The sequence below is a fragment of the Alosa pseudoharengus genome, unplaced genomic scaffold, assembly GCF_046254945.1.
Source record: "Alosa pseudoharengus isolate Yale_2024_CS ecotype anadromous, Long Island Sound unplaced genomic scaffold, YU_APseudo_1.1 YU_APseudo_1.1_scf_20, whole genome shotgun sequence".
Lineage (NCBI taxonomy): Eukaryota > Metazoa > Chordata > Actinopteri > Clupeiformes > Clupeidae > Alosa > Alosa pseudoharengus.
Window position 1 is genome coordinate 21,982,630 of NW_027468664.1, and position 144,179 is coordinate 22,126,808.

Here is a 144,179-nt window from a genome sequence, read left to right on the forward strand (position 1 = left end):
ATGGTGTGATTACAGAGAACTATACTTGAAATCTGTACCAGATAGACACCCAATACCCAGAATTAGACAGTTTGTGTGGGAGTGCATGGTTTTCCGTGCTGGATCAAGGGAAAGCGTATCACCAAGGATTCCTGAATTAGGACAGCAAGCCGTTCAAAGCCTTTATCACACCCTGGGGCCTCTATGAGTGGAATCGCATTCCATTTGGGCTTAGCTCCGCACCTGCTGAATTTCAGAGAAGCATGGAGGAATGTTTGATAGGTCTGAGTGATGAGATTTGTCAACCGTACCTCGACGTCAATTTAGTCCATAGCCGGACATTTGAAGACCACCTAGTCCACCTTCAGATGGTACTTCAAAGGCATGGGGTAAAATTAACAGCAAAAAAATGTAAAGGTATTAAAGAAGAGTGTGAGATTTCTAGGGAAGTGGGTGTCAGAGGGAGGCTACACCATGGACCCAGCAGATATAGAACTTGTACTGGCATTAAAAAAGAAAAGACCAAACACTATTGGGGAACTACGACAGTTGCTGGGTTTCCTTTCATATTATCGTCCATTTATTCAGAACTTCTCCAGACATGCCAAGCCACTGTATGATCTTCTGGTAGTGAACGTTCCTGACAACCAAGCAGAGACATCGCAGAAGGGTAGACCACAGGGAAGAAGAGGCAATACTGGAGTGAAACAGGTCGGCCAGTTGTCAAGTCGAACACCAATCGAATGGTCCTCCGTACACCAGCAGACTGTTGAAGAGCTAGTAGAGTGCCTCACTAACCCGCCCATCCTCGGTTACCCCGACCTCAACTTACCTTTTGTTCTACACTGTGACGCATTGCAGGAAGGCCTAGGGGCAGTCCTTTATCAGCGGCAGGAAGGGCGGATGGTGGTCATTGGGTATGGCTCCCGCACGCTGACACCTGCCGAAAAGAACTACCATTTACACTCAGGGAAGCTAGAGTTTCTAGCCCTCAAATGGGCTATCTGTGAGCGGTTTAGAGACTACCTGTTTCATGCAGAATCTTTTACTGTATATACAGACAATAATCCGCTTACTTATGTGCTCCACAAAGCCAAACTGAATGCAACTGGACATCGGTGGGTGGCAGAACTGGCAGATTACCGATTCACGATCAAGTACCGCCCAGGCCGGGTAAATGGGGATGCTGATGGCCTATCAAGAATGCCTCTGGACAATGAGCAGCTGGAAAAGAAGTATACAGAAGAGGCAAACATGGAGTGTTGATGCAAAGAGAGCCAATACCAGTGTGGATCAATACCATGACACCTTCGATGCAAGATACACCTCACCAGTTTACTGAGAATCAATCCATTGCAGCTATTCCCCCTCAAGAAATTAAACATGCACAGGAACATGTTGAGGTGATTGGACGTGTCCTAGAGTATTTAAAAAGAGCTAAACCACCATCGGAGAAGGAAAGACAAGAAGAGGGCAGGGAAGTGCTGGCATTATCCAGAGAGTGGGGACGGTTGAGGACTGATGCACATGGTGTCCTATACAGGAAGACCCCAACCAGACTGCAGTTAGTTCTGCCTCGGGAGTACAGGAAGCAGGTGCTTGAGGAGCTGCATGAGAAGATGGGGCATGTTGGGGTAGAACGAACATTGACATTGATTAGGGACCGGTTCTTCTGGCCAGGAATGCAGCAAGAAGTAGAACACTACGTAATGCATGCCTGTGTTTGTCTGAAAAGAAAAAAAACGACTCGGCCAACCAGAGCTTCAATGGGGTTAATCACATCAACATACCCTTTCTCCACCTTGAACACTGCAAAAACGGATATGAGTATATTCTGGTGATCATGGATCACTTTACTAGGTTTGCACATGCCTATGCAGCAAAAAATAAGTTAGGTAGAACAGTAGCGGAGAAGCTATTTAAAGACTTTGTGCTCCGATTTGGGTTCCCTACAAGACTGCACCACGACCAAGGACAAGAGTTCAACAACAAGTTGCGGCTGAAAGAGTTGAGCGGCATGAAGTGGTTCATGTGTATAACTGTGCGCGGCATGAGGCCACGGGATTCTCACCATTTTTCCTGTTATACGGGCGTTCACCTCGACTACCTGTTGATCTGATGTTTGGACTGAACCCCAACACTGAGGAGGAGACACTTGACCAATATGTGCGAAAATGGAAGGAACGGATGAAGGAAGCCTATCAAGTAGCTGCAAAGACAGCAGCTAAAGAAGCAGGAAGAGGGAAAGCACACTATGACAAGAAGATGTTTGGAGCAGCACTCAAACAAGGCGATCGAGTCCTAGTGAGGAACCTCCAGGACCGAGGGGGACCTGGGGAAATTAAGGTCATACTGGGAAGATAAAGTGTATGTCGTGGCTGAGAGGAAACATGAAGGTCCGGTATATGAGGTCTGGCCAGAGGATGGGAAGGGTCGAAGAAAAGTACTTCACCGAAACTTGCTTTTGCCGTGTGACTCGCTCCCCCTTGAAAGAGCGGAAGTAGGAGAAAGAAGGCAGCCTCGATACAGAAAAAGATTGAAATAAAAGAGACAACAGCTGTGAGTGAGTCAGAGGAGGTAGAGGGAGACATCGAAGTAACCTATGGATTCAGGCCTCATGAGCAAGAGCGGCCACTAACACACAAAGAGACTACTGCAGAGCTTCTAGACCCAGAGCCAGTAGAGGATGAAATGGCAAAAGGCCAGAACACTGAATCAACAAATGATGTAGTGACTGATGATGCATTGTCCACTGAAAGAGAATGTGAGAGTCTGGAGGACACCACAGGATCAGACCAGAGTATGGACGAGCAAGAGGAGCATGAGACTGGGAGGCCACGCAGAGAAAGGAGACCAACAAGAAGGTTTACATACGAGCGTCCCGGAGAGCCTTCACTAGTCAGCATCAATCAGGTGATGTTGGAAGGAGAGTTGGGAATGAGGTGGCTCTGTAGGCCTTTGGAGATCGGGCCCATAGTAACAACAACAGTTCTCAACCCGGAACTGTCCGCCAGAGACCGTTTGCTACTGGAAGCCGGGGTTCCTGGACAGCCAATGACCACATGGACGGTGGGGCAGCCATGGTCCATGACCACATGGACCATGTGGGGCTGTTGTGCAGTCGTGGCCCGCAGAACCACTATGGACTGTTACGCAGCAGTCATGGTCCCAGGGACCATTTACAGCTGCTGAGCAGTCATTGCCTAAAAGACTAATATGGACTGTTGAGCAGCCATGGCTACAAGGACCATATTGGTCTGTTTACCAGTCATGAACTTAAATGACTGTAATGGACTGTTGACCATGGATTACAGAACTGCATAATTGACTAATTGAATATGCTATCTACAGACAGCCAATGCCCTCAAGGACTGTTTATCTGCCATGGTCCCAGGGACCATGTTTGGCTGTTGGGCAGCTGCAGCCCAAAGGACAATGCTGGACTGTTAAGCAGCCACAGTCCTAGAGATTTTGAAAAAAAAAAATGTCTGGGCAGTAAAAGCCCAAAGGACTACGATAGACGGTTTTGGGCCATGGCCCTGACTTGGGACTATGACTGCTTGGGGCCTAAGTGGTTCCTGAGTTTCTGTGACAGCAGCAGGAAATGGACATTGTAACAAGTTTGTATGCACATTGTGAAAAAAAAAAAACAAGTCACAATTGTAAATCTCGAGGGCGCCATTTCTTTTAGTGGGGGCGAGTGTAGCAACCGCAAATATTGTTTTTGTTAAAAATGTTGATTGTTCATGACAGTAGAAATGGTAAAATTACAAATAGTAGAATGGATTAGGAAAAGAAAGATTACTAACCTGTATAAATAATAGAACAAGGTTAAACTATTTATTTTTGAAAAGTACTTTCTGACCTATGACCTCTATGGGAACGTCAACTGTGCTTCACTCCTGCGCTATTCAGATGCATAGCTGATGGAGATTGGAGTGAGCACGATTTATTCACCTGTTGCCATTTTCATATATGTTCACAGGTAAGGGGCTTGAAACCATGTTAGAAGTCAATAGTAAGTAGATAACTAGATGAGATACAGATAAATACTCATGGTTGTTTTGGTTGTTGCTATATTTTGAGTTTAATGCGGGTGGGAAATGCACTGTGTTGACGTGACTAAGTGAGATTAGACGGTAAGGAATATGTTGTTACCAGCGTGTCCGCTAGCATGTAATATCTTCTAGAAGCAGGTATAGGCTCTGTGTACTACTATTGTGAGGTTTCACTCTTTCTCTTATGTTATTACCATTTCTGTTACAATTTGTATAAATGATTAATGAGTGTCCTGTATAGAAAATGTGAATAAGCTCGCCTGAGTTCGCTGCTAAGCTTGCTATTCCAGTAGACTAGCCCACTATTAACGTTACTTGAAGCTACAACAGTAGCAACGTGGTGTGTGTTATAAGTGCCATGTAGCTTACACTCGCACTACACGTGCAGGCCCACGCACACACAGACACGGTGCACAATGATGTTATGATGTTTGACTGTTTTCTTTATGTCTCGGATAAGGGCATTAATAACTAGGCTACTGTAAGATGTTAGTGTAAATGATACAATGCATAGCGTTACGATGCAAGGGGATGATTTGGATGACTGTACTGAACTTATCAGGTCTAGTACCTTTGTTCTACACACACACGCAGTCACCTGTGTGCACTCATACATGTGCACGTGTGTGCACATACACACACACGCAGGCACACACACACACACACACTCACACCCACACAGTCTAATGACAGATATGCAGTTTAGTTATGTGTTTGTAGGATTGCATATGTTATGATTCAGATGCATAGCTGATGGAGATTGGAGTGAGCACGATTTATTCACCTGTTGCCATTTTTATATATGTTCACAGAATAAAAGAAGTAAATGTGTTGCCGCCTCCTGTGAGTCATCCTTGGGGTAAAAGTGTAACACATCTACAATTGCAAATATCTACAGCCTATGACGCAAATTGAATAGCCATGTCCGGTATACGGATGTCTGCTTTAGTTGACTAGATTTTAAGCTCAAGCTGAAGGGATGGTGTCCGTTGATGTTTGTGCTAAAAAGCTGATTCATGTCCCTTGCATTTTTCAACTGCGAGGTCCATGGCAGGCGCCCCACAGAAATGTTTCATTTTGTGAGTGAGATGTCCACGCTGTCCCCTCTGTGACGCGTTCGCCCCCCAGTTTCAGAGCTATTCTAATTGCAAAATTGCACATAGGGCCGTGACTGTAGTCAACAAACTAGATCCTAATAGAAAACTGTTAGCTTTCCTGGCTAAATGGTATAAGTTAGGTCTATTACACAACATAAATTGTGCTAGCGACCCACATAAAATCTCCTGCGACCCACCCGTGGGTCGCGACCCAGTCTTTGGGAACCAATGCTCTACAATATCTAGAATGGGCTGATAGACATTAAAGGTGCTCTAAGCGATGCTGGGTAACGTCACTTTTGTTGACTTTCAAACAAAACAGAGAGCTAGCTCGATACTTCCTCCCCCTCCCTTCCGTGCTGCTGCATGGAATTGAAACTCTCCTAAACGCGCATCTCGTCTGTGATTTGCTGGGACAGTTTGTTATGTTTTAATGGGCTAGGTTTGCCCAGGTTGTTTTTGTTGCCGTTTGCCAGTGTATTCAGGACACAGACAGCTATCGGTTGGTTAGGTGATGTTTGTAGTAAGTGACATAAAATGTTTCAGCCTAAAAAACGCATGGCATCGCTTAGAGCACCTTTAATACTGAAAATGTATGTAAATATACCATAGGTAAGCCCAACACTGTAATGCTGTTTAGATATCAGACTTAAAACCTTAAGGCATTACTGTAATAAGAGACTACAATGACTACATAAATTAAGAAATCTGATCATATTTTGCTGAAAATATTCATTTGATTTTGTGGAATAAATCATATCCTACCTTGTTGGTTAGTCAGAGCCACAGAGGCCAATAGAAAGATCCACAGGCAGCCCTCCATCTTCATCTTCCCCAGCAGAAGCTCTGAGTTTGGGGCTCAGCAGACAGCACAACCCTCACCTCTGCTCTCCCAGACTCACTGATACAGCCAAGACCCTATGCATATCCCTGAGCCGCCAAACACACTTGATGTGACCATATTAGCAAAGAGATAGGGAATCACATTTCAGTGACAAATCAGAAAGCACTGTTAAGACTGCGCTCCATATATGTCAAACTGGTAGTGAGCAGAGAGAGAGAGAGAGCAGAGAGAGTGTCTCTACAGTCAGCCCACCCCCTGTGAATCCTCATCATTGAAGTCACACAGACGCATCCTTGTGGTCAGGAAGTCACTGCACCTACCAAAGATTTGTGCTTGTTGGAGGGGGGGTGCAGGTGGCATTCGGTGTGTAAACAGGAGCTGATGCTCCTGCCAAAGCCAAACCGTCTCAGTCAATAACCTCAAACATGATCAACACAAGCTTCAGAATAGTTTTGAAAAGAATATAGATATTTTAATAAAATGCCTTTTAATATAGATAGATTATGTCTAATATGTCATATAGATAATATGTCTATTAATATAGATATTTTAATAAAATGCGTCAGCCAAATGTAATGTAATTTTAGCATGAGAAAGCATGTAAAAGAATGAGTGCATCCTTATTTACAGTCTAATCTTTTTTCCAAAGTGTGTTTAGTGATAATGACAGCAATAAGGTCTAAGGAACATTGCACGGCCTCGCCCAGCGCTCGCCTAGCAGAGTGCAAAAGTCCTTGTAAATGCGTATGTGACATCCCGCCTTGGCTACTGTAATTTCATCTTGTCTGGAATCCCTAATAAGCTACTCCATCGGCTCCAACTGATTCAGAATTCTGCAACAAGGATTATAATAGGATCCAAATCCACTAGCCATTATGCAACTGCACTGGCTTCCAGTTGCCTACAGAATACGTTTCAAAGTCCTGCTCCTGGCATACAAGGCCCTACTCAATTATACCCCCACCTACCTCACTGATCTCCTGGAATTTTACACCCCTGCCTGCTCACTGAGATCCTCCTCAGCAGGCCTACTGCATGTCCCTAGTGTGAACCTTAGCAGAGAGAGAGAGGGCTTTCAGCTACACTGCCCCCAAGCTGTGGAATTCACTGCCAGACTACATCAGACACTCAATTAAAAACAGACTTAAAACCTATCTCTTCAAGATGGCTTATGGACAGACTGACGGACAAACTCCACTCTTGCAATTGGCCTAATCCATGGGTCGGCAACAGGCGGCCCACAGGCCAAAGTTGGCCCCACCAGCAATATTATTTGTCCGATTTTTTAAAATCCTATAGCCTATTTACCAATCAGACCACGTGTGCTTAAACAAATATGAGAAAGAACACCAGACGCACTATGATCCGGTCCTTTGATCCCTGATCCTCTGCTAGCACAGATTGTGCTTTCATGCCTCTGTCTGGAGCTGATATATCCTACAGGCCACCTTGAAGCGACAGCATTGTTGCAGATCAGACACACAGGCTTTGCATCTGTGAAACCGGCTAAGATGAACGCACACTAGTCTTTCCAATACTTTTTATAGGCTCTACTTTAAATAAATTGTCATGTCAGGAGGTGGGTCAACCAAGTATTTAAGAATAAAAGTAAGATAGACTATCCAAAGTAGTAGCCTAATTAAAATGCAGTGTTTCCCACATCATTGAATTCTATTTGGTAGGTTTGCAGAATTAACTTCAATGCAATAGTTTTTAACAAATTAGCGAGGCGTGGTTATGATGCTGACCAGATTTCAGTACAATTTAGTAGAACCTGGAAAATCATTGTGTGGTGGTCAATGTTGATGTTGTGGTGGGCTGCCACAAATAAGTCAATGTATGGGAAACACTGAAATAAACAAGGCTCCGTGTTAAACAGTCTATCATTGCTAAAATTATTATAGCCTAGGCTACACATTTACTATTCATGATATTGAAAGGGGAGATAAAACAGAGTTAATCAAGAGCATTTTTTTCAAGAGTTATTTTTATCCATTCTCTGTGTAGATGCGTGTTGACTAGCAGCCCATCCACTGCAGCGGCATTTAAATATTAGCCCATCCTCTGGCCCGCCATCTATTGGTTAAGTAAAAAAAACTGGCCTGTGCCCAAATTTACTTGCCCACCCCTGGCCTAATCCATTTTATATTCAATGCCTCAGAATGTTAGCCTGGGTGTTCCCATGCTGCCTTGCGCGCGATTTGATTCACGCTGCTAAGGCAGCCTGGAGACCATGGAGCAAATTTTCGCCTGAGATAGGCGACCAATCACAGAACAAGGGGGAAAGCAAGACAATGATGAGCTATGCACAGACGCATTTGATAGACATCCGTGGCACCCAATAAACGGATCTGGGCATTTTTTTCAAATATGAGAAAATGAACGTTTGGTTCCCAGACCACGTCTCATTGAGAAGTGGAGGCGCTAGCCAGGCTATCAGAATGTGTGGACTTTTACACATTATGCAATACTGAATGAGGGACAGAGACCCTTGTAATGTCATGTATCATCCACTGAGGAGCGCAAATTAATCTAAAAATAGTCTAGAGATACCATCTATGCATGGAGCTATAACTATGTGAAATTGTATACATATAAATAATTCCTTACGCATACATAGATGTGATGTGATCACATATTTTGTATTACATTATTAACACTGATAACCTTGTTTGCAGAACACACGGTTAGTATTAGCAGTGATGATGTGCAGCACTTCAGCAGTATTTATAAATAAGCGACGGTCATATAGGTTTAGTCATGGTTTGTTTTTTCCAGATTTGTTCTTTTTTCTTCAGTAATTTTGTGTTAATGATTTCCAAGACTTGAAAGACCGGGTGCACAAAAACACAGAACCATTGATTTTTGTTTTGATACGTCACCCACCGGCCGCACCGGGCTCCCCGAAATGAGGGTAAAGGCCGGATACGGTTTTCTGTGAATATCTCGAGAACCGTAGGGCCTAGGATGACCAACTTTTTTTCATATGTTGGTCTCAAGGGGCCATGTAAACCCATCCCATATCCACTCATTTGAGGTATAGTGCCATCTGAAAAGCAAAAACGAGGTGTTGTGATCGAAGGTCTCTTTGGCCGACATGTTCGAAACTGCACGAAATTTGAAGAGTGGGATCATGATGAAACTCTGAATGCATGCTAAGTTTCGTGGAATTCCATTCATGGGGGCCATATCAGCTATATGCACACACACACCAGGGGCGGAGCCAGACATTGTAAACATTCGGGGCTTAGCCCATTTAATTATTTTTTTAAATAACCCCCTAAATAATGACTTCTAGTGAATTTTGTGTAAACTAATGGACACATTGAGACTTAAAAAATGTGAAACTAACATTCAACAGATTCAAGGTATCTGACTGGCACCGCACAACACTGTGTAAAATTATAGTTTTGGGTCTTTCAAGAGGCAATATCTGTTCATATCTGTTTAGCATGTACTTAGTTAATTAAGCGTTTCTTATGGTTTGTATATTATAGTATTTGTTTATTTTCATTAGGCTATTGTTTGATATGACATTATTGTTTATTATTGCTATTCTCCTTCTTCCTCTTCCCTGATCTCATCTGTGTGACAAATATATAGAATATCTTATACTATAATATACATAAAATTATGATATAATTACAGTATGGCCAGTCATCATGATACAAGGGTATTTTAGAAGGAATGCATTATCATCTTGACATAGGCGTTTCTAAATTATATTAATTTTGTAATTTAGCAAGATTATTCATAGGTTTCATCAGGCCCCTTTACACAGGTGCATAAAATCAAGCACCTAGATTATGAATGCAGACTGCATGGTGCTTGATTAACACACTTATGGAAAGGGCCCTTTCCTCTCAATCTATCATTGTAATGTTTTTTTTTTAGTTAATAATTAGTTAGGCAGCCAAAACAACATAACATGACTTTTATATTTATGTGGACTCTTGGATTATAAGATCTGTGGTGGTGGATAGGATATCAACAAGGTTTTAAGGTAGGCTAACAGTTAACATTATTTTGTGCAACATATGACACTGAAAAGTTGACATGGGCAGATAGCAGCTAACTGTTAATGGGTTTTTCTGACATTTCAAAACAGTGTAGCCTAATTTATTACAAGACGAGGATCACTTTGTTTTGGGAGCTGGAATTTCTTATTCTGCAGTAGGCTTAGCTAGCCTATGAGAGTATTGAATTTGCCTTTTCCGCCGACGAACGAGGACATTTAACGTTAACGTTAAAAGCAGTGTTAGGGAGCTAGCCAAGTAGCCTAACGTTAGCCTGCCTGACTGAAAGCTCTTAACGTGAAATCACCAACCTGAAACAACACCATCCGTCAGTTCACTGGGCGATGCTGTTGCTTGAACGGAGCTGGGTGGTCTTTTGAAAAACGTTCTAATATCCATAAAGTTTCAACAACATGTACACAAAGTGTTTTATCACAGACTGTTAAAGTGACAGACTTCTGACAGAGGCTTTTTGGAACACCGAGTAGCGTTGTCAAGGCAGCATTTTCACTGGATCTAAACAAATCAATCTAAACATTGAAATCACCATAGCGGATAGCCCAGAGACGTGGCATAGATCATGTAGCAAGTCAAATAATTTTTCAATATTGGGCTTTGAAAATAAGGGATATATTTCCTTAGTAATAGAGCATTTGGTGACATTTATAGAGAAACCGAGGGGGAGTTATATTGGAAATAAGAGTTGCCGGGAATTTAAAACACTAAAAAAAGATTCGGGGCTTTTGAAAAAAGATTCGGGGCTTAAGCCCCGTAAGCCATCCCCTAGCTCCGCCACTGACACACACAAATACACACATACATAAACAAACACACGCATGCACACACACACATTCACGCACAAACACACACACACACACACACTCACACACACACACATAAATACAAACACAGCCCACATGTACATGCACACTCACACGCGCACACATACACACAAGCACTCACAAACATGCACACACACAGGCATGTACAGTACACACTCACACGCATGCAGATACACAGGCACGCACACACGCAGGCACACACGCAAATATAAACACACACACACACACATGCAGGCAAGCAGGCACACGTGCACACACACACACACATACACACACACACACAGATAAACACACACACACACACAGATAAACACACACACACTCACACACACACACACACAGAAGCACACATATACACAAAAACAAATACACACTATGCACACACTCATTTACGTTCACCAAAGTAGGGGATGGAGTAGGAGATGGAGACAAATTGACAAGGTTGATTTATTTTTGCAGAGAGAATATGTAGGACTGGGCGGCGGTCATATTTTGTACCACTTTGTGGTCCATCTAGTTTGTATACATTCCTCAGACATACACAGTCCAAACCTGTATCTCTTAATAGTGAAATAAATAGCTTATACTGCTATAATTCAATTAAATGCAAATTACTATCTGTTCTGCAATTTAAGACTGAGCTAAAGCTTGGGGTACTTCATGACGTACAAGCTTACTGATTTGGTTTTTCAATATACCAGCACTTTGTTAGTATCTTTCACTGAATACAAAATTAATCCCAATGTGATTGGGATACCCAAATAACTACAATAAGTAGCACAACTAACTGGATGTGTGTGACAGATATCCTGGCCTAATACCTGTTTCAAATCAGGGCTCTTTTGCTTCAGCTATGACCCCAGACCCCACTTTTGCCGGCCTAGTTAGATGCGCCTGTCAAGTAGTAGCTGTATTTAAGGTAGAAAGGGACAGCGAGAGCGAGTGAGAGTGTGTCTGCGTCGAGTGCATCAGGACAAATATAGGTAAGAGACAATAGGAAATGTTCCAACATTGTATAGGCCACTAGGAGTGCAAAAGATCCGGGGCTTTAGCCCAGCAATTTTTCTTTTTTTTCGGGTGTCCGGGGGTTTCTCCCACGAGAAATTTGGAAAATTGTGCTGTTAAAGACGCAATTTCAACAATGTTTGAGAAGGAAAGGAAGGCCAATCGTTCGGGTCCTCATCATCATATTTTAATAACTAATAAAGCTAATTTTCCCTCACTAGACCTAGGCCTACTGAGTATATGGTATTTAGGGGGCATTAAGAGAAAAAAATTGGCATTTAACAGAGACCTCACACCCAAACAATTTTTTATGCCTGTGATGTGATGAACAAATGCATCATTTTCAGGTGCTACTCTAATCACTAACTGTAAATTGATTAATCCAACTTCTTGTTCAATTTTCAGTTTGCATGGAAATCATTGGTATGTTTGCATTGGACTACTTGTGGCTAGCCTGGCTCTTCCACTCGGTTTATACCCTATGGTAGCTTGCAGTGTTAAAAAAAAGCCTGTTGACTACTGTACTAGCAGACTTAATGGGACAAGTTCATGGAAAACAAATGCTTATGAAGAATGTGATTCGATCCCACAGAGCTGGTAGGATACGTAAGTAAGTTTATCTCTTAAGTTATCCAAATGAAGCTAGTTTGTAACTCAGACCATTAATTCAAAGCTAGAACTGGCTGCTTTTTTCAAAAACCTGAGCTGATGGAAGTATCAGGGGTTGGGGAGATGATGTCTCACTCTCAACCTCTTCTTGTGCTGGCTGTTTTTCCCCCCTAAAAAACGTTCTTGTATCCATATTAACTAACTATACGCTGCAATATTGGACTATTAAACTGTAGACGGGCTCTGGTAATATCAGTTCTACAGAGATTGGTAGAATAGAACACTGATTTGCCATAAATTATTCCGACTCCATAAGGAACGGCAGGTCAGTGTTAGTAACAATGCAAACAGCCTCTAAATCCACTTTAACTACTTTGTAAATAAACATCACCTAAATATCTCTGAAGTGTACTGAATCTATTTTTATTACAATTGAAACACAGACATAAACACGCCCACACACACGTAAACAACCTGAAGAAGCTACATTTATTTTTTGCAGATATGAACTAAGCGGAAGTCATATTTTGTACCGCTATGCGGTACATCTAGTTACATTTCATTGCATTTCATTCACACTGCATTTATAATACCAGTCATGTAGTACCATCTCAATATGGTAATAATGGAGTTTACTGTATGTTTGTAAATGTAATGATTTAATAATGAATTAGTTAATGACATTTCAAATTAGTGGTTGCTTTCCTGAACAGATTACTCCAGCATCTTCACCATGTACACAGTCACTGCTACCCCACCCCTGGTGGCCACAGTTCTTCAGTGTGGACTCTGATCCCTCACAGCTCACTTCATCCATCCACATGGTCCCTGATCCTTCTCCAAAGTGAGCACTACCCAGAACCTGTACAGCATCACCACAGTCCAGCTCTCTACACACCACTGCAGCATCAGTCATATCCCAACTATCATCACACACGGTGCCCCACTCTCCTGCATGATACACCTCCACTCTCCCAGAGCATCGACTGCCTCCATTCGCCAACCTCACTACATCTGTGGGATTGAGAAGACAGTGACACATTGTTGACTGGCTCAGAGAAATATCAAAAGAATACTGATAAACAATTGTCTGTAATGTTTACATTTTTATTATTAGATTACCATTACAGACCAATCCAACATCGTGCTTGTGAGAGCAGTTGTATGAGGGTGTAGGAGATGTTGAGCAGAGTTGAATCTGAGTCTCGTTGCCTCCACACTGGATCTCCTCTGACCACACCTGGCCCTCTCCCTCTCCAAATGCAGCTGCTCCCAGCACCTCTACAGGAGCCCCACAGCCCAGCTGTCGACACACAACCTCTGCATCCTGCTGGTCAAATGTGGTACTACATACAGTGTGTCTGGTCTCCTTATGAAGCAGCTCCACTCTCCCAGAGCAGTGAGAACGGCCCACCAGTTGGACTCCTGCTTGGTATGAGTACATTTACAATACTAATGTGTAGCTAAGAATAGCATGCATATTTACATTTGTTCTGTGTGTGTGTTTTTATTTAAATTACCCTATCACTTCGCACAACAGCATATTTTTAATATGTTGTAATATTATGATAATGTGATGTGTAATCAGGCATATGATTTACTAAACTATCATTGTTTTCAGTTAGCACACCTGAGCAGATGACTCCTGCATCCTGATGATGACTACAGTTTTCTGCACCCCATCTTTGTGGCATGCAGTCCTTCAATGTTGACTCAGACCCCATACACTCCACATCACTCATCCAAATTCCTCCTGAGCCCTGTTCAAACTGAGCACCTTTGAGAGCTTCTACAGCCTCTCCACAGCCCAGCTCTCTACACACCACTGCAGCATCATGCAGGTCCCATCCGTTATCACACACTGTGCCCCACTGTCCTCTGTGTGGAACTTCAACTCTTCCAGAACAGCGACTGCTGCCATTCACCAACCTCACAGCAGCTAGAGGGATTTTATACGTAGATGGTAATGTATTGAGGATTCTTAAATATGGAGTGTGTTATCAAGAATCAAATAATAATATATTTTATTTGTACCTCTGCAGATCAGTCCTATATCATTTTCATGTGAGCAGTTGAGTTTCAGAGAAGATGTTGGGCAGAGTTGAATCTGAGTCTCGTTGCCTTCACACTGGATCTCCTCTGACCACACCTGGCCCTCTCCCTCTCCAAATGCAGCTGCTCCCAGCACCACTACAGGAGCCCCACAGTCCAGCTGTCGACACACAACCTCTGCATCCTGCTGGTCAAATGTGGTACTGCATACAGTGTGTTTGGTGTCCTTATGAAGCAGCTCCACTCTCCCAGAGCAGTAAGAATGGCCCACCAGTTGGACTCCTGCAATTGCCCATTATTTATTTATGTATTCATTTGGCTCACACTTTTATCCAAAGCAACTTACACATGTCAATTGTTACAGGGGCTAGTCTTCTCAGAGCAACCCGGGGTTAAGTGCCTTGCTCAAGGGCACAGCGGTGACAGAGGGGAGTTGAACCCACAACTTTTCTGGCTACGGCTCTTTAGCCATTATGCTACTACCACCCCATTTATTGGTATGAGTACATTTATGATAGTAATGCGTAGCTATAAATAGAATGCATATTTAAATTTCATCTGAGTAGGTTTATTCAAATTTGCCTATCACTTTGCACAATGGCATAATTAAAAAAAATGTAGTTATATTATGTTAATGGACATGTGTAATAAGTACTGCAATGAATTCTATGATGATAAGTCCTGTTATAAAACGGATAGTTCCGGTCCTTGATTATGATTGGTTGAATCGTGTTCGATGCCGTTGTATATTTTCCTGATAGCACAGCTGAGACCGCATTTCGTTCTATATTAATGCGTTTAGAATGCACAACAGTTAATAACAGTGTATCAAAGTTGCTGAGCAACAATTCCGATAAGAATCTACTAGCTTTGGAACTATTTTATGGGGACTCCGCGAAAGAATGGACATTTGTAGATGAAATAGCTATTAAATTTCATGATTATTTGTTTATTTTGTATACATTTTTAATGTCCTATATGTGGTAGCCGTTTTCTAAAAGCAATAAGCCCGAGAGGCCGTTCTATATCGTGAATATAGCACAGCTAAGGGTTGTTTAACAGCACTCAGCTTCGCTTCGCTCGCTTCGTACCTAACAACACTCCTCAGCTGTGCTATATTCACGTTATAGAACGGCCTCTCGGGGCTTATTACTTAAATATTTATTCATTTGGCTCACACTTTTATCCAAAGCAACTTACACAACAGTTGTTACAGGGGCGAGTCTCCCCAAAGTCACCGAGAGTCAAGGGTACAACAGTGGCAGCAGGGAGTTTAGCCAACATTGTTTTTCTGGCTACAGCTCTTTAGCCATTACACTACCAACGCCCCATTTATTGGTATGAGTACATTTATGATACTTATGTGTAGCTATATGTAGCATGCATTACATTTCATCTGAATAGGTTTATTGAAATGACCCTATCACTTCACACACTGGCATATTTCTAAAAATGTAGTCATATTATGATAATGGACAGGTGTAATAAGGCCTGTGATTAACTAAATTATCAATGCTTTCAGTTAGCCCACCTGAGCAGATGACTCCTGCATCCTGATGATGACCACAGTTTTCTGCACCCCATCTTTGTGCGTTGCAGTTCTTCACTGTTGACTCAGACCCCACACACTCCACTTCACTCATCCAAATTCCTCCTGAGCCCTGTTCAAACTGAGCACCTTTGATAGCTTCTAAAGCCTCTCCACAGCCCAGCTCTCTACACACCACTGCAGCATCACGCAGGTCCCATCCGTTATCACACACTGTGCCCCACTGTCCTCTGTGTAGAACTTCAACTCTTCCAGAACAGCGACTGCTGCCATTCACCAACCTCACAGCAGCTAGGGTGGGAAAAAAGAGATGATGATATATTGGGACAGTTCTAAAATATGGCAGATTTGTTACCATGAAGCCAATATTTTATTTGTACCTCTGCAGATCAGCCCAATATTGTTCTCATGTGAGCAGTTGTTGTTCATAAGGGATGTGGGGCAGAGTTGAATTTGAGTCTCGTTGCCTCCACACTGGATCTCCTCTGACCACACCTGGCCCTCTCCCTCTCCAAATGCAGCTGCTCCCAGCACCTCTACAGGAGCCCCACAGTCCAGTTCTCGACACACAACCTTTGCATCCTGCCAGTCAAAGGCAGCATAGCACATTGAGGCCCATTTCTCTTTGTGAAACACCTCTACTCTCCCGGAGCAGGGGTTGGATCCATTAGATAGCCTGGGTACTCGGCCTGAAGTTCAAAGAAAGCCAATAATACAAACTTCATCACCATGTATTAAACACAAACAATACATCAGACATACAGTAGTACTGTAGCTGCCTGGTAGTAACTTGAGCTAGGTAGAACCGGTTGTTTTTTTTTAGTTTTTTTTCCCTACCGACACTACTCGGTGACCTTGAAAAACAAAGATCTATGTGAAAATTCTCCTTTAAGTTCAGGACTGTTTTGATATCTAGTCTTTAAAACATAGCCTACATGAGTATATTGAGACATTTTGTCTAACATTAGTGAGCTAACATTTGTCGCACTTCACACCCAAAAAGCCATCTGTGTGGACCAGTGTGCTCAGCTGGAGTAGTAGTGGTGAAGGTAGAGAAGGTACAGACCCATGTACAAACTAGATGTACCGCAAAGCGGTACAACATATGGCCCATGTACAAACACAATTATACAGGAGTCATACTTGTCACTTGCAAGATGAATCTATGGTAAAGAGATTAATTTGATATTGAAATGAAACACAGGTTATATGATTCCTTTCATGTGAAAGTGGACATAATTATGAATGTTATTGGGCCTGACAACCATATCATATTATACAAGCTTAATGAACTTATATGACTTCAGGCAGTCCAGGTGAAAACATAGTTGATGTACTACAATAGTTCAAACAGTTGTAGCGTGACTTTACAATGTGAAGATGTGATAATAATTAATAATCAAACTCATGATTTACTATTAAAAGATTTTTAGTCATATAACTGCTTAAATCCAGCTTGCTCTAAAACAAATAAAAATGTGTAAATGCTGCAAGATAATGATAGACAACCAGTGTGAAACAAGTTAGACTTATAATGTTTAAAAACTTAGAAGCTTAGAATTGAAGTGTGTTTTCATAATTAAAAGCATAAATTGTTTTTTGCTAGAATAATCTGTTATGTCAAAGAGAAGGAGAGACGCCGGTGCAGCTCAGATGTCTTCTTAATTTTAATTTATTTGATACAAGGTGCAGAACAAGACTAACGTTTCGATGTAGTCACATCTTCATCAGAGTCCCAGAGAAAGTCTTGTTCTGCACCTTGTATCAAATAAATTAAAATTAAGAAGACATCTGAGCTGCACCGGCGTCTCTCCTTCTCTTTGAAATATCTGTCCTGGCCTGGTTGCACCGGATTGTTTGACAGAAGCGCGGAGAACCCTCCTTTGTCTAATAATCTGTTATGATTTTGCTTAAACTTAAAGAGTGTTTTTCTTAAATATATAAGAAAGTTTGCTTATGAAACTTAAAATGTTTTGCTACATAAAATGTGTTTGCTTAGATATAAAAAGGTTGTGTTACTGTATGCTAAATGAGATGTGCTTTGAACAAAATGTAAAGACAGAATGTAAGAGCATAATGTACCAGCTGTAAGAAACTGTTTGTCAGCAAAACAAAAAGCTGACTGGCAACTAAACAAAAAAAAAAAAAGCAGAACCAATATTTCATGGCAAGACATAATACCAAACTTGGACATATTCTGCCTGACCGAGAGGTGTATAAAAAGAGAACGGCCCCTTGTTCAGGGTTCTTTGTTCTTCTTTTTCATTTTTCTTCGGGTCGAGCCGCAGAGACTTGAACGCATTTTTCTTTCATTGTATTTTTATTTGTATTTAATAAAAGTCAAAATCCTAACCTTTGGTTAGAGGTTTGTAAAAAGACCGTCTAGCGTTTTCTCGTATTTTTCCGCCTCTCCTGTGTTGCTGAGAACCCCGGATGCCTTGCAATAGGGCCTCCTGCTCCAAAGATTTGACATCGCTCCGGGTAAGTAAGGCGTCCGTTTGAGGGCTACTTTTTAAGACACTGTATATGGGCAAAAAACACACTGCACTGACATACACAGGAGTAGCGAACTCAGCCAGGCATTTGGGAAGGAAAGTCCTATGCTCCAGGGCAGACAAAAAAACAAAAAGGCTTTGTTAGCAAATTTATTTGGCGCGACAAATTGTTTGTGAAGCTAAAGTCTAGGACCCGTTGTGGTCTAAATGCACATCACACACCCAAGCGAGGATACGGAAATCTGCCTGATAAATACAAGTGTATTTATAGATAGAATCTAAATTGTTATAGATCCTTTGTAGTCAATTGAAGTTCTTATATGTTACCAGAACTGTCATTTAAAGGAGCTTTAATTTAATTTTGACAAGAATCCCCAAATAATAGGGTAGTTGATTTTCTCTCAAATCTGGACAGGCAGACGAACGTCCGTAGTGAGTTTCTGACCTCTCAGATTTTGATGACAAACAACTCTTGCAAATACAGCTCTGAATTTCTTCCTCTTTTAGTGAAGTTAACCACATTTTGAAGTAAAAGTCGAAGGGAACAGGGAATAGCGACTAAGAGATAGAGAGAGACTCTGAAGTGGTCTATTTTCCTTAGTCCCTAAACCCCAAATTAGGGATTTTGATTCAGATAGGGAGAGCCTCTCCATCAAGTCAATCCTCTTGTACAGCCTAAACCCGTTGAAAAGGGGCCCTCACACCAGACACACACACTGAAAGATACTTCCTCTTTTACCCTGTGATATTCTCACAGTCCGAAGACGAGCGCACCCACACCTACAGGAGTAGCGATCTCTACTGTGTTACGGGAGCCCCGTAGACACCAGAGTGGACACAAAACGCAGAAAATCAAAAGTAAAGAACGAAACGCTTGCAAACTTGATTTGAAAAGTAGGCAACGATTGCCAAATCTACAGGTACAAACAATAAAAAATAACTAACACAGGCTATGCAACAACCTGACTTGTCCTTTGATTCCCATTTCTTTTCTCCAAGACCCAGAATGTCCTACCTTTGCTCCTATAGAACTGGCTCACAATGTTCTATTTGCCCTTTTCTCTGACTCAAAATATTTATTTATTTGACCTTTATTTAACCAGGTGAAACCCATTAAGACCTTCGGCCTCTTTTGCAAGGGAACCCTGACATGACATGACATAGGATGAGAATTTAGAAAAATGAATAATTTATTGCACGATTATATAGTGGTAAATTCATACATGCTGCATTACATCTCAACATGCTTGGCGCCTGTTACGAGTATGTAGTTGAACACATGGGGATTACCTGGGGCTCTTATATATATTGTCCATATATTCAGAGAGCATAAGATGTGTTGGGACCATATACACTCAATGTAGGAAATTACTCTATGCTCTGCCTGAGAACATGAGATTCATGGTAAAGCATCATCTCCCAAATTGGTGACGGTGGACAATGTGTCCTGCATAAGATTCAACCCCAAGGTGCATCGCACACATGGTTGGTTGTCATGAACACAAACCTACAACCTAGCACAAGCAGGATACTGACATGTCCCTAGTGTCTGGCTGTGGTGGGCGTGCTCATCTAGCTGATGCTACACAATAGAGCCCTGATAATATGACGTATTTCTATCAGGGTGGCCCACGCATGGTTAACAGTCATGAACACAAGCTGATAGTCTAGCACAATCAGCGTGCTGATGTTTATCTAGAGCCCAGCTGTGGATGGCATGCCTAGTTAGATGCGCCTGTCAAGTAGTTGTAGCTGTATTTAAGGTAGAAAGGGACAGCGAGAGCGAGTGAGAGTGTGTCTGCGTCGAGTGCATCAGGACAAATATAGGTAAGAGACAATAGGAAATGTTTCAACATTGTATAGGCCACTAGGAGTGCAAAAGATCCGGGGCTTTAGCCCAGCAATTTTTCTTTTTTTACGGGTGTCCGGGGGTGTCCCCGAGAAATTTTGAAAATTGGGCTGTTAAAGATGCAATTTCAACATAGTTTGAGAATGAAAAGGAAGGACAATCGTTTGGGTCCTCATCATCATATTTTAATAACTAATAAAGCTAATTTTCCCTCACTAGACCTAGGCCTACTGAGTAAATGGTATTTAGGGGGCATTAAAGGAACACGCCACCCAATGTCAGTAGTAATATATGTTCTTACCTTAACTTTCACAAGTTGAGTCATACCTCTCCCGTGTCCGTACGTGCACTCAAACGCTCTGGTGCGCGGCTGGACTGTGTTAGCATGTTGCTATGCTAGCGGGCTTTGACGGCAACTAAGCGTAGAAGTAATCAAAAACATCCACGTTTTACCGACTTAAATACAGTTGCACGAGTAGTTGATAGAAATGCTACGGCCACGCAACGTGAAACGTGGCGATTTTCCAAGCGAATAAACCGGAGAACTACAATGTGTGGCGCAATAGCACTTGGGAGTACTTCGACCTAGCGTAGTAGTATTGTTAACACCTAATTGTAGATCCTATCCACCACAGAGTTTAGAATCCATGCTGGATCGACCCTCAGCCTCTCCCTCCCCTCTGAGCGAGAGAGAGGCACACACACTAGAGATGCGCTGATGGGCTATTATTTCAACTATAACTGCATAGCAAAACTTATCATCCATCAGCCATCCATCAACACCAAAGTTTTTTGACCAATTTTCGAAACGGCACCCGCCCACCATCCGCTGGTTGTTTTAATGTAGGCTATATGGGTGATGCAGCGCTGCTGACGTGAGGCTAGAAAGCCCTTGCCTGTTCTAGGAAGACTGATCCAATGTAGCAAATATATTAAAAGGCTAAAGTCGTACATTGGCTATGTTGTAGCCTATCCCCAGAATATCAGCAGCAAACTCAGTCTCTGTCTCGCAAAACAGTCTCTAAATAAAACGCACATCGGCCTGTTGCCTTTTCTGCCAGCTTGTGAAAATATATCGTCCAAAATGCTTGATTGCATTGCATTCTCCACATTTTTAGCTACATTTTCATGTACCACATCAGCATTTTTGTTTAGTGAATCTTTTGTAAATTGCTTTACAATTACCGTCGGGCCTATAGGCCTATTGCCTGGCTTGCCTCAGCTTCGGTCACGTCCTTTTACAATTTTATCATTGTAATAAAAAACGCAATTTGCCACATAATTTCAACATGCTCCTGGCCTACTAATTAATGCCTATTGTACTTTATTTTTTGCAAAAAGAAAGAAATCCTTGATAAAATAACAAGTCATTCACATTATAGGCTACTTTACACACTGTTATGTCAGGGTGACTGAAAGCCTGTTCTGAAGACTCCCATTCATTTTGACTACACGAGCGCGTCTTTTTCAGACAGACAGCGCAATTCATTTTAAAGCAATTTACAAAAGATTCACTGAACAAAAATGCTGATGTGGTACATGAAAATGTAGCTAAAAATGTGGAGAATGCAATGCAATCAAGCATTTTGGACGATATATTGTCACAAGCTGGCAGTATAGGCAACAGGCCGATGTGCGTTTTATTTGGAGACTGTTTTGCGAGACAGAGACTGAGTTTGCTGCTGATATTCTGGGGATAGGCTACAACATAGCCAATGTACGACTTTAGCCTTTTAATATATTTGCTGCATTGGATCAGTCTTCCTAGAACAGGCAAGGGCTTTCTAGCCTCACGTCAGCAGCGCTGCATCACCCCCTACATTAAAACAACCAGCGGATGGTGGGCGGGTGCCGTTTCAAAGATTGGTCAAAAAACTTTGGTGTTGATGGATGGCTGATGGATGATAAGTTTTGCTATGCAGTTATGGTTGAAATAATAGCCCATCAGCGCATCTCTAGTGTGTGTGCCTCTCTCTCGCTCAGAGGGGAGGGAGAGGCTGAGGGTCGATCCAGCATGGATTCTAAACTCTGTGGTGGATAGGATCGATCTACAATTAGGTGTTAACAATACTACTACGCTAGGTCGAAGTACTCCCAAGTGCTATTGAGCCACACATTGTAGTTCTCCGGTTTATTCGCTTGGAAAATCGCCACGTTTCATGTTGCGTGGCCGTAGCATTTCTATCAACTACTCGTGCAACTGTATTTAAGTCGGTAAAACGTGGATGTTTTTGATTACTTCTACGCTTAGTTGCCGTCAAAGCCCGCTAGCATAGCAACATGCTAACACAGTCCAGCCGCGCACCAGAGCGTTTGAGTGCACGTACGGACACGGGAGAGGTATGACTCAACTCGTGAAAGTTAAGGTAAGAACATATATTACTACTGACATTGGGTGGCGTGTTCCTTTAAGAGAAAAACATTGGCATTTAACAGAGACCTCACACCCAAACAATTTTTTATGTCCGTGATGTGATGAACGAATGTATCATTTTCAGGTGCTACTCTAATCACTAACTCACTCTCAACCCCTACTTGCGCTGGCTGTTTTTTCCCCCTAGGAAACGTTCTTGTATCCATATTAACTAACTATACGCTGCAATAGTGGACTATTAAACTGTAGACGGGCTCTGGTAATATCAGTTCTACAGAGATTGGTAGAATAGAACACTGATTTGCCATAAATTATTCCGACTCCATAAGGAACGTCAGGTCAGCGTTAGTAACAATGCAAACAGCCTCTAAATCCACTTTAACTACTTTGTAAATAAACATCACCTAAATATCACTGAAGTGTACTGAATCTATTTTTATTACAATTGAAACACAGACATAAACACGCCCACACATGTAAACAACCTGAAGAAGCTAAATTTATTTTTTGCAGATATGAACTAAGCGGAAGTCATATTTTGTACCGCTATGCGGTACATCTAGTTACATTTCATTGCATTTCATTCACACTGCATTTATAATACCAGTCATGTAGTACCATCTTAATATGGTAATAATGGAGTTTACTGTATGTTTGTAAATGTAATGATTTAATAATGAATTAGTTAATGACATTTCAAATTAGTGGTTGCTTACCTGAACAAATGACTCCAGCATCTTCATCATGTCCACAGTTGCTGCTACCCCACCCCTGGTGGCCACAGTTCTTCAGTGTGGACTCTGATCCCTCACAGCTCACTTCATCCATCCACATGGTCCCTGATCCCTCTCCAAAGTGAGCTCCTCCCAGAGCATCTACAGCATCACCACAGCCCAGCTCTCTACACACCACTGCAGCATCAGTCATATCCCAACTATCATCACACACGGTGCCCCACTCTCCTGCATGATACACCTCCACTCTCCCAGAGCATCGACTGCCTCCATTCGCCAACCTCACTACATCTGTGGGATTGAGAAGACAGTGACACATTGTTGACTGGCTCAGAGAAATATCAAAAGAATACTGATAAACAATAGTCTGTAATGTTTACATTTTTATTATTAGATTACCATTACAGACCAATCCAACATCGTGCTTGTGAGAGCAGTTGTATGAGGGTGTAGGAGATGTTGGGCAGAGTTGAATCTGAGTCTCGTTGCCTCCACACTGGATCTCCTCTGACCACATCTGGCCCTCTCCCTCTCCAAATGCAGCTGCTCCCAGCACCTCTACAGGAGCCCCACAGCCCAGCTGTCGACACACAACCTCTGCATCCTGCTGGTCAAATGTGATACTGCATACAGTGTGTCTGGTCTCCTTATGAAGCAGCTCCACTCTCCCAGAGCAGTGAGAACGGCTCACCAGTTGGACTCCTGCTTGGTATGAGTACATTTACAATACTAATGTGTAGCTAAGAATAGCATGCATATTTACATTTGTTCTGTATGTGTGTTTTTATTTAAATTACCCTATCACTTCGCACAACAGCATATTTTTAATATGTTGTAATATTATGATAATGTGATGAGTAATCAGGCATATCATTTACTAAACTATCATTGTTTTCAGTTAGCACACCTGAGCAGATGACTCCTGCATCATGATGATGACTACAGTTTTCTGCACCCCATCTTTGTGCGTTGCAGTCCTTCAATGTTGACTCAGACCCCATACACTCCACATCACTCATCCAAATTCCTCCTGAGCCCTGTTCAAACTGAGCACCTTTGAGAGCTTCTACAGCCTCTCCACAGCCCAGCTCTCTACACACCACTGCAGCATCACGCAGGTCCCATCCGTTATCACACACTGTGCCCCACTGTCCTCTGTGTAGAACTTCAACTCTTCCAGAACAGCGACTGCTGCCATTCACCAACCTCACAGCAGCTAGAGGGATTTTATACGTAGATGGCAATGTATTGAGGATTCTTAAATATGGAGTGTGTTATCAAGAATCAAATAATAATATATTTTATTTGTACCTCTGCAGATCAGTCCTATATCATTTTCATGTGAGCAGTTGAGTTTCAGAGAAGATGTTGGGCAGAGTTGAATCTGAGTCTCGTTGCCTCCACACTGGATCTCCTCTGACCACACCTGGCCCTCTCCCTCTCCAAATGCAGCTGCTCCCAGCACCTCTACAGGAGCCCCACAGTCCAGCTGTCGACACACAACCTCTGCATCCTGCTGGTCAAATGTGGTACTGCATACAGTGTGTTTGGTGTCCTTATGAAGCAGCTCCACTCTCCCAGAGCAGTAAGAATGGCCCACCAGTTGGACTCCTGCAATTGCCCATTATTTATTTATGTATTCATTTGGCTCACACTTTTATCCAAAGCAACTTACACATGGCAATTGTTACAGGGGCTAGTCTCCTCAGAGCAACCCGGGGTTAAGTGCCTTGCTCAAGGGCACAGCGGTGACAGAGGGGAGTTGAACCCACAACTTTTCTGGCTACGGCTCTTTAGCCATTATGCTACTACCGCCCCATTTATTGGTATGAGTACATTTATGATAGTAATGCTTAGCTATAAATAGAATGCATATTTAAATTTCATCTGAGTAGGTTTATTCAAATTTGCCTATCACTTCGCACAATGGCATGTTTTAAAAAATGTAGTTATATTATGATAATGGACATGTGTAATATGTACTGCAATGAATTCTATGATAATAAGTCCTGTTATAAAACGGATAGTTCCGGTCCTTGATTATGATTGGTTGAATCGTGTCCGATGCCGTTGTATATTTTCCCGATAGCACAGCTGAGACCGCATTTTCGTTCTATATTAATGCGTTTATAATGCACAACGGTTAATAACAGTGTATCAAAGTTGCTGAGCAACAATTCCGATAAGAATCTACTAGCGGTGGAACTATTCTATGGGGACTCCGCGGAAGAATGGACATTTGTAGATGAAATAGCTATTAAATTTCATGATTATTTGTTTATTTTGTATCAATTTTTAATGTCCTATATGTGGTAGCCGTTTTCTAAAAGCAATAAGCTCGTGTATCATGAATATAGCACAGCTAAGGGTTGTTTAACGGCACTCAGCTTCGCTTCGCTCGCTTCGTACCTAACAACACTCCTCAGCTGTGCTATATTCACGTTATAGAACGGCCTCTCGGGGCTTATTACTTAAATATTTATTCATTTGGCTCACACTTTTATCCAAAGCAACTTACACAACAGTTGTTACAGGGGCGAGTCTCCCCAAAGTCACCGAGAGTCAAGGGTACAACAGTGGCAGCAGGGAGTTTAGCCAACATTGTTTTTCTGGCTACAGCTCTTTAGCCATTACACTACCAACGCCCCATTTATTGGTATGAGTACATTTATGATACTTATGTGTAGCTATATGTAGCATGCATTACATTTCATCTGAATAGGTTTATTGAAATGACCCTATCACTTCACACACTGGCATATTTCTAAAAATGTAGTCATATTATGAAAATGGACAGGTGTAATAAGGCCTGTGATTAACTAAATTATCAATGCTTTCAGTTAGCCCACCTGAGCAGATGACTCCTGCATCCTGATGATGACTACAGTTTTCTGCACCCCATCTTTGTGCGTTGCAGTTCTTCACTGTTGACTCATACCCCACACACTCCACATCACTCATCCAAATTCCTCCTGAGCCCTGTTCAAACTGAGCACCTTTGAGAGCTTCTATAGCCTCTCCACAGCCCAGCTCTCTACACACCACTGCAGCATCACGCAGGTCCCATCCGTTATCACACACTGTGCCCCACTGTCCTCTGTGTAGAACTTCAACTCTTCCAGAACAGCGACTGCTGCCATTCACCAACCTCACAGCAGCTAGGGTGGGAAAAAAGAGATGATGATATATTGGGACAGTTCTAAAATATGGCAGATTTGTTACCATGAAGCCAATATTTTATTTGTACCTCTGCAGATCAGCCCAATATTGTTCTCATGTGAGCAGTTGTTGTTCATAGGGGATGTGGGGCAGAGTTGAATTTGAGTCTCGTTGCCTCCACACTTGATCTCCTCTGACCACACCTGGCCCTCTCCGTCTCCAAATGCAGCTGCTCCCAGCACCTCTACAGGAGCCCCACAGTCCAGTTCTCGACACACAACCTTTGCATCCTGCCAGTCAAAGGCAGCATCGCACATTGAGGCCCATTTCTCTTTGTGAAACACCTCTACTCTCCCGGAGCAGGGGTTGGATCCATTAGATAGCCTGGGTACTCGGGCTGAAGAAAGCCAATAATACAAACTTCATCACCATGTATTAAACACAAACAATACATCAGACATACAGTTAATATGAACATGGGGAGAGTGTAGTACTGTAGCTGCCTGGCAGTAACTTGAGCTAGGTAGAACCGATTGTTTTTTTTATTTTTTTTCCCTACCGACACTACTCGGTGACCTTGAAAAACAGATCTATGTGAAAATTCTCCTTTAAGTTCAGGACTGTTTTAATATCTAGTCTTTAAAACATAGCCTACATGAGCATATTGAGACATTTTGTCTAACATTAGTGAGCTAACATTTGACGCACTTCACACCCAAACATCCATCTGTGTGGACCAGTGTGCTCAGCTGGAGTAGTAGTGGTGAAGGTAGAGAAGGTACAGACCCATGTACAAACTAGATATACCACAAAGTGGTACAAGATATGGCCCATGTACAAACACAATTATACAGGAGTCATACTTAGTCACTTGCAAGATGAATCTATGGTAAAGAGATTAATTTGATATTGAAATGAAACACAGGTTATATTAAACAGATATTCCTTCCATGTGAAAGTGGACATAATTATGAATGTTATTGGGCCTGACAACCATATCATATCATACAAGCTTAATGAACTTATATGACTTCAGGCAGTCCAGGTGAAAACATAGTTGATGTACTACAATAGTTCAAACAGTAGAACAGAAAACCAAGAGTAAAGAAATAAACGCTTGCAAACTTGATTTAAAAAGTAGGCAACGATTGCCAAATCTACAGGCACAAACAATAAAAAATAACTAGATGTACCGCAGAGCGGTACAAAATATGACCGCCGCCCAGTCCAGCACATTTTTTCCACAAAAATAAATCACGCTGAAAGGCCTATATGACTCTAACTGTCTCACTAAATTGCATTATCCACACTCAATTCTCACTGATATCTGCTAGACAACAAGTACCAAAACATGATTAGTTCATAGATTTCACATGTAAAATTCATTTTATACAACCCCACCTCCATCTTGCCTGTTCATAATTCTGAGAAATTCTTGAATTGTGTGCATGCGTGCATGTACATGTTTATGTTATGTGTGTGTGTGTGTGTGTGTGTGTGTGTGTGTGTGTGTGTGTGTGTGTGTGTGTGTGTGTGCGTGCGTGCTTGTGTGTGTGCCTGCATATGTGCCTGTGCAAGCGTACATATGTCTACTGTGTGAGTATGTGTCATACGTATGATTACTGTGAATGTATGTGTGTGTGTGTGTATCTGTTTGTGCACATGTGTGTACATGAAATGGGTTAACATGACCCCTGGAGGCAAACATACGGAAAAAAATGGTCATCCTAGTCCCTACAGTTCTCAAGATATTCACAGAGAACTGTGTCTGCCCTACCCTCCTTTCGGGGGTCCAGTCCAGCGGGGGGGCTACAGATCAAAACGAAAAACGACGGTTCCATGCTATCCATGTGGGGTTACATGCCCACCAAGTTTCGTGTACCCCGGTCTTTCAGTGTCCCCTGTATCATTGACGGAAATTTGGGCATGCGGGAAAAAAAAATAAAAAAAATAATAATAAAAAAAAAAAATCGGACTAAACCTATATGACCGCCGCTTCGCTGCGCGGCGGTCATAATTAAAACAGGCTATGCAACAACCTGACTTGTCCTTTGATTCCCATTTCTTTTCTCCAAGACCCAGAATCTCCTGCATTTGCTCCTATAGAACTGGCTCACAATGTTCTATTTGCCCTTTTCTGACTCGAAACATTTATTTATTTGACCTTTATTTAACCAGGTGAAACCCATTGAGACCTTCAGCCTCTTTTGCAAGGGAGCCCTGACATGACATGACATGAGAATTTAGAAAAATGCATAATGATTATAAAGTGGTAAATTCATACATGCTGCATTACATCTCAACATGCTTGGCATGGTTGGTTGTCATCAACACAAACCTACAACCTAGCACAAGCAGGATACTGACATGTCCCTAGTGTCTGGCTGTGGTGGGCGTGCTCATCTAGCTGATGCTACACAATAGAGCCCTGATAATATGACGTATTTCTATCAGGGTGGCCCACGCATGGTCAACAGTCATGAACACAAGCTGATAATCTAGCACAATCAGCGTACTGATGTTTATCTAGAGCCCAGCTGTGGATGGCATGCCTGGTGGGAGCAGATGACAAGGAGTCCTGTCAGGCTCTTAGCATCCAGGCTACACTTCTTGGGCGCATTTTAGTTGAGCAGTGGCAACATGCTAGGCAGATACAGGTGTGGTTGTAAAGACGGGGAATGGTCAGTGTAATTGACAGTGTGACTTCTGTGGTCCGCCAAGCCGTGGGCTTTACCGACAGGCTCCATAGTCAGTTGAAGCTCTTGTGATACTGGTGAATCAGTCAGCACCTGCCACTTCAAAGAGTAGAGAGACCATGTAGACTCTGCTCTTGCACTCTGAATAGTTTCAATGACTGAGGGAGGTAGTCCAGTACTCAGCAGTCCCGCCTATTCAGGGACCAGGCCAGGTCCAGGTTTGGGTCGGCCAGTACGGGACAATAAGTATCATTGAGTGGCCCTCTGTCTGCACGCCGTCCAGCAGACTTGAAATGAGCACGAGTGAGGGAAGTGCATAGAGGTGCGTTTGCGGTCAGGTGTGCGCTAATGTATCCAAGCCCAGCGATGGTGTACAAAATCCCTGCTCCTCCCAAAAGGGACGCTGTTCCTTTAAGAGATTTTCCCTTTGCCACGAGGGTTGTGTGTGTGCGCATGTTCTTTCTTTTGGTACGCAATCTGAAGCTGTACAGACGTTACTGCTGGTCAAGCACATTGTTGGAAACTTTGCACTTTATTTTCTGTCCTGTTGTGCGTTGCTGACAATGTAAGTGATGTTTACTATACTTTGCTGACACTGTTAATCTCTTTGGTTATACCTTTATATGTCAGACTGCCATTTAGTAAGTGTAAATGTCTGGAAACATATTAGCATAATTGCCGCAAATGTGTGGAATGTTGCAAATTTAGTATGTCATTTAGTAGTACATAGTAGTACATAGTATTGATGCTATAATTACATAATTAGCATGTTACGGTTTTGTATATTCATGTAACATAACTGTTTGCACTTTGAATTTGTAATGGCCTTTGGTAATTACGAATGGCAGACTGTTACAATGTATAGACATGTTAGCCACATTGTTCCAGCCTTTTCCACGTGCTACTTTATACTGCCACACATGCTACTTTATACCGCCACGTGGTAGTGTAATTATTACTGATGGTGAACCTGTTCAGTATAAATGTCTATTTAGCAATGCTTGATTGCACAGTTAGAATATGATGCTGATTGTATTCTGTATTTATTATTTTCTAGAAACCACAACTTAACATAACTATAAATAAATGGAAATATTCCAGTCACATACTTTGGAGTGTGGAATAAATGATCAATAACATCTCCCTGGAAGATCTGCAATCTTTCTGACCGAAGAATTAGGCCAGCCGTTGTACAACCCGCAACATATCTCATAATTCCCTACAAAATTGGTCCTTCGAGCCGGATAGTACATCTGCTGCGTCATGGATCCTTCCAGAGATGTCCTGGATGAAGCACATCTGCCTGATCCTTGTCCCGTACGGAGTCGGCACCCCCCAGCCTACTTACAGAACTATGTGCTCAGCCATCCACATCAGTCCATTTTCATTCCCTCCACTGGTAATGTGACCTCATCTGAAAGAATAGTATCACATGCAAGTCATGAACCTAGCACCAGTTACGTCTCATCTGCACCTTCTGGAGCTACAAGCAGAGACCTTGGACTACTGGATCATCTAGAAGAATGGAGAAGCTTAAGCATTGAGCTGAGAGAGCTCCAGGTAGTTATGGAGGATGCTAGAAGAATGTCCTACCCACCAAGCTCTCTGAGTTTTTCCCAAGAGTATCCAAGGTCAACTTCTCTCAACCAGCAGTATAGCAGTAGCCTGTCACATATTCCCTTTGCTCGTTCATCAGTGGCTACTATCCATTCACCACAGAGAACTCCTCTTGACCCTTCATCAGCTTCACAGCCTTCATGGACTGAGCCACCTAGTCATACCTATATGCGGGAATTGACCAATCCATTTACGTCTTCTGCAGCCGATCAGTTAACGACACTGGTGCTGCAACCAATGCAGCCAGTGTCTGTTGGGGAACATCACCAACCCTCAGCTACTGCTGCAATGTGGACGGAGCCTCATCTGACGCCAGGACAGTTGATGCTTCAGACCACAGGAGAGCCAGGGAGTGTTCCCTCTTCACCGCACTCACATTCAACGCCAGTGCACTCTCCGCTTCTGCGGCTGTCACCACCTGCTCAGGTTCCGCCTGTGCAGCCACCACCTGCTCAGCCTCTGCCTGTGCAGCCACCACCTGCTCAGCCTCTGCCTGTGCAGCCACCACCTGCTCAGCCACCACCTGCTCAGCCTCCGCCTGTGCAGCCACCACCTGCTCAGCCTCCGCCTGTGCAGCCACCACCTGCTCAGCCTCCGCCTGTGCAGTCACTGTTGGGGCCTCAGTATCCACAGTACCCTGCACCTCACAGGCCAGGGTATCTGCCTTATGCAATGCCACCCTTTCACCAACCTTATGGGCCTCATCCTTGGTACCCATATCATTATCCAGTGCCTCCTCCCTTTGCCTACCCTACAGCTGATCCAGGAGCTCCTGGTCTGATGGAGATGGCAATAGCTTCATCATATGGGATTCCTAAACCTAAGCTAGCTGCATTCTCATCTGGCAAAGAGAGTGATTTCATCGTACTAAAGAAAGGCTTGGACACTATTTTAGGCCCTTACCGCCATCTGACAGAGGATTATAAGTTTCAGGTACTCCTGGACCTTTTGAAACTGCCTGCAGCTTATCAGTTAGCTAAGAGATACATTAACAGCCTTACAGCAGTGCGATGCATGCCTTGGACCAGAGATATGGCCAACCTCGATCACTCATCCAAAGTGAATTAAAGGCACTTCAGCAAACTCCTGCTATCAGAATCAGAGATGCTCAAGGATTTGAAGACTTCAGCACAGCAGTCAACTCACTAGTTGGTATGCTAAATTCCACAGACGGGCCTGCCAGATATGAGCTTCAATGTGGCTCACATGTTGACACCTTGCTTAGCAAACTCCCTGTGAACCCAAGTGAGGCTTCTCTCCAAAGATCAGCCTTTCTTGCGCTTCCTGTGGCCAGACATGGAACGAGACCGGAAGCCAGACATATATGACTGGCGTGTGTTACCATTCGGGACTACATGTAGTCCCTGCTGCGCAACTTATGCAGTCCAAAGGCACGTCAGAGACCATGCAGAGGGCAATAAAGATGTGATGGAATCAGTCTTAAGCGCCTTCTATGTGGACAACTGTCTCCAGTCTCTGCCATGTCCTCAGCAGGCCAAACCACTCATCGACAAAATGAGAGCTCTATTTGCCAAAGGTGGATTTGATGTCAGGCAGTGGGCCAGCAACATCCCTGATGTAGTTTCACATCTCCCCTCTGAGGCCAGGTCAGAGGCCTGTGAACTTTGGTTCTCAGCCAACAAAACAGAGCCCCAAGAGTCCACTCTCGGTCTTAGTTGGCACTGCCTTTCCGATGAGCTGGGTTACAAACATAGGCTCATCTCCAGTGCAGAGCCCACCATGAGGACAGTGTGTCGTGTACTTGCCAGCCAGTATGATCCCTTGGGTTTCATAATCCCACATACCACCAGGGCTGAAGTACTGTTCAAGATGACTTACTTCCAATATGGCAGGCATGGGAATCAAAGCTGATCGACCTGCAAAATGTCACCATTCCCAGGCGTTACACTCCATTCAACATCACAAATGAAGAAGTGGAGTTGCACTTATTCAGTGATGCGTCAGAGAAGGCATAGGGGGCTGTTGCTTACCTGCGCGTGGTGGTTACAGCTGGTCAAATTCATGTCTCCTTCATCATGGCTCGATCACGGGTTGCACCCAAGAGGCAGTTATCAATCGCGCGTCTGGAATTATGTGCCGCGCTGAGTGGTGCCCAACTTGCCAAAGTCCTGAATGTAGATGATGCTGTAGAGCTTCGACAGGGCATCTTCTGTGGCACGGTTTCCACCACTGATGCATCATTTCCTGACCTGAGTTCCTGTGAATCATGGGGTGACCTTTTACTTACCACTCATCAGGCCCTCCATGGGGCGGCCTCACAATCTATGACGGCGTCTGAACGGATTGAAGCTGAAGTGGCCCTTCTGAAGAGAGCACAACTTCAGAGCTTCCCTGAGGAGGTGATGGCACTCAAAGCTGGCAAGGTCATACGAGCTAGCAGCAGACTGAGTTCACTTTCACCTGCACTGGACGAAGCTCTTGGACTCATAAGAGTTGTTGGTAGGCTTTGTAAGGCTGAAGAGCTAGATGAAGACACTCTTCATCCTATTCTCCTCTCCCCTGATCACATTGTTACCCCTTACCCGTCTCTTGATCCAAGACTACGACAAGCGCCTCCTTCACCCCGGTCCTGAGAGGGTCTTTGCTAAAGTCAGGAGGTCATATTGGATACTGAGAGGATGTCAGGCAATCCGAAAGCATCAGCAACAGTGTGCTGAATGTTGTAAGTGGCGCAAAAGGCCTATGGTACCTCAGATGGCTGATTTACCAGCTGCTCGGCTCCGTCTGAATCAGCCCCCTTTCTGGTCCACAGGAGTTGACTGTTTTGGCCCTTACAATGTAAAAATAGGCAGAAGACAGGAAAAAAGGTGGGGAATCATATTCAAGTGCCTTACCACAAGGTGTATCCATCTGGACCTCCTTTGGCACATGGATACAGATTCTTTCCTCCTTGCCCTTCGAAGATTTGTGGCTAGGCGAGGGAAACCCTTTGAGCTCATCTGCGATCAGGGCACTAATTTCCGTGGAGGGGACATAGAACTCAAAAGAGGCCCTGGCTCAACTTGAACCTTCCCTCAAAGAACAGCTTGCTGGACAGAGTATCTCCTTCAGATATAATCCTACCCATGCACCACTCTTTGAAGGGGCATGGGAAAGGGATATAAAATCTGCCAAAGCTGCCCTTCAAGTGGTACTGAGAGACCAGCCGATGCCAGAGGAGGTTCTTGCTACAGTTTTAGTGGAGGTTGAAGGAATATTAAATTCAAAGCCACTTGGATATGTATCGTCGGATGTAGCAGACTAGGGGCGAATTGCGATTTTTCTCACCAATATTGCGATTGCGATGCGATATGCGATTATTTTTAAGCTCTTTATCTTCTGTCTTATTCAACAAAGACAAGCAATATATTATTCTATAGTATGACCAACACAAAATTAGATAAGTTAAACATAAACTGTTCTTTCCTGGAGCCCAGGCCTATGTTATGATGGCATTAGGTCATTGAATAGGATTTATGAATGAAATATTTTTTATTTAACTACTTTAATCACATTAGTAGACCTATTTGTTGAACTTCCAGCCTTGTAAACATTTAATGATTCTGATTCGTTTCTATTTCATGTAGATATGACCTTATTTCGTTAGTTAACAAATAGGTCTACATGTAGTGGCACTGACACGGCTTCTCCTTGTCCTGTGCTCTCCATACACACGCGCGCGCGCGCGCGCACGCACACACACACACAGACCCGCTCCTCTCCTCTGTAGGCTACTTGCACGTGAATCGGAACAAACTACTGTAGATTGTTGTAGCGCAAATAAATGCGGCCAAATGACGGTTCGGCTCGGTGTTAACTAAAGGTTAGCATCATCAACACCGCAGCGCAATACTCATGCATGCAAATTAACTAGTTTGTTCATATCACAACAAAGCCAATCGCGGAGACAAAACTCTTTAAACAGGCAAAGTTGTAGCCTAGAGCCTTAGCTGGTAAGCTAATGTTAGAACAGCTGGGTTTTTGGTGGTTAGCTGTGTCAACAACTTGCGGATAACATTATGCATCAATTCATTACCTGTGAGATGAAATGTTTGTGCCGCCAACCCCCTTGGATATCGCAAATGCCCCCACTGTCACTGTACTCCAGTAAACAAAGTCCCCAGTGCACAGGTGAATGGCTGCTGTGCAGCCTAAACAGTCGTGGAGTTTTAATCGTCAGCTGGACAAGTGAACGAAGTTACCAGCCAGAGTAGCAGCACAGGGGAATTATGAACTAGAACCAGGGACATGGTAGGTTCGAGCAAAAGGTAATTAAGAGGTTTATTTTTAACCAAAGTAGCTCTACTGATCAGACCTTTCTTGACACTGTTAGCTGGTCCTCTTGTTTACGTTTTTTGCTTCTTCAGTGGTCGGTGAGAAGAGTCATTGGCGCATCGGCAAGCGCAAGTATAATGCGTTTTGGTGACGTCACATATTACAAATCGCAGCCTTTGCGGTTTGAAAATCGTGTTTCATCATATTGCGATATTATCGCAAATGCAATAAATCGTTCAGCCCTATAGCAGACCCAGACCCAGTCACTCCTAATCTGCTCTTGATGGGGCGGCGTGATGCCTTCCTGCCACAGGCCTTGTATGGCCCTGATGCTCTGCTGGGACGAAGACGCTACCGCTACACAGCCAGGTCATTGCTGACCACTTCTGGAGCCAGTTCATCCGCAGATACCTACCCAACCTTCAACTAAGGCAGAAATGGAAGGGCTCTACAGGGGACCTCTCTGTCATACAGGTAGTCCTTGTGATAGACTATCAACTTCCTCGGGCCTTGTGGCCTGTTGGACGGGTGAGTAAGGTTATCACAAGTGATGACGGGAAGATCCGGACTGCTGAAGTGGACATCAATGGCAACACATATCTACATCCAGTTGCCAAACTGATTGAACTGCCTGAAGTGCCAAATGAGGTAACTGGTGTAACCTAAATACCAATGCGCAGGGACTTTATGCTGTTCACAAATTTAGCTAGTAAATTTGGGGGCGGCTGTACAAAATCCCTGCTCCTCCCAAAAGGGACGCTGTTCCTTTAAGAGATTTTCCCTTTGCCACGAGGGTTGTGTGTGTGCGCATGTTCTTTCTTTTGGTGCGCAATCTGAAGCTGTAGAGACGTTACTGCTGGTCAAGCACATTGTTGGAAACTTTGCAATTTATTTTCTGTCCTGTTGTGCGTTGTGCGACAATGTAAGTGATGTTTACTATACTTTGTTGACACTGTTAATCTCTTTGGTTATACCTTTATATGTCAGACTGCCGTTTAGTAAGTGTAAATGTCTGGAAACATATTAGCATAATTGCCGCGAATGTGTGGAATGTTGCAAATTTAGTATGTCATTTATATCGTGATTAGCACATAGTATTGATGCTATAATTGCATAATTAGCATGTTACGGTTTTGTATATTCATGTAACTTAACTGTTTGCACTTTGTATTTGTAATGGCCTTTGGTAATTACCAATGGCAGACTGTTACAATGTATAGCCATGTTAGCCACATTGTTCCAGCCTTTTCCACGTGCTACTTTATACTGCCACACATGCTACTTTATACCGCCATGTGGTAGTGTAATTATTACTGATGGTGAACCTGTTCAGTATAAATGTCTATTTACTGTAGCAATGCTTGATTGCACAGTTAGAATATGATGCTGATTGTATTCTGTATTTATTATTTTCTAGAAACCACAACTTCACATAACTATAAATAAATGGAAATATTCCAGTCACATACTTTGGAGTGTGGAATAAATGATCAATAACATCTCCCTGGAAGATCTGCATTCTTTCTGACCGAAGAATTAGGCCAGCCGTTGTACAATCCGCAACATATCTCATAATTCCCTACAGATGGTTTATCGCTGAGGATCAAGAACCACACCTCCCATTAGGCAGTCTCTCTCTACGTAAACTATTTGACCTGTCCAGCATCGAACCGTTACCTCTGTGTTCGGACACCACTATGACGGTTGCGTTTCAGCTTCTGGACCGCAAGTCCACGTCAGCGTTCTTTGCACCGTGCAAATGAGTTGCACATACCCTAGTGACAACAGCTTTGTGCCCACAACAACAGTCTCCTCTCCTGGTGACACACACACACACTAGGGTTGCCACACATACTGGAATTTCCGGGATTGTTCTCTTTTTTGAGTGAATGTGTCCCGGATAATTACTAATCTTTTTCGGGACACCAACTGTCCCGGTTTTGGGTGAAAATGAACTTCTGATTATAATTTCTAGTTTCAAATGGAACCTTATAGTTTTCTTTTGCTGCAATTCGATTTTCTTCTTGGTTGTGTTTATCGGACACAAATCCTGTGTACACGGACATAAAAGGCATGTTTTCTGTTGATTGGCAAAAGTACAGTTTACCTTATTACCCCGAACTGCCCCGCAATCACAGCTACGACCCCAGACCCCACTTTTGCCGGCCTAGTTAGATGCGCCTGTCAAGTAGTAGCTGTATTTAAGGTAGAAAGGGACAGCGAGAGTGAGTGAGAGTGTGTCTGCGTCGAGTGCATCAGGACAAATATAGGTAAGAGACAATAGGAAATGTTCCAACATTGTATAGGCCACTAGGAGTGCAATAGATCCGGGGCTTTAGCCCAGCAATTCTTCTTTTTTTACGGGTGTCCGGGGGTTTCTCCCCCGAGAAATTTTGAAAATTGGGCTATTAAAGATGCAATTTCAACATAGTTTGAGAAGGAAAGGAAGGCCAATCGTTCGGGTCCTCATCATCATATTTTAATAACTAATAAAGCTAATTTTCCCTCACTAGACCTAGGCCTACTGAGTATATGGTATTTAGGGGGCATTAAGAGAAAAAAATTGGCATTTAACAGAGACCTCACACCCAAACATTTTTTTTATGCCCGTGACGTGATGAACGAATGCATCATTTTCAGGTGCTACTCTAATCGCTAACTGTAAATTGATTAATCCAACACAACTTCTTGTTCAATTTTCAGTTTGCATGGAAATCATTGGTATGTTTGCCAAGTACTACCTGTGGCTAGCCTGGCTCTTGCACTCGGTTTATACCCTATGGTAGCTTGCAGTGTTAAAAAAAGCCTGTTGACTACTGTACTAGCAGACTGGGACAAGTTCATGGAAAACAAATGCTTATGAAGAATGTGATTCGATCCCACAGAGCCGGTACGATACGTAAGTAAGTTTATCTCTTTAGTTATCCAAATAAAGATAGTTAGTAACTCAGACTATTAATTCAAAGCTAGAGCTGGCTGCTTTTTTCAAAAACCTGAGCTGATGGAAGTATCAGGGGTTGGGGGAGATGATGTCTCACTCTCAACCCCTACTTGCGCTGGCTGTTTTTTCCCCCTAAAAAACGTTCTTGTATCCATATTAACTAACTAACGCTGCAATAGTGGACTATTAAACTCTAGACGGGCTCTGGTAATATCAGTTCTACAGAGGTTGGTAGAATAGAACACTGATTTGCCATAAATTATTCCGACTCCATAAGGAATGCCAGGTCAGCGTTAGTAACAATGCAAACAGCCTCTAAATCCACTTTAACTACTTTGTAAATAAACATCACCTAAATATCACTGAAGTGTACTGAATCTATTTTTATTACAATTGAAACACAGAAATAAACACGCCCACACACACGTAAACAACCTGAAGAAGCTACATTTATTTTTTGCAGATATGAACTAAGCGGAAGTCATATTTTGTACCGCTATGCGTTACATCTAGTTACATTTCATTGCATTTCATTCACACTGCATTTATAATTCCAGTCATGTAGTACCATCTCAATATGGTAATAATGGAGTTTATGTTTGTAAATGTAATGATTTAATAATGAATTAGTTAATGACATTTCAAATTAGTGGTTGCTTACCTGAACAAATGACTCCAGCATCTTCATCATGTCCACAGTTGCTGCTACCCCACACCTGGTGGCCACAGCTCTTCAGTGTGGACTCTGATCCCTCACAGCTCACATCATCCCTCTGGATTTTCCCTGATCCCTCTCCAAAGTGAGCACTACCCAGAGCCTGTACAGCATCACCACAGTCCAGCTCTCTACACACCACTGCAGCATCAGTCATATCCCAACTATCATCACACACGGTGCCCCACTCTCCTGCATGATACACCTCCACTCTCCCAGAGCATCGACTGCCTCCATTCGCCAACCTCACTACATCTGTGGGATTGAGAAGACAGTGACACATTGTTGACTGGCTCAGAGAAATATCAAAAGAATACTGATAAACAGTAGTCTGTAATGTTTACATTGTTATTATTGAATTACCATTACAAACCAATCCAACATCGTGCTTGTGAGAGCAGTTGTATGAGGGTGTAGGAGATGTTGAGCAGAGTTGAATCTGAGTCTCGTTGCCTCCACACTGGATCTCCTCTGACCACACCTGGCCCTCTCCCTCTCCAAATGCAGCTGCTCCCAGCACCTCTACAGGAGCCCCACAGCCCAGCTGTCGACACACAACCTCTGCATCCTGCTGGTCAAATGTGGTACTGCATACAGTGTGTCTGGTCTCCTTATGAAGCAGCTCCACTCTTCCAGAGCAGTGAGAATGGCCCACCAGTTGGACTCCTGCAATTTCCCATTATTTATATATTTATTCATTTGGCTCACACTTTTATCCAAAGCAACTTACATACAGTTGTTACAGGGGCGAGTCTCCCCAAAGTCACCAAGAGTTAACAGTGGCAGCACGGAGTTTAGCCAACATTGTTTTTCTGGCTACAGCTCTTTAGCCATTACACTACCACCGCCCCATTTATCTGAATTTTTTATCTGAATAGGTTTATTGAAATAGGGTGACCAGATTTGGGTTTGTGAAAAAGAGGACACTACACTACCTACACTTTTGTAAAGAAATAGGCCTACATCTATCCCTCATGTTATGCCAACATATTTAATTCACCTGAATATAGGCTACAGTAGATTATTGACATCTGCTGTTGTCAGTGTGCAGGCTATCCCTTAAAGGCAGTTTAAAGGGATAACCAAAGTGCAGCTTCCTACCCGTAACTAGAAAGTTGCTAGGTCGGCAATTGTCTAGAGAAGGCGCCGCTCAGACAATGGCAGAAGTGCCATTCGTCATGTTATATTTTTTACAGTCTATGGTTATGAGGTTATGTGCCATCAAAATGTTTTTGGAGACGTAATGTTAAGCTCGAAAAACTCTGTCACTTTAGCTGATGAGCTCTCACCCCTTGCTGCCGTTCGATGCTTTGCTGAACTTTGTGTAGCCTACCTGTAGGTCGTTGGCACCTTATATTGCGACCGACACGTAAGTGCCTGCTTTGCAGGTCAGACACTCAGCTTCATGTTGATATCGACCGAGACAAAAACATGGACATTTACGTTTTAATTCGTCAGTGAACTTACACTAAACAAGGAAATTTGCGCTATTGAGGTGACTGACTGACCAATTAAATGTTTGAGATTACTAATGACGACCAATGACGGTAGCTAAGGTCAGGCTCTACACTTTCCACTCAATGCAAAGCGAACTGCAGGGGAAGGCGTGACTAGTATGTGAATGAAAGATATATATATATATATATATATATATCCACGAATGAAAGATTCAAATTCGCTGTAAACACGTTTGAGGCTAGAATAACAAAATCCCGGACGACTTTGAAATTCCGCCCGGACACATTTTTAGGTTTCAAAAAGAGGACATGTCCGGGCAAAAGAGGACATCTGTCACCCTAATTGAAATGACCCCATCACTTCACACACTAGCATATTTCTAAAAATGTAGTCATATTATGATAATGGACAGGTGTAATAAGGCCTGTGATTAACTAAATGATCAATGTTTTCAGTTAGCCCACCTGAGCAGATGACTCCTGCATCCTGATGATGACCACGGTTTTCTGCACCCCATCTTTGTGCGTTGCAGTTCTTCACTGTTGACTCAGACCCCACACACTCCACATCACTCATCCAAATTTCTCCTGAGCCCTGTCCAAACTGAGCACCTTTGAGAGCTTCTACAGCCTCTCCACAGCCCAGCTCTCTACACACCACTGCAGCATCACGCAGGTCCCATCCGTTATCACACACTGTGCCCCACTTTCCTTTATGTAGAACTTCAACTCTTCCAGAACAGCGACTGCTGCCATTCACCAACCTCACAGCAGCTAGGGTGGGAAAAAAGAGATGATGATATATTGGGACAGTGCTAAAATATGGCAGATTTGTTACCATGAAGCCAATATTTTATTTGTACCTCTGCAGATCAGCCCAATATTTTTCTCATGTGAGCAGTTGTTGTTCATAGGGGATGTGGGGCAGAGTTGAATCTGAGTCTCGTTGCCTCCACACTGGATCTCCTCTGACCACACCTGGCCCTCTCCCTCTCCAAATGCAGCTGCTCCCAGCACTTCTACAGGAGCCCCACAGTCCAGTTCTCGACACACAACCTTTGCATCCTGCCAGTCAAAGGCAGCATAGCACATTGAGGCCCATTTCTCTTTGTGAAACACCTCTACTCTCCCGGAGCAGGGGTTGGATCCATTAGATAGCCTGGGTACTCGGCCTGAAGTTCAAAGAAAGCCAATAATACAAACTTCATCACCATGTATTAAACACAAACAATACATCAGACATACAGTAAATATGAACATGGGGAGAGTGTAGTACTGTAGCTGCCTGGTAGCTCTAGTACTGCAGTAACTTGAGCTAGGTAGAACCGATTGTTTTTAGTTTTTATTTTTCACTACCGACACTACTCGGTGACCTTTAAAGACAGAGATCTATGTGAAAATTCTCCTTTAAGTCCAGGACTGTTTTGATATCTGGTCTTTAAAACATAGCCTACATGAGTATATTGAGACATTTTGTCTAACATTAGTGAGCTAACATTTGACGCACTTCACACCCTAAAAGCCTTCTGTGTGGACCAGTGTGCTCAGCTGGAGTAGTAGTGGTGAAGGTAGAGAAGGTACAGACCCATGTACAAACTAGATGTACCGCAAAGCGGTACAAAACATGGTCAATGTACAAACACAATTATACAGGAGTCATATTTGTCGATCCTTGCAAGATGAATCAATGGTAAAGAGATTAATTTGATACTGAAATGAAACACAGGTTATATGAAACAGATATTCTTTCCATGTGAAAGTGGACATTATTATGAAAGTTATTGGGCCTGACAACCGTATCATATCCTACAAGCTTAATGAACTTATATGACTTCAGGCAGTCCAGGTGAAAACATAGTTGATGTACTACAATAGTTCAAACAGTAGAACAGAAAATCAAGAGTAAAGAAATAAACGCTTGCAAACTTGATTTGAAAAGTAGGCAACGATTGCCAAATCTACAGGTACAAACAATAAAAAATAATTAACACAGGCTATGCAACAACCTGACTTGTCCTTTGATTACGATTTATTTTCTCCAAGACCCAGAATGTCCTACCTTTGCCCCTATAGAACTGGCTCACAATGTTCTATTTGCCCTTTTCTCTGACTTGAAATATTTATTTATTTGACCTTTATTTAACCAGGTGAAACCCATTGAGACCTTCAGCCTCTTTTGCAAGGGAACCCTGACATGACATGACATGAGAATTTAGAAAAATGCATAATGATTATAAAGTGGTAAATTCATACATGCTGCATTACATCTCAACATGCTTGGCACCTGTTATGAGTATGTAGTTGAACACATGGGGATTAGCTGGGGGCAGGGGCGTAGCCAGGATTATTTTATAGGGGGGGCCAGCTGGGTCCAGACTTTTTATTGGGGTGGCACTTGGGAATCAAAACTACTATTTGAAAACTACTCAAAAAGTTTTGAAGATTAGGATAGCCTATTTTAATAATGGCAATAAATTGTGCAAAGCCAACACTGATACACAGGTCAGTTTGTTGGCCACTCCAACATATTTTCCATAAATAGGTCAATGCCAATAAAAAATATTATGATAATGCACCTTACGTAATCAGTTTTATTCAAATGATGTTAACTCAAAGAACAATAATAAATACTACAAATATTGTATGTATATATTTGATCTCATACTGATGGCCAAACTATATTTCTTTCTGATATCCACGCCAAGTACTTGGCTGTAAGTAACATGGCTCTGAATTAAGAAATTAACCCTTAGAACCCTAGACTGTTTTAAGGGCTTTTTCACTACCTTAGAAACATTTATCCTGTTCAATGTAAGTGCCATACACACATGCTATATATTGTTTTTTAACAGAGTCTAGGCTACCCAGATCTGCCACTATTTCATGTATTAATACTTGCATTAATTTCATTTTGATTTTTAAATAATAAAAATACAAATAGTGTATTATAAAAAATCTTATATTTTGACATGTATCTCACCACTGCAAGCTGGCACATGTGTGCATAGGGCAGATTGTTCTGAATCTGGCAATATCATTGTTTCTCTAGGGCTGAGCAAATGTGAAAAATATGTGGTGTGTGCCTTATGGAAATAAATGGCATTTTTTTTATTTAGCCCTATGGCTACTCTATTTTTGGCCATTCTCACTACCTTTAGTTATAAGCAGTTATCCTGGTCATTGTAAGTGCCATTGACACAGTAATGAAAAATGCCCTTTCTGCGCTCCATATCTGTGACACGAACTGATCTGACCTGACTGAACCCGAGTTTGCATGTTCTGTGTGTACACTCAGGATGATTCTAAAACAACTTTTTACTGCATTGTCATGAACAAAGTAAAGGCAAAAAGGTGTTTCTTTGTCGAATAAATTGGGATGCAATGTGAGTCTCGAATTGGATGCCATGCAGGAATTTGCTAGGATCTCAAAACCGGATTATGAACATGCTTTGCCATAGAGAAACACATGATAGCGTTGGATTATGAACATGCTTTGCCACCACAACACACAAAAACGTGGGGTAAGTCGAGCTATATGAAGTTATTATTTTGATGTCAGTTCGTCTGTTTTATAACCCAGACGAATGCACTTGGTATCAAATGATAGCTCTGTGTCTCCTCTTTCACCTGACATGCGTATGCGATCACGGGTTCGCGAGTAATTCAAACGAGAGTATAATGGGTGCGCAGGTGAACTGTAAATATGATTTTATTTGATTTTATTTTATTTATGATCAATTTTATTTAATTACATGATATTTATTGTTATTTTCATACTTGATCGCACAGACAAGTGTTTAGTCTCGTTGGAAAGCCCCACTTCTGCTCTGTCACGCAGTTAAGGTTTCATCTTGCTGCGATGAACAGTTCCGGAGCAATGTAACAAAGAATTCAGGCAAAGCAGCCTGCCTGTGCCTGACCAGCTATGGCAAGGACAGCACGCAGTCAGCAAATTATGTATTTATAAAGTAGCCTACGCTAGGCCCTATTAGCCTACCTGGAGCCATCTGGAGATATGTTCCTAATATGCTTGCATTTCACCCGAATTTTATCGAAATATTCTTGTAACAGCGTTCCCGCGGGCATCCGATTATTTTTGATCAGCCCCACACATCAATGTCAGAGCCTAGGCTACCTAACAAGGACAGCCCAAAGCAGCTCACTTGGCTATGATTCGTGACACATTCTAACATCTTATTAGCATTAATGTTCCAACTCATCAACTCACCTGTTACTGAGGTTAAGTAGTAGGCAAGCCTACTCTACTGTCAAGTTTTTTTAACAGATGACTTGAATTGTCCCGCTGCTGCTGCTGCTGCACTAGGCCTACTCACGATGTGATCAGAACCGTAGGCTACACTTCCTGACTGGGCCAATGGTCGTAGATAGAGTGCAGTAATTGGTTCAGTCCCTGCTTTGCAAAGTGTTGTCGAAAACGGCAGCAATTCTTTTTATTTTTTACTTTTCACTGAACGGAGCTGGGGGGGCCAGCAGGGTGGCCAAGCTTTGACCAGTGGTGGCCGTGGCCCCCCCTGGCCACCACGTAGCTCCGCCCCTGGCTGGGGGTCTTAGATTTGTCCATATATTCAGAGAACTTAAGATGTGTTGGGACCATATACACTCAATGTAGGATATTACTCTATGCTCTGCCTGAGAACATGAGATTCGTGGTAAAGCATCATCTCCCAAATTGGTGACGGTGGACAATGTGTCCTGCATAAGATTCAACCCCAAGGTGCATCGCACACATGGTTGGTTGTAATGAACACAAACCTACAACCTAGCACAAGCAGGATACTGACATGTCCCTAGTGTCTGGCTGTGGTGGGCTTGCTCATCTAGCTGATGCTACACAATAGAGCCCTGATAATATGACGTATTTCTATCAGGGTGGCCCACGCATGGTTAACAGTCATGAACACAAGCTGATAGTCTAGCACAATCAGCGTGCTGATGTTTATCTAGAGCCCAGCTGTGATTGGCATGCCTGGTGGGAGCAGATGACAAGGAGTCCTGACAGGCTCTTAGCATCCAGGCTACACTTCTTGGGCACATTTTAGTTGAGCAGTGGCAACATGCTAGGCAGATACAGGCGTGGTTGTAAAGACAGGGAATGGTCAGTGTAACTGACAGTGTGACTTCTGTGGTCCGCCAAGCCGTTGGCATTGCCGACATGCTCCATAGTCACTTGAAGCTCTTGTGATACTGGTGAATCAGTCAGCACCTGCCACTTCAATGAGTAGAGAGACCATGTAGACTGTGCTCTTGCACTCTGAATAGTTTCAATGTCTGAGGGGGGTAGTCCAGTACTCAGCAGTCCCGCCTATTCAGGGACCAGGCCAGGTCCAGGTTTGGGTCGGCCAGTGCGGGACAATAAGTATCATTGAGTGGCCCTCTGTCTGCACGCCGTCCAGCAGACTTGAAATGAGCACAAGTGAGGGAAGGGCATAGAGGTGCGTTTGCGGTCAGGTGTGCGCTAATGTATCCAAGCCCAACGATGGTGTACAAAATCCCTGCTCCTCCCAAAAGGGACGCTGTTCCTTTAAGAGATTTTCCCTTTGCCACAAGGGTTGTGTGTGTGCACATGTTCTTTGGTACGCAATCTGAAGCTGTAGAGACATTACATTTTGTTTATCTGGCAGTCACTGGTTAGCATTGCATATGGACAATACATTTAGATAACTGAACCTTTCACTGTTCAATGCTACATGGTCATAAATCTTGGTGCACTTAATGTGCTTTTGTACTTTTTAAGACGAGTAATGCTGAGTTTGTATCATGTGATTTGGGTGTTGCAGAGCGTGTAGAAGAGGATTTACCACCTGTAGAGCAAACGGTCCCTCACAGTCCAGTTCCAAATACACTTCAGAAGGAGCTTGCTGCAGCATTACTGAAATTGGAACATTTGGTGCATGTGCCAGGTAAGTTACAGCAATTGATGATTTTGTACACACTGTAACGGTGGCCTCTGACACAAGAAAAGGAAATGATTATGTTGGGCGCCAGGCAGCATTAAAACTGCCGTGTCAGTATTAAGACCCCGTCACCCTTCCCGTTTTAAAGTTGACAATAAAAGAAACACAACACAGCATATGGTTTTCAAGCAGGTGATGCAGTGTATTAAACAAAATGTCATTCAGTTCAGGACGTCGGCGACGTCGACAACAGTTCATTAGATCAACAAAACGCTACGTCTATGGCGACGCACACAAACAAAACAATAACCAAAAAACAAATGAAAACGAGCGGCCTAGGAGGAGGGGCTGGCAGCAAGTGTTCCTGTGAGTGTGTGTGTCTATATGAGCGTGTGTGTGTTCCGGGAGGAGAGCAGCAAGGAAGAGAATGAAAAACGATGTAGGCCTAGTTGAAACCGAAGTTTTTGGAGGAGGTTTAGGGAGGTATAGGCTCGATTAGCCAGGCAAAAAGTGTAGCCTAACACTTCGCACTAATCCAATAGCACAGTACCTTTATAATCCACACGTCCATTCCGAACATCCACGTTCACTTCCAGTAGTCCAATAGGTCCATAGATGTTTTTTTCTTTCCAGTAGTCCAATAGGTCCATAGGTTTTAGTTAAAGCGTTTCCGAACTTCCACCGAGCTACCGCAACCTCCGACACAACGCATTGACAAAATAGGAAGTGAGCTGTCAAACCGGCGGGGAGTTGAATGTTCAATTCAACTCCCCGCCGGTTTGACAGCTCACTTCCTATTTTGTTTAAAGCGAGACTCCAGCTCATGACCTCCACCACACCTGATTGGCTAGTCAATTAGAAGGTCACTAAGCCAGCGAACTACTTCAAGTGACAATAGTGAGGAAGTAATATGTAATAAAAGTGTGATGTAGTGAAAGTAAGTAAATAAATATATTTGGGTAGATTAAATATTTTATGTAAACATGACAGAAACGTGATTCTGTCACACTCTCCCCCTCTTAGAAAAACAGCCCATGGCTGTTAGGCCACTCTTAAGTCTCAAAACCAAGGAAGTCTTCCTCGTCAGACTCTTCCTCAAAGATGTCCAAAACCTTTTTATGTTCATAAACATCCATTTCCTCAGCTGTTGGGTAACAGGGTTTCAAATTTACAACATTGACATTGCTTTGATCTTCTCCATCATTTTCTCGCACCACAAGGTAATTTACTGGACCTAAAGGTTGGAGAACACGATAAGGGCCTTTCCATTTAGGAGCAAGTTTAGCGGAGAAGAACTTGGATGCTTTAGATTGAGGGTGATTACAGACCCAAACCCGATCTTGGCTCTTGAAGCACACATCCCTTCGATGCTTATTGTAGTTGCACAACTGGCCCACTTTAGCTTGTCTGCTGTTCTCCTGGGCTTTGGACTTCAAACTCTCAATGAAATGCACTACCTCATAAGGAGAAGTGTCCGGGTAAAGCTCATTCACCTGCAGGACTTGGTCTAAAGGGCTTTTAAGCTTTCGTCCCAACTGCAATTCCGCCGGGGAATAGCCAGTCGTTTCATGGACTGCAGAATTCAAGGCAAAGCGAAATTCAGGTAAGTACCGGTCCCAGTGACGGTGATTTTCTGTGACATATGAGGCGATCATGGTTTTCAGGTTTCTGTTAACCCTTTCCGTCATGTTTGTCTGTGGATGATAAGCAGTGGTTGTTTGGGGCTTGACTGCCCATTTCTCACAGAGTTCCCGAAACATGGAAGAGACAAACTGAGAACCTCTGTCGGACAGAATACAGTCAGGTACACCCCAACGGGTAATTATCTCTTTATGAAAGATCTTTCCAATCACAGGTGCAGTAGCAGACCGGAGAGGAAACAGCTCCACCCAGCGGGTGAAGTAGTCAACAAAGACCAGCAAGTGCTCATTCCTGTCGGAGCTACGTGGGAAAGGTCCCATTAAATCAACACCAATCATTTGATTGGGCCCTTTCACAATGGTTGGCTGCATCAAGCCAGCAGGCTTCTGTGTGGTATTTTTAAAACTTTGACAGGTTTTGCAGTTTCGTACAAACTCTTTCACCTCGCTCCACATCCGAGGCCAGAAAACCACGTCTTGAAGGCGCTTATAGGTCATAAAACAACCCTTGGTGGCCTGCCATTGGATGTTCATGATAAGCACGTAAGAGCTGCTCCTTCAGTGTAAAGGGAATATAGAGACGGTAATGGACCTGTCCATCAGTCGGGTGAGTTTTGCGATATACTTTGTCTTCCAAAATACCAAAGTTCTCCAATGTGGTTTTCTCTCCATCCATAATCATTTTATGGATATTTTGAATCTCTGTACTTTTTTTCTGTTCTTCCCAGATAGTGTCCATGGAAAGGGGGAATTCGTCGGAGTCCTTTACACCACAGGATAAGACACAAGGAGCACCCGTGGGTATCCTGGAAAGCGCATCAGGGGCAACGTTCAATTTCCCTTTTCGGAATTCAACAATGAAATTGAATTTCTGCAACCGCAGTGACCACCTGATTAAACGGGAGGTGGTTTTAGTGGAACTAAGGACCCACTGTAAGGCAGCATGGTCTGTTACCACAGTAAACAGCTTTGCTTCGAGGTAATGCTGCCACTTCTCCAGTGCCCATATCACCGCTAGGCATTCCTGCTCTGTGGTAGAGTAATTCCGCTCTGCCTTATTCAAGGTCCGGCTGGCATAGGCAATGACTTCTTCATGGCCACCATGTTTCTTTTGAGCTAGAACAGCCCCTAGACCAACTTCGCTGGCATCCGTGTAGACAGTGAAAGGAAGCTTCAAGTCTGGATGACCAAGAATGGGTGCAGAGATGAGATGTTCTTTGAGAGTGTCAAAAGCTGATTGACATTTTTCACTCCAAACAAACGGTTGTCCCTTTCGTTTCAAGGAATTGATCGGTTCAGCCACTTGGGAAAACCCAGGCACAAAACGGTGATACCAGCCAGCAAGACCCAGGAAGCGCTGGACTTCTTTAAGGTTGCTGGGCACGGGGTAGCCCTGTATTGATTCCACCTTATCAGGATCAGCTGTAATCCCTTGACTGGAAATTATGTGACCAAGATATTTGATCTGGTGAAGACAGAATTTGCATTTTTTTAAGTTTAAAGTCAGCCCTGCCATAGAGAGTTTGTGCAAGACTGCTTGGAGGTCACACAGATGCTTTTCTACTGAGGAGGAGTAGATTATTATGTCATCGAGATACACCATACATATATTCGCTCTGAGTTCTCCAAGAACACGTTCCATTAATCGCTGGAATGTTGCTGGCGCATTTTTTAATCCAAAAGGCATTACAGTGAACTGAAACAGACCAGCTGAGGTGATAAACGCAGTCTTCATTTTGCTGTCATCATCCATTGATACCTGCCAGTATCCACTGTTCAGATCCAGAGTGGAGAAGATGGAGGCTCCAGCAAGGGACTCTAGGAGCTCTGAGATGTTGGGCAGAGGATAGGCGTCGGTTTCAGTCACGGCATTAAGTCGTCTGTAGTCCACGCAGAAACGGTTTCCCCCATCTTTCTTCGGAACGAGGACCACAGGAGACACCCATCCAGAGAAAGAAGGTTCTACAATACCACAGTCCAGCATTTCACTCAGTTGCTGTTCCACAATTGAGCGCTTCAGGGGGGACATCCGGTAAGCTTTTTGCTTAATGGGAACTTCGCTGGTGGTATATATGTAATGCTTTAGGATATTTGTGTTCCCTTGTTTCCCAGTGCAAAGTTCTGGGTGTCCATCTAGTAACTGCTGTAAGAGGGCCTTATCTTCCTCCTGTAGGCCAGAGTTTTTTACGGCAAGCTGCACATACTCCTCAGATGTCAACTTTGGCAGTGAGGGCAGTCTAGGAGGAGGCACAGAGGAAAGAAGACTGAGAACTTGTGTCTGTGATGGTGCTGGCAGCTTGTCATCAGGAGATGTTGTCAGTGGCAAAGCACCATTGAACACTCCAGCATCAACTGGTTGAAAAGGGTAGACGGCTGAATCACATTTAAAACTGTACTGTAAGTCGGCTGCATTCACCTGAAGACCACTTAAAAACAGGAAGTCTAAACCCAACACCATAATGTAGGCTAAGGCCTTTGAAGTTAGCACCGCCACAGATAAAGTAAAGTCATGACCATGGAGGCTTAAGTGCAGCTCTACCACACCCAATGGTATTTCTGTCTCCCCATTAGCTAGGTACAGGGGTCCACTTAGCCATGGTTTTAACTCCTCATTGACCCTTTTAAGGTCGTGCCAGATGCTTTCCTGTATTAGAGTGAATGTTGCTCCAGTGTCAATGATGGCTTTCCCAAACCAAGAGCGAACAGAGATGGGAACTACTAGCTGCTTAGGGAAGCATGAGGTAGACACACCCGTATCTTGGCTTGTAGACTTGGGTACAATTTTCTTGTTTATTACAGTAGTCAAGGCAGTGTTGTTCCCACCCTGGTTAACAGGTTTTCGAGGTTGAGGAGACTGTTTGGAAGAAGAGGGCTGATTTTCAGCATGTTGGTCCGCAGAGGAGGTCGGATAGTGAGGGCAAGAACCAGGAGCGTGATGACCTTTACATCTCCAACATGTGACTGGAGCCTTTTCAGGTGGTGTGTTTGACCCTTTGGACATTGAAGCAAGATGTCGGGCAGCTGAATGTACCTTTTCATATTCCATCTGTTGTTCAAAGTCTTTTTCCAGTTGATGGCCTAGTCTCACAAGATCATCTACTGTAGTGACTCGTCCTCGCAGCTGGCTGGTGAGATGAGGTTTAGCATTTTTCCAAATCATTTTGACTATATCACAATCCATCTTCGGTTTCCATCTTTTACAGAGGGCTCTGTATGAAAAGGCAAAATCTCGGATGGGCTCATTGTCACTCTGGCGTCTCATGTGGACACGATCAGCAAGTTCATTTTCATAATCTTCAGATAAAAGGCAGATAAAAAAGATGTCTGAAACTCATCCCAAGAGGAAACAGTCATTCGAGCAATCTCCCACCAGTCACGGGCAGTACCATGAAGGACAGTCCTGAAGGTAGCCAGAATGTCAGCATCAGCTAATGGTTGGACAGCCAGAAAATCGTGACATTTGGACAGATAAAGGACAGGATCAGAGTCATCATGAGGTCTTCCAAATGTGGGAAATGAAAGTTTCAGATGGTCAGTCTTAATAGGAGGAGAAATCACAGGAGACCCAAAAGAAGTCCGGATTCCAGGCACTGTATGCGGATAGGTAATAGAGGTTTTCCTAGCAACAGCATCAATTCGATCATTGAGCTTCTTGAACTCGCTTTCATTGTCTTGTTTGTGAACTGACAATTTTGTGTCTACACGATTAACTGTGGTAGAGAGTTTCTCAAACAGTGCTACACACTGATCTAATTTACTGGAGAGCTGTTCTTGAGACACATATGAAGCTTCATGGCTGGCACGGATGCCCTGTTGAACTTCTAGCTGCAGCTGTTCTACCATAAACCTAAACTCAGTTAATTGATTAGCTTTGTCTGCTTCAGATTGTTCTGTCAATAAAGTTTTTATTGCCTTCAACAAGTTATCAGATTGTCCCTCCATTTTTTCATTATCTTTAATCACAATGGTTTTAAGTTCAGTCAGCTTTTGTTCAGTTTCATTCGCAATAGCTTCCATCTTTGATTCCAAATGTGAGCAGTTTCGGGTTATCTCTGCCAGCATTTCTGTGTACTGGGTACTTTGTCTCTCCACTGTTTCAGTTAATTTAAGATGAGCCAAATGTCCAAGTTCTCTTCCAGGTGTTGGTAATGCTTTTGGCAGTTCACGTTGCATGACTATTTCCGAAACAAAGGATGGTGTCAATGACATGTCAGAAGAAGAATGAGGTGGATATTCATCAGGAGCAGGTTCTGGTAAAGTTTCAGCCAACAGCCTTTGCCTAGGAACTATCGCTGGGTGGCTGGCTACAGGCCCACTAATTGAAGTGGTAGGATTCACAGAAGTATTGAGGGAGGGAAAAGTATGTCTATAGCCCTGTTGAAGGGTACTATGCAAGGTAGTAGTACGAACGGGAGTAGATATATTTGGTGGCCCTAACAGAAGGTCAACATTTGCATTGGCCGGGGAATTGTCAGACATTTTTAAGAGTGAGAGAGAGAAAAAAATATATATAGAGAGACTCTTATATAGGAGATAAAGTGATAGAGATCACTTTTTCAATTTGAGATACAATTTCACAGAGCAATAACCTTTAAAAATTAACCCTTTCAAATACCTTGCACCAGTCTCAATGAGACATTTTCACAATGAGATTTCAACACTTCAAAAAAAAACGTTTCATACAAAAAAATACAACCATACTTTAAGTGAACCTAAACGAGAAGACAATCAGAAATATGGGGAAACAGCGCCCCCTAGCCCCACGTTGGGCGCCATTGTAACGGTGGCCTCTGACACAAGAAAAGGAAATGATTATGTTGGGCGCCAGGCAGCATTAAAACTGCCGTGTCAGTATTAAGACCCCGTCACCCTTCCCGTTTTAAAGTTGACAATAAAAGAAACACAACACAGCATATGGTTTTCAAGCAGGTGATGCAGTGTATTAAAACAAAATGTCATTCAGTTCAGGACGTCGGCGACGTCGACAACAGTTCATTAGATCAACAAAACGCTACGTCTATGGCGACGCACACAAACAAAACAATAACCAAAAAACAAATGAAAACGAGCGGCCTAGGAGGAGGGGCTGGCAGCAAGTGTTCCTGTGTGTGTGTGTGTCTATATGAGCGTGTGTGTGTCCGGGGAGGAGAGCAGCAAGGAAGAGAATGAAAAACGATGTAGGCCTAGTTGAAACCGAAGTTTTTGGAGGAGGTTTAGGGAGGTATAGGCTCGATTAGCCAGGCAAAAAGTGTAGCCTAACACTTCGCACTAATCCAATAGCACAGTACCTTTATAATCCACACATCCATCCCGAACATCCACGTTCACTTCCAGTAGTCCAATAGGTCCATAGATGTTAGTTTACTTCCAGTAGTCCAATAGGTCCATAGGTTTTAGTTAAAGCGTTTCCGAACTTCCACCGAGCTACCGCAACCTCCGACACAACGCATTGACTGAACATTCAACTCCCCGCCGGTTTGACAGCTCACTTCCTATTTTGTTTAAAGCGAGACTCCAGCTCATGACCTCCACCACACCTGATTGGCTAGTCAATTAGAAGGTCACTAAGCCAGCGAACTACTTCAAGTGACAATAGTGAGGAAGTAATATGTAATAAAAGTGTGATGTAGTGAAAGTAAGTAAATAAATATATTTGGGTAGATTAAATATTTTATGTAAACATGACAGAAACGTGATTCTGTCACAACACACACACACAGCCCTGTTCTCTAGGTCACTCCCTTCTTTCTTTTGTCTCCCTCCCTCATACTTTCTATACATCCTTTCTCAGGTTAATCTTGTATTCCTACTTCCCTCTTCTTTTCTTCTCCATCGGTTTCTTACTTTTTTCCTAACTCTTCCACTTTCTCTCTCCCTCCTTCCTTTTGTTATTGTGTTGTACTTCCCTCTCTTTCTTCCCCATCAAACTGAACCTTTTATAACTGTTCAATGCTACATGGTCATAAATCTTGGTGCACTTAATGTGCTTTTATACTTTTTTAAGACAAGTAATGCTGAGTTTGTAAAGCTGTACACAGGACAATACATGGTAAATTTGATTCATGAAGTGTTATACATTTTTAAATGTGTGTTGTGATCATAATGTTGTGTGTCTGTATTCATATTCTGTATTGGTATATCAACCTCCCTTTCTGTGTTCTCTTTCACAGTAAATGTGGCAGTGCAAGGGATGTGAATCAGCGGTTCAAAGTAGGTCTGATCTACTTACTCATTACAAACTCCATCATCCCCACTTTGGCCGCACCACAAACTACACCTGCACATATACAGATTGTCCCTGTACTTTTAAAACATGGAACGCTCTTATTGTTCACATCGGCACGCAATTAGGTCAGACCTTAGATCAGTTAACCACCTTCTCGTGTCATATATGTAGCTGTTCCAATTTGCCAAACGAAAGGGAGTATTTCATTCATGTCAACACACATCTGAGGAGAAATGAAGTTGTGTCTTGCATGTTCACTGGCTGTACTTTTCAAAGTTATGACTTGCAATGTTGAAAGTTCAAGGGACTAGCAATTTTGAAATGCACCGAATATTGCCCAAGAACATTTTATTTTTGTAATTGGGAAATGCATCAAGTTTTTATTTCATTTGTCTGCAATGTCTGGAAATGTGAAATAAATGTTGTAAATGTGTACTCAAATTCTAGTTGTGATTGATTGCTTCAGGTTATTGAAGAGGCTTTTTAAAATAACATGTTAATTTGACATGCAATAGTTTTTCAAATATGACATGAAAAAATCTTGTACATCGGTTGCATCAAAAAAATTATGTCCATCAAACAAGAAAAAAATCATGTTGGACTTATGACAATCTTATATATCAGTGGCACAAAATTATGTTCATCAAAGCAAAATAAATCATGTTTGACTGATAAGAAACAATTTCTTCACATACACATGAAAAAATCATGTTAATTTAACAGAATACAATTTGCCACTTTTAACATGAATTAATTGGACTTCGTGGACATGATTTAATTGATGCAACCGATGTACAAGATTTTTTTATGTTAATTTAACAGCCCATTTTTTTCAGTGCATCTCCCTGGAAGATCTGCATTCTTTCTGACCGAAGAATTAGGCCAGCCGTTGTACAACCTGCAACATATCTCATAATTCCCTACAAAATTGGTCCTTCGAGCCGGATAGTACATCTGCTGCGTCATGGATCCTTCCAGAGATGTCCAGGATGAAGCACATCTGCCTGATCCTCGTCCGTACGGAGTCGGCACACCCCAGCCTACTTACAGAACTATGTGCTCAACCATCCACATCAGTCCATTTTCATTCACTCCACTGGTAATGTGACCTCATCTGAAAGAATAGTATCACATGCAAGTCATGAACCTAGCACCAGTTACGTCTCATCTGCACCATCTGGAGCTACAAGCAGAGATCTTGGACTACTGGACCATCTGGAAGAACGATGGAGAAACTTAAGCATTGAGCTTAGAGAGCTCCAGGTAGTTATGGAGGATGCTAGAAGAATGTCCTACCCACCAAGCTCTCTGAGTTTTTCCCAAGAGTATCCAAGGTCAACTTCTCTCAACCAGCAGTATAGCAGTAGCCTGTCACATATTCCCTTTGCTCGTTCATCAGCGGCTACTATCCATTCACCACAGAGAACTCCTCTCGACCCTTCATCAGCTTCACAGCCTTCATGGACTGAGCCACCTAGTCATACCTATATGCGGGAATTGACCAATCCATTTACGTCTTCTGCAGCCGATCAGTTAACGACACTGGTGCTGCAACCAATGCAGCCAGTGTCTGTTGGGGAACATCACCAACCCTCAGCTACTGCTGCAATGTGGACGGAGCCTCATCTGACGCCAGGACAGTTGATGCTTCAGACCACAGGAGAGCCAGGGAGTGTTCCCTCTTCACCGCACTCACATTCAACGCCAGTGCACTCTCCGCTTCTGCGGCTGTCACCACCTGCTCAGCCACCGCTTGTGCAGCCACCACCTGCTCAGCCACTGCCTGTGCAGCCACCACCTGCTCAGCCTCCACCTGCTCAGCCACCGCCTGTGCAGCCACCACCTGCTCAGCCTCCACCTGTGCAGCCACTGTTGGGGCCACAGTATCCACAGTACCCTGCACCTCACAGGCCAGGGTATCTGCCTTATGCAATGCCACCCTTTCACCAACCTTATGGGCCTCATCCTTGGTACCCATATCATTATCCAGTGCCTCCTCCCTTTGCCTACCCTACAGCTGATCCAGGAGCTCCTGGTCTGATGGAGATGGCAATAGCTTCATCATATGGGATTCCTAAACCTAAGCTAGCTGCATTCTCATCTGGCAAAGAGAGTGATTTCATCGTACTAAAGAAAGGCTTGGACACTATTTTAGGCCCTCACCGCCATCTGACAGAGGATTATAAGTTTCAGGTACTCCTGGACCTTTTGAAACTGCCTGCAGCTTATCAGTTAGCTAAGAGATACATTAACAGCCTTACAGCAGTGCGATGCATGCCTTGGACCAGAGATATGGCCAACCTCGATCACTCATCCAAAACAACCTGGTCTCATTAGGGAAACGTTCCCCTGGGAACGTTTTGGCAAACCCAGCCAAACGTTCCACCAGACACGTTTCTGAGGTGCAAACTAGCCAAGCAACCCAGCGGGGGTGCTAAAGAGAGACGTTTAGACGTTGTTTACTACAGTTAGGTCTGGTCAAACTAAATTGTAGCTTACACAAGCTCAGCAGTATTATTTGGTTAGCAAACCAAAGTTTTGGATTAATAGTGCCTATGTCTCGCTACGTTTCACAAAATATAAGGGCACAAACCCTGAACTGCCGTCTATGGTTAGTCTGTTCGCAGGTTCGAATCCGGCTGTGTGCAGGGCCGAGCCGTGCAATTCAACCCAACGTACGAAGACCAGAGGACCAGGCTGCGCAGACTGGGCTTGCGACGAAGACCAGACTCAGCACACGGCCGGATTCGAACCTGCGAACAGCTGGCCCTCGGAGTGGAAGTCGAGCGTGTTGACAACTGAGCTAAAATCCCCCGGGTTGCTCGCGAAAAAAAAAACCCACCAAGATGTGGCAGCTAACCATAGACGGCAGTTCAGGGTTTGTGCCCTTATATTTTGTGAAACGTAGCGAGATATAGGCACTATTAATCCAAAACTTTGGTTTGCTAACCAAATAATACTGCTGAGCTTGTGTAAGCTACAATTTAGTTTGACCATACCTAACTGTAGTAAACAACGTCTAAACGTCTCTCTTTAGCACCCCCGCTGGGTTGCTTGGCTAGTTTGCACCTCAGAAACGTGTCTGGTGGAACGTTTGGCTGGGTTTGCCAAAACGTTCCCAGGGGAACGTTTCCCTAATGAGACCAGGTTGGAATTAAAGGCACTTCAGCAAACTCCTGCTATCAGAATCAGAGATGCTCAAGGATTTGAAGACTTCAGCACAGCAGTCAACTCACTAGTTGGTATGCTAAATTCCACAGACGGGCCTGCCAGATATGAGCTTCAATGTGGCTCACATGTTGACACCTTGCTTAGCAAACTCCCTGTGAACTACAGAGACTCCTTTGTGGAACACTGTCTGAGACGAGGTATCATCACAAGTGGGTCGAGTAGAACATACTCTGGTGGATTTAGCTACATGGTTGGAAACTAAATCACAAGCTCTCCAGATATCTCGTCGCGCCTCAGAAGGGATACAAGGGGAAGCTTAATGCGGTGTATCCAAGCCTGCAAAACATCCAAAGGGAAAGCACACCACAGTGTTGTTGAATACTGAGCAGAATACTCCACATACATCAAAGCCCACTCAGCCTTCTGCAAATACCTCTTCTGCATCACCATCAAAGAAACGTGAACGATTCAAGCCTTTCTGTCCATATTGTAAGAATCAGGAGCATTATCTAAATGGCTGTTCGGACTTCGCTAAATTGAACTACTCCCAGAAGGCAGACTGGATTAAACAACAGAACAGGTGCTGGAGGTGTGGTAGAGGTCACAAGCCTGACAGTTGTACTTTAAAGAAACCCTGCTCCACATGTGGAGAACAACATCTGCTCACTCTGCATGAGGTAGCAACCACACCACGACCGAGTGTGCTGACTGTCAGTACTGCATCTACTGTCGTTTACATGGACCAGGCCAGTCACTCACGCCGAGGGATGCTCAAAGTAGTCCCTGTCCGTTTACGTCATGGAAGAAGGACTTTGGACACTCACGCCCTGCTTGACGATGGATCCGAAAGGACTATCATATTGCCTGCTGCTGTGAAACATCTTGGCCTTAAAGGTGATCATGAATGTCTTACTCAGACTCAACAGTCAGACAGGATATTGTCCAATTACAAGGTGCATCTGTTACACTGGAGATATCTGCCATAACAAACCTTGGTGTCAGACACAAACTCCAGAGAGCATTCACTTCTGCAGAGCTGGACCTCGCAGAGCAATCTTGCCCAGTTGACGTTCTCAAGAGAAAGTACCATTACCTGCGGGATGTTCCACTTAAAGCCTTCAGCAAAACAAAACCCATGATTCTAATCGGGTCAGACAACCCACATCTGATCACAGCCATATGTCCAATCCGCATGGGTTCACCTGGCAGTCCTATTGCTGTATGCACTCAGTTAGGATGGGCCATCCAAGGGCCTGCAACCTTCCTCCAACAGCCCTGCCGACAAAGTTCCTGCCTACATATCTCCTTTCTATCCCCAGCTCAAGAGCTACGGTATAATGTGGAGAAATTATGGCAGCTCGACACTCTCCCACATCACCGTGGGAAGGAGTTGACACGCTCTGAGCAGGATAATGCAGCACTTGCTTTGCTGGAGAAGGATTCAGTGCGGATCAATGTGGATGGTGTAGAGAGATACGCTACACCTCTTCTGCTGTAATGGGTCTCCTACGAGGTACTGAGCGACGGTTGTCAAGTAATCCAGAACAGGCCTCCATCTACCACAAAGATATACACAAACTGGAGGAAGCTGGATATGCTGAGAGAATAACCAGTGAGGATGCTGAGAATTCCCTCGGCTCATGGTATATCCCCCATCACATGGTGTACCATAATGGGAAGGCAAGAGTTGTGTTCAACTGCTTTCACTTATCAGGAGCTCAACCTCAACAACAACCTGCTACCTGGTCCCACCCTAGGTCCACCCTTAGTGGGAGTACTACTCAGGTTTAAAGAGCATGCTGTCGCCATCAGCGATGACATTCGTGCAATGTTTCACCAAGTGAGGCTTCTCTCCAAAGATCAGCTTTCTTGCGCTTCCTGTTGCGAGACATGGAACGAGACCGGAAGCCAGACATATATGACTGGCGTGTGTTACCATTCGGGACTACATGTAGTCCCTGCTGCGCAACTTATGCAGTCCAAAGGCACGTCAGAGACCATGCAGAGGGCAATGAAGATGTGATGGAATCAGTCTTAAGCGCCTTCTATGTGGACAACTGTCTCCAGTCTCTGCCATGTCCTCAGCAGGCCAAAGCACTCATCGACAAAATGAGAGCTCTATTTGCCAAAGGTGGATTTGATGTCAGGCAGTGGGCCAGCAACATCCCTGATGTAGTTTCACATCTCCCCTCTGAGGCCAGGTCAGAGGCCTTTGAACTTTGGTTCTGAAAGTAATTGTGGTGAATAATTACTTTATATTAATCTTAGACTGGCAAACTTCAGGAAAAACTCAAGAATCAAGTTTATTCTGTTACAAGCAGAGAGGGTACAAAAAAATGGTCTATGGTCTATGTAGGCCTAGCCCAGGCCTGGAAGGCCTAGGTTGGCCTGTAGCCAACTTCTCCTCTCTTCCGTTCTACATCTTAGTCTAAGTCCAAGTCTAAATCAAAATCTGACAAACATTGCAGTTTAGTTACTTTTAAATGCTTTAAACAGAGAAGAAAATGGTGCCAAAACAAGCCCACATGATTGGTTCTCCAGTTGGCATCATGGCAAGCCGATTGAGCATTTATTCTGATATCTTGATATCAGGCATAATTTTCATGTACATGTAAGCCATTTTTGTCAACTAGTTAACTAGTGAGCCATGTTTGTGTGAACTAGTTAACTAGTGAGGGCCAAAATATGCACACTAGTTAACTAGTGGGAGCCAAAAGGCTCACTAGTTAACTAGTGAACACATTTTAGCTTCACTAGTAAACTAGTGAGAGCCAAAAATGTCTACTAGTTAACTAGTAAAGGCCAAAATACATACCAGTCAGCTAGTTGAAGGCTTTGTGTACAGAAAAAATACACACAAAAAATGTGCACATGTTTACTAGTGAAGGCAAAACACCTCACTAGTTAACTAGTTGCAGTAGGTCAATGTCACTAGTTAACTAGTGAACCATAAATGGCTTACTAGCTAGCTAGGTGATGGCAGCAGGCTCACTAGTTAACTAGTTGATGCATCATTTGTCCAAACTAGTGAGGTCATAAATGTATACTAGTAAACTAGTTCAAGACACAATTCCCACTAGTCAACTAGTGGCGCAGAATTCAAATTAGGAGGCGGACAATTCTGGAAATTGAGGCTTTCTATTGGCTCCCTATGTCCAAATAGAACGTGACAACCAATCACAGTGCAGAATTTCACGAAATCCCACCCACAACATTTGCATGTGGCACACAAGTTAACATGCTGGCCAAAGGAACTCTAGCTAGTAAACTAATGGCTTCAGTGTGACACTTACATGTAAACTAGTGAAGGCAGAACTGCTCACTAGTTAACTAGTGAAGACACAAATGCCCACTAGTTAACTAGTGAGGTCTAAAAAGTGTCACTAGTTTACTAGTGTGCACCAAAACACCCACTAGCGAACTAATCATGGCAATTTCCATTCGACTAGTTAACTAGTGAGGTGCAAAAAGTGTCACTAGTTTACTAGTGTGCCCCAAAATGCCCACTAGTTAACTAGTGAAGGCCATTGCAGCCCCACTAGTTAACTAGTGAGATGCCAAAACGCTCACATGTTAACATGTAAAGGCCAAAATGCCCACTAGTTTACTAGTGAGGGTGTTGTGGGCCTTACTAGTTAACTAGTGGCATGCATATTTTGTTCACTAGTTAACTAGTTACACCTAAAAACACAAACAAGCTGACCGTTTTTGTCCACTAGTTAACTAGTGGAACAATTTAAGTCTCACTAGTTTGCATGTGTGGCAGTAAAGCAGCTCACTAGTTAACTAGTGCGCACAAGACACACACTAGTGGCTGTTTTTGGAGCTATCTAGTTTACTAGTAATGCAAAAGGTACTCTTACTAGTTAACTAGTGACACATTGGCCTTCACTAGTTAACTAGTTGACATGTTTGGCCTTACTAGTTTACTAGTAATGGAACAGGACATGCTCACTAGTTAACTAGTGAGCATATCTGCATTATTAATGCCTTTCACTAGCTTATAGAGGGCATTTTTATGGAAAGCCAATTGAGCATTTATTCTGATATCTTGATATCAGGCATAATTGTCATGTACATGTAAGCCATTTTTGTCAACTAGTTAACTAGTGAGCCATGTTTGTGTGAACTAGTTAACTAGTGAGGGCCAAAATATGCACACTAGTTAACTAGTGGGAGCCAAAAGGCTCACTAGTTAACTAGTGAACACATTTTAGCTTCACTAGTTAACTAGTGAGAGCCAGAAATGTCTACTAGTTAACTAGTAAAGGCCAAAATGCATACCAGTCAGCTAGTTAAAGGCTTTTGGGTCTCACTAGTTAACTAGTGACAGCCAAAAATTTTCACATGTTTACTAGTGAAGGCAAAACACCTCACTACTTAACTAGTTGCAGTAGGTCAATGTCACTAGTTAACTAGTGAACCATAAATGGCTTACTAGCTAGCTAGGTGATGGCAGCAGGCTCACTAGTTAACTAGTTGATGCATCATTTGTCCAAACTAGTTAACTAGTGAGGTCATAAATGTATACTAGTAAACTAGTTCAAGACAAAATTCACACTAGTCAACTAGTGGCGCAGAATTCAAATTAGGAGGCGGAGAATTCTGGAAATTGAGGCTTTCTATTGGCTCCCTATGTCCAAATAGAACATGACAACCAATCACAGTGCTGAATTTCACGAAATCCCACCCACAACATTTGCATGTGGCACACAAGTTAACATGCTGGCCAAAGGAACTCTAGCTAGTAAACTAATGGCTTCAGTGTGACACTTACATGTACACTAGTGAAGGCAGAACTGCTCACTAGTTAACTAGTGAAGACACAAATGCCCACTAGTTAACTAGTGAGGTCTAAAAAGTGTCACTAGTTTACAAGTGTGCACCAAAACACCCACTAGCGAACTAATCACGGCAATTTCCATTCGACTAGTTAACTAGTGAGGTGCAAAAAGTGTCACTAGTTTACTAGTGTGCCCCAAAATGCCCACTAGTTAACTAGTGAAGGCCATTGCAGCCCCACTAGTTAACTAGTGAGATGCCAAAACGCTCACATGTTAACATGTAAAGGCCAAAATGCCCACTAGTTTACTAGTGAGGGTGTTGTGGGCCTTACTAGTTAACTAGTGGCATGCATATTTTGTTCACTAGTTAACTAGTTACACCTAAAAACACAAACAAGCTGACCGTTTTTGTCCACTAGTTAACTAGTGGAACAATTTAAGTCTCACTAGTTTGCATGTGTGGCAGTAAAGCAGCTCACTAGTTAACTAGTGCGCACAAGACACACACTAGTGGCTGTTTTTGGAGCTATCTAGTTTACTAGTAATGCAAAAGGTACTCTTACTAGTTAACTAGTGACACATTGGCCTTCACTAGTTAACTAGTTGACATGTTTGGCCTTACTAGTTTACTAGTAATGGAACAGGACATGCTCACTAGTTAACTAGTGAGCATATCTGCATTATTAATGCCTTTCACTAGCTTATAGAGGGCATTTTTATGGAAAGCCAATTGAGCATTTATTCTGATATCTTGATATCAGGCATAATTGTCATGTACATGTAAGCCATTTTTGTCAACTAGTTAACTAGTGAGCCATGTTTGTGTGAACTAGTTAACTAGTGAGGGCCAAAATATGCACACTAGTTAACTAGTGGGAGCCAAAAGGCTCACTAGTTAACTAGTGAACACATTTTAGCTTCACTAGTTAACTAGTGAGAGCCAGAAATGTCTACTAGTTAACTAGTAAAGGCCAAAATGCATACCAGTCAGCTAGTTAAAGGCTTTTGGGTCTCACTAGTTAACTAGTGACAGCCAAAAATTTTCACATGTTTACTAGTGAAGGCAAAACACCTCACTACTTAACTAGTTGCAGTAGGTCAATGTCACTAGTTAACTAGTGAACCATAAATGGCTTACTAGCTAGCTAGGTGATGGCAGCAGGCTCACTAGTTAACTAGTTGATGCATCATTTGTCCAAACTAGTTAACTAGTGAGGTCATAAATGTATACTAGTAAACTAGTTCAAGACAAAATTCACACTAGTCAACTAGTGGCGCAGAATTCAAATTAGGAGGCGGAGAATTCTGGAAATTGAGGCTTTCTATTGGCTCCCTATGTCCAAATAGAACATGACAACCAATCACAGTGCTGAATTTCACGAAATCCCACCCACAACATTTGCATGTGGCACACAAGTTAACATGCTGGCCAAAGGAACTCTAGCTAGTAAACTAATGGCTTCAGTGTGACACTTACATGTAAACTAGTGAAGGCAGAACTGCTCACTAGTTAACTAGTGAAGACACAAATGCCCACTAGTTAACTAGTGAGGTCTAAAAAGTGTCACTAGTTTACTAGTGTGCACCAAAACACCCACTAGCGAACTAATCACGGCAATTTCCATTCGACTAGTTAACTAGTGAGGTGCAAAAAGTGTCACTAGTTTACTAGTGTGCCCCAAAATGCCCACTAGTTAACTAGTGAAGGCCATTGCAGCCCCACTAGTTAACTAGTGAGATGCCAAAACGCTCACATGTTAACATGTAAAGGCCAAAATGCCCACTAGTTTACTAGTGAGGGTGTTGTGGGCCTTACTAGTTAACTAGTGGCATGCATATTTTGTTCACTAGTTAACTAGTTACACCTAAAAACACAAACAAGCTGACCGTTTTTGTCCACTAGTTAACTAGTGGAACAATTTAAGTCTCACTAGTTTGCATGTGTGGCAGTAAAGCAGCTCACTAGTTAACTAGTGCGCACAAGACACACACTAGTGGCTGTTTTTGGAGCTATCTAGTTTACTAGTAATGCAAAAGGTACTCTTACTAGTTAACTAGTGACACATTGGCCTTCACTAGTTAACTAGTTGACATGTTTGGCCTTACTAGTTTACTAGTAATGGAACAGGACATGCTCACTAGTTAACTAGTGAGCATATCTGCATTATTAATGCCTTTCACTAGCTTATAGAGGGCATTTTTATGGAAAGCCAATTGAGCATTTATTCTGATATCTTGATATCAGGCATAATTGTCATGTACATGTAAGCCATTTTTGTCAACTAGTTAACTAGTGAGCCATGTTTGTGTGAACTAGTTAACTAGTGAGGGCCAAAATATGCACACTAGTTAACTAGTGGGAGCCAAAAGGCTCACTAGTTAACTAGTGAACACATTTTAGCTTCACTAGTTAACTAGTGAGAGCCAGAAATGTCTACTAGTTAACTAGTAAAGGCCAAAATGCATACCAGTCAGCTAGTTAAAGGCTTTTGGGTCTCACTAGTTAACTAGTGACAGCCAAAAATTTTCACATGTTTACTAGTGAAGGCAAAACACCTCACTACTTAACTAGTTGCAGTAGGTCAATGTCACTAGTTAACTAGTGAACCATAAATGGCTTACTAGCTAGCTAGGTGATGGCAGCAGGCTCACTAGTTAACTAGTTGATGCATCATTTGTCCAAACTAGTTAACTAGTGAGGTCATAAATGTATACTAGTAAACTAGTTCAAGACAAAATTCACACTAGTCAACTAGTGGCGCAGAATTCAAATTAGGAGGCGGAGAATTCTGGAAATTGAGGCTTTCTATTGGCTCCCTATGTCCAAATAGAACATGACAACCAATCACAGTGCTGAATTTCACGAAATCCCACCCACAACATTTGCATGTGGCACACAAGTTAACATGCTGGCCAAAGGAACTCTAGCTAGTAAACTAATGGCTTCAGTGTGACACTTACATGTAAACTAGTGAAGGCAGAACTGCTCACTAGTTAACTAGTGAAGACACAAATGCCCACTAGTTAACTAGTGAGGTCTAAAAAGTGTCACTAGTTTACTAGTGTGCACCAAAACACCCACTAGCGAACTAATCACGGCAATTTCCATTCGACTAGTTAACTAGTGAGGTGCAAAAAGTGTCACTAGTTTACTAGTGTGCCCCAAAATGCCCACTAGTTAACTAGTGAAGGCCATTGCAGCCCCACTAGTTAACTAGTGAGATGCCAAAACGCTCACATGTTAACATGTAAAGGCCAAAATGCCCACTAGTTTACTAGTGAGGGTGTTGTGGGCCTTACTAGTTAACTAGTGGCATGCATATTTTGTTCACTAGCTAACTAGTTACACCTAAAAACACAAACAAGCTGACCGTTTTTGTCCACTAGTTAACTAGTGGAACAATTTAAGTCTCTCTAGTTTGCATGTGTGGCAGTAAAGCAGCTCACTAGTTAACTAGTGCGCACAAGACACACACTAGTGGCTGTTTTTGGAGCTATCTAGTTTACTAGTAATGCAAAAGGTACTCTTACTAGTTAACTAGTGACACATTGGCCTTCACTAGTTAACTAGTTGACATGTTTGGCCTTACTAGTTTACTAGTAATGGAACAGGACATGCTCACTAGTTAACTAGTGAGCATATCTGCATTATTAATGCCTTTCACTAGCTTATAGAGGGCATTTTTATGGAAAGCCAATTGAGCATTTATTCTGATATCTTGATATCAGGCATAATTGTCATGTACATGTAAGCCATTTTTGTCAACTAGTTAACTAGTGAGCCATGTTTGTGTGAACTAGTTAACTAGTGAGGGCCAAAATATGCACACTAGTTAACTAGTGGGAGCCAAAAGGCTCACTAGTTAACTAGTGAACACATTTTAGCTTCACTAGTTAACTAGTGAGAGCCAGAAATGTCTACTAGTTAACTAGTAAAGGCCAAAATGCATACCAGTCAGCTAGTTAAAGGCTTTTGGGTCTCACTAGTTAACTAGTGACAGCCAAAAATTTTCACATGTTTACTAGTGAAGGCAAAACACCTCACTACTTAACTAGTTGCAGTAGGTCAATGTCACTAGTTAACTAGTGAACCATAAATGGCTTACTAGCTAGCTAGGTGATGGCAGCAGGCTCACTAGTTAACTAGTTGATGCATCATTTGTCCAAACTAGTTAACTAGTGAGGTCATAAATGTATACTAGTAAACTAGTTCAAGACAAAATTCACACTAGTCAACTAGTGGCGCAGAATTCAAATTAGGAGGTGGAGAATTCTGGAAATTGAGGCTTTCTATTGGCTCCCTATGTCCAAATAGAACATGACAACCAATCACAGTGCTGAATTTCACGAAATCCCACCCACAACATTTGCATGTGGCACACAAGTTAACATGCTGGCCAAAGGAACTCTAGCTAGTAAACTAGTGGCTTCAGTGTGACACTTACATGTAAACTAGTGAAGGCAGAACTGCTCACTAGTTAACTAGTGAAGACACAAATGCCCACTAGTTAACTAGTGAGGTCTAAAAAGTGTCACTAGTTTACTAGTGTGCACCAAAACACCCACTAGCGAACTAATCATGGCAATTTCCATTCGACTAGTTAACTAGTGAGGTGCAAAAAGTGTCACTAGTTTACTAGTGTGCCCCAAAATGCCCACTAGTTAACTAGTGAAGGCCATTGCAGCCCCACTAGTTAACTAGTGAGATGCCAAAACGCTCACATGTTAACATGTAAAGGCCAAAATGCCCACTAGTTTACTAGTGAGGGTGTTGTGGGCCTTACTAGTTAACTAGTGGCATGCATATTTTGTTCACTAGTTAACTAGTTACACCTAAAAACACAAACAAGCTGACCGTTTTTGTCCACTAGTTAACTAGTGGAACAATTTAAGTCTCACTAGTTTGCATGTGTGGCAGTAAAGCAGCTCACTAGTTAACTAGTGCGCACAAGACACACACTAGTGGCTGTTTTTGGAGCTATCTAGTTTACTAGTAATGCAAAAGGTACTCTTACTAGTTAACTAGTGACACATTGGCCTTCACTAGTTAACTAGTTGACATGTTTGGCCTTACTAGTTTACTAGTAATGGAACAGGACATGCTTACTAGTTAACTAGTGAGCATATCTGCATTATTAATGCCTTTCACTAGCTTATAGAGGGCATTTTGAGCCTTACATGTTAACTAGTGAGGACAAAACACTGTCCATAATGAACTAGCAGGAGAAAAATGCCTCTCACACTAGTAAACTAGTGGAATTTGAATAAATACACAAACGGCTGGCATTTTGTGCAACTAGTTAACTAGTGGGACGTAACATTGGCCACTAGTTTACTAGTGCGCAATGTCACACTTGCATGCAAATGAAGAAGGCGGAACAAGGATTTTGATTGGTCCATTTAGGACTCAGAAACCTAGAAAACATGGCTGACTTCGTCCAGGCTGTTCTAAGAGCAAACTTTTATAAACTAAGATCGTTTGAGCATAAAAATATGTTTTGATAACACGTCTAGTGACAAAGTTGTGGTGTATTGCTGTAATCTTCGTTCAGTTAATGTCTACAATCTTTAGTTTTTCAGTTATTAGTCTGAAAATCGTGATAAAACTGGAGGCATTTGTATATGGTTGCCTAGCAACAAAACGTTTCAGTAACATGAACATTGATGATAGAATTGCTGATGTGGCAATACTAGCTCAAGTGGTTAAGCCGCAGGATTTCATGTGGGAGACCAGGGTTCAATTCCTTACAAATGCATGGAGTTTTTTTCTTGAGCTTTTAATTACTTTTGAAACTATGTGCAGTTAATGTGTACAATCTTTTGTTTTTCAGTTATTAAGGCGAGACACGGCAGGTGAAAACATCGTTTTTTCATGCACTGGTCAATTTCGAGATTTTGAGCTAGTCTGTTACCTTAGCATGTATTCTATCACACTACTACAACAAAAAAGTCCGATTTACACATTTAGGTGTTTATTTCATTATATTGTGTCTACTCGCGCCTGTATATTTATCCTTAATTCAGCAAAAGTTAGCATTCTAACCTTGCATGCACTCCCGCGACTGTGACCCAAAACATATCGTGTGTAGTACCGTTGGAAAGCTCTGTTTTTCCTGTATCACGCTATGTGATCCATATATGGACACTTCCTTTGTATCAGCAACCAATCGTGAAAGTTCAAAGACGAGTCTAGGCTGAGAACGGAATCTCATTGGCTGTCTTTCAAGGCTGTTTTCTTAAAACGAGTTTCCTCTCCCACTCTGAGCAAGGAAACTCCACTTCAGAAGCACTTACATACACCAAACTTTCTAGACTTATGCCTAACTATATTTCGAAGATATTTACAGAGGGGTTTGTTGATATATTATTCCTAGCCTGACTTACATGACATTTTATGCCTAAAAACATGGCAAAAATCGATTTTTTAGGGCTATTGACATTATATTCTGATTTACAGGATAACTAAAGTAGATATTCATAAATCCCTCTGTAATTTTTTCAACATCTATTATCTGAACACAATGAAAACATAATTTTGAACCTGGCTGTATCCAATGCTCAGGTTTCTTGTTTTAAAATGTATGCAAATTAGCGCATATTTAATTAGATAATGCCTAATTTGCATATGTAAACATTAAATTACAGAAAACTTGTAATACATTTTTTTCTCATATTAATGTAAGTAATCAACTGGGTAAGTTTCATAGTGATATCTGCTTGTTAAAAAATTTACCCTATTCACCTGTAGTGTCTCGCCTTAATCAGAAAAGCGTGACTGAATGGATACATTTATGTCTGTGGTTGCCTAGCAACAATAAACAAAGAATAGGCCTAATATTAAAATCGATCCCTTGAATCTTTGGTGTAGATCACTAAGAGCTCACTTGTTAAAGCATGGGGTTTCCCTGTTATTATTAAAAAACATTTTGACAGAATATGAGATACTGCATACTGCAGTAAAACAAAACAAAAGACATAGGTAGCCTACTAGCCAAAATGGACAGGTGGCTACTTAAAAAAAATAACAAAAGCTCGGAAGTGCCATCTACCAGTGCGTCTACTCCTCCGTGATCGTCAGATGGGACAAGTCTACAGGCCGGTGGGAATAAAAAAGAACAAACGGCGCGTCGGCTTTATCAGAAAGAATTTCTGAAATATGCATTCACTTGCCAAGTTAAAGATAACCTCGACCACGCACAATGTGTGATTTGCGGCGATGTTCTGGCGAATGAGAGCTTAAAACCTGTCAAAATGAAACGACATCGCAAAATACAGATGTCGGCTCAGCACCGTGGAGGAAAATCTCCGTGACGCCGTATGTAGCATTCCTCCTATAATTAACTTGCTATTCACGGAAGCATGCCCACCCCATAGAAATTGTTAAAGATAGTAAACCAGAAAAGGGAAATAAAAAAATATTGTTATTGTTATCGCCATAAATATAATTAATGTAACGTTGTAGGCTTAATGCTGCATGTGTATGTGTGTGTGCGTGCTTGTGTGTGCGCGCGCTACGCACATAGCGCTCTGATCTGATATGGCGGCAGCCTACACTTGTTTAATCGTGATTGTTTGGTTTTCTCGGTTCTTGTTCAAATGGAGTAAATAAAACAAATTACTTTGCTTTCTAGTTTTTGCTTGATTTAGTTGTTAACGTTTGAGGGGGGTATTTGAGTAAGGACTTAGAATGGGTTTGGGGAAAGTAGGGTCGCCAGACCTCGCCATACTTTTTTGTGGGGTCGCCAGACAAAAAGTTTAAGAACCACTGATCTATACTGAAGTACCGTTGCAGAGCAGTGTGTCACTTTAGCCACTAGGGGCACCCATCAGGACCTGATCGCGAGGCTATGAACAGTAAATTTACATTTAGACTGGGTGGGATTCTTACATAATATCCAATAGGAGTCTTCTACCCACCCTCTCATTAGAATTTGCATAATAGCCGTTTCAGGCACTAGTTAACTAGTGAGCTGCTTCACTGCCACACATGCAAACTAGTGAGACTTCAATTGTTCCACTAGTTAACTAGTGGACACAAACGGTCAGCTTGTTTCTCTTTTTAGGTGTAACTAGTTAACTAGTGAACAAAATATATATGCCACTAGTTAACTAGTAAGGCCCACAACACCCTCACTAGTAAACTAGTGGGTATTTTGGCCTTTACATGTTAACAAGTGACCATTTTGGCATCTCACTAGTTAACTAGTGGGGCTGAAATGGCCTTCACTAGTTAACTAGTGGGCATTTTGGGGCACACTAGTAAACTAGTGACACTTTTTGCACCTCACTAGTTAACTAGTCGAATGGAAATTGCCATGACTAGTTCACTAGTGGGTGTTTTGGTGCACACTAGTAAACTAGTGACACTTTTTAGACCTCACTAGTTAACTAGTGGGCATTTGTGTCTTCACTAGTTAACTAGTGAGCAGTTCTGCCTTCACTAGTTTACATGTAAGTGTCACACTGAAGCCACTAGTTTACTAGTTAAAGTTCCTTTGGCCAGCATGTTAACTTGTGTGCCACATGCAAATGTTGTGGGTGGGATTTTGTGAAATTCTGCGCTGTGATTGGTTGTCATCTTCTATTTGGACATAGGGAGCCAATAGAAAGCCTCAATTTCCAGAGTTCTCCGCCTCCTAATTTTAATTCTGCGCCACTAGCTGACTACTGTGAATTTAGGCTTCAACTAGTTTACTAGTATACATTTATGACCTCACTAGTTAACTAGTTTGGACAAAGGATGCATCAACTAGTTAACTAGTGAGCCTGCTGCCATCACCTAGCTAGCTAGTAAGCCATTTATGGTTCACTAGTTAACTAGTGACATTGACCTACTCCAACTAGTTAACTAGTGAGAAGTTTTGCCTTCACTAGTAAACATGTGCACATTTTTGGCTGTCACTAGTTAACTAGTGAGACCCAAAAGCCTTCAACTAGCTGACTGGTATGCATTTTGGCCTTTACTAGTTAACTAGTGGACATTTCTGGCTCTCACTAGTTAACTAGTGAAGCTAATATGTGTTCACTAGTTAACTAGTGTGCATTTATGCTGTCACTAGTTAACTAGTGTGCACAAACATGGCTCACTAGTTAACTAGTTGACAAAAATGGCTTGCATGTTGGCCTGATATCAAGATATCAGAATAAATGCCCAAGCGGCTGGCCAAATTACATAGAAGTTAATAAGTGGGAATTTGACATTCAGTAGTCAGCTAGTAAACATTTTTGTACTTTACTAGTTGACTAGTAAAATATAGAAGTCTTTAAACTAGTTAACTAGTGCACATTTCAGTGTCCACTAGTTAACTAGTGAACATGCTGAGCATTACTAGTTAACTAGTAAGATATGAAACATATGAACTAGTTAACTACAGAGAATTTGGGCCTTACTAGTTAACTAGTGAGCATTTTGGCTGTCACTAGTTAACTAGTTCACACAGAAATGGCTCACTAGTTAACTAGTGGACAGAAATGGCTTGCATGTACATGACAATTATGCCTGATATCAAGATATCTGAATAAATGCTCAATCGGCTTGCAATACATTTTGAGCCTTACATGTTAGCTAGTGAGGACAAAACACTGTCCATAATGAACTAGCAGGAGAAAAATGCCATTCACACTAGTAAACTAGTGGAATTTGAATAAATACACAAACGGCTGGCATTTTGTGCAACTAGTTAACTAGTGGGACGTAACATTGTCCCACTAGTTAACTAGTGTGCAATGTCGCACTTGCATGCAAATGAAGAAGGCGGAACAAGGATTTTGATTGGTCCATTTAGGACTCAGAAACCTAGAAAACATGGCTGACTTCGTCCAGGCTGTTCTAAGAGCAAACTTTTATAAACTAAGATCGTTTGAGCATAAAAATATGTTTTGATAACATGTCTAGTGACAAAGTTGTGGTGTATTGCTGTAATCTTCGTTCAGTTAATGTGTACAATCTTTAGTTTTTCAGTCATTAGTTTGAAAAGTTTTTAGACCTCACTAGTTAACTAGTGGGCATTTGTGTCTTCACTAGTTAACTAGTGAGCAGTTCTGCCTTCACTAGTTTACATGTAAGTGTCACATTGAAGCCACTAGTTTACTAGTTAAAGTTCCTTTGGCCAGCATGTTAACTTGTGTGCCGCATGCAAATGTTGTGGGTGGGATTTTGTGAAATTCTGCGCTGTGATTGGTTGTCACGTTCTATTTGGACATAGGGAGCCAATAGAAAGCCTCAATTTCCAGAGTTCTCCGCCTCCTAATTTTAATTCTGCGCCACTAGCTGACTAGTGTGAATTTAGGCTTCAGCTAGTTTACTAGTATATATTTATGACCTCACTAGTTAACAAGTTTGGACAAAGGATGCATCAACTAGTTAACTAGTGAGCCTGCTGCCATCACCTAGCTAGCTAGTAAGCCATTTATGGTTCACTAGTTAACTAGTGACATTGACCTACTCCAACTAGTTAACTAGTGAGGAGTTTTGCCTTCACTAGTAAACATGTGCACATTTTTGGCTGTCACTAGTTAACTAGTGAGACCCAAAAGCCTTCAACTAGCTGACTGGTATGCATTTTGGCCTTTACTAGTTAACTAGTGGACATTTCTGGCTCTCACTAGTTAACTAGTGAAGCTAATATGTGTTCACTAGTAAACTAGTGGGCATTTATGCTGTCACTAGTTAACTAGTGTGCACAAACATGGCTCACCAGTTAACTAGTTGACAAAATGGCTTGCATGTTGGCCTGATATCAAGATATCAGAATAAATGCCCAAGTGGCTGGCCAAATTACATAGAAGTGGGAATTTGACATTCAGTAGTCAGCTAGTAAACATTTTTGTACCTTACTAGTTGACTAGTAAAATATAGAAGTCTTTAAACTAGTTAACTAGTGCACATTTCAGTGTCCACTAGTTAACTAGTGAACATGCTGAGCATTACTAGTTAACTAGTAAGATATGAAACATATGAACTAGTTAACTAGATAGAATTTGGGCCTTACTAGTTAACTAGTGAGCATTTTGGCTGTCACTAGTTAACTAGTTCAGAAATGGCTTGCATGTACATGACAATTATGCCTGATATCAAGATATCTGAATAAATGCTCAATCGGCTTGCCATAAACCGACACACCTACTCACACCCACTTCACACCTAACATTCTCCAAACATTCTCACAATCAAATCATTACTATCCTTGTACTGAGACTATCACAATGATACCAGACATTAATACATTTACATTTCATGACACATGGATACATTATATCAAGGTAACATCCTTTGTCCTGTATACCTGATAACCCTTGAACCACTACATTAGCATTTGATTGGGGGAGGGGAGGGTGTCTTTGTTTTAAACCAAGAAGAAGGCCACATGGCAATTAAATTATTAATCATTTTAACCGTAAAATTATTGCTATCAGTTCTCAGCAAACAAAACAGAGCCCCAAGAGTCCACTCTCGGTCTTAGTTGGCACTGCCTTTCCGATGAGCTGGGTTACAAACATAGGCTCATCTCCAGTGCAGAGCCCACCATGAGGACAGGGTGTATCGTGTACTTGCCAGCCAGTATGATCCCTTGGGTTTCATAATCCAACATACCACCAGGGCTGAAGTACTGGTTCAGGCACTGTGGCGGACTGAGCGTCAGTGGGATGAGCCCATTCAAGATGACTTATATGGCAGGCATGGGAATCAGAGCTGATCGACCTGCAAAATGTCACCATTCCCAGGCGTTACACTCCATTCAACATCACAAATGAAGAAGTGGAGTTGCACGTATTCAGTGATGCGTCAGAGAAGGCACAGGGGGCTGTTGCTTACCTGCGCGTGGTGGACACAGCTGGTCAAATTCATGTCTCCATCATGGCTCGATCACGGGTTGCACCCAAGAGGCAGTTATCAATCGCGCGTCTGGAATTATGTGCCGCGCTGAGTGGTGCCCAACTTGCCAAAGTCCTGAATGTAGAGCTCACACTACCCATCAAACGCTGCATCATGTGGTCAGATTCCACCACCGTATTGAAGTGGATCCAGTCTGAATCTCAGCAATACAAAGTGTTTGTGGGAACCCGTGTTGCTGAAATACAAGAGCTGGTTGGAGCTGATAACTGGAAGTATGTTGATTCCAAGAATAATCCAGCGGACGACATAACCCAGCGACTGAGTTTGGTCCAGCTTGCACAGCCCAATCGCTGGCGAAACGGCCCTCCTTTCCTTCAGTATCCGCTTGAGCATTGGCCAGTTTGTCCCTCCATAGTCGTGGATGATGCTGTAGAGCTTCGACAGGGCATCTTCTGTGGCACGGTTTCCACCACTGATGCATCATTTCCTGACCTGAGTTCCTGTGAATCGTGGGGTGACCTTTTACTTAGCACTCATCAGGCCCTCCATGGGGCGGCCTCACAATCTATGACGGCGTCTGAACGGATTGAAGCTGAAGTGGCCCTTCTGAAGAGAGCACAACTTCAGAGCTTCCCTGAGGAGGTGATGCCACTCAAAGCTGGCAAGGTCATACGAGCTAGCAGCAGACTGAGTTCACTTTCACCTGCACTGGACGAAGCTCTTGGACTCATAAGAGTTGTTGGTAGGCTTTGTAAGGCTGAAGAGCTAGATGAAGACAGTCTTCATCCTATTCTCCTCTCCCCTGATCACATTTTTACCCGTCTCTTGATCCAAGACTACGACAAGCGCCTCCTTCACCCAGGTCCTGAGAGGGTCTTTGCTGAGGTCAGGAGGTCATATTGGATACTGAGAGGACGTCAGGCAATCCGAAAGCATCAGCGACAGTGTGCTGAATGTTGTAAGTGGCGCAAAAGGCCTATGGTACCTCAGATGGCTGATTTACCAGCTGCTCGGCTCCGTCTGAATCAGCCCCCTTTCTGGTCCACAGGAGTCGACTGTTTACAATGTAAAAATAGGCAGAAGACCTTCAACCAAGGCAGAAATGGAAGGGCTCTACAGGGGACCTCTCTGTCGGACAGTTAGTCCTTGTGATAGACTATCAACTTCCTCGGGCCTTGTGGCCTGTTGGACGGGTGAGTAAGGTTATCACAAGTGATGACGGGAAGATCCGGACTGCTGAAGTGGACATCAATGGCAACACATATCTACGTCCAGTTGCCAAACTGATTGAGCTGCCTGAAATGCCCAATGAGGTAACTGGTGTAACCTAAATACCAATGCGCAGGGACTTTATGCTGTTAACAAATTTAGCTAGTAAATTTGGGGGCGGCTGTACAAAATCCCTGCTCCTCCCAAAAGGGACGCTGTTCCTTTAAGAGATTTTCCCTTTGCCACGAGGGTTGTGTGTGTGCGCATGTTCTTTCTTTTGGTGCGCAATCTGAAGCTGTAGAGACGTTACTGCTGGTCAAGCACATTGTTGGAAACTTTGCACTTTATTTTCTGTCCTGTTGTGCGTTGTGCGACAATGTAAGTGATGTTTACTATACTTTGTTGACACTGTTAATCTCTTTGGTTATACCTTTATATGTCAGACTGCCGTTTAGTAAGTGTAAATGTCTGGAAACATATTAGCATAATTGCCGCGAATGTGTTGAATGTTGCAAATTTAGTATGTAATTTATATTGTGATTAGCACATAGTATTGATGCTATAATTACATAATTAGCATGTTACGGTTTTGTATATTCATGTAACTTAACTGTTTGCACTTTGTATTTGTAATGGCCTTTGGTAATTACGAATGGCAGACTGTTACAATGTATAGCCATGTTAGCCACATTGTTCCAGCCTTTTCCACGTGCTACTTTATACTGCCACACATGCTACTTTATACCGCCACGTGGTAGTGTAATTATTACTGATGGTGAACCTGTTCAATATAAATGTCTATTTAGCAATGCTTGATTGCACAGTTAGAATATGATGCTGATTGTATTCTGTATTTATTATTTTCTAGAAACCACAACTTCACATAACTATAAATAAATGGAAATATTCCAGTCACATACTTTGGAGTGTGGAATAAATGATCAATAACATCTCCCTGGAAGATCTGCATTCTTTCTGACCGAAGAATTAGGCCAGCCATTGTACAACCCGCAACATATCTCATAATTCCCTACAGATTGTTTATCGCTGAGGATCAAGAACCACACCTCCCATTAGGCAGTGTCTCTCTATGTAAACTATTTGACCTGTCCAGCATCGAACCGTTACCTCTGTGTTCGGACACCACTATGACGGTTGCGTTTCAGCTTCTTGACCGCAAGTCCACGTCAGCGTTTTGTCCACCGTGCAAATGAATTGCACATACCCTAGTGACAACAGCTTTGTGCCCACAACAACAGTCTCCTCACCTGGTGACACACACACACTAGGGTTGCCACACATACTGGAATTTCCGGGATTGTTCTCTTTTTTGAGTGAATGTCCCGGATAATTACTAATCTTTTTCGGGACACCAACTGTCCCGGTTTTGGGTGAAAATGAACTTCTGATTATAATTTCTAGTTTCAAATGGAACCTTATAGTTTTCTTTTGCTGCAATTCGATTTTCTTCTTGGTTGTGTTTATCGGACATCAAATCCTGTGTACACGGACATAAAAGGCATGTTTTTTGTTTATTGGCAGAAGTACAGTTTACCTTATTACCCCGAACTGCCCCTCAATCACAGCTATGACCCCAGACCCCACTTTTGCCGGCCTAGTTAGATGCGCCTGTCAAGTAGTTGTAGCTGTATTTAAGGTAGAAAGGAACAGCGAGAGCGAGTGAGACTGTGTCTGCGTCAAGGAGTGCATCAGGACAAATATAGGTAAGAGACAATAGGAAATGTTTCAACATTGTATAGGCCACTAGGAGTGCAAAAGATCCGGGGCTTTAGCCCAGCAAATTTTTTTTTTACGGGTGTCCGGGGGTTTCTCGCCCGAGAAATTTTGAAAATTGGGCTGTTAAAGATGCAATTTCAACATAGTTTGAGAAGGAAAGGAAGGCCAATCGTTCGGGTCCTAATCATCATATTTTAATAACTAATAAAGCTAATTTTCCCTCACTAGACCTAGGCCTACTGAGTATGGTATGTATGGGGCATTAAGAGAAAAAAATTGGCATTTAACAGAGACCTCACACCCAAACAATTTTTTATGCCCATGAGGTGATGAACGAATGCATCATTTTCAGGTGCTACTCTAATCGCTAACTGTAAATTGATTAATCCAACACAACTTCTTGTTCAATTTTCATTGGCATGTTTGCCTAGTACTACCTGTGGCTAGCCTGGCTCTTGCACTTGGTTTATACCCTATGTTAGCTTGCAGTGTTAAAAAAAAAGCCTGTTGACTACTGTACTAGCAGACGTTTAATCCCAAATTTTTCCCAGACTTTGAATATATAAAAATCATGTGTCTTGAGCAGGCTTGGAATTTCACCATTCTGGGGGCAAGGCCACTTGGCCTTCAGTTGGGCATATTTGGTGGGGGGCACAAAGGCCACATGTCAGGGCACCAAGGCCAAAGTTAACTATACAGTAGTAGGCTATAAAAATGATCAAAGTTGTATTTAGCCTATTCACTGCAGTAGACCTGCATCACTGTATGAAACATTACAAAAACATGAAACATGACATATTACATAGAACTGTAAATCATCTGATCATCTAATATTTGCAGATATCTAGGCTATGAAATCATGTATTGAACAATTTAAGCACAGCTCAGCTTTAAGAAACTCAAATAGCCTAGATGCATGCTTAGCATTTTGTGATCATTAAGGCTACTTTCACAAACTCTTAGTCAGCTGTCCTATGATTTACCAATATAGGCGATATTTGTAACATTTATTTTGTATTTGGCCCGTTATGAAATCATGTGGAACAATTTAAACACATTGTAAAACGTAAAGCCCAAATTTGGAGACATCCATGCATGTCGAAATTTACTGCAAATTCAAAACTAGATTACTCTGGAACGGCTAACTGTACAGGGGACTGCTTTACACTTTTGTGTTCGGTAAGGTCTGCTGTTTATTCTGATATATGGTTTGTCATGTGTTAAAAGAAGGGTTCGTGAAGTATTCCACCGAGATGAATGGGTAGGGAGATCATGGGACGCAAAACCTTCAGTAGAATGTATGATTAAATTGAATTATATTATTTACTTTTCTCGCGAACCGTTCAATACAGCAATTATCGGCTAACATCGTTTAAAAGCTGAGAAAAAGCTCTTTCATGTGATACTTGTGATGTCTGTGTGATGAATAGGCTACTTCGCGAGTAGTTCAACTGAGAAGAATGGGTGAATTTGGACGCACTTTCTTTCTTGCACTGTCACTTTCTCCACTGCGTAAAAGACTAAATTAATTTGCGCTGTGAATGCTAAGATTATTTTGACAGGCCACAGGCTAAATAAAAATCGCTATTAGTAGGACGCAAAGCAGAATATTGAAATAACGGGGCACCAAGGCCACTGTGGCCTGTAAACCTCTGATTTTCAAAGGGGCCTCACGGCCAATGCAAGGGGCTACAACGGCCATGGCCGTCATGGCCGCGTGAAATTCCTATCCTGGTCTTGAGTAACCCTTTGAAGTAATCAATTACTATTTTTTCAAATTTTCCTGATAAAGTGGGTGAAAAGGAGTGTTTTATGCTTGGTCACAATTGTGACCGTTGGGAAACAACATAGTGCGATTTTAGTGATTTTCACACATTTCATTGTGCAATCATCTAATTTTCAATAAATTCCAGTCAGAGATGATAAGGGGACATTGTCCCAGGTCTGTTCTTTACTTTTAATTTTGTATCACAATACAATACTCAACAGTGCCTCTGCAATTCTCTATTATATTATAAGTGTGCCGATTTTTACATAGAAAAGGCATTATATCACACTATTATGACTATAGTGTAAACAACACCACCCTACAATACAACAGCAACCACAAATGTTACAAAAAGTGATGTTGTTTGTTTGTTTATTATTGTATTATTTAATTTTATAATTCATTATTTAATTAATTAATTAATTACACAACAGATTGTCCTGCAAGTCTACTGCCATACTTCCAATGCCATTAATTGCCTTTCCATTGGACCAGCAATTGGTCTCCTTTGCTCAGTGGTATTGTTAAGGTCACTACTGTAAATGAAGTGAACCTATGTTACCTGGTCCCTATGCTCCAAAGGCCTTATATTCATAAGGCCCTATGTCCCCAGTGTCCTATGTATCCTGGAACCTTTGCTCATTCGGGTACCTATTATGTGCTTTATAAAGCTGGAGGGCGCTGGAAACATACATGCTTGACCTGGGGAACACAGGACCCCTGTCCATGATCCCATCACATATAAACCTGAGGAGCATAGGAGCCTGCTCTGACCTCAGTTATTGGCCTAATCTAGTGTCAGAGGGGTGTGATGTCCACTATATTGCTAAATTTGATTAATTTTACCACTGGATTAAGTAAAGTTCTAAATACATATACAACAGCATTACCATATGAGCCTGTCTGGCATCAAACACACAAGTGGAGAGGTGTGTTTTGGTGAGTGCTGTTAAACATATTTTCATCACAGCATGCAACTACAGTAAGTAACTTGCCATCTTCATAAGGCCCTATATTCCCAGTGTCTTATGTGTCCTGGGACCTATGCTCATTCGGGTACCTAAAACAGTATGTGCTTTATAAAGCTGGAGGATCCTGGAAACATACAATGCTTGACCTGGGGAACACAGGATCCCTGTCCATGATCCCATCACATATAAACCTGAGGAGCATAGGAGCCTGCTCTGACCTCAGTTATTGGCCTAATCTAGTGTCAGAGGGGTGTGATATCCACTATATTGCTCATCCGTGCTAAATTTGATTACTTTTACCACTGAATTAAGTAAGGTTCTAAATGCATAATAGGAAACATTCTGTAATTTGGACATACAATGTGTGAGCAGATTCTTGAGACACTTGATCTTTATTTTTGATCACATGAAGCTTTGCTTCTGGTTCGTCTGACTGGTCCCTGTGGCAGAGGCCCTTTACTGTACATAAGTGGAGGGGTATTGTTGGGAAAAGGGGTGGGGAATACATTTTCTGGTAAGGTTGTTCATATCTACTGCAAGTCTCTGCATAAATTTAGCCAATATGCCTTCAACAGGCTGACTGGCAAGTTGATTATACCCCCCACCACCTTGTTTATATGTGACATTATGTAATATAATAGTCAATAAGTATAATGATTTACTGTTTTTGAGGTGTGATTGTAAAATCTGGGCAGTCAGTTAGATCTGATATGTGCAAGAAGTGACTGAAAGTGAAATTAAAATAAAGAACAGCATAGAAAATCAGCTATTACAATAGCTATATATAATAGTGTGGTATAATGGATTTTCTATGTAAAAATTGGCACACTTAGAATATAATAGAGAATTTCAGAGGCCATGTTGAGAAATGCCATGTGATACAAATTTACAAGTAAAGAACAGACCTGGGACAATGTCCCCATATCATCTCTGAATGGAATTTGGTGGAAATTAGATGATTGTACAATGAAATGTGTGAAAATCCCTAAAATCGGACTATGTTGTTTCCCAACGGTCACAATTGTGACCGTCATCATGTTCACTCATGCTATGAGAACGCTGAACAAAGTTCATATATTTCAATTGCATCCCTCCATACTAGACACCTTAAAGATGATGTGTACCAAAAATCTTTGTCCTATGTTTACATAAACATACTTTTCTAAGCTTTAGTTTGGGAGCTTTTTGGTGGACATTTTCTGGTCAGGGCGCAACCAAAACATAAGCAGGTGTGGATATGTGACAAATTACACTACACATTTGGCACTGCACATATTTAACTGAGACCCTTTCATATTTTTATTTTTGGGAGAAATGTATTGATAATTCATCCAGTAACAGTTTTAAAGGCACAAGAGCAAGATTTTTTTGTACGGTCACAATTGGGACAAGTTCATGGAAAACAAATGCTTATGAAGAATGTGATTCGATCCCACAGAGCCGGTAGGATACGTAAGTAAGTTTATCTCTTTAGTTATCCAAATAAAGCTAGTTAGTAACTCTGACTATTAATTCAAAGCTAGAGCTGGCTGCAGCTGATGGAAGTATCAGGGGTTGGGGGAGATGATGTCTCACTCAACCCCTACTTGCGCTGGCTGTTTTTCCCCCCTAAAAAACGTTCTTGTATCCGTATTAACTAACTATACGCTGCAATAGTAGACTATTAAACTGTAGACGGGCTCTGGTAATATCAGTTCTACAGAGATTGGTAGAATAGAACACTGATTTGCCATAAATTATTCCGACTCCATAAGGAACGGCAGGTCAGCGCTAGTAACAATGCAAACAGCCTCTAAATCCACTTTAACTACTTTGTAAATAAACATCACCTAAATATCACTGAAGTGTACTGAATCTATTTTTATTACAATTGAAACACAGACATAAACACGCCCACACACACGTAAACAACCTGAAGCTAAATTTATTTTTTTCAGATATGAACTAAGCGGAAGTCATATTTTGTACCGCTATGCGGTACATCTAGTTACATTTCATTGCATTTCATTCACACTGCATTTATAATACCAGTCATGTAGTACCATCTCAATATGGTAATAATGGAGTTTATGTTTGTAAATGTAATGATTTAATAATGAATTAGTTAATGACATTTCAAACTAGATGTACCGCATAGCGGTATAAAATATGACCGCCGCTCAGTCCTGCACATCCATTCCGCGAAAATAAATCATATTAATGAATTTGTCTCCATCTTCTACTCCATCCCCCACTCTTGAAACTTTTGTATTTGGAATGTGTGTTTGCACACATTCCGCACACAAAGTAGCTTACTGGCGCTGCAAAGGTGAATAGATTTGTTTCTGGGCCAAAAAATCTGTAACATTGTTATAAAACCTTTAAAATCTCTAAACAATCACAAGTAGGGCAGTTCATCACAGTCCATCCATTGCAAATGGACTGATGAAAGGTACACCTGGCTACATTGTATTTGGGAAAAGCAGAAGGTAGCAGCATAATGTATTTATTTATTATTAAACAAAACAATCCCTGTCAGTTCCATGCAGTTTTCAACAGCTATCAAGAAGAGAGGTCATGTCATGGATTTTTGTGAATGTTTCTTCTTCTACATATGCATAAGTTTAGTCATCTAGTTCAAATGATATTCAGCTTTATTGTCAATGCACAAATTAAATACCAGTAGTCTAAAACAAAATGCCGTTTTACCCAGTGGTGCAAATAACTGACATGTCCAAAAGGGCCTTCATGAAATGCGTTGCGAGACTGTTCATACACATTTTAACGGGCAAAGTTGAAGAGCTACTGTCCGTTATTGTTTGTGCAAATAATATGCTGATTCATGTTCCCTTGCATTTTGCAACCATGAGGTCCATGGTTAAGCTCAATCTTTTGACGCAATCTTTTGATTTTCACCCAGCCTAGTCCATGGTAGGCGCCCGATAGAAATATTGTTTAATTTTGCGATTGAGATATCCACGCACTGGCGCCCCCCCTGCGACGTGTTCGCCCCCCGGTTTTAGAGCTATTCTAATTGCAAAAATGCATAGAGGGAGTTATGACAAAACTGTGACTGTTAACAAACTATAAGCTATATAAGGTAGGCCCTATGCTAGGCCTATTACACAACACAAATTGTCACTAGGCTATGCTGGCGACCCAAATAAAAGCTCCTTTGGAACCAATGGCTTACACCTTACAGTATCAAGCTGCCACCTCTTGGCGAAAAGTTAATAGTTTTGAATATCAGTAGTAATACATTTCACGTAGCTGTGAATCACGGAAAGGGCGAATGAAGTGGACACTTCTAAATGGAACCCACCCCACTGTACAGTAGCTCAAGGTCTGTGGCTAAAGCAGCCATAATGAAAGCGTTATCATTGTTTGGATACTTCACACACACGTGTTTTTTAATCGCATAGACTACAACTACCAAGCTGGAATCAAAGCACATCGACTCCCCTCTCACACCCTAAACACGCACTTCGAACAAACAAAAAGCGCCTCAGTCTCACGGAATAGCCATAGGCAAAACTGTATCTGACCGGTGTAACGTTGGTACGAAATCATCCATCGCAAAGAATGATTTTTGTAGCACGTGCAACAAATATGTGTAGGTACAGCCCTGCCCTGAATACATCTCAACGTGCGCTCTAAAACATCTGGTTTAAATGGAGATGTAGATCATCACGGGTGCGTTAATAAATCTACATTGCGGCGAGTTGACACAATTATTCACTTTGACGAATTTATGTAGTTTCAGTTACTTTACTTTGAGCCATGCTCTTCCTTACTTGAATCACCTTTGAAAATAGAGGATTGAAGTAGCCTATGGGTGTTTGGGAATGAACGTTGACTCAGATGCTTTTTGAGACCTTGAGCAGAAATGTCCCAGCCCGGTGTTTAGGGTGCATCATAGACAGGTTATCTTTCAGGTAGCCTATATATTTTCCATTAAAAAACCATCACGTAGCGAACGTGTTGTGGCTAACTCACTTAGCTCCTGTTAGTAGCCTAGGTTATGGTCATAAGCAAATGAGATGACAGTGGAAAGATACAATTAGTGCTGTTATCGATTTGCTTGGTAGCCTATAAACGCATTTATGGTTTTCTACAAATACATCAATAATCAAATTGGCCTCCATCACTCAACCATGCTAACGGTAACATTATTTTACCTACGTTCTGCTATTGATAGGATTAACGTAGCCTACCTGCAGTAAAAAACAAGCATGTCCGATAAACATTCTCAGATTTATTTCGGCTTCAAGAGGAAATGGGAATTACATGTCATGCAGAAATCATCCTACCCTTAGACGTTCTCTGCAGTAAACTAGCCTACAGTCTTGTCCTTGTAGGAAGCGTAGTGTCTTTCCAACCCACTTTAGATTAACTTCCAACAAAATTACGTCTCACTGCAACGATGCGCCATCTAGTGGACAAACGACTACTTATCGCCAATACTTATGCAGCCATGATGATGATGAATATTTATTTTGGCTTTCTTTTAATCCTACTGAATTTGTAATTATGTATCGGCCGTTCTAATACCGATAGTATGTGGGTGCCTGTGTGTGTGTGTGCATGTGTATATGTGTGCACCACCATCTACAGGCCAATGAGTGTACAGTCACTAAATGTACACATAACTTAATTTTTTAGACCCCCCCATGGATGAAATTCTACGAAACTTGGCATACCCCCAGAGAATGTCAGGTTAATCATACACATAAAATTTGGTGCAGTTCTGAACGTCTTTACTGAAGAGAGGGGCGATTAAAGCAGAATGATATTGCATTTTCATTTTTTACCGGGGGGGTGCAAATCACAAATGAGTGATTATGGGCTAGGTTGATGTGGGCCCTTGAGACCAACATACCATAAAAATGTCTTCATCCTCGGTGCCACGGTTCAGGTAGTTATTTAGGAAAAACTGCATTTTTTGGGTTTCGGGGGGCCCAGCACGGAGGGGGAGTGGCCCCCGGGGACCAAACGAAATTTTTCCGTAAAAGTCTAGTGGGGCTACATACCCACCAAATTTCATGTGCCCCGGTGTTTCGGTGCCCCGGGTATCGTTGACCAAAATTTCAGGAAGTAGATGACGGGAAAAAAAACTAAAAAAAAACTTTAACAATCCCTATATGACCGCTTTGCTAGCTTCGCTAGCGGCGGTCATAATTAGTGGTTGCTTACCTGAACAAATGACTCCAGCATCTTCATCATGTCCACAGTTGCTGCTACCCCACCCCTGGTGGCCACAGCTCTTCAGTGTGGACTCTGATCCCTCACAGCTCACATCATCCATCTGGATTTTCCCTGATCCTTCTCCAAAGTGATCTCTACCCAGAGCCTGTACAGCATCACCACAGTCCAGCTCTCTACACACCACTGCAGCATCAGTCATATCCCAACTATCATCACACACGGTGCCCCACTCTCCTGCATGATACACCTCCACTCTCCCAGAGCATCGACTGTCTCCATTCACCAACCTCACTACATCTGTGGGATTGAGAAGACAGTGACACATCGTTGACTGGCTCAGAGAAATATCAAAAGAATACTGATAAACAGTAGTCTGTAATGTTTACATTGTTATTATATTACCATTACAAACCAATCCAACATCGTGCTTGTGAGAGCAGTTGTGTGAGGGTGTAGGAGATGTTGGGCAGAGTTGAATCTGAGTCTCGTTGCCTCCACACTGGATCTCCTCTGACCACACCTGGCCCTCTCCCTCTCCAAATGCAGCTGCTCCCAGCACCTCTACAGGAGCCCCACAGCCCAGCTGTCGACACACAACCTCTGCATCCTGCTGGTCAAATGTGGTACTGCATACAGTGTGTCTGCTCTCCTTATGAAGCAGCTCCACTCTTCCAGAGCAGTGAGAATGGCCCACCAGTTGGACTCCTACAATTTCCCATTATTTATATATTTATTCATTTGGCTCACACTTTTATCCAAAGCAACTTACATACAACAGTTGTTACAGGGGCGAGTCTCCCCAAAGTCACCAAGAGTTAAGTGCCTTGCTCAAGGGTACAACAGTGGCAGCAGGGAGTTTAGCCAACATTGTTTTTCTGGCTACAGCTCTTTAGCCATTACACTACCACCGCCCCATTTATCTGAATTTTTTATTTGAATAGGTTTATTGAAATTACCCTATCACTTCACACACTAGCATATTTCTAAAAATGTAGTCATATTATGATAGTATGACAGGTGTAATAAGGCCTGTGATTAACTAAATTATCAATGTTTTCAGTTAGCCCACCTGAGCAGATGACTCCGGCATCCTGATGATGACCACAGTTTTTTGCACCCCATCTTTGTGCGTTGCAGTCCTTCACTGTTGACTCAGACCCCACACACTCCACATCACTCATCCAAATGTCTCCTGAGCCCTGTCCAAACTGAGCACCTTTGAGAGCTTCTACAGCCTCTCCACAGCCCAGCTCTCTACACACCACTGCAGCATCACGCAGGTCCCATCCGTTATCACACACTGTGCCCCACTGTCCTCTGTGTAGAACTTCAACTCTTCCAGAACAGCGACTGCTGCCATTCACCAACCTCACAGCAGCTAGGGTGGGAATAAAGAGATGATGATATATTGGGACAGTGCTAAAATATGGCAGATTTGTTACCATGAAGCCAATATTTTATTTGTACCTCTGCAGATCAGCCCAATATTGTTCTCATGTGAGCAGTTGTTGTTCATAGGGGATGTGGGGCAGAGTTGAATCTGAGTCTCGTTGCCTCCACACTTGATCTCCTCTGACCACACCTGGCCCTCTCCCTCTCCAAATGCAGCTGCTCCCAGCACCTCTACAGGAGCCCCACAGTCCAGTTCTCGACACACAACCTTTGCATCCTGCCAGTCAAAGGCAGCATAGCACATTGAGGCCCATTTCTCTTTGTGAAACACCTCTACTCTCCCGGAGCAGGGGTTGGATCCATTAGATAGCCTGGGTACTCGTGCTGAAGTTCAAAGAAAGCCAATAATACAAGCTTCATCACCATGTATTAAACACAAACAATACATCAGACATACAGTTAATATGAACATGGGGAGAGTGTAGTACTGTAGCTGCCTGGCAGTAACTTGAACTAGGTAGAACCGATTGTTTTTTTTTGTTTTTTTTCCTACTGACACTACTCGGTGACCTGGAAAAACAGAGATCTATGTGAAAATTCTCCTTTAAGTCCAGGACTGTTTTAATATCTTTCTATCTTTAATGTCTTTAAAACATAGCCTACATGAGCATATTGAGACATTTTGTCTAACATTAGTGAGCTAACATTTGACGCACTTCACACCCAAAAAGCCACCTGTGTGGACCAGTGTGCTCAGCTGGAGTAGTAGTGGTGAAGGTAGAGAAGGTACAGACCCATGTACAAACTAGATGTACCGCAAAGCGGTACAAAAAATGGCCCATGTACAAACCCAATTATACAGGAGTCATATTTGTCGATCCTTGCAAGATGAATCAATGGTAAAGAGATTAATTTGATACTGAAATGAAACACAGGTTATATGAAACAGATATTCTTTCCATGTGAAAGTTGACATAATTATGAATGTTATTGGGCCTGACAAACATATCATATCATACAAGCTTAATGAACTTATATGACTTCAGGCAGTCCAGGTGAAAACATAGTTGATGTACTACAATAGTTCAAACAGTAGAACAGAAAATCAATGAAACAACCTGACTTGTCCTTTGATTCCCATTTGTTTGTGTTCACTTATATCTTTAACACATCATTGGCTCAAGAGACAGTTCCTACTTGCCTCAAGCAGTCTGTTATTGTTCCAGTACCGAAAAACAAAAGTCCATCATGTCTGAATGACTACCGCCCAGTAGCCCTGACGTCTACAGTGATGAAGTGTTTTGAGAAGCTTGTGAAAAACATTATCTGCTCATCCCTCCCTGCCTCCTTCGACCCCCTCCAATTTGCTTACAGAGTCAACAGGTCTACAGAGGATGCCATCTCAAACCTCATGCACACCACCTTAACTCACCTGGAGGAGGGGAATGGGAATTATGTGAGGATGCTGTTCATTGACTTTAGTTCAGCATTCAACACGATAGTACCTCTCACCTTGGTCACAAAGATGAAGGCCTTAGGACTGAACACTGTAAGGCCCGTCTTTTGCCCAAACCTTATGCATTTCTAAAGAATTCCTTTTGCAGTCAATTTACATGTGTGGATGCCTGCGTTTGATCTGTATTGTCTTAGCTGGCCATGGCCAAAGATCCCCAACACCCGCTCATGCATAAAGTGTGACCATTTGTTCCTTGTTCTGGCCCCACTACTGAGAGATAGCTCAGTCCTGGGCCTACTTGATATCTTTTGGTGAGATAGGCCAACCTCATTATCATACAGTATTGCTCTGTAAATATGTGTTGTGAATAATACATTCATGTTTGGTCTTGAATTAATACTTGTAATGTGGGCAACAGTCTGATTATGGTTTTGGTACAAAATGAATGTATCTGTGCATAGTTGTAGATTAAGAATTAAACTGTAGCATAAAGTTGTGATATCCAGCTGGGCCACACCCATCCACCTCAGACAACAAAGGCTCTGATGAGTCGGGGGTGGCCCAAGTGAATTATAAAAGTGGAGGCTCTGGTCCTCCAGGGGGCTCTTCTTCTCTCTCTTCTCTTCTCTTCTCTTCCTCTCTGCTCTGCTCTTCTGTCTTCTTTCCCATCTTGGGGCTCTTCCTCTCTCTCCCTCTTCATCTCCCTCTCTCTCCCCCTCTTCCCCTCTCTCTCTGTCTCCCTTTGTCTTTCACTCTCTCTCTTTCTCTCTCCCCCTCTCTCTATCTCTGGGTTTGTATTGTTTTATCTGGTGTATCAGTTATCTCTAACTTGTCAAGTTTACCTCTGTGAATTGGTTAAGTTTTCTTTGTTACCATTTGCTACTTTGTTACAGTAGACCATGTGAGTTTTCTTGTACATTCAACTGAAGTGATATTGGTTACATTTACCTTTAAGACTTAATGCCTATTAAATTGTTCATTTGCCTACCAATCGGATAACTTCAATTCTCGTAGTGTGCCATGCCATTCTCCTCCATAGCTGATAAACTAGTTACTTGGTAATGGATTGGTGATACAAATTATTAATCAAAATGGAGTCAGATTAACGAGTATGTAATAACATCATTGCCATTTAACTCTTCACCCTACTTGTCCACAACAAGCTCCTTTAAGTGATGATATAGCTCGACGTCTCTATGTTTCCGAGGCTATATATATATATATCATTTCGGAGCGTTCTTCTTACAGTGGTGACCCCTTTCCGTGATCGATTTAATGTGATGACCTAAAGTTCTGGATGCTTAATTTGGTGAGTATGATCCGATATTCTCAAAACCGTATAGCAACGTTGTTTTCCTGAGGTTATATTTCTAGTAAGGAATCTGCTTAATCAGATACCTAAGCAATTAAGGTGTGAATCCTAGTTAAACGGTACATATATTAAGATGGCCATGGATCGCCAGGAACGTACGCTGCAGGACTTGGTGGATGTGATGCGGAGATCGCTCTTGGCACCTCCTGGAGGAGGCGCAGGCCACCCGCCCGCTTTGGTCGCTGTGCCAGAGAGATATGATGGTGATCCAGAGAAGTGCAAGGGTTTCCTTATGCAGTGCTCCTTGTATCTGGCTCATTATCGTGAGCGATTCACCACTGAGCAAGATAAGATTCACTTTGTTCTCTCCCTCCTTTCTGGTCGCGCCCGGGAGTGGGCCACGGCGATGTGGAGTCAAAGTCATCCGATGCTGAGATCCGAGCAAGACTTCCATTCACGCTTCCGAGAGGTGTTCGATCATCCAGCTGCTGGCCGTGACATCGGCAGCCTCCTGTGTGAGCTGCGTCAGGGTCGGCGCACCGCAGCGGACTACGCGCTCCAGTTCCGCACTCTTTCATCTGGCAGCGGATGGAATGACGCCGCCTTGTTGACGCTATATCGCCGGGGCCTGAGTCCGGAACTTCAGGCGGAATTGGCCTGCAGGGGTGATAACAGAAACCTGGATTCGTATATCCGTATGTCCGTGGCGATTGACAATCTGCTGCGGGAGCGCCGCCCATCCCGAACCGTGACCTCTTCAACGACCCGGCCAATCCTGATGGCAGGCCACGTACGCCCTCCCGAATCGACCACCGACCCTGAGCCGATGCAACTTGGGCGCGCACCGCTGACTCGAGAGGAACGCCAGCGACGATTCCAACTCCGGCTGTGTCTCTACTGCGGCGCCTCCGGTCACATGCGTCTCTACTGCCCGGTCCGTCCACCTGATCGAGATGGCGATGCTGCAGCGGCAACGAGGGTGAGCGCAAGATTCCTCCACAATGTTTCTCAGAGACAACTCACTCTTCCAGCTAAGATTATTGTCACATCGATCTCTCTCTCTCTTCCAGCATTAATTGACTCCGGTGCGGCTGGAAACTTCATCGACGCAACGTTAGTGATGAAACTGGGAATCCCAATCCAATGCATAGAACCTCCACTCACGATTCACGCACTTGACGGCCAGCCTATGGGAACAGGGCAGATAACACACCAAACTATTCCATTACAGCTCATGGTTGGGGCCATCCACACAGAGCAGACACAATTATTAATCACCAATTCCCCCAATGATCGTTTAGTGTTAGGCCATCCCTGGCTTCAGCAACATAACCCTGTAATTTCCTGGAGGTCTGGCGAAATCATATCCTGGGGCACTGAGTGCTTTACAGCTTGTCTATCACTCCCCTGCCGTTCAACGTCAATCGAAAGTCCAGCCACTCTTAATTCTGAGGACGTGCCTTCTGTATACCAGGAGTTTGCGGATGTATTTTCTAAGATTAAAGCCACCAAATTGCCACCGCACCGTAAATGGGACTGTGCCATTGAGTTATTGCCGGGGGCCCCGTTGCCCCGAAGTCGAGTATACCCGTTAACAATCCCAGAAACAGAAGCTATGGAAGTGTACATCGACGAAGCTATGAGTCAGGGGTTTATTAGACCGTCCACCTCCCCTGCAGCTTCTGGGTTTTTTTTTGTGGAGAAAAAAGACGGCGGTCTAAGGCCCTGTATTGATTATCGGTCCCTTAACTCTAGTACGGTAAAATTCCGCTATCCGCTGCCTTTGATCCCCGCTGCCCTGGAACAGCTGCGCACGGCAACGATTTTCTCGAAATTGGACCTCCGTAGTGCATATAATTTGATTAGGATCAGACCCGGGGATGAATGGAAGACTGCATTCATCACCAATCGGGGACACTACGAATATTTAGTTATGCCATATGGGCTATCGAACGCTCCCAGTGTCTTCCAATCGTTCATGAATGAGATATTCAGAGACATGTTGGGTAAATTCGTAGTTATTTATATTGATGACGTCATGATTTACTCACCTGATATACTTACGCATATCCGACATGTCCGCCAGGTGCTCCAACGCCTCCGGGACCACCAGCTGTTTGCCAAGGCTGAAAAATGCGAATTCCACAAGACCGATATCGCATTCCTTGGGTACGTGCTGGGACCCGATGGAGTGCGCATGGATGATCGTAAGGTGGCAGCTGTGCAACAGTGGACTGTGCCGCGGACGATCAAGGCACTGCAACAGTTCTTGGGGTTCGCAAACTTCTACCGCCGGTTCGTGAGGAGCTTCAGCACAGTGGCGGCGCCGATGACTGCTCTGCTAGGGAAGGGAAAGAAGAGTTTGAAGTGGAACGTTGACGCACAGGGGGCCTTTGATCGCCTGAAGGAACTGTTTTGCTCGGCCCCGATCCTCAAACAGCCAGATCCATCCCATCCCTTTGTGGTAGAGGTAGACGCCTCTGAAGTAGGGGTGGGAGCCGTCCTATCGCAAAGGCACGGGACTCCAGCGAAATTGTTCCCCTGCGCATATTTTTCCCACAAATTATCCCCCGCGGAACAGAATTACGATGTAGGGAATAGGGAACTCCTTGCTATTAAACTGGCACTCGAAGAATGGCGACACTGGCTGGAGGGAGCCTCTCACCCGTTCGTTGTGCTCACTGATCATCGCAATCTAGAATACCTGAGGGAGGCGAGGAGATTGAACTCCAGACAAGCGCGATGGGCCTTGTTTTTCACTCGATTTAATTTTGTCGTGACGTACCGTCCAGGATCAAAGAATGGTAAGGCCGATGCTCTTTCTCGGAGATTTAATGCTGAACAATCACGCGACGCATCCGAGCCCATTCTGCGGCCTGCCTGCGTTGCCGCGCCTGTCCAATGGGAAATTGAAGATGCCATCTGCAACGCGCTACGAGCAGAACCGGCCCCAGACGACACCCCAGCCCGGAAGTCATACGTACCGGCAATCACTCGACCCCAGTTGATGCGATGGGTACACACCTCTCTTACGTCAAGACATCCCGGCATATCACGGACGATTGAGCTGGTCTCTCGGAAGTACTGGTGGCCTTCCTTACGTGAGGATGTGAAGGATTACGTGATGTCGTGCCCTGTGTGCGCCCAGTCTAAATCACCTCGGTGGTCACACATTGGTCACACATTAGTGTAGACTTTATTACAGACCTACCGCTGTCTAATGGATTCAATACTGTTCTTGTAGTGATTGATCGTTTCTCAAAGATGTGCCGGCTCATTCCCCTCTCTGGTCTCCCGAATGCCGTCGTAATGGCTGAGTGTCTGTTTAACCATGTATTTCGCCTTTATGGAATTCCAGAGGACATTGTGTCGGACAGAGGGCCTCAATTCACCTCTCGCGTATGGCGAGCCTTTTGTGAACGTCTCCAAGTGTCCATCAGTCTTACGTCGGGCTATCACCCACAAAGCAATGGGCAGACTGAGAGACTGAACCAGGAGATCGGGAGGTATCTCCGACAGTACTGTGGTCGCAACCAAAGTGACTGGAGCAGGTTTCTTAGTTGGGCGGAATATGCGCAAAATTCATTGTATCACACCTCGCTGCGACTAACCCCTTTCCAATGTGTGTTAGGTTATCAGCCCCCACTGTTTCCGTGGGAGACGTCACCTACGGATGTACCAGCCATTGATGACTGGTTCAAGCGGAGCAGCCAAGTCTGGGAATCTGCGAACACACATCTGGGGAGAGCTATCCGCTCGCAAAAACGCTTTGCCGACAGACGCCGCCGTCCCAACTTGAACCTTCAACCTGGGCAACGAGTGTGGTTATCAACAAGAGACATACGACTACGCCTTCCATGTCACAAGTTGAGTCCCCGCTACATAGGACCGTTTAAAATATTAAAGAAAATTAATCCTGTCTGTTATCGCCTACAGTTGCCGTCCAGATACCGGATCTCTCCCACCTTTCATGTGTCGCTACTTAAACCAGTGCACTACAGCCCCATGCACCCACCCGCCGAAGCTTCCGGTGCCCCGGCCCCGCTGGTGGTGGGTGGGGAACCTGCCTACTCCGTTCGGGCCATCCTGGACTCTAGAAGACGCGGGGGGCATCTAGAGTATCTGATTGACTGGGAGGAGTATGGGCCCGAAGAGCAGTCATGGGAACGGGCTCGAAACATCCTGGACCCTACGCTGACTGCAGAGTTTCATCAAACGCACCCAAGCCGACCTGCCCCTCGTTGCCGGGGTCGCCCCTCTAGCCAGAGGTCGTCGGGGGTCTCCCGTGGAGAGGGGGATACTGTAACATCGGAGCTGCGCCCTCTGCCGCTGCTGTCACGGGGAGAGCAGTCACAGCGACCACGCCCCCTCCAGAGCCGACCGGGCTCACCGGAGTTTTAACACCTGCAAGTAATGAACTAATGAGCCGTAGACTATTTTAGAGACTCTCCTGGCTGGCCTCAGTGTGAGGTATTGTTTGCGACTCGTATAACGTACTAAGCCGTGATTCTATGTATTTTGGATAAACCCGTGTATTGACCTAGATAGTTTTCCCGACTGTGATTTTCTGGATTCTGTATTTTTGGATTGACGCTTAGATTTTCTGAACAACCTGTGCATCTACTTGGACCGTGTATTCTGACCTGCCCTTTGGATCGTGTTTTGGACACTTTTGCCTATTTTTTCCCTGCCTGCCTGTGTTACCGAACTTGGACTGTATTGTATTGACTTACGTCTGTGGATCACCCCTTTGTACTGTCGCTATTAAAACTCCTTTGCTCCTCGCACCTGGGTCCCTTCTGTAGTCATTACACCAATAGTCTGCCAAGAGGGCGTCCACACATGGCTGACTGGGTGTGTGGCAGACACATAGTGCTAACATTTAAATGATCACTCAATTTTATGTACTAGGTTTGTTGTATGCTACTGTATAGAGCAATAGACTCTGTAGGTTTTTTGTGTTTTCAAAGCACCTAGACTGTACAGATAACCTAAGGCAGACACATAGTGTTAACATTTAAAGGTTCACTCAAATTTATGTACTAGGTTTGTTGTATGCTCCTGTATAGAGCAATAGACTCTGTAGGTTTTTTGTGTTTTCAAAGCACCTAGACTGTAGAGATAACCTAAGTAGTAAAATTATTCCCTACAACTGACAGGAGAATCTTTCAAATATTCATTCTTAACAGTCCCGACAGGATTATGATTGTAATGTCCAGAAGTGATAAAGCACATATACATACTTAACATTAATGCCAAAAATTGAGGAATTTGGATTGTTGGGAGTAAGATACATGAAAATTGTCCTTTTGATTTATTTGACTTTCTTTTGGTTTTGAAGTTTAATGTTTTCATCAACAAGAAATGATTTATTTTATGTAACAACCTTTTCAAACTGAGATACACCAGAAACTTGTTTTATTTCTTTTATTCCAGAATTTGCATATTGTTTTTACCTGTTCTACTCTCTCCCCTATCTTTTCTCTTTCCTGTCTCTCCCTATCCCAACTCATAGAAAATAAGACTGTTGCTGTTCGCCCACAATGTAATGAGATGTTATGTCAAAGCTATGATATTACATGTCTGATTTCAAAATCCCAGTTATGGATTTGAGCCGTTGCCAGGGTCTGCTCAACTCCCCAGGTCACCTTTACACAGAAGACAAAGACATTCGCACCCAGGGGGTGTGACAGCTAAAGGACTCGTGACTGGAAACCTGGATAACTAATGCCAAACGCATGGCACTGATTTGAGAGTCTCCTTCGGACACTATGAACAACAATGAGAAGATGGACGACGGGTCTTGTTTTGACATCTGTGAATTTATGAGTGACTCACGCTGTCAACTGGGCGATCTGTAAGGCCCGTCTTTTGCCCAAACCTTATGCATTTCTAAAGAATGCCTTTTGCAGTCAATTTACATGTGTGGATGCCTGCGTTTGATCTGTATTGTCTTAGCTGGCCATGGCCAAAGATCCCCAACACCCGCTCATGCATAAAGTGTGACCATTTGTTCCTTGTTCTGGCCCCACTACTGAGAGATAGCTCAGTCCTGGGCCTACTTGATATCTTTTGGTGAGATAGGCCAACCTCATTATCATACAGTATTGCTCTGTAAATATGTGTTGTGAATAATACATTCATGTTTGGTCTTGAATTAATACTTGTAATGTGGGCAACAGTCTGATTATGGTTTTGGTACAATTGAATGTATCTGTGCATAGTTGTAGATTAAGAATTAAACTGTAGCATAAAGTTGTGATATCCACCTGGGCCACACCCATCCACCTCAGACAACAAAGGCTCTGATGAGTCGGGGGTGGCCCAAGTGAATTATAAAAGTGGAGGCTCTGGTCCTCCAGGGGGCTCTTCTTCTCTCTCTTCTCTTCTCTTCTCTTCCTCTCTGCTCTGCTCTTCTGTCTTCTTTCCCATCTTGGGGCTCTTCCTCTCTCTCCCTCTTCATCTCCCTCTCTCTCCCCCTCTTCCCCTCTCTCTCTGTCTCCCTTTGTCTTTCTCTCTCTCTCTTTCTCTCTCCCCCTCTCTCTATCTCTGGGTTTGTATTGTTTTATCTGGTGTATCAGTTATCTCTAACTTGTCAAGTTTACCTCTGTGAATTGGTTAAGTTTTTTTTAAGCAAAACCATTTGCTACTTTGTTACAGTAGACCATGTGAGTTTTCTTGTACATTCAACTGAAGGGATATTGGTTACATTTACCTTTAAGACTTAATGCCTATTAAATTGTTCATTTGCCTACCAATCGGATAACTTCAATTCTCGTAGTGTGCCATGCCATTCTCCTCCATAGCTGATAAACTAGTTACTTGGTAATGGATTGGTGATACAAATTATTAATCAAAATGGAGTCAGATTAACGAGTATGTAATAACATCATTGCCATTTAACTCTTCACCCTACTTGTCCACAACAAGCTCCTTTAAGTGATGATATAGCTCGACGTCTCTATGTTTCCGAGGCTATATATATATATATCATTTCGGAGCGTTCTTCTTACAACACCACCCTGTGTCACTCACTGGATATTTGACTTCCTCACCAACCGTTCACAAGTGGTTAGAGTGGGGGGTCTGACATCTGACTCATTAACCATCAGCACTGGTGCTCCCCAAGGCTGTGTTTTGAGTTCACTGCTGTACAACATCTACACACATGACTGCAAAGCCAACAGTAGTCATACCTCCATCATCAAGTTTGCAGATGACACAGTGATCTTGGGCCTGATTAGTAACAGCAATGAACAGCTCTACTTGGATCAGGTTGATGAGGTGGCACAGTGGTGTCAATCTAACAGCTTGACACTGAATATCAATAAAACCAAGGAAATGGTAGTGGATTACAGAAGGCAGCAGCAGAACTACAGTTACACCCCACTAATGATCGGCGGGCAACCTGTAGAGAGAGTCACAAGTTTTAAATACCTTGGTGTCCACATTACTGAAGACTTAACATGGACTGTTAACACTCAATATGTTCTGAAGAAGTCCAGACAACAACTCTACTTTCTTCGTCAGCTAAGGAAATTCAAAGTTTCTACATCCATCATGAAGGCCTTCTACACTTCAGCGGTTGAGAGTGTTCTAACTGGTAGCATCATCACCTGGTATGGGAACTCCACAGTTAGAGATTGTAGTACTCTGCAGAGAGTAGTGCGCTCAGCTGAACGTACTATAAGAACTCAACTCCCTGCTCTACAAGATATCTATTCCAGAAGAGTACTCCTAAGAGCCCAAAAGATTCTGAAGGACTCTTCTCATCCTAACAATGGATTATTCCTACCACTGAAATCAAGAAGACGCCTATGTAGTCACAAAGCCAGAACTGAGAGACTTAGGAGAAGTTTTTATCCCCAGGCCATCCGAACTCTGAACTCACACTATACTGACTTTGCACACATTCACTCCTCAGCACTCTCAAACATTTCCCAACTCTGAACTCACACTATACTGACTTTGCACTCATTCACTACTCAGCACTCATGACCCCCCCCCCCACACACACACACCTACAAGACTTTTAGCACTTTTACATCCCTCTCCCTATGCTACAGACCTTTTATTTATTTTCTTATTTCATCACACGTCAAAACACACAAACACACACACACACACACACACACACATCTGACTTTCTCCAACTTTTGCACATCTCCATAGAACTTTTTATTTATTATTTTTGATTTCTCCTCCATCTACCCATGTCCTTGATTGCCTAGCCTTCTGCCCCCCCCACCCCACCCCCATCCCCAACACACACACTTACATCATCACTGTCATCACTTCACATACATACAGCACACTGCTTGCTACAGTAAGCCTCCTCTACATACTTGCTGCACACTGCCCCCCCCCCCTACATACACAGCACATTGTCTTCAGGATCGATCTTCTCCAACACACATCCTCTACATACTTACAGCACACTGCCCCCACCTACCCACACACACACTACACACACACACACACACACAGTCACTGCTCCACTCCCCTCCCGCCCACACACACATCTTCACTGTCATCACTCACATACATCATACATACAGTACTCTGTTTGCAATAGTAAGTCCCTGCCCCCCCCCTACATACACAGCACATTATTTCATCAGGAAGCTTCTCCAACACACATCCCCAACATACTTACAGCACACTGCCCACACACACACTACACACACACACACACACAGTCACTGCTCCACTCCCCTCCTGCCCACACACACATCTTCACTGTCATCACTCACATACATCATACATACAGAACTCTGCTTGCAATAGTAAGTCCCTGCCCCCCCCCCCCCCCTACATACACAGCACATTATTTCATCAGGAAGCTTCTCCAACACACATCCCCAACATACTTACAGCACATTGCCCCCCCCCCCCCCCCAATACACAGCACATTGTCTCATGAGGAAGCTTCTCCAACACACATATTGCACACTGCCCTCTCCCCACATACACAGCACACTATCCCATCTCCCCTGTCATCCCCCCAACACACACACCAAGACCCCTGGCAGTTGGGTTAGCCCCTTGAGCCGTGGATCTGCCCAAGGTTTCTTCCTTGGTAAGGGAGTTTTTCCTTGCCCCTGTTGCTCTTGGGTGCTCCTTGTTGGTGCCCCCCACCCAATCCCAATCCTCCCCCACCTTTTTTTATGCAGCCCTTGCCACTTAATCTACTAAACCCCTCTTCTACTGCACTTTTTACCCCCCCCCCCCCCCATTAATGCACAAATAGGCTGACACCAGACATAATTTCACTGCATTTCTTACTTCCAGTAACTATATGCATGTGACAATAAACTTCCTTGTATCCTTGTATCCTTGTATCCTTGTTTTTTCCAAGACCCAGAATGTCCTACCTTTGCTCCTATAGATCTGGCTCACAATGTTCTATTCGCCCTTTTCTCTGACTTTAAATATTTATTTATTTGACCTTTATTTAACCAGGTGAAACCCATTGAGACCTTCAGCCTCTTTTGCAAGGGAACCCTGACATGACATGACATGAGAATTTAAATTATAAAGTGGTAAATTCATACATGCTGCATTACATCTCAACATGCTTGGCACCTGTTACAAGTATGTAGTTGAACACATGGGGATTAGCTGGGGGTCTTAGATTTGTCCATATATTCAGAGAACATAAGATGTGTTGGGACCATATACACTCAATGTAGGATATTACTCTATGCTCTGCCTGAGAACATGAGATTCATGGTAAAGCATCATCTCCCAAATTGGTGACGGTGGACAATGTGTCCTCCATAAGATTCAACCCCAAGGTGCATCGCACACATGGTTGGTTGTCATGAACACAAACCTACAACCTAGCACAAGCAGGATACTGACATGTCCCTAGTGTCTGGCTGTGGTGGGCGTGCTCATCTAGCTGATGCTACACAATAGAGCCCTGATAATATGACGTATTTCTATCAGGGTGGCCCACGCATGGTTAACAGTCATGAACACAAGCTGATAGTCTAGCACAATCAGCGTACTGATGTTTATCTAGAGCCCAGCTGTGGATGGCATGCCTGGTGGGAGCAGATGACAAGGAGTCCTGACAGGCTCTTAGCATCCAGGCTACACTTCTTGGGCGCATTTTAGTTGAGCAGTGGCAACATGCTAGGCAGATACAGGCGTGGTTGTAAAGACGATGAATGGTCAGTGTAACTGACAGTGTGACTTCTGTGGTCCGCCAAGCCGTTGGCATTGCCGACAGGCTCCATAGTCATTTGAAGCTCTTGTGATACTGGTGAATCAGTCAGCACCTGCCACTTCAAAGAGTAGAGAGACCATGTAGACTCTGCTCTTGCACTCTGAATAGTTTCAATGACTGAGGGCGGCAGTCCAGTACTCAGCAGTCCCGCCTATTCAGGGACCAGGCCAGGTCCAGGATTGGGTCGGCCAGTGCGGGACAATAAGTATCATTGAGTGGCCCTCTGTCTGCATGCCGTCCAGCAGACTTGGAATGAGCATGAGTGAGGGAAGGGCATAGAGGTGCGTTTGCGGTCAGGTGTGCGCTAATGTATCCAGGCCCAGCGATGGTTTATCGTTGAGGATCAAGAACCACACCTCCCATTAGGCAGTCTCTCTCTATGTAAACTATTTGACCTGTCCAGCATCGAACCGTTACCTCTGTGTTCGGACACCACTATGACGGAAACACAAGGTCTCGGTTTTGGGTGAAAATTAACTTCTGATTATAATTTCTAGTTTCAAATGGATCCTTACACCTCTGTGTTCGGACACCACTATGACGGTTGCGTTTCAGCTTCTGGACTGCAAGTCCACGTCAACGTTCTGTCCACCGTGCAAATGAATTGCACATACCCTAGTGACAACAGCTTTGTGCCCACAACAACAGTCTCCTCACCTGGTGACACACACACACTAGGGTTGCCACACATACTGGAATTTCCGGGATTGTTCTCTTTTTTGAGTGAATGTGTCCCGGATAATTACTAATCTTTTTTGGGACACCAACTGTCCCGGTTTTGGGTGAAAATGAACTTCTGATTATAATTTCTAGTTTCAAATGGAACCTTATAGTTTTCTTTTGCTGCAATTCGTTTTTTTTTCTTTGTTGTGTTTGACATCAAATCCTGTGTACATGGACATAAAAGGCATGTTTTTTGTTGATTGACAGAAGTACAGTTAACCTTATTACCCCGAAAAGCCCCGCAACCACCGCTATGACCCCAGGCCCCAGGGGCCCCAGGGGCGTCACTAGGAGTGCAAAAGATCCGGGGCTTTACCCCAGCAATTATTTTCTATGGGTGTTCGGGTGTTTCTACCCCAAGAAATTTAGAAAATTGGGCTGTTAAAGATGCAATTTCAACGTAGTTTTTGAAGGAAAGGAAGGCCAATCGTTCGGGTCCTCATCATCATATTTTAATAACTAATAAAGCTAATTTTCCCTCACTAGACCTTGGCCTACTGAGTATATGGTATTTATGGGGCATTAAGAGAAAAAAATCGTCATTTAACGAAGACCACACACCCAAACAATTTTTTATGCCCGTGACGTGATGAATGAATACATCATTTTCAGGTGCTACTCTAATTGCTAACAGTAAATGGATTAATTCAACACAACTTCTTGTTCAATTTTCAGTTTGCATGGAAATCATTGGTATGTTTGCCTAGGACTACCTGTGGCTAGCCTGGCTCTTCCACTTGGTTTATACCCTATGTTAGCTTGCAGTGTTAAAAAAAGCCTGTTGACTACTGTACTAGCAGACTTGATGGGACAAGATCCCACAGAGCCGGTAGGATACGTAAGTAAGTTTATCTCTTTAGTTATCCAAATGAAGTGTCTTAAACTTTAAGCTAGCGAGGTACAGAAGCTGGCTACTAGCTAGCAACACAGACTATTAATTCAAAGCTAGAGCTGGCTGCTTTTTTCATGAACCTGAGTTGATGGAAATATCAGGGGTTGGGGGAGATGATGTCTCACTCTCAACCTCTTCTTGTGCTGGCTGTTTTCCCCCCTAAAAAACCTTCTTGTATCCATATTAATTAACTATACGCTGCAATAGTCGGGTGAGTCGAGTGAGACGGGCTCTGGCAATATCAGTTCGACAGAGGGGGGAAGAATAGAACACTGATGTTGAATTTGCAAAAAATTATTCCGACTCCATAAGTACCGCCAGCTCAGCGTTAGTAACAATTTTGCAGTTGTGGCTGCTGGACGTGGCGTTCGATTGGAACCTCATAAAAATCTCTGGGGAGATTTTCATCATTATTTTTTGAGGCACAGGGATCCGAGGCTATTCCCAAGACATTCGGGGCTATAGCCTGGAATGCCCAGGTCTAACGACGCCACTGGTATAGGCTACACAGTGCCGCCACTCCCACTGCGCGCATCACACACTATGCGTAGGGCACCAAGGGACAGAGGAGATACCAAAATGTAGCCAATAAAAAGGAGTAGCTATACTGCAAACTGCTCTTCACTCATCCTCGAGAACGTTTACGATGTCAAAATGCACAAAGACCATGTTACACACACACACACACACCCTATACACTGGCACATACACATGTATAGCACAGAAAGACACACACACATATTCAGAACACAAATATCCACATTTTTTGTAGGGCACAGCTCCCTGACCTGATACTACCAGTACCCAAATGCACATTAACTGTATCTGAAAATTACACCCAGGACTAAATGTGAATGGTATATCCCACTATGAAGACACACAGAAGCACTCGTGAACTAACATTCACCCCCACAGTATTGACTGTAAGGACACATTCACCCAAAGTACTGTCCACTTGTGTGCTGTCTCAACACACAGATCCATTTTAAGACCATGCCTGATCACACACGTGTTATCTGAAAACAGCCTCTAAATCCACTTTAACTACTTTGTAAATAAACATCACCTAAATATCACTGAAGTGTACTGAATCTATTTTATTACAATTGAAACACAGATAAAAACACGCCCACTCACACGTAAACAACCTGAAGAAGCTACATTTATTTTTTGCAGATATGAACTGAGCAGAAGTCATAATTTGTACCGCTATGCGGTACATCTAGTTACATTTCATTGCATTTCATTCACACTGCATTCATAATACCGGTCATGTAGTACCATCTCAATATGGTAATAATGGAGTTTATGTTTGCAAATGTAATGATTTAATAATTAATTAGTTAATGGCATTTCAAATTAGTGGTTGCTTACCTGAACAAATGACTCCAGCATCTTCATGATGTCCACAGTTGCTGCTACCCCACCCCTGGTGGCCACAGCTCTTCAGTGTGGACTCTGATCCCTCACAGCTCACTTCATCCATCCACATGGTCCCTGATCCCTCTCCAAAGTGAGCTCCTCCCAGAGCTTCTACAGCATCACCACATTCCAGCTCTCTACACACCACTGCAGCATCAGTCATATCCCAACTATCATCACACACGGTGCCCCACTCTCCTGCATGATACACCTCCACTCTCCCAGAGCATCGACTGCCTCCATTCACCAACCTCACTACATCTGTGGGATTGAGAAGACAGTGACACATCGTTGACTGGCTCAGAGAAATATCAAAAGAATACTGATAAACAGTAGTCTGTAATGTTTACATTGTTATTATTAAATTACCATTACAAACCAATCCAACATCGTGCTTGTGAGAGCAGTTGTATGAGGGTGTAGGAGATGTTGGGCAGAGTTGAATTTGAGTCTCGTTGCCTCCACACTTGATCTCCTCTGACCACACCTGGCCCTCTCCCTCTCCAAATGCAGCTGCTCCCAGCACCTCTACAGGAGCCCCACAGTCCAGTTCTCGACACACAACCTTTGCATCCTGCCAGTCAAAGGCAGCATCGCACATTGAGGCCCATTTCTCTTTGTGAAACACCTCTACTCTCCCGGAGCAGGGGTTGGATCCATTAGATAGCCTGGATCCTCGGGCTGAAGTTCAAAGAAAGCCAATAATACAAACTTCATCACCATGTATTAAACACAAACAATACATCAGACATACAGTAAATATGAACATGGGGAGAGTGTAGCACTGTAGCTGCCTGGCAGCTCTAGTAGTAGTACTGCAGTAACTTGAGCTAGGTAGAACCGATTGTTTTTTTTATTTTTTTCCCCTACCCACACTACTCGGTGACCTTGAAAAACAGAGATCTATGTGAAAATTCTCCTTTAAAGGTGCTCTAAGCGATGCCACACGTTTTTTTAGGCTAAAACATTTTATGTCACTTACTGCAAACATCACCTAACCAACCGCTAGCTGTCTGTGTCCTGAATACACTGTAAAAAAACACGATCTCTTTGGACAGCCCAGGCTCCAAAAACGGCAACAAAAACTACCTGAGCAAACCTAGCCCATAAAAACATAACAAACTGTTCCAGCAAATCACAGAAGAGATGCGCGTTTAGGAGAGTTTCAATTGCACGGGAGCAGCACGGGAGGGAGGGGGAGGAAGTAGCGAGCTAGCTCTCTGTTTTCTTTGAAAGTCATCAGAAGTGATGTTTTCCAGACCCATGTAGATGACATGACTAGATGTGGCCCATGTACAAAATATGGCCCATGTACAAACACAATTATACAGGAGTCATGCTTGTCGATACTTGTAAGATTTATCTATGGTAAAGAGATTAATTTGATATTGAAATGAAACACAGGTTATATGAAACAGATATTCCTTACATGTGAAAGTGGACATAATTATGAATGTTATTGGGCCTGACAACCATATCTTATCATACAAGCTTAATGAACTTATATGACTTTAGGCAGTCCAGGTGAAAACATGTACAACAATAGTTCAAACAGTAGAACAGAAAATCAAGAGTAAAGAAAGAAACACTTGCAAACTTGATTTGAAAAGTAGGCAGCGATGGCCAAATCTGCAGTACTAGGTACAAACAATAAAAAAATAATTAACACAGGCTATGCAACAACCTGACTTGTCCTTTGAATCCCATTTATTTTCTCCAAGACCCAGAATGTCCTACCTTTGCCCCTATAGAACTGGCTCACAATGTTCTATTTGCCCTTTTCTGACTCGAAATATTTATTTATTTGACCTTTATTTAACCAGGTGAAACCCATTGAGACCTTTAGCCTCTTTTGCAAGGGAGCCCTGACATGACATGACATGACATGAGAATTTAGAAAAATGCATTTATCATTATAAAGTGGTAAATGTGTATGCTGCATACATCTCAACATGCTTGGCACCTGTTACAAGTATACAGTTGAACACATGGGGATTAGCTGGGGATTAGTCTTAGATTTGTCCATATATTCAGGGAACATAAGATGTGTTGGGACCATATACACTCAATGTAGGAAATTACTCTATGCTCTGCCTGAGAACATGAAGCATCATCTCCCAAATGGTGATGTTATCAGCATAGAGAAGCAGTGTAAGGCCACGCACATCCCAGGCCAACATTGGATGGGTGCAGGTTCCAGTACAAGAGTATCCAAAAGACTAAGGGTGTTCCGCACACCAGATAGCTCCTTTTGACAGTCTAGCACAAGCAGCGTACTGACTGTGTGTCTATGGCTCGTCCTCAGCATGTGCAAGGCAGACACAGAAGCCACTGTCAGCTACACTGACCACTCTGCATCGTCAGCACGACTCCATCACCTTCCTAACAGGTTACCACTGCTCAAATAAAATGCCCCCAAGAGTAGCCTGGACGCTACAAGCCAGTCAGGACTCTGCCTGCTCCTTGTCGTTACATACACATGTGTAGCACACACACATTCATGAGTCAACACACACACACACACGCACACACTTACAACATAAATAGTTTTGCACAGCTCCCTGACCTGATACTACCAGTCCCCAAATGCTCACTATCTATCTGAACAACCAAAAAAATGTGAATGATATATATCCAACTATGAAGAGACACAGAAGCACTCATAAACTAACTTTCACCACCGACAGTATTCACTGTATGTAAGGGCACATTAACCCACACACACCACACACACACACACACAATCAACATAATTCACAAACTAAGTAACACCACATTCTAGTTACAAATTCTATATGATATAAACAAACTATCATCCAGCCAAACACACACGCACACACACAATCAACATAATTCACAAACCAAGTAATATAGTAGAACACCACATTCTAGTTACAAACGGTAACACTATAGAATATCATGTGTTTATTAGGTATTAACAGTGCATAATAAACAGTTAACAATTCATTACTAACAGTTAGTTAACTGTTGTTATCCTTTAATAACATTAACTAACGGTTAACATGCAGCTTGTAAGTGTTAATAGGCAGCCTTTTAAGTTACTTACAAGCATATTTGTTAACAGTTAACATAGCTTGTAAGTGTTAACAAGCAGCTTGTTAATACTTGTTAATGTTGTACAGTATAAGACAAAGAGGTGGATAACTAATACGCTTATAAGACCTTTCTTACCTATTTGTAGTAAATTTTGCAGCCCCCCAATCTAAAGTGAGGACCATGTAGCCTATAGTTCCATAACCCCAACCTTCTATCTCTATATATCTACGGTATCTCTCTATCTAGCTTGGCTAAGCTGTGAGAAATGCACCTTCAAGATTGCTGCAGCATGCAGGAATTGAACCCCGATCTCCTGCGTCTAAGAGTGACCTGCTACTTACTGAGCTACATTCCTGTAGAAGATTGTTCATCTTGATTCTATATTCCGATGATGTTCTATATCATACCAGTTATGCTTTTTACAAATATGTTTCTGATGGAAAAGTGGTGTTTAATTTCCATAATCTTTGTTCAGTGAACGCATAAAACAGTCAGTTTGTCAGCAGTCTAAAGATATTATCAAAGATCCTTGATTACTAGCTCCACTTGAACCCTCTCTGATATTATGCCAGCTTTGTATATAGTGTAACAAACTGCGAAGTTGAAAGGTTTTATTGGTTATGCACCAAAACACACGAACGAACTGAACAGGCAACACAAGGGAGGTCAATTAAACAAGCACGATACACAAACAGGGTAGTCACATACAATACACGGGGTAAACACATGAGGTACAACATAAAGAAAGACTACACCAGCTAACACATACATGACAAGGTAAACGCAATTACTCTCACTAAAACTAACATCAACATTACACACACACACATACACGCACGCACAGCATTACGGGAGTACAGTCATAACAGCTAGGCTCAGATCATTACACAGCCCCCCCGAGACTTAGTCCATGTCCCCTTGACTCAAGTCTTACCCTACGTCAGTCCATGAGCCTGGCTGGGACGCGACGCTGGCGTTGTGGGCGCCCCGCTGTCGCGGCGGTGACTTCCGGTGAAGGCTGCACGGTGATCGGTGTTAGAGCCACAGCTCCATTGTCACCAAGTTCCACAGAGTCAGTGTCAAAGTCTCCACGACCCTCAGCTGAGGCCAGGGGTCGATACGGGGCCAGTCGATCACGGTGGAGAGCCACAACTCTCCGACGCTTAATCAGTCTCACACGATAGACCACATCAGACAGCTTCTCTAAGACATCGCACGGCCCGACCCACTGGCTAGTGAGTTTCGGGGAAATGCCTTTCTTTCTCTCCGGGCAGTACACCCACACTTTATCGCCGGTCTGGAACTCCTGGCCGCGACAGCGCGTAACGTAAGCTCGCTTTTGACGTATTCCAGCTTCACTCATAGCCTGCCGGGCCAACTCGTGTACTCCTTTCAGTCTCTCGCGTAGCTGCTTGTAGTATTCCAGCCCTGGCTTACCTCCAATCTCCGCTTCCGGAGGCGAACCGAACACCAAGTCCACCGGCGTGCGTAGCTCTCGCCCGAACATCAGAGCTGCCGGTGTGCATTTCGTTGACTCTTGCACCGCTGTGCGATATGCCCAGAGCACCAGGGGCAAGTGTAAGTCCCAGTCCTTTTGTCGGCGGTCGGCCAATATGGCCAGCTGCACTGCTAGCGTCCGGTTAAACCGTTCGACCAGCCCGTCGCTTTGTGGATGCAGAGGTGTCGTTCTCGTTTTCCGGATGCCCATGCGCTGGCAAACCTCAGCAAACACCTCCGCCTCGAAATTCCGCCCTTGGTCGCTGTGGAGCTCTTCCGGTGCCCCGAACCGGCAGAACATCTCAGTGACCAGTCTGTCCGCTGTCGTGTGGGCGCTCTGAACTGGCACTGCATACGCCTCCGGCCACTTAGTGAAATAGTCCATAGCTACGAGCACGTAGCGATTTCCCCGCTCTGTGACTGGCAGTGGGCCCATGATATCGACGGCTACCCGCTCCATGGGAGCCCCGACTGCGTATTGCTGCAGCGGAGCGTGCGAGTGTCGCGTGGGGCCCTTCTTCGCTGTGCAGGCGTCACAGCAGTGAACATGCAGTTCAACGTCCAACCTGCATCCCGGCCAATAGAAATGGCTTCTCAGCCGACGAAGAGTTTTTGCGATGCCGAAATGAGCCGCCCCCACAGCCCCATGTACCTGTTCCAGTACACGGGCTCGTAATCCAGCAGGAACCAGCAACTGGAAAATGTCAGATTGTCGACCGGGGGCTCGCCAGTGTCTATACAACAGTCCTTGACGTGCTACTATTCCCGGCCACTGTGAATAAATCGCTTTGGTCTCTGGATCGAGTGCTGATACGTCAGTCCATGGCGGTCGCTGACCGGCTTCGATCCATGACCACACTCGGCCAAGCGTGGCGTCCTCCGATTGCGCCTTTCGGATCTCCTCCCTCGACATCACGTCCACCGGCGACTGCGCCTCAGCTGCCGCTCTGCAGTGCTGTGTTGTGGCGTTGGGCTGCGGTGCGTTGTCACTCTCGCTGGCGTGAAGCTGGCGATCGGTGGCCCTCTTGATGGCGCGGCGCTGGCGAGCGTTGAGTCTCTCGCTGGCGTGCTGTTCGCGAGCATTGACCCTCTCGCTGGCGCGACGCTGGTGAGCGTTGAAAACAGCGACTCTCTCTCTCTCCGCCAGCGGCGATGCAGCCTGTAGCCGACGAGCGGGCTCCGGTTGAGCCGCGGCCAGGCTCCTCTCCTCCCTCCGGTGGCAGTGTTGGCACTGGTCTGCTGCACACGGACGCCTGGACAGGGCGTCCGCGTTGCCGTGAAGGCGACCCGCCCGGTGTCGAATCTCCATGTCGTAGTCCTGGAGCGCCTCCAGCCAGCGAGCCAGCTGGCCCTCCGGTTCTTTGAAGTTCAGCAGCCAGGTGAGTGACGCGTGGTCCGTTCTCAGCAGGAACCGTTTGCCGTAGAGGTAGGTTCGGAAATGGCGCACTGCCACCACCACAGCCAACAGTTCTCTGCGTGTCACGCAGTAATTCTTCTCCGCGGTCCAGTGAGCGGCTGAAGTATGCGACCACTTGCTCGCCCTGCTCGCCTGCTTGTGAGAGGACGGCGCCGACGCCCACGTCGCTGGCGTCGGTGTCCAGGATAAACGGCAGTCGAGGGTCAGGGAAGGCGAGCACTGGGGCCTCGCATAGCGCCCTCCGCAGCCGCCGGAATGCCGCGTCGCACTCTCGTGTCCACTCGAAGAGCTGGCCTTTGTGCGTCAATCGATGCAGCGGGCTGGCGACTGTAGCAAAGTCCCGAATGAAACGCCGGTAATATGACACCAGGCCCAGGAAGCTCCGCAGCTCAGCGCCGTCGCGTGGAACAGGCCAACGCCTCACCGTCTCCACCTTCGCTGGGTCGGTGGCCACTCCGGCGGCCCCCACGACATGGCCCAGGAACCCGGTTTGCCTCCGGAACAGGTGGCACTTTTTCGGGTGCAGTTTGAGCCCAGCACCTCGTATTGCGTCGAACACCTTTTCCAGATGTCCTATGGCACCAGTGAAGTCCGTTGCATGACACAGGATGTCGTCCAGGTAAACCACGCAGCATGTTCGTGGAATGCCCGCCAGGACACGCTCCATCAGTCGCTCGAAGTTCGCTGGCCCGTTGCATAGGCCGAACGGAAGTACCCGGAACTGCCACAGCCCTTGCCCGATGGTGAACGCCGTCTTCGGGCGAGCTTCCGGGGCTAGCTCAATCTGCCAGTAGCCACTACGCAAGTCCAGCGAGCTAAACCAGCAGGAGCCGGCAATGCTGTCCAGTGCATCGTCAATGCGGGGGAGCGGGTAGGAGTCTTTCCGGGTTACCTGGTTGAGGCGCCTGTAGTCAACACAGAACCACCACGAGCCGTCCTTCTTCCGGACGAGTACAGCCGGCGCAGCCCATGGACTACTGCTTGGCTCTGTTACCCCTGCCGCGGCCATTTCCTTGATCTTTTCTTCAGCTGCTTGTCGTTTGGCGGTAAGCGGTGAGGTTGAAGTCGGATGGGCCGGGCATTTCCGGTGTCGATATCGTGTTGGACCAGGCTCGTTCGGGTGCAGTCCTCATCTCTTGCGGCGAAGATGTCGGTGTAGGCTGCTAGTAGCCTCCGCACCTGGCTACCTGGCTTCACTCAGCCCCTCACAGCTACGAGTGCAGAGTTCATTTACGGCTTGCCTTGTCTCTACAGAGGGCCGCGCTCTCTGAGCGGAGAGTGGTGATTGCTCAACCCGCGCTCCTGGCTCCTCTCTAGTGGGCGTGAGCTGAGCAGTGGCGAACTCAGCAAGCGGACCTGGACGAGACCTGTTGTTTTCGCGGGCTTGAGTTCCGCGGGCTTGTGTGGGGAGGGGCGGAGTCTTGGATGGCGAGCACTCTTTGCGAGTCTGCTTCCTGCGGGCTTGTGTGGAGCGAGTTGGAGAGTTCTTCGTCGCGCCAGCTCTCCGCACTTCATGCTCTGTTTTCCCCGCCGTGTGCAACACTACGCTGCTCGTCCCTAAGTGTAGTGTGAACCGGGAAATGTCCACCACAGCCCCCCATTTCTCTAGCACGTCCAGGCCGAGAATGCAATCATCCTGAATGCTAGCCAACCAAAGCCAGCGGCTCGCCGTCTCACCGCTGATGCACACGCACACCACTTTTTGTCCATACAGTTCCGCTCGCTCTCCGGTAACGGTTGTGATGCGCGTTTTTGTCTTTTCCCAGCCTCTGGGTCTGGCTACCAGCGTGCCGGGTAAGAGACCGGGGCGCACAAGCGAGATGGTGGAGCCAGTATCGATCAAGGCGCGACACCGAGTCCCATCCAGCGTGCAGTCCACATACAGTCCTCTGGTTTGGCCGAGCCGACCCAGCCGTATGCAATCCATAGCCCCTCCCGCCGTGCCACCTTCTTCTAGTAACTGGGGTGCGAGCGTGAGGGGTGCCGGGGCTGGGCAGTACCACGCGATGTGTCCCGGCTCGCCACACCGGTGGCATCCGTCTCCGCTGGCCGGCCTCTTCCACTCGCGTGGGCGCCGTTGTGGTGGCTGTGCCGTGGTCTGCCGCGTCACCTCCATCGATGTCTGGCGTACGCAATGCCGCGACTCTGTTGTGCGGAAGATGTTTTCCACCCGTTCGGCTTCCGCGAGCGCCACGGACAGCGAGCTGGGGGCGCTCAGGCGAAGGTGTTCTTTTAGCCGCTCTGGGTGGATGCCTCGCACGAACGCTTCCAGTGCCATCTCTTCATGTAGACCCTGGCTGTAAGTTGGGTAGCCCCGCCGGGCATACAGCTGCAGGTCAGCCGCGAACTTGCCCAGTCTCTCGTCCTTGTGTCGCCGTCTGGAAGCGAGTTGTTCTCTGGCATCGCTGATGAAGATTCTCTGGCCGAATTGTCGTTGCAGAGCTGCTTCGATTGCGGCCCAGCTTACTTGCTCCGCCGGTGGCAGGTCTTCTAATACTTGTAGCGCTTCCCTCTCCAGGGCCAACGCCACCTGTACGCCCGTTCTCTCCGCCGACCAGCCATTCAGCTCGGCTGCCAGCCGGACCTGTACCAGGTATGTCGCCAGCGGCCTTTCGCCATTGTAGTGGGGCAACTTTACGCTGGGGCGCCCTTCTACCGCCGCCGCCGTCGCACCGAGGACTGGCCGGTTTCCATCGCTCCCGTGTGGAGCGGGTTCAAGTGGCGGGATGCTGCCATCAGCCCGGTTCGTTTCCTCCTGTTGCCGGGGGCGGGTCTCTTCATCACGGTCACGCTGCAGGCTGGCTCCGTCTGCTGGGCTCAGCAGGTGGCCATGGGCGAGCGTGCTGTCGAAGAGCCGTCTTGGCAGGAAACTCATCATCGCCAGGTAATCAGTTGCAGCTTTCTCCTCCCGTCCAGTAGGGGTCGTCATCCCACTTCTGACACCAATGTAACAAACTGCGAAGTTGTCTTAGAAAGGTTTTATTGGTTATGCACCAAAACACACGAACGAACTGAACAGGCAACACAAGGGAGGTCAATTAAACAAGCACGATACACAAACAGGGTAGTCACATACAATACACGGGGTAAACACATGAGGTACAACATAAAGAAAGACTACACCAGCTAACACATACATGACAAGGTAAACGCAATTACTCTCACTAAAACTAACATCAACATTACACACACACACATACACGCACACACAGCATTATGGGAGTACAGTCATAACAGCTAGGCTCAGATCATTACAATAGTTTGGTTACCTAGCAACCGAGGCCTAAAGACGACAAGTGGGTGCGTTAAAAGCAAAGATTCTAGAGCGCTACGCGCCGCTCTAGTATTTTTGGTTCAAAGTTGCAAACATAGGTGAACGTTTGTGATCGATTTGAAACATGTTTCAGTTTGCTTTGAACAGAGGCGAACATTCGTGGTTCCATTTCATTGCATTTCATTCACACTGCAGTTATAATACCAGCCATGTACAGTAGTACCATCTCAATATGATAATAATGGAGTTAAAGTTTGTAATTGTATTGATGTAATAATGAATGTATAAATTAATGAAATTTCAATTAGGTGCATGGTTATCCTGCTTACCTGAACAGATAACTCCAGCATCTTCACCATGTACACAGTTATGTTTACCCCACCCCTCATGGCCACAGTTCTTCAGTGTGGACTCTGATCCCTCACAGCTCACATCATTCATCCAGATGGTCCCTGATCCCGCTCCAAAGTGAGCTCCTCCCAGAGCTTCTACAGCATCACCACAGTCCAGCTCTCTACACACCACTGCAGCATCAGTCATACCCCACCCATCATAACACACAGTGCCCCACTCTCCTGCATGATAAACCTCCACTCTCCCAGAGCATCGACTGCCTCCATTCACCAACCTCACAGTACCTAAAGAAGAGACAGAGACAAAGAGATAAATATGATAAACTAGAAATGTAATGCCAGAGGAATTACAATAGTGGATGGAAAGCTGCTGGCTTAATGTTGGTGGGGAGATTCCTGGGAAAAAAACATTGAATCACTTAATCTTTGAGTTCATACAAACCCTCGTAGCAAAAATCCTTGTGTGTCAAGGCGTTCTTGAGATATAACACTCAAGGTGTTTTGGACCTTGACATTTGACCTCCAACATCAATTCACTTCATTATCTTTGAGTCCATACAAACACTCATACCAAATTTCAGGCATGTATGTCAAGGCATTTTTGAGATATCGCGCTCAGAGTATTCATGGACTTAACCTTTGACCTTTGACCTCCAACATCAACTCACTTCATCTTTGAGTCCATACAAACACTTGTACCAAATTTGAAGCATATGGGTCAAGCCATTCTGGAGATATAATGCGTAAAGAAGGAGATATGGCTGTGACTTTTATTTTGACACACGGTAAACACTTAAACAGGATGTGTAGTTTTAAGGAGCGCCAGATTGTATGCATTAGAAGCTGAGACAGTTGGATTCACAGGTGTCACCTGTGCCAGTGTTTTGATTAGTCCGGGAACTACTCTGGGAGCTTAACAAGCGCAGCTGGCTTTAGGCCATTATGACATCACAGCTATTCAAGTCTATGGGGGAAAAATTAGCTTTTTAACATTTTTAATCCCCTATTTCTCAAAAAGTAGAAACTTTCAAGAAAATCTGAAAAAATAACTCTCTTGTCCAACTCCAGACTTACACAACGGTTATGTACGTTAAGCGGTTAGAGTCGCATTCATTCTTGAAAAGGTAAAAATAAAAGGTTATAATAATAAGAAGAAGAAGCCAGGAGATTTCAAGATTGTGGATTCCATCCACTATAATAAACTCTTACGTATTACATTAGCGCGCTAGTGCTAGGCGGTCATAATAGCCTGACTGTCGTGTATCTACAAAAAGGACTGCAATATACAACGATATGTGTTCTTTGGATCTTCCTCTTTATTTGCTAACTGAGGTAACATGGATAGCTACAGCAGACATTAGAACTCAACCGTGACCTCTCGCTTGGTCTTTTCTCCAGAGGGCGCACCAGAGTGGCGCGCTTACCTTTTATGCCACGGCAGCCTCCAATAACACCTGAGGTCAAGGGTCACATAACAAATACCTTTAACGTTTAATACACCGTTTACTTATTAGTGTATCTCCATACACTACACTCCTCCCCTGAGATCTGAACTCAATACATTTACAGTACAAACAATTTACTTTTTTTTTTTTTTTTTTTTTTACAGAACATCTTTTCAACATTACATTCAACAACTGAGTTCACAGATTTAATCTATCAGGCGGCTTCCTCTGCCGCTGTGGCCTCTGAGTACCTTCTGCAACGGAAGAGAGAGCAGTATCACTGGAACTTTCTTGCTCCACTCCCTCAGTGGATTCTGTGACATTTACAGCCACACATGCATTCGGCACATTTTGAACCCTCAATTCATCATCATCAGATTCACTGTACACATTACCATTATCAATTTCCGTATTGATCATTTGATTGACATGCCTCTTATACACCTTTCCATACACTTTCACTAGATATGTAACCGGACCCAGTGCCTTTACAATGCACCCAGGCACCCATTTAACACCTTCCCCTCCCCTGTGGTTTCGAACCAAAACTTTTTGCTTTGGTAGAAAGTGTCTGACCTTGTCTAATTTGTCCGCTTGCTTTAATTGTTCACTGTCCTGTTTCTGTTGCATGGAATCTCTGAAACTTGGTTTAGTGAGAGACAACCTGGTTTTGAATTGACCTCTCAGAAACAATTCTGCAGGAGTTTTCCCCGTAGTAGACTGTGGCGTGCTCCTATAACAGAATAAAAAGTTGTGGATGCAGTGCTGCACTGTCCCTTTTCCAGAGCGATTTTCAGGTTCTGCACCAAACGCTCTGCAGCCCCATTAGACGCTGGGTGATAAGGAGAACTCTTAATGTGTTTTACACCATTATTTCTCAGGAATGTTTCAAATTCAACAGATACAAATTGTGGTCCATTATCGGACACAAGTTCGTCTGGCAGACCCCATGTGGCAAAGTATCCCCTCAAAACCTCTATGGTCTTTTCAGATGTGGTGCTACTCATCAGAGCTACTTCTGGCCAACGAGAGTAGCTGTCTGTGTACACTAAAAAGTTGAACTTTCCTTTCTGTGCATAATCTATATGTATCCTCTGCCATGGACGATTAGGCCAGCTCCAGTTGTGAACAGGAGCTGTGGCAGGTTGGTGTCTGTTCAACTGACAGGTCTGGCAATTGTTTACAAGTGATTCTATGTCAGAATCCAAATTGGGCCACCAAAAATGACTACGGCCTAATGCCTTCATTTTTACCATTCCCTGGTGGTTTTCATGCAATTCACTTAACATTTTTGGTCTTAACACCTCTGGTATAACCACCCGAAAACCCCACATCACACAGTCTGCTTCGACCGTCAGCTCAGTGTTCCTGATAAAATATGGCCTTAACTCCTCATCTTTCAAATACTTTGGCCAGCCATTCAATGTGAAGTGTTTCACTCTCTGTAGTACTGTATCAGTCATCGTCTGTTTCGCGATCTCGTGTGAAGACACTGGTACTTTATCCAAGAAAGAGACCCTAAACACAGAGCTATACTCTGAATCCCTCTCTTGTGTCTTTAGTGGTAAACGCGATAATGCATCCGCATTTGCATGTTGTAAAGATGGCTTATAACGTATGTCATACTGGTATGCTGCTAAAATTAATGACCACCTCTGCAGCCTAGCTGCTGCCAACGTAGGCACACCAGTTTTAGGGCCAAGTATCTTTAGGAGTGGTTTGTGGTCGGTGAACAGTGTAAACTTTCGTCCATACAGATAGTCGTTAAACTTGCTCACCCCAAAGATAATGCTAAGAGCTTCTTTCTCTATTTGAGAATAGTTGACTTCTGTTTTAGTGAGTGTTCTAGACACATACGCTATAGGTTTCTCACTGTTGTCTGGGAGCTGATGTGATATCACAGCACCTATGCCGTAAGGCGAAGCATCACATGCCAAAATTACAGGCAACTTAGGATCATAATGTGTAAGCACTGGCGCGGCTACCAGCTGTGCTTTGGTACGTTCAAACGCCTCTTGACATTTTCTTGTCCAGTTCCATTCTTTATCTTTGTGTAAAAGCTCCGTCATGGGCTTAATTTCACTGGACAGGTTTGGTATGAATTTGCCATAGTAATTGAGCATGGCTAAGTATGACCTCAATTCTGTCACATTTTTCGGCACAGGAGCTTTGTCAATAGCCTCAGTTTTCTCTTTAATTGGACGCACCCCCTCGGCATCAATTACATGCCCGAGGTAGGCCACACTACTCTGAAAGAAAGTGCATTTCTCTTTGTTAAGACTAAGCCCATGTTCTTCTAGTCTCTGTAACACTTGTTTCAAGTTATGCAGATGTGTATGGGTATCTGTTCCCGTTATCAGAATATCGTCTAGGTAACACACTACGCCATCAAGCCCTTGCAACACTTCATCCATAGTGCGTTGGAATATAGCGGGCGCGCTAGCGACCCCATATGGCAGGCGGTTGCACACATATAGGCCCCTGTGTGTATTGATGGTGAGATACGGTTTACTTTTCTCATCCATTTCTAGCTGAGTGTAAGCCTGTGTGAAATCAAGCTTTGTGAAATGCTTTCCACCTGCTAAGGTGGAGAATAAATCCTGCGGTTTTGGAAGTGGGTATTGATCAACATCAAGCCACTGATTAACTGTCACCTTATAATCTCCGCAAATGCGCACAGATCCGTCTCGTTTCGGAATGCACACAAGCGGCGCAGCCCACTCACTATGTCTTACAGGAGAGATTATTCCCTGTTGTTCGAGCTCGATTAACTTTTTCTCCACGATTTCGCGCAGTGCATAAGGCACTGGTCTGGCTTTACAAAACTTTGGTTTAGCATCCGGTGCTACACGTATGGATGCCGTGACGCCTTTAGCACGTCCTAGCTCTGTGCTGAACACTGCTCTGTGCTCTGAGCACACTTGTTCCACTGGGTCAGATACGGCAACGCGATTCACTTTTGACCAATCTAAATTGAGCACTCGAATTTAATCACGGCCCATGAGCGCGGGTGCCTTACCACGAGCCACTAGCAAGGGCAACAGTAATTGCTGCTTCCCACATTGCACATTCACCACGATTTTACCTAACAAGGCTAATGGTTGGTCAGTGTATGTTCTTAATGTAACGTCACACGGTTGCAAGGTCACTCCCTTCAGTTTAGATCGATACAAGTTCTCTGAGATAACTGACATCGCTGCCCCGGTATCTACCTCCATGTACATTCTAACACCATTACATTTTACCATCACATTGTAAGCCTTCACATACTCACTCACAGTCTTTACTGTATACAGTGTCATATCAGTCCGCTGTTCAGTAGAGTGAGTCTCTGGCTCTGATTCGCTAGTTGCGTCTGCTTGGTCCACAAAGTTCACCTCCTTTGGTCCGAGGCGGGCGTGCAGATGAATGTTCCGAAAAACGTATCCCCCGGTCCTTTCCAGCGGTGGAACCCTGGTTCCGGCAGGCTCGCTCCAGATGCCCATTCTTTCCACATCCACGACACTGGAAGTCTTTGAAGCGGCAGTTCCCTGGTCCGTGTCCTTTCCCAAGGCACCTGTAGCATTCCTGCTGACTGTCGCTGACCTCCCTCTGGTTCCGTTCAGTCCTGGGCTCTCGTGGTCTCCGCACTCCGACGTGGTCTGTTCGCAGATGCACAGACGACCGTCCCCTCTGCATACTGTCCAGTCCCGAATTTGTGCATTCGAAATTCTAAAAGCAAATCTTTCCGCCAATACGTTCTTCTTTGGTGTGTAAAAATTGCGCAATGTTTTGTGGTAATTTTATCTAGACATAATAATAATACTTGTGTGTGTGTGTGCTGGTTTATTGGAAAACATTCCATTTACTATAAAGGTGTTGTTTGTGCAACTGTTATGCAACATTTACTGGAAGTCATGAGACTGAACTGTCAAAGGCTAAGAGTGAAAGTAAACAAGACAGGGCCTGGGAGAGAAAGGTACTTGCCAGAAGGGCATAAATAGAAGGGGCTAGCAGAAGAGGAGATGCAGGGACCTTCCAGAGAGGGGAAGTGAAACCAAAGTTGGGATGACACATAGAAGTTGGGATGACACATAGAACCAAATCAAAACATACCCTGCCTGACAACAGATTACACATAGAACTTGATCACATGTATTCTGCCTAGCAACACACATTTTTTAATGTTTGTATGAGAAGGAGTTTCCACCAATATCTCAAGTCCCAAAACGTTCTGATTGGCTAGAAGGGGCCTGGTGACGTTCCTGATGATAGGAACGCCTCTCAGGCCCCTGAGAGCATAAAAGAGAGAGCTCAGGCACATTCAGATCAGATCTCATCGGGGTGGCAGCTGCAACTCATCACTCTCTTGCCTGACGGTTCAGTCCTGACATTAGTTGGATTGTATCATCACTGCAATACGGTGAATAAAGGATCAACAGTCTTCAGCATTTCTCGTCTTGGTGTTCTCCTTCGGGTCTTTGACATCAGAGTGCTAGTTGGATTGGAGGTTTCGGGAAGTGGATAATTTCCACGACAGATCCTAACAAAGTTGTGAGGGAGAGTTCATTGAAACCTTTAGGAGAAATCAAATCCTTCAGCAAGGCAAAGTTCTTTGGCCCAACTACTGACAAAAATACAGCTCTTCTTCTGTCTTGCTCAATCTTGTTAGCAGAAAAAAATTGTAAAAGTCTCTCCTCATAATTTTCGGACGTTTCTGCTGCTTCGTCGAACTGCAGTCCAATATCTGTACTGTAAAGTGCCATGGCGTTAAAGGAACACGCCACCCAATAGAGCTGCACAGTCCCGCCCACAGCCAAAACGCGGTTAGGTGCCGGATGTAAGCTTCCCATTCATTTGTCCCATTGACGTTTGGAAAAATCCATATCTAAAGAGTTTTACAGCATGTCTTAGGCTAACCAGCTACGGCATAACTCATAAGCATACAACATATCATTTCGAGTGAAAAAACGAAGAGAAAATGTCGTGGAAATTATCCACTTCCCGAAACCTCCAATCCAACTAGCACTCTGATGTCAAAGACCCGAAGGAGAACACCAAGACGAGAAATGCTGAAGACTGTTGATCCTTTATTCACCGTATTGCAGTGATGATACAATCCAAACAATGTCAGGACTGAACCGTCAGGCAAGAGAGTGATGAGTTGCAGCTGCTACCCCGATGAGATCTGATCTGAATGTGCCTGAGCTCTCTCTTTTATGCTCTCAGGGGCCTGAGAGGCGTTCCTATCATCAGGAGCGTCACCAGGCCCCTTCTAGCCAATCAGAACGTTTTGGGACTTGAGATATTGGTGGAAACTCCTTCTCATACAAACATTAAAAAATGTGTGTTGCTAGGCAGAATACATGTGATCAAGTTCTATGTGTAATCTGTTGCCAGGCAGGGTATGTTTTGGTTTGGTTCTATGTGTCATCCCAACTTTGGTTTCACTTCCCCTCTCTGGAAGGTCCCTGCATCTCCTCTTCTGCTAGCCCCTTCTATTTATGCCCTTCTGGTAAGCACCTTTCTCTCCCAGGCCCTGTTTTTACTTTCACTCTTAGCCTTTGACAGCTCAGTCTCATGACTTCCAGTAAATGTTGCATAACAGTTGCACAAACAACACCTTTATAGTAAATGGAATGTTTTCTAATAAACCAGCACACACACACACAAGTATTATTATTATGTCTAGATAAAATCACCACATATTCCCCCCTTTGAGGCTAAATTAGCCTCACTATGCAGCGTAAGCAGTATTTAAACACAGGAGTGTGCCATAACCCCGTATATTGTCATGACACCTCAGGCTATATGCACATGAGCAAGTTACAGGGGAATAGCGTTTATTATTAAAAACCTAATGTTAAACATGAAACCTTAAACCTTATGTAAGAACTAGTAGGAATGTGTCGGCATCACTGCCCTTATGTGAGTGAGTAATAACATTGATAAGCAAACCCCGAACGCCCAGATCGAGTGACAGAAGGACCAATTACTCGTAAGAACGAGTTGTGAAATCTCCCCATTTATCGACTGAGACAAATGGCTGGGACCCGAAACGGATACGTCCCCAAAGTGACCTGAAACCTCATATATTTCAACCAGTCACTTTTTGCACACGAGGTTAAGTAAAACCCCATGCTTCATGGCACTCAATGCACTAGGTATGGTATCAGGCATTGGCGCGGCCTAATCCGTCACTCATCTATACCCTACGGGCGCAAGGTTATTCCGCAAACCTTATATATAAGAGTAAATGATAAATCAAGAGCCCTGGACGCCCAGAGCAGGTGACAGAACGACCAATTCCTTGTTATGAACATATGGCTAGGACCCGAGACGGATTTGTCCCCAAAGCGGCTAATGTGCTAGTCACTTTGAGCATAAAAGAATTTTCATGCAACGGCCATCGGTGCCAAATCGGAGTTACATAACAACTTCATGATCCCACTCGTCACTCACCCATCCTTCTCCCAGGTATATGGCTCCTTAAGTAAATTCTTATATAGAGTATGTAACTGGTGTATATATGGCCCTTGTCTGGCCTTTACGCACCACCCCCCTTTGTTACTCGTAACGTCATCCCCTTACTCCTCCGGATTCCTCCGGGCATTCACACTAGCGTGAGAACGGGTGAGCGCGCCGGCCGCAGGCGCTCCACACCGAGGGGACGGGCCGCCATGCTCTGCCTTAGGTTGCCCCTGCTGGCCATTGGGGTCGTACCTGTCCTCGAGCACTGACCGCGCCACACACCTGCCACACCACTAGGCGGGCCAGGCCCGACGTACGGTAAGTTGGGGTGAGGTGAGCGCTTCTAGTAGCAAGCTTTGGTTATACCTGGCCGGGTTTGGATGGCCTTGCAGTTGAGGGCTAAACCTCATATTAAATTGAATCAAGATTACTTAATGCGACTTATTCGTGTCAGGTCACAGCCCATAACCCTACTTTTTTACTCTGTCACCTGGGCGTGCAGGCATGTGTCTTGTGAATTACCTGTCAGCGCTGTGTATGTGAGTGTGAGTCAGTGTGTGTGTGTGTAGAGATGGGTGACTCGCAGGACCCCACCTCTACTTGTACATGACCGGGAGAGGAAACTCCGGGGGAGGAAACTCCTGTTCCTGCTCCCGCTCCTGCTCCAGCATTCGAGCGAGGAAGTCGCTCTCCATTACATGACCCTCGTTGAACTCGTCTTCCATTATTCGTCCCACACTAGTTTGCACTAAAAGAATCCTCTCACTTTCATCCTCCTCATCCCATGGTATCATTACATTCTGGACCACGAGCTGTCTAGCAACCACCTTTGAGCAAACCTTTCCACAACATTGAGTAATACAGCAAAACATTCCTACCACTAAGGCTGCTCCTAGCAATAACTTCCCCAGAAATGCTACAATCTTACCCCCCCATGACCCAAAGGTGTCCGTCAGCCACCGGGTTACAGGGGCAAAGATTCCTGAGATATCCGGGATTCCATCAAACGTCAGTCCTTTTCCAGAGTTCTCGTGGGCTTCCTTGTTTACAGCCTTGAGTCTTTTCATTGCGTTTGTGAAATCGTCCATGTTCTCGCCTTCACCTGGGACGTACGTACAACACGAGTCTGTTCCAACGATCGCGCACACTCCACCTTCCTTTGCTAGTATCCAGTCCACTGCTATCCTGGTTTCCATTGCCATTTTTGTGGTGGCGTTCAACCTCCTGTCAAACGCGTTGAACGCGTCTATGGTGGCATTCATGAACCGCAGGGCGTTGTAGTGGATGTAGTTGATCCATTGAACATTCTTGGCGATGCCTACGGATGCTCCGTAGAAGGGGAGGGCGGCTTCGAATCCGGCGAGTACCTCGTCCCGTGCCTTGAACTGTCTCGGGACGTTGTGGGGTTGTCCGAATACGTCCATATACACTCCATCGTCAGCGTCTCTTCGGCTTCTCCTCTGGTTCCCTTTTATCGGCGTTTGCTGGTTGGCCCCTGGGCTGGTTGAGTTCAATGTTGAGTTGCGTTCTGACCAGGGGACTATGTAGGTTTGCTGGGCCAGGGTGACCCTGGCACACTTTCCTCTCCAGTATTTTGGAAGGGTGTTTCGCAGTCCCCATCGTCTTCCACAGGCCCACCATAAGTCTGCCAGCGGAATATCCTGTTCATACATCCAATTCACGCTCAGCATCGTGGTGTTTACTTCGACTCCAATCCTCTTCCCGTTGTCGCTGCTTTCTACCAGGCGAAACGAGAGGCTGTTGGATTCGTGGACCCACTTTGCTGCACAGCGTCCTTCAAATGCTCCTACATCCTTCGCGCCCCCCCTTACTGTGCTTTCAGTGGGGTGTACTTCAAAGCATTCAAACCCTACGTCTTCTGGTATCTCATAAAGGTGGTGGGTTTTCCTTGCTACCCTGGCCCCCATGCCCGGGTAGTCTCTTCTACATCTTGCCTCATTCTCTTGGGTCTTGTGTGCCCTTTTCCCTTTTGTTTGCTCTGCATATAAGGGGCCTATACTAATCCACCCTTTCCGTAGCTCCTCACTTCCCAATCGTACAAGGCATCCGAAAGGAGAGAGTTTGTCTTCCTCGTATTGCCTTCCTGACTCTTGGTATACTACATCCTCTTCTCCAGTTCCTGGTGCTGGCAGTACTGTCAGCTTTGGTTTCACTGCCGAGCACACGTAACACCCTCCTTCTGGTTTTACTGTCTTTGCTGTGTATTTGGCCCATTGCATCCATGAATTATTCTCCCAGGCGCCCAAAGCGCCCGTGGATCTTTTCCTTCTATTCTTGGTTTGAGTCCCATTAACCTGTTCCTTTTCCAAGACCTTGGGAAGCATGTCTGTACTATTTACATTCTTGCTCTTATTTTTGCTTTGAGTCACTGCATTGTCCAGCACCGGGATGTATTCGTTACTCCCCGATGCTTCTGGTTCTGGTGTGTGTGTCTCATCTCCTGATCCTTCTATGTACAGAATATTGTCCGTGTCTAGGGCACTGTCGTCGAGCATCTCCTCTCCGTCTCCTTGCAGAGCGTCATTGGGGGTGGCAGTCTGCGCCCCCTCCATCGCTCTCGTCGTCCTCCGGGGAGCCCGGGAGGGGCCAGTCAAGGGCCTCTTCGAAGCCTCCAGTCCAATGGGTACTGGGGGAACTGCCCCAGTTGGTCCTTTGGAGAATTCGTCTTGTTTCCTGGCTGGTTCCTGGGCGGTCATCCCCGGAGTGGGGGCCGCCCGTGTCGTGCCCTGAGTCCGTCGGCCTCTCCACCACAGGCTCCGCAGGAAGCCGCGAGCCCTGCTGAGGAGGTGTCCGGGGGGGAGGCGTATGGACAGTGGGTAGTCTGAGCGCATCGAGGGCCTTGGCCATTTCTGCGGCAGCTTGCTGTGCTCCACTCTGGTCGTTGGCAGGGGCGTCGGCTGGGTATGGATAATCCCAGTCGGCGTAGAAGTCCCCAAAGTCGATGGTGTCGTTCCCTTGCTGGTGTGATGGTGGCGATGGCGGTGCTTCTTCTTCCGGCCTCGGCGCTTCTTCGGCGTCGCTTCCTGTGAGGTCGGGTGTGTCCGTGGCGTGAGAGCGGGCTGTAGGGTCGGCTGGTGGACCACCGCTGGTTGAGGCTGTGGCAGGTCTGGGTACTTGGGATTCGGGAGTGGCTCCCATCTCAGGTGGATGTCGCCGTCTCCTCCTCGAGCCTGGCTCGGCCCCAGCATCGCCAGCACCTGTAGGCACAGATAGGGGAGGGAGAACAGCAGGCACCCTAGGTACATTGCGCCCAGGGCCATCAGCAGGAGCCGGCAGTATCCTCCGCCTCGTACTCCTACGCGTACTCGGTCCTCCCCTTTGTTCCCCACCACCATCATCCTCCCCAGGGGAGTCTGGTGGGGGTCCTGGCGGGCTCTGGTCCCCGTCATCGTCCTCCGACTCCTCTGGACCTCTCGCTCCTTCTGGTGGCACCGCCCTGTAACAAGAGTTAAGGTGATACCACAAATCTGATCCTTGCACTCTTACCGCCCGGGGGGTAGCCTGGGTCACTCTGTAGGGCCCCTCTGCTCTGGGGTCGAGACACAATCTCTTAAACACCCTCAGGTACACCCAGTCTCCCACTTGGATCGGTCCTGGCTCAGTCCTCCGCTCCCGCGCTCTCTCTCTTCTCTTCTGCTCGTTGAAAACTGCCCTGTGAACTTGAGAAAGCTGTTTAATATAACTGCTCACCTCTTGTTCTAGAATTTCCAGCGGGGGCCTCTGATCCCCTCTGAACCGTGGCGTGGGCATCGCCCGCCCCGTCACCATTTCGTGCGGGGTCAGATGCGTGGTTCGATTTTTTTCACAACGCATTTTCATCAGCGCGATTGGTAGTGCGTCAACCCAGTTTAGGTTTGGTAGATTTGGATCGTCGTGCGCGCTTCGGACGATCTTCGCTATTTTATTTTTCAGCGTTCCGTTCGCTCTTTCGACCATCCCCTGAGATTGCGGGTGGTAAACACAACCAAACCGAGTCTTGATGCACAGCGCCTGTGCAATCTTTTTCCACGTGTTGGCCGTAAACGCTCGGCCATTGTCGCTGCTGATTATTTCTGGGATCCCAAACCTGGGTATCACCTCCCTCGCTAGGAATCGAATCACCGTTTTCTCGTCCTGCCCTCGGCTTGGACAGGCTTCTACCCATCGTGAGTAGCGGCATATTATTACCAGTACGTGTTTGTACGTGTTCACCGTTCGACCCATGTCGATGTAGTCCATTACCAGGTGTTTGAACGGTCCCTCTGGGAGTGGCACGTGTCCCAGGGGCCGTGGTCCTATGCCTATTGTTATGTTGTTTCTGTAATTGTGTGTGGCACAAGTGTGGCAATTTCTTAACACGTAATTGATGCGATCTTGAAGGTATGGGGCCCAGAACCCCTTGTCAAGTATCTGCCGCTTGACCTCCCCCCTTGCGCAATGATCCACATCATGCGCATCATGAATGAGGAGATCAAGGAGCCCACTTGGGGCCACCACCCTTCCGTCATGACTCCTCCACACGCCATTCCTGCCTTTCGACGCACCTCTCTCCTCCCATAACAATGTTTCGGCCTGCGGAGCTGCATTCTGTGCGTCCTTAATAGCGCTAAGCGTGAGTAAAGGATCCACAATTCTAAAGGTTCGTTCGTCAGGCAAGGTTCGGACCACTGGGGCTTGTATCACTGTGTTGGTTGCTGTGAAATAGCGATCAATTACGCTCGGTGAGTATCTAGCTTCACAAGGTTTGTCGCAGCACTCAGGGCAACTGGCCCTCTGGCATAGTGCGCAACAGGCGGGATCTACCTGGTGCTCATGGTCGTCATCACACCATTGGGAGCACCACATACACGTATTGTAGGGGTAGGGGCATTTTGTAGGGCAAGGCATACTGTGCATCGCCCTGTTAAGCAGTATTTTGTGCGGCTCGTTATCCTGTGGGGATTTAGGGGCTGTATTCAACTTCCTAGCCTCTAACGCCGCTTCCTTTGCTGCCTCATCTGCCTGTGCATTCCCTAGGGTAATGTAATCCTGTCCCTTACAGTGCGCTTTGCATTTGCATATTGCGAGTGTTTTTGGACGCATCATGGCTGCTAACAACAACTGAATCTGCTCTAGATGCTGAATTGGGCTCCCATCCGATTTCTTGAACCCTCTCTGTTTCCACTGGGCGCCATGCACATGGCAAACATTGTGGGCATAGGCGCTATCTGTGTGTACGGTTGCATCCTGCCCTTCTGCTAAAGAGCATGCGGCTGTCAGCGCCTTTAATTCAGCTAGCTGCGCTGAACATGGTTGTGTGCACGGTTCGCTCATAACTGTCACAAAGGTTTCTGGACCTTTCATCTGTACTACGCTAAACCCTGCATGCGTCTTGTTGTCATAGTTATGGCTAGAACCATCCACAAAGTAGGTGATTCCTTGTCCTAACGGCTCACTCTGCAGGTCTTCCCTCAGCTTGGAGAAGGCGATTGAGTCCGCCACACAGTCATGTGGCTCGCCCTCATAATCAAGCGGGATGAGATCCGCCGGGTTTCCTGCCGTGTCGCATGCCTTTATAGTGACATCTGGGCAGAGTGACAGATTGTAGTACCTCAACTGCCTCTGAGGCGTCACGCAGAACTTCCCTTGTTCCACTAACTGCGCTATTGCGTGGCTGGTGTGTATCACCACTGGCCATCCCATGGTAATGTTGGAAGCTTTGACGTATGCCGAATATACTGCTTCCAGACCCTGGAAGCATGGTGGGTAGCCTTGGGCCACCGCGTCCAGCTTTGAGCTGTAGTAGGCGATTGCCTGTTTGCCGCGTCCATGACACTGTGTCTGTGCCACGATCGCGGTCATGTACGCGTCTTTTCCTGCTTCCTTCCTGACCGACACGTACAGATAGAAGGGTCTTCCGTAATCCGGCAGTGCAAGTGCAGGTGCTTGCTGTAGTTCTCCTTTGATACGTTCAAACGCTTCATTTCCATCCATTGTCCATGTGAGACGGTTCCTCAGGTGGCTGGTTCCAGCTTGCACGATCATGGCTCGTAGTGGGGCTATCTTTTGTTCATAGCATTCCACCCAGTCGCTGCTGAAACCTATGAGTCCAATGAACGACATCATTTGCTTCACTGTGTTTGGTTTCGGTGCCTTGGTAATTGCTTCAATGTGTTCTGGGGCGATGCCCTTGTGTCCATGCGAAATTCGGCGACCTAAGTAGATCACCTGGGGCTGTGCAAATTGTAGCTTCTTCCTTGATGCTTTGTACCCCCCTTCGGCCAGAACGGTCAGTACGTAGACTGTATCCTTTTCACACGTTTCCTGGTCCGGTGAGCATACCAAGACGTCGTCAACATACTGCAGAATCGTGCTCCGGCACACGATGTGTTTTAAGTCCTCCTTGAGCGCCTGGTTGAAAATGTGCGGTGAGTGCTTGAACCCTTGTGGGAGCCTTGTGTACTGGAACGTCTTGCCTTGATATTTAAATGCAAAGAACTCCCTACTTGCGGGGGCCACTCGTATGGTGAAAAATGCTTGAACCAGATCAATGGCGGAGAACGTTGTTGCACTCGCCGGGATGTTGGTCATCAGTACGTTAGCATGTGGGACGTCCGCTGGATAGTCCTCAATGCGTTCATTAACAGGTCTGAGGTCCTGGACCATTCTCCATCGCACTCCGTCTGCCTTCAGCACAGGAAATATGGGTGTGTTGCACCTTGCACTTGGGACTTCCTCTAAGACTCCTGCTCCCAGGAGATCTTCAATTGTTCCTCTTATTCCTTCAGCTGCTTCTGCTGAAATGGGGTACTGTGGTTGGAAAGGCAGCGTCGCTCCTGGTTTCAGTCTGAACTCCACAGGGTTTGCTGACTTGACCAATCCTATGTCACCATCTCCTTGTGACCATACCACAGGCGGCACTTTTCTCAATATTCTCTCTGTTCGTTCGGTGCCTGTCTCTGTCGCTTCTTGTAGCATCATCATTTTCCAGGGGGTCGGTCCCGGCCTCCCTGTCTTTTTATCCGTCTCATTGTCTATGTAGTACTTCTTGTATTCCTCCCATTCTGGGTCAGATTTGTTGATGGGCACATGGTTCTCCTTATCCCAGCATCGATATCCTGCTCCTCCCAGTAGACCATACATGCAGTATGGGTTGCCATAGGGGCATCCCTTAACGTAGGGTATGTCATGAACCTCCTCCGAGGCCATTTGTCCGCCCTGATGGCCTTCCTGGGAGTGTATTGCTGGTTGTGCTGTCCTTTTCTTGGGGCACCATGACAGCTGTCGCATGTATGTGCTCCACTCCGCATCTTCTTTGCTGAATGGCACATGTCTCGTTTTGTCCCAGCAGCGGCGCCCCGCTCCTGGGAATAGGCGGTAGAGACAGAACCGATTCCCATATGGACACCCTTTAGCATAGGGTATCTCCTCTTTCTCCTGCGGTTCTGTGTCCATGATCTCGATCACTTGTGGGACTCCCCACACGGTGACTGGTCTGTCCAACTTTATCCTGAACATTGGTTCTCCTTCACAGCTTATGGCCGTTTGTAGTCGGTCATTCCCTGTATCTTTCCATTTGATGCACTTGGCCTCGAGCATTACTAGGCCCATTTCTCTTGCTCTGTGACCTCTGGCCACTCTCAGGGTGATGTGTGGCATTGTTCCGGGCATGTTGAAGATTACGCCTAGATCCCATCCTTCCACAAATTTCACCTCAGCGGCTACTCCTTCTTTGGCCACCACTAGTGCGCGTATGTCAAGTGGGATGCGTCCCCACTTACCCACTTCCCTGTTCCATTTTTCTTCTCTCTCTTTGTTTGGCGTTTGGTCGAATTTTATCGTGCAGTGAAAAGGGCATCTTGGCGTCCTCAACTGAGCATGAAGGCTGTTTATTTGAAAGGCATGCTCGTTGTAGACCACTCGCTCTATGTTTGGTTCCAATCGTCCAACCCAGTAGACCTGGTGAGTTTCAGTTTGAGATGGGGCACTTATTCTTAGGGCCATTTGTGTTGCCAGTCCTGTTATCTGTACTCCTGTTGGGGAACACTCAATTTGGAGTCTTAGGTTGCACAGCGCATCTCGTCCCAATAAGTTGACGGGCGTGTGTTCTGCTATTAAGACTGGTATCCTGATTTCCTTGTCTTCTATTTGGATTGATACTGGGGCTGTCATTGGAATTAGCTGCGTTTTCCCCGAAAAACCCACTGTCTTCATAAACTTTCCTGAAGACCTGGGGAGGTGTTGGGCATCTTTTGGGTGAAGACAAGTATACGTTGCCCCTGTATCCACTAAACATTCTACCTCCATGCCCTCGATTAGAACCTGCAGCATTGGTTCTGCGTCAGCTCCCCTTGTCAGGGCGGGGAACTGACCCTCCCCTGGGTTTTCTGGGCCTCGTCAATTCCAGCTTCCCCCGTAAGGGGAGACTGGACCAGAGGGTGCCTGCATTTGCGGTGGAGCTCTCCCTTGTTGGGGAGCATAATTTCCCCCTTGCATTTGTCCTTGGTTTGCCTGTCCTCCTTGGTTGTTCTGGCCTCTGGCTTTTGTTGGGCAATTCCTGGAGATGTGGCCTATTCCTCCGCATATCCAACATTCAATGTTGTTCCCTTGATTTTGTTGGCCTTGGTATTGTCCTCTTCCATAGCCTCCTCTGCCTTGTCCTCCTCTTCCCTGGCGGGATCCTCCTCTGCCTCTTGGCTGGTACCATTGTTGTCCCTGTTGCTGTTGTTGTGGGGGTCCATATGGCGCTTGCTGCCATGCCTGCATCATGGGCTGCACAGGCTGTGGTTGCATCATTACTGGTTGCTGTGTCATGGGTTGTTGTACCACTGGTTGTTGTGCCACTGGTTGTTGTGGCTGTGGGACAGGGGCTGTGGTGGGCATCACTGGAGCTTGGGTGGCTGCCTTCTTTGCCCCCTTTGCCTCCTGGAGCTGTACATGGGTCAGCTTCCTTATGGTTTCCTTTTCTTGTTGCTCCTCCCTGTCTTTCCCTTGTCTATACAGAGTTACATGGTGCACTACTGCCAGCCTGAATTCCTCTTTGGGCATGGCTGCCACGCGCCAGTCATTTTCCAACTGTGTTCTCACTTCCTTTGGCAGGGCGTCCATGACCGCTCTCCTGAATTGCATGGTGAGAGGTCCTGAATCTTCTGGCCTTTGTTCCATCCTTATTGTCCATTCCTGCGCTGCCTTTTCCACGAAGGCTGCAGGATTATCACTATCTTTGAGCTTCTCTATCCAGACGGCTGAGGGGCTGTACTGGTTGGGGTATGCTGCCCTCAAGGCTTTCCATACATCATTTCGGACACTGTCGAAACACAGGGCATCCCTGTTGGCATTCATCAACCGCCCTAGGTTTTCTCTCTCCAGTACAGCCTCTGTGTCTGCCTTTCCCAATATCAGGCCGAGTAGATACTTTATGTCTCCCACGGCCAGATTTCGGCCTTGAGTTTCTGATTCTAGCCGACTTATCCATCGGCCCGCACCCTCATGCAGGACAGGGAGTCGTGAAATGAGGCCATTCACATCTGAGTGGGTCCACGGCTGGTAGTGGGCCGTTTGATTTTTTGTTATCAATGGTGCCATCACCACTGTCTCTTCTTCATCCGATTCTTCTGGGATGGCTTCCCTCCTTTCCTTTTCTCTTCTGGTTCTTTCTCTCTCCTTTTTTCCCTCCTTTTCCAATTTTTCCAGCTCCTTCTTGTTTTCTTTCAGGCCTTTTTTCACTCCCCCTTCAATTTCGTTGAGTCCCTTCCGTACCCCTTTTCTGATCTCGTCCAGGCCTTTCTCTACTCCTTTTTTCATCCTGCTGATTCCAAACAGTCCTGTGGCGAGTACACTTGGTGGGATCATCATTGGGAGCATTCCGGCCTTTCCTCTGCATGCCTCTACTTGTCGCTGGTGGGTCTTCACACCCTTTTCTCCTCTAAATGTTCTTCCGCAGCCGAGACACACTGCGGGGTCCGCTTCTTTCGGGACCTGTGGCAGTTCTCTCTGAACTTGCTCTACAAGGAACTGTTCCATGACACCCAGTCCTTCTTCTTCATCTTCCGCCGACTCATAGTCTTCTCCTGAGCCAACCTGGCTGTCTGCTCCGTCCATGTCTTCCTCTTCGTCTTCCGCTATCGTGCTTGGACTGCAGGATAATTTGAAGGTTAGTCGGCGGGCCCCCTTTTTCTCGGAGGACTCCCGTCCGAGTCCTTGACGGTTTCTTCTCAGTTCCTCGCTCTTTTTCATCTCTTCCTCTCTGAGCCTTCCTTCCCTTTCTTCTTGCGCTACCATGGTCTTCATTCTTTTCAGGACTTCTGTCATTTCTCTATTTAGGCTCTCGCAGCATTCCCTGCAGGCCTTTTTATACTTGGCATGCTCTGGCGTGCTCCCTGGGCCTGCCCCTCCGTCTCCCCACCTTTCCACCTCTATTATTTCCTCCATAATCTCCTCGGCCAGCTTTCCTTCTTTTGATCCGATTCTTTTAGCGGCTTTCAACTCCTTCAGACCTTCTTCCATTCTCATCATTTTTCTCTCATACCGTTCTTCACTCCCTTGTTCCTCTCTTCTTTTTCTTCGGTGTCTGTCTTCTGCTTGCCTAACGGCCTCTTCCACTTCCTTCCAGCATGCCTGGATGTATTCCTTGAGCCTCCGCCATAGCTCCTTGCACCCCTCCATCACAGGTTCCTTGTCCACCTGCGACCTCACCCAGGCCAGGGTTTCCAGGGCCTCTCCATCTCGGGCCTCTCTCTCCTCCTCCCCTGTGGCCTTTATCCATTTTTTCATGACTGCCTCCAGGTGGTCCCACAGCTCTTCAAACCACTGTTTCTGTCTTTCTTCTCTCCCCCCAGGGGCCTGCTCCCTCCTTTGGTCTGGGAGGCGTGGGGGTTCGCTCCTTTCAGCTTCCGGGTCACCCGCACCCGCCTTCTGGCTCTCCCAGTAGGGCTTTTGGGGGCTGGTTACCGGAGATCCATTTGTCTCCCAATGTCCTTTTGTGCTTGCGTGGAAGTCACTCACCACCTGCTCTTCCGTAGCTTCTTCTCCTCCTGTCCATTCCCTCCTTCCATCCGGCACTGTGCCCTCCAGGAGGTATTCTGGGATGGTCGTCCCGGTGGGGGATGATGGTGGAGATGGTCGTGCAGACGCCGGCTGGGGTGTTGATGGCCTTGACTGGGGGTGAGCCTGCTCTCTTCTTATCCTCTTTATTTCCTTCAGCACCTCCGCGCAGGATCCCTCCAGTGTGATTCCTTTCACTACTAGCGGGGCCTGCACTGCCAGGTGCACCGTTGGGGCCTGTGATCCATACACTGGTGCTTGTATCGCCAGGGCTCGCGGGTTTCTCTCCTCCAAGCGTCGGAATATCTCCCGCGCGTTATCTTCCTCTCGTGGCACATCCGGGTATAGTTTGTCCTTTTCCCTGTATGGGGGAGGACGTAGCTCCTCCACGGGTGGAGCTCCTGGTTCTGATGTTTGAGTCAAAGCATCCAGTTCCCTTCTCGTGGGCTGTAGTTGGGGGCACTTTTCTGTAATGGGCGTTGTGGGCGGAGTGTCGGGCGGTGTGTCACTCTGGTCAGCCCTCTGCCTCCTCTTCCTTTCCGATATTTTCGCGAAGGCCTCCAGAGTGTTCAACTCCTTCTCTCTCTTTTCCTGCCTCCGTGTGCTCTTGTCATAGCCTTTGTAGTTCATAATTTTCTCCCTCATTTGCGCGATTATTGTCGGGTTGAGCGATCCTTCCTTTGGCCATGCTGTGTGGTCTCCTTTGTATCTCAGGAACCATTTGTGGTTGATGCTCTTTACGTCTTTCTCAGCAATGGCGTTCTCCTTTACTACTTCCTCCAGGGGTGTCATTACTCTGGTCGCCATTCTTCTTAGAGGTTCAAACCGTAGTCTCTCCTTTCCTGTTCTGCTATGTCCTCCCGGTCCGTGCAGAACAGAAGATGGTCCTTCTTGTACTGTCTTTCCCTTTCTCTCTTACACCTGTTCTGGTCTTTTTCTTCCCAATCCAGCCGTAGGTCGCTCACTAAGTATAGTATAGAATTCCGCACGTCGTCCCACTCCTTGAAGACAGTATTCAGTTTGCCTCTTCTTTCTTCAAATGTCCTTCCTTTATTGTTCACTGCGCTCAGGCTCCACCCGTTACTCCCGTGCTCGGAGATCCTTATCGTCCACTTCTCTTTTATTTTCAGATCACCTGATGTAGCTCCTCCTTCACTTCCTGCTGCGAGGGGCTGTGGTTCCTCCTGCTTCCTCACTGGCAGGCTATTAGGGGTTAGTTCCCCCAACAGAGAAAGCGTTGCTTTCAGGTCTATGTCGTCTCGATACTTGCACCTATACGGGAATTTACACTCAAAGGGGACTTCACCCACGTATCCTACGTATTCTTGGCCTTTTCCGTCTCTGACGCTTATCTTCCAGTCGTGTTCGTCGTATTCAACAATATCTATGGCCCAGAGCACGTTCTGCTGTCCCTGTTCCATACACCTCTTAGAATCCTTTCTGTCCTTGTCCACGGAGCTCTTGAGTCTCTGCCAGTCTGATATGTCACTTTCCTTTTAGATGTCAGCGTCTTCGGTAAACTGGTAGGTTCTATTCCCCCACATATATCTGAAACAGTTTCCTTCAAATTCCCTCACTTCTTCTTCCCTACTGCTGAACTTGAGGGAGTCCTCTCTGTCTTGCCTCTCTCTCTCCCTCTGGCACCTGTTCTGGTCCTTCTCCTCCCAGTCCAGTCGGAGGTCGCCTACCGTATACAGTATAGTGTCCCTTACTTCTCCCCAATCTTCAAGGACCGTATTTAGTTCAGCTCTTCCTCCCTCGAGTACCTCCCCTCTATTGTTTATGGCGCTCACGCTCCACCCCCTGTTCCCGCTTTCGGCGACCCTTATTGTCCACGTCTCTTTTATTTCCGAGCCGCCAGATGTGGCCCCTTCCTCACTCCCGGCTGCTTGGGGCTGTGCTCCCTCCGGTTCTTCCTGCGGCAGGGTAAAAGGGGTCAGCTCATACACCAGGGGAAGTGTTGCCTTCTCGTCTATTTCGTCCCGATATCTGCACCTGAAAGGGAATCTGCACCCAAAGGGGAACCGCCCTACGTACCCCACTTGTTCTTGATCCTCTCGGTCTCGGATGCTTATTTTCCAATCGTGTTCGCCGTACTCAGTGATATCTATGGTCCAGATTACGTTTTGTTGCTGATGTTCCATATACTCTCAAAGTCTTTCCTGGACCTAGCTGCTGAGTTTCTGAGCTTTGCTAATCTGATGTATCGCTATCGTCACTCCTTGTGTCCATAGGCGTTCCTAATTCTAATGGGTAAGCTTTCCCTATCAGATGTTCTACTTTCTCTAGTAGCTCTGTGTAACTATGGCACCGATATGCACCGCTCACAAGGCCCTCTCGGTTTCTTGTGAATATGCACCACTTATTGTCCCGCTGTCGAATGAAAGTGATATGCCACTTACTTTCTAAGTTCATTCGCTATTTGTGGGCGTCACTCTGCCTATTCTCTCTAAATTCTTACTTTTATCTATTATTATAACTATCCTCTTTATTTTACCACCGCTATTTCATCAGTGGGGACTTTAAGCCCTTACCTTTCCTTTCAATAATATTTCTTCACTCAAAATTATCCTTTAACCTTTTATTTTATTTTTCACAAAGTACATTTATTGGCTTTATTTCCTCTTTTATTTATTGAAGCAAGTACAAAACTTTCCACTTTAAGCAAAATCAGCAGATTACAAGTTTTTATTAAGCAGCCATTATGGAATTTTATTCAGCTAAGCAGTCGTTATAGAGGTCTTGCAGCAGTACCTCCCCCTTTTTTCTTTCCCCTAGTTATTTGTCCTTCTCCTCCTTGTAGCTGGAGAATCTCTCTCAAACTTGCGCTTTCTGCCCTCCGGTGGGGCAAAGAGCTGGTCAACCACTGGCCTTGTGTTTACCCCCACAAACTTTCCTACCTGCTCTATCACTGTCTGCAGGGCCAATGGCGCTACGCGGGTGCCTAGCCTGGAATGGGTTCCTCCGTATTTGTCAAACTGATCAATATGAACTGAATACTTGTCCCTGTTGTTTCCTTCCTTGTTCCAGAATATTGACACTGACAAAGACCCTCTCATAAAACTGGCCAGCCTACCTCTGTCTCGGCCAACTATCTCCCTCACCTCCCGCTCTATATCCTGCACTGACTGAGGCTCAGCCGGGCCGTGAACCTCTCCCTGCTCTCTCTCTTGCTCTGGCTCCTGCTCAGGCTGAGACACAGTGGGGCTTTGGCTTGGGCTATACTGGGGATTGGTTGGGCTGTAGCTTACAGAGGGTGGTGGGTTATATCGGGGAGTGGCTGGGCTATTGACTATATGGAATGGGCTGTGGATCAACTGGTGGGATACGGTGTTACCTGGATAGGGAGTTGGAGCTCTCACTGGACCCCCCTGATCTGACTCCTGGCGCCCCTCTTCTTCTGACCCTAAGCTGCTATAGCCTGTCTCTGGTGGGGCACTGGCTTCCCCCTGTCCAATGTCTGCCTCTATCTCTCCCACACTACTGTTTGGAGTGAACTCCTCTGAGGAGTAGTCTGTGTCGGGCTCTCCCTCACCTGAATCGTCAGAAACTTCAAGGCGGTAAAGGATTTCTCCTAGGGTCTCTGGCCTATGGTCTCTCACAATCCTAAGCTTGGGCACCGTTGCTCTAGCACGGGGCTCGGGGGGGGCATCTGCAAAAACCTCCAATAGCTGCAACAATCTTCTTATGTTCAGACTATGGTTGTTGTGCAACCTTCTTATGAAAATGCCCGCAGCCGCTTCGATTATGTGAGTCTGACGTCCGTCTGTCAGTGTGACGATCCTCCTTCCCTCGCCGAGCTCCTCTACCTCAAATGTGTATGTGTACTTGTCTTGCATCTATTGTGGGCCCATGCCCAGGCATCAAAACAAAACACAACGGCGCACACTCAGCTTTTACAGAAACAACAACAAATTATGATAAAATATGTTTTGTTCATCACCCTTTTTTGTTCAGGACGGTTTTTTACACATTTTAACTCACAGCTAATATTGCAGTTTACCTATTAACCCGTTCTTTTCTCTGAGACACACGTATATTTTAGGGCAGCCCGTGCTCCCTTTACACAAAATATTATTTTAGTTTTCTCCTTGAAAACTAGATTTCCTCCTTGGAAATTAAGACACTATTTCAGTTTTCTCCTTGAAAACTAGATTTCCTCCTTGGAAATCATTACATGGCCATTTAACTCAGTTTTCTCCTTGAAAACTATTTTTAACCGGTTCTCACAATCACAAAACGCTTTTAAGATCAACAGTACAACCCAATCTCTGTCTTGTGTCTCCACTATTCTTTTGAGGATTCTGGTAAAACACCCCTTCCCGGCCTACCCACCGACTCCCACAGTACAGCTCTCCTAATAATAAGCAAAACGCTTACCTTGTTTTGGGCCCTGAGAGCTGCACTGGAGAAGTCTGCTTCACCCGGGACGGAACTGTTTCCCCATTTGAATCCTTTCAAATCTCGGTAGAACCTCCAGATCTGTCGTGGAAATTATCCACTTCCCGAAACCTCCAATCCAACTAGCACTCTGATGTCAAAGACCCGAAGGAGAACACCAAGACGAGAAATGCTGAAGACTGTTGATCCTTTATTCACCGTATTGCAGTGATGATACAATCCAAACAATGTCAGGACTGAACCGTCAGGCAAGAGAGTGATGAGTTGCAGCTGCTACCCCGATGAGATCTGATCTGAATGTGCCTGAGCTCTCTCTTTTATGCTCTCAGGGGCCTGAGAGGCGTTCCTATCATCAGGAGCGTCACCAGGCCCCTTCTAGCCAATCAGAACGTTTTGGGACTTGAGATATTGGTGGAAACTCCTTCTCATACCAACATTAAAAAATGTGTGTTGCTAGGCAGAATACATGTGATCAAGTTCTATGTGTAATCTGTTGCCAGGCAGGGTATGTTTTGGTTTGGTTCTATGTGTCATCCCAACTTTGGTTTCACTTCCCCTCTCTGGAAGGTCCCTGCATCTCCTCTTCTGCTAGCCCCTTCTATTTATGCCCTTCTGGTAAGCACCTTTCTCTCCCAGGCCCTGTTTTTACTTTCACTCTTAGCCTTTGACAGCTCAGTCTCATGACTTCCAGTAAATGTTGCATAACAGTTGCACAAACAACACCTTTATAGTAAATGGAATGTTTTCTAATAAACCAGCACACACACACACAAGTATTATTATTATGTCTAGATAAAATCACCACAAAAATCCAAAAAAAGTCAAAGGTACAAGACTGTGTACATATTTTCATTTCCGAGCGAAGGAACTACTCATCCCATAAACCACCGGGCCTCACTGAAAAATATATAAGCAGCACGAACCAGCGCGAAATATTTCATTTCCAACCGACAGCAGCGAACCCTTCCCTCCAAACAGTGATATTTATATAGTGATTGTGCAGTTAATAGCAGTTATTTCAGGAGTAATCGTGTAAATAATAGTGTTTTGATATTGAATTTTATATTTATCATCGTGTATTTTATATCGTGTGTGTGAAAGCGGTTAACGTTATCGGCAGTGCTTCATAACGTTAACGTTACCTGACTCAGCCTATGCTGTCATCACTGCTCAGTCGGGCTGATGCATGGTCTGCTCTTGGACCACCATATTCAGTTTATTAATTTGCCGTGAATTATTACACAAAATGTTCATTAAATGCACGAAGTATTCCTAGGTTAATGATTAATATGAATCATACAGTATGAAGGCTACAGTAGCCTAGCTAATGTTAACTAGCACTGCTAGCAGCATTAACATTACAACCTCCCTGCTTAGCTAACTCACCACAACTTTGTAGGTTTTGTCCCTCATGCTGCTGACCCTTACAAAACCCACAAACTGACTCTCGGACACACAACAGTCAATAATGTGACCCGATTTAAAGTGGCTTTCACCCCTTTGGACACTCACTAAAACATAATATTCATACCTGTGTTGCAGCATGTAGGCTAATGTTAGCTGCATTATGTAATGACATACAATGTTGTAAATGCTAAAGGTTAGCCTGTCGGCTAGTGCTAGCCTACCTGAAAAGTTTGACTGTTTAAACTAACATTTACAGTGGTCTATTTGATAGTGTATTGGCCCTGACTAAGTTCGTGTGATGTATAAACCCCAATCCTTGTTGATACAAGTACCAATATTCGTCAAGAAAGTTTTTAATCACATTAAGATTTTCGCCATAGGCAGTAAAACACTCCTCCATCTTTGTCAATATTTTTCCGCTGAGAAAGTTTCAAACTATGACCATAACGGCCTTTCCACCAATCAGAGGCATTACTGTGGGATTGTGGGATTGTTCAGGATTGTGGGTAATGAAGTACTTATCCAAGAGATCGCGAATAAAAGGCATTTATCTCAAAACAAGGTTAGTGCCCCACGAACTCTTGGTGTCTATAGGAGCATATACAATCGCTTAGTACAACCGTAGCTGGTTTTAAGTCTACCACGTGCAGTTAAGTTTTTATGGCTTACACCGCAATTGTCAATGGAGAAATTGCATTGACTTTTTACATCCGGCATCGGCTGTGGGCGGGACTGTGCAGCTCTATGTCAGTAGTAATATATGTTCTTACCTTAACTTTCACGAGTTGAGTCATACCTCTCCCGTGTCCCTACGTGCACTCAAACGCTCTGGTGCGCGGCTGGACTGTGTTAGCATGTTGCTATGCTAGCGGGCTTTGACGGCAACTAAGCGTAGAAGTAATCAAAAACATCCACGTTTTACCGACTTAAATACAGTTGCACGAGTAGTTGATAGAAATGCTACGGCCACGCAACGTGAAACGTGGCGATTTTCCAAGCGAATAAACCGGAGAACTACAATGTGTGGCGCAATAGCACTTGGGAGTACTTCGACCTAGCGTAGTAGTATTGTTAATACCTAATTGTAGATCCTATCCACCACAGAGTTTAGAATCCATGCTGGATCGACCCTCAGCCTCTCCCTCCCCTCTGAGCGAGAGAGAGGCACACACACTAGAGATGCGCTGATGGGCTATTATTTCAACCATAACTGCATAGCAAAACGTATCATCCATCAGCCATCCATCAACACCAAAGTTTTTTGACCAATTTTCGAAACGGCACCCGCCGACCATCCGCTGGTTGTTTTAATGTAGGCTATATGGGTGATACAGCGCTGCTGACGTGAGGCTAGAAAGCCCTTGCCTGTTCTAGGAAGACTGATCCAATGCAGCAAATATATTAAAGGACAATTCCGGCGCAAAATGAACCTGGGGGTTAATAACACATTTGTACGAGTTCGACCGTTCGCTGGGATTTATTTTCATGCTAGTCGAATGTGACCAGTTTTATTGCAAACCGCTAATTAGCTTTTAACGCTAGCCTTCGGGGCACACGTACAGTAGAAAGAAATCGCTATTTCTATACCACTAACAAGGCTCAAAATAGCACCACACTTAAACAGTAGCATAATGAGGGTCTCTACATGTAAACCGAAGCATTGAGAACTTTGTAAGTGTACAGGCAGTTTATTAAAAAGAAACACATTACCGTTCACGTCTGGTTGTTCACATATACAGGCAGGCGATGTGAACTAAAATCATGTAATTTGCTCAATATAGGCCTATCAGAAATAAGCTCCGATGTAACATAACTTGTATAGTGTACTTACTTAGTGGATGTCCATCTGGTCTCTCTGGTATGGATCGCCTCCAATTTCTTTTCGGGACATGGAAAAAAGTTTCAACTACAGCCCTGTTTATCAATGAGGGGGAATCTTCAGACTCTACAAAACACTGCGTCTCTTGGGGGTCGCGACGCAACAGGTCCCACTCCATGCAACACAGGCACTCCTCTTCGGTGGCTATAGCTTCACAATGTCCGCAGGTAGCCTACAGTTTCTAGAAGTGCGAGGCTGTGTGCAGCATTGACTACAGGTAGCTCTCTCTCTCTCATAGCCCTTTCACGGAGCTCCGCAGCTCTTCGTTGGTAGGCTATATTCCGACGTCCAATAAGGGTTCATCCTCGATGTCTTCAAATTCGTTCAAATAGCCTGCCATCTCTTATGTCTCCTGTTGCGTTCAGTGCTTCTCTTTTGCACAGTCCTTTCTTTCAGCAACAACGTTTCACATGAGATTCACTTCACATCCCAGAGTTTCGTTTTCCCAAGGCGCCTGCCTGTATGTGAACCAGACGTGAACGGTAATGTGTTTCTTTTTAATAAACTGCCTGTACACTTACAAAGTTCTCAATGCTTCGGTTTACATGTAGAGACCCTCATTATGCTACTGTGTAAGTGTGGTGCTATTTTGAGCCTTGTTAGTGGTATAGAAATAGCGATTTCTTTCTACTGTACGTGTGCCCCGAAGGCTAGCGTTAAACACTAATTAGCGGTTTGCAATAAAACTGGTCACATTCGACTAGCATGAAAATAAATCCCAGTGAACGGTCGAACTCGTACAAATGTGTTATTAACCCCTAGGTTCATTTTGCGCCGGAATTGTCCTTTAAAAGGCTAAAGTCGTACATTGGCTATGTTGTAGCCTATCCCCAGAATATCAGCAGCAAACTCAGTCTCTGTCTCGCAAAACAGTCTCCAAATAAAACGCACATCGGCCTGTTGCCTTTTCTGCCAGCTTGTGAAAATATATCGTCCAAAATGCTTGATTGCATTGCATTCTCCACATTTTTAGCTACATTTTCATGTACCACATCAGCATTTTTGTTCAGTGAATCTTTTGTAAATTGCTTTACAATTGCCGTCGGGCCTATAGGCCTATTGCCTGGCTTGCCTCAGCTTCGGTCACGTCCTTTTACAATTTTATCATTGTAATAAAAAACGCATCATTTCAACATGCTCCTGGCCTACTAATTAATGCCTATTGTACTTTATTTTTTGCAAAAAGAAAGAAATCCTTGATAAAATAACAAGTCATTCACATTATAGGCTACTTTACACACTGTTATGTCAGGGTGACTGAAAGCCTGTTCTGAAGACTCCCATTCATTTTGACTGCACGAGCGCGTCTTTTTCAGACAGACAGCGCAATTCATTTTAAAGCAATTTACAAAAGATTCACTGAACAAAAATGCTGATGTGGTACATGAAAATGTAGCTAAAAATGTGGAGAATGCAATGCAATCAAGCATTTTGGACGATATATTGTCACAAGCTGGCAGTATAGGCAACAGGCCGATGTGCGTTTTATTTGGAGACTGTTTTGCGAGACAGAGACTGAGTTTGCTGCTGATATTCTGGGGATAGGCTACAACATAGCCAATGTACGACTTTAGCCTTTTAATATATTTGCTGCATTGGAACCATCTTCCTAGAACAGGCAAGGGCTTTCTAGCCTCACGTCAGCAGCGCTGTATCACCCATATAGCCTACATTAAAACAACCAGCGGATGGTCGGCGGGTGCCGTTTCAAAAATTGCTCAAAAAACTTTGGTGTTGATGGATGGCTGATGGATGATAAGTTTTGCTATGCAGTTATGGTTGAAATAATAGCCCATCAGCGCATCTCTAGTGTGTGTGCCTCTCTCTCGCTCAGAGGGGAGGGAGAGGCTGAGGGTCGATCCAGCATGGATTCTAAACTCTGTGGTGGATAGGATCTACAATTAGGTGTTAACAATACTACTACGCTAGGTCGAAGTACTCCCAAGTGCTATTGCGCCACACATGTAGTTCTCCGGTTTATTCGCTTGGAAAATCGCCACGTTTCACGTTGCGTGGCCGTAGCATTTCTATCAACTACTCGTGCAACTGTATTTAAGTCGGTAAAACGTAGATGTTTTTGATTACTTCTACGCTTAGTTGCCGTCAAAGCCCGCTAGCATAGCAACATGCTAACACAGTCCAGCCGCGCACCAGAGCGTTTGAGTGCACGTACGGACACGGGAGAGGTATGACTCAACTCGTGAAAGTTAAGGTAAGAACATATATTACTACTGACATTGGGTGGCGTGTTCCTTTAAGCAGATAGCCTCTTTTAAAAATCTAGATGCTAATGTTACCGGTCAGGACGGGAGTCACCCGCTGCACATAAAAAGAAGAGGAAAATCCCATCCTCGTCGCCAAAATTGTCGTGTATCTACAAAAAGGACTGCAATATACAACGATATGTGTTCTTTGGATCTTCCTCTTTATTTGCTAACTGAGGTAACATGGATAGCTACAGCAGACATTAGAACTCAACCGTGACCTCTCGCTTGGTCTTTTCTCCAGAGGGCGCACCAGAGTGGCGCGCTTACCTTTTATGCCACGGCAGCCTCCAATAACACCTGAGGTCAAGGGTCACATAACAAATACCTTTAACGTTTAATACACCGTTTACTTATTAGTGTATCTCCATACACTACACTGACGTATCCAGAACTCAATTCTATTCAGAATATGAGTCTGGAACTGAAGAATTGGGATGTGATTATGGGCCGTGCTTCAACTGATACAGGGGGAAAATGCCTCTGCACACAGCTGGATAGACCTAATCAATCAGAACAATGAAATAGCAATGTGCCTAGCCTACTGTGAATCCTGTAGGGACAACAGGCAAAACCAAGGGCGTAGGTTTGGTCTCAGCTTTGGTGGAGACACATCCGAGTGTGAACGTATGTCTCATAGCTCATCTTGGCTTGTCCCCTGCACTCAGAAATCTGGCGCTAGTTAGCCGATGCTACCAACAGTTTTTCGATGGGGGTGCCTCGGGCATCGGCCTAGCCATGCAAATAAATCACTGTTTTACACCATTTACGAGGCTCAAAGTAGCTCCATACTTCATTGGTAGACTTTTGAGGGCCTTGACATTTAAAACGAGACATTGAGAACTTTGAAAAAGCACTGGTAGTTTATTTACAAGACGATTTATACAGACAGTACCTTCATGAAGTTTACCGTTCGCCGCCATCTTGAATTTAGTCACGATAAGTCAAGCGACGAGTATGAATGAACAGGTATGATAAGGGACCAGATTCCAAAAATAATTCAGTGGAAATGCATGGATTCCAGTTGCTGCTTTCATGGATGATTGTAGAAATATCCTAAAGCATAAGGATTCCTGTATGAGATTTAACCTTAACTGTACAGCAAAGAAGTACAAAAACATCCTTAGACCTATACCAGTCTTTTTGAAATCTATGATTAAAGAAGATCGCTTTTATAGACATCACCTGAGATGACACAACTCCATATAGCAGAAATAGATCTATTCGATTGTACATGCACAAACAGAATTATCAGAAATATGTTATTAAAAGAATTTTACCCTAATGTTGTTAAAAGACAGTATATTATGAAAGACTTAAAGGTTGAGGAGGTTAAGGTGTTTAGAAAACATTATATTGCATTTCCTCTCCCTCCTAAAATGAAAGAAGTGCACTTTAAAATTATAAACGAGTACTACCCAACAAATGAATTTTTAAGGTCAAAATTTAACTTTGATGTGAACTGTTGTGCTTTTGGTGAAAAAGAAACAGAAAGCTTGGAACATCTGTTTTTCCTAATCCTGTGCAGACTTTGTGGAAAGATTTGTGGTGCTGGCTCCATTCGAAGTTTGAGACCCCTTCATTAACTTGGAAAGTAATCCGATTTTGTATATGGGATGAGCGGAATGTATCTTTTGTTTTGAATGTTTTGATTTTAGTTGCAAAGTTTTTTTATCCATAAATGTCGGTTCTTTAAAACTATCCCATGCTTAGCCCACTGGAAAAATTAGTTTAACTCCTTGTATAGATCCTTAATGTTTGTGAAGGATGTAAAAGCCCTGCACCTGTTGTTTCTTTTGTTTGTCTTCAATTTAGTTGTAAATTAAGATTTAAAACAAAATCTGTCTGCACGCTAAGACTCCCACGATATTTTAAGGTCATGTGACATGGTGTCACGGTGGTAAGTCCCTCCCCGGCTGACAGAAGTCGGACAGAATTTCTAACCAGTATGCATTGCGTCCATCCCAGTATGCATTGTGTTCAACCCAGCATGCATCACATCAAGTCAGATCTGCACAGATCTGCCGCAAGTCGAACTCCCCTACTGTGTCCATCCCAGTATGCATTGTGTTCAACCCAGCATGCATCACATCAAGTCAGATCTGCACAGATCTGCATGAAGACGAACACGCCTATTGTTACCAAGTGACGCGATAGATAGACCAACAGCAAGTGCCAAATGAGACAGACTGAGGTAGGCTAACTTGCAAATATGGAAGGCTCTCCGTTTATACCAAAACATAATAATGTTTGGCTACACAGATGATGTATCTGACAACTCAAAGGAGAAATAAACAGCAGTCTGCAAGTGCGCAAATTAGCGACATAACCACTACGTTGATTTTCATCCGTCAGAATTAGTCGTGTTAGAAACCTATACTGTCAAATTTGAGGCATGTCAAGAGTTGGCTTTGAATCTATTATGCTTTTTAGTTAATGCCATATTAGGTTAAAATGTGTGAAATGGCAAAGTGAAACATTTTCTTGTCTAAGTCTAATCTTGATATGCTAGCGAAAATGTTGCCAATGTAACCTAAGCGCCTCTTTTTCTCCCTCCCTCCCTCTTAAACACGTCCCTGTTCCATAGCCACGACGCTGAACAACCGCCGTCATGCTATCCGGCAAAAGATTCTTTGGACGCCACTATTTATGTATTTCCGGCTCCCATTGACTTACATTGAACACATGTAAACAAAACGTCAATTATGTGCTCAAACTAACGCCGCTGACTTATGAAAACAACCATTCCACTTTGATACGAAACTACATAATTGTACAACATTTATACAACAAAAAAAGTGTCAACCCCTAACAATGTGCCCATTGCCCAAATTTATGGTCGACTAATGTCGAATGTCAGAGTAATGACATTGAAAAAGGTACCTTAATGATACACTTCAATTCATAAAGGTACGAAGTATAAAAAGAAAAACACAATTTATCAAATGGATTACTCATATAATTTGTAACAAAGTTACAACATTTGTAACATTTATTCGAGGGCACATCTATTCCCAGAACTATAATGGGTGTTAAATATTCCACAACCACTAGATGGGAGCATGACACAGCACATAAAGTACACCTACGTGTCGCTGCGACCTGAAGGATGGCGTGGTTGAATATCCTCCTGCACTTCGGGTCTAATAGCGGGTGAATTGTATGACCACCAGATGACGCCATTTCACTGCACCTCGGGCCTAATAGCTGCCGTAACTTCGTTTAAGTAATAAGCCTCGAGGAGCCGACGGTTACACTTGTTTTAGGGGCGTTGTTAGCCACGCTGCAGCAAGCCGGTTAGGCTACAGAAGAAGCCCATAGGCTACAGTCGCGTGTGTTTGTGGTGATTTATTCCATGTATTAACAAAATAATAATGTAACATTAAAGAAATAGCCTACATAGATAAAAAAAAACGAAATAATTACATCAAAAAGTAAAGAAGCTTTATCATTGATATATAAGCTTAATGAAAATCAA

General features: G+C 44.4%; 1 protein-coding gene and 1 pseudogene across 1 annotated transcript; both read right to left on the reverse strand.

Moving 5' to 3' along the window:
* Window positions 1-2,888: 2,888 nt before the first annotated feature.
* Window positions 2,889-29,409, reverse strand: LOC143136797 (scavenger receptor cysteine-rich domain-containing protein DMBT1-like). Its single transcript, XM_076297476.1, has 15 exons — window positions 29,397-29,409; window positions 26,726-27,059; window positions 26,353-26,651; window positions 24,815-25,114; window positions 24,411-24,719; window positions 23,903-24,205; window positions 23,865-23,870; window positions 23,486-23,794; window positions 16,432-16,740; window positions 16,034-16,342; window positions 14,479-14,784; window positions 14,081-14,446; window positions 13,663-13,875; window positions 13,190-13,464; window positions 2,889-3,125 (listed from the first exon to the last, which is right to left on the reverse strand). Exons 1-15 carry the CDS (start codon window positions 29,407-29,409, stop codon window positions 2,889-2,891), a joined length of 3,888 nt encoding a protein of 1,295 aa, XP_076153591.1.
* Window positions 29,410-33,065: 3,656 nt separating this feature from the next.
* Window positions 33,066-116,956, reverse strand: LOC143136798 (scavenger receptor cysteine-rich domain-containing protein DMBT1-like; annotated as a pseudogene).
* Window positions 116,957-144,179: the final 27,223 nt, after the last annotated feature.

Bases quoted from the DNA above. Each gene is read 5' to 3' on its own strand.
- LOC143136797 (XM_076297476.1), bottom strand. The intron at 24,720-24,814 runs GTACAAATAAAA...AAATCCCTCTAG, and splicing joins TATAGGACTGATCTGCAGAG to CTGCTGTGAGGTTGGTGAAT. The intron at 16,343-16,431 runs GTACAAATAAAA...TTCCCACCCTAG, and splicing joins TATTGGGCTGATCTGCAGAG to CTGCTGTGAGGTTGGTGAAT.